We start from the raw sequence: 144,179 nt of genomic DNA on the forward strand, positions 1-144,179 counted from the left end.
TTTGGATCATAAGTGGGAGATGAGGAAGCATTTATGAACTGGAGGAAAGTTGTATGTTTCATCGTTGCTACATTGCACCCTGACTGGCTCCTTTTCTCCCCACGACCCTTTCGTAAGGGGATGCCCAATTGCCTAGAGATGAGCTTAGGGTCCACACTCCACACTCCCCCTCATTCACAATGATATATTTTTTTTTCTGATGATGCCTGATGCCTGTTCTCTTTGACACCTCATCATCACACAGGCTGGTGTGCTTCCTTTGTGGGCTTTGTTGCTCCTGAGCTAAATGGCCACTTGTTTACCTTTAAGCCTTGAAGACCCCAGATGCTATATCCTTTGATAGAAGGGCACCATCCGCTTTCTTTGCCACATTTGCTTATGCACCCATTTGTCTTCAGCGATCGTATCAGAGAGGTAAGCACACAATGATATGAGTTTTGTTCTTTGATGCCCGATAACTGTTCCCTTTGGCACTTCGACATTCACAGAACTCTTATGACACCTATTTAATGAGAGTTTTAAGAATTGTTCCCAAATACATCTCAACTTTTTTGGTCATCAGGGGATCGTTCCTAGAGATTTCAACTATTGTATTCATTCATAGCTACTGAAAACAAGCAAGGATTCCATGAGGCTTTTTAAAGAGTTAAAATCTATTTAAACCAGAGGCAAACAGTGTCATGAGCCAGCTCTAACCTACAACCCTTGTCTTCTTCAGAGAAGGATCTACGGGGTGAAAAAAGTCAGATGTCATCATAGCCCCCCTCGACCTCCTATTCCAAAAGTATGGGGGCTGAGAGAGCTGACTCATCAAATGAGAGTCCCGGGGCTTTAATGACACATGCTAGTCCTTTAAAAACTTAGTTGTACAAACTATTTTCTACAGACATGGATCTTGCCTAACCGAACACTTCTATCCTTCATCAGCTGGTCTGGACCTTCTTTGCACTTTAGTTTTAGCAAGTGTATTGGACAGGGTTCTCTAGAGAGACAAACCAGATTGCTAGTAATTATATATAAATATATTTATAAAGATAGATATATAATTCTAGAAATAAACCGTTAAATTATATACAGATAGATAATACAAGAAATTAACAGTTAAATTATAAAGCAGTGAGACACTAGCAGTCCTTCAAGTTTTGAGAGCTGCCAGGTGCTGTAGGGAGAGCTGGGCTATATATACCCAGGCAGCAAACAGTAAGGCAGGTCCCCAACTGTCATCAACTGTCAGTCCCCAGCTCCAGAGATGAACATTCCAATCGTGTGGGCTTAAAGGGACCTCAACTTACAGCGACACAGTCCACAGGCTAGGCATCCCACAGGTAGTATACCCCTTTAAACTGAGGCACAGAACAAGCAAGGTGAGGCTCACCGAGCCATTTATCCCTCTGCCCTTCAGTTAATCCTACTTGTGTTTATCGGCCAGGCTGGCACAATAAACTATAGCAGTAAGCTAAAAAATGCAATGAAAATTATGTTAAAAAATCCTTAAGTCTATCTGTTGGAAGTCTGCCATTGATAAAGCTCTCATGATTTCGAGTCTAAGAGGGAGGGAACAAATGCTCTCCCTCTACCAGAGAAAAAGCTTAATGTTGCCAACAAATTGCCAAGTTTTGTTCAAGGGACAAACCAACAGATCCCTGGGGTGTGGAAACACCTTTCATTGGATCCTGTGTGGATTCTCCCTCCATGGTAATGAAACAGAATGAGGAATGAGTCATAACTGGTCTCTTCATCAGAGGTAGCAAAATCAATGGGTCTCTGGATCTGTGAAGCCAGCCATTCTTGGTAGCAGACAGCAGAACTAACCTCCTGTAGCCACAGACCAGGAGCTTGTATCCAGCTCTGCAAAGACAGACTTGAACAATTATCAAGAGTCACTGGTAACTATAGGGACACTAGGGATAAAGGTCACCACTATATTACTTTAAAGGAGATTGCCCCCAAATAAAAATTCAATTGCCCATGGGTGAGAAAAATACAAACAAGTCAGTACTCTAGTGAGTGTCCATATGTATTAGATCAAATGACGAGAAAGCACTCGGCTCCACTGGACAAAAGAAACACCATGCACAAAGCCTGGCTTGGCCAGTCTTGGGTATCTATTAACTAAGGGCAGAAAGAGGGAGCACACAGGAGAAACTGTTCCCGGGGACCACACACACACCATTAATCACACTGAAGACAGCAGATATATTCTTCATCCTTCTTTTCTTTCAGTTTGAGAAGCTTGTTGACCTCTCTCTTGGCCATCCCAATGTGCTTTGAAATGATTCCATGTTGATTCAGTCCAGGAAGCAACAGAGTGAAAGTCACAATCAGGTAGGTGAGAAAAGCTGTGGACTTGCTGTCCCACCCAAGCAATAGCAGCAAGAGCAACGATCATGGTCAGGAAGTACATTTTAGGCTTTTCTTCCTTTAGCTTAAAAAGGCGTTTCCACCAGCCCACGGCTCTGCGTCGGGTTTTCACTAGGTTGCTGCAAATGTCAGGGTATCGTTGCTGCTGCTCCATGGTCGATTGATTGGAGCCCCAAATTCTAGGCGCTAGAATGGGAGCAAGGTAGTCAGCCAAGCACAAAAACATAACAAAAGAGGAAACACCGGACAGAACGGATGGATCTAGATAGTAGATCATCAGAAATACCATGATGGCAGTGGGAAACCAGGCTCTTTCCCACTGGAGAACTTTGCCATCAATATCACTTCTCCCCATCTGAGCAGTTGTTCTTCCAGATTTGCGGTCTCTGCAGCCAGCAGGTTGCCGCTGCCATTATTACCCTCGGCCATCGTCCCTAAGTGCCGTCTCTGTGAGCTTAGGCCATCCTCTCAACTAACCTCCCTGCCTCAAGCCCTTTAGGCAACCCTAGCCTTGGCTGTGATTTTTACAGAAACCTGTCACCAGGCCTTTCTTCTGAAGCAACACTGGGTGAGTTGGAACTGCCAACTGTTCGGTTAGTAGTAGTGTAAACCGTTTGCATCCCCTAGAGACTGTTTAGAGTATATGTCTGCAAAATTAATGAGACATGTAGATTAGAAAGTGCCTGGAAAGTTCAAGCCAGATTTACAGGTAGTCCTGACTTAGACCAGAGTTCTCATTTATGACCATGTGGTTGGTTGGTTTTGCTTTCTTTTGTGGTATATCTTAGCCTTAGTTATACGCATGCTAGTGTTGTAGCATGTACTCTCCTGCTGTAATCATTCTCAGATATTCATCTACAGACTTTCAAAGAATGGATGTATAAAGATACTGATAATAAATGGCAAGAAAATCGAAGACTTTTTCAAAGTATTTCACTTAGGTCAGAACTGACTTACAACTGACCAGGAACCCAGTCGTAATTCAGAGACTACTTGTTCTAATAAACAGGCTGGAGCAAATCCCTGCTCGCTTCCTCGGTTCCTGAACAGTCTACAAACAGCACACAACTCTACTGGCCACTGAGCACAAGCTGCCAGGTCCTCTCTCCTTTGTTAGGGTGAACTTGGCTATTGTAGGAAACAAGCATCCACTCTGCCAAAGCTTCGGAAGGTCTTGCTCATGGGGTGATACGTTTTTATGCCGTGATATAAAGCATAGAAAAAGCAAATGTTACTTTTGTGGGGTTTTTTTTTGGCACTGCTGGAAAAATCAATATGATTTACCTGATACCAACTCTACTTTCAGCTTCATTGTCTTCTGTATTCAACTTTTCAGTTAAGATCTTTCCTGTAGAGCTCTACTAAACATAAATGGTTATAGCTCATTTAAGCAAATAAGTTCTACTCTTATGGTTACAATTAGTGGATATAAACAATGCTGGCTACTTGCCAGATAAGTAGAATCGTGTCTTTAGGTAAATGGCGCTCCGATTCCTTCTTGATGGATTCAACCCCACTTTGGAGATAGTACATGAATAGTTCTTTCTGACGCAACCATTTCTAAATGTAAAATATTTTCTTTAACTTCTGGGGGAGCTCATCAGCTATTTTGTACTGACAATATTAAAACATGTTCATATCAGCATTTTACTCGAGCCAGAGGAGTAACTGGAGCATCTCTGGCTTCTGCTTCTCAGGGCAGCAAGAAAAATAACAATATCTGCTTATGTTGCAAAATCAGCATGAGTATCCAAATATAGAATGTGTCTGCATTACAATTTTATAGTCCTTCCTTTCATCTAATGGTTCACTGAATTCCATTTTAACTATTAACATTGGGATTGTCTTTCAGAGTTAACTTCTGTAAGGAAATGCACTCAACGTCATTCAAGCTGAAGCTTCCAAATACATAGGGAGCCACCATATTTTAACCTAAAACAAATGACATGGGAGAGTTCATCTTTTAATCCTATTTTCACACCAACTTTCCATTCGATTGCCAAAATTCTTCCTGTTCTTGGCAGATTCAGCTGATTCTTAGTTTTCCCTGCCAGTGTTTTGGCTTAACCCAGAGATTCTCCACCTGTGGGGTCACGACCCCTTTGGGGGTTGAATGACTGTTTCACCGTAGTTTCGCCTAAAACCAACGGTCTTAGGAACCAAGACACCGCTCCTCTGTCTCCAGGCAGGTCCGTCCACATGCAGATATGCCCACATATGAGTACCTGGTCCGAAGACTGTTACCCATGCTACACCATGCTTCAAGAAAAAAATTTCATTTATAATTTAAAATAATTATTTCACAATAGATGACATATTGTTTTTTGAGTAATCACTACGCTTTAATTATGTTTAATTTGTAGCAATGAAAATACATCCTGCATATCAGACATTTACATGACGATTCATAACAGTAGCAAAATGACAGTGATGAAGTAGCAACAAAAATAATTTTATGGTGGGGGGTCACCACCACATGAGGAACTGCATGAAAGGATAGCGGCATTAGGAAGGTTGGGAACCACTGGCTTAAGCGGATGAGCTCTATTGTATTCCCAGGTTTCGCTACCTAAAGTAAAACAAACTTAGGCATCCTCAGACAGCTCGCCTGGAATCGCCGGGGGACCGCCATCCTTGCACGGACCATGTATTAGCTCTTCACTGAGCCTTCTCTGGCCCAGGCTAGAGAGAGCCGCATCCTAAACCCGCGTGTGGACCGGTAGGGGGCGGAGTCTGGGGCTTTGCCCGAGGCCCTGATAGGTGGAGCGGCGAGGGGGCGGGCCCGAGAGCACGTGAGGTGTTGTGTACCAAAAGGGCGGCCACGCGGCGTGGAACCAGCCTCGGTGAATGGATGAGTGGACCCAGGGAAATGCAGGCGGGGAGGGGGTCGCCGTAGCCACCTGTGGCGTGGCGAGAAGCTATCGGTAGAACACTAGGGGAGCGCTGAGAAGAGAATCACCTCCAGGGTGGAGGCAGGGTCCCGGGGGACTTTGGGGGACGGCGAACATTGCGAGGGCAGAGCTTTGGAAGGCGAGCTGCCGGCGGGCGTCTCCCCGCACGCTTTGGTCTCGTCCGGGGGGAGGCGCGCTCCGGGGGCCGAGGCACACCGGCGTCGGCGCGCGCAGCCGCTCCCGGCCTTGAGCCCGCCTCTTCCGGCCCGGCGCTGGGCCTGAGAGCGCGCCGAGAAGATGGCGGGGCGAGGTCGCCTGTGGTGAGACGGTAGTCGCCGGCGAGGTAAGGGATGAAGCGCGCCCAGGCTGCGCCTGAAGAGTGAGCGAGCAGTCAGGCAACGAGCTGATCCCGATGAGCGGGCCGCTGCTGCACTTGCAGCCCGATCTGCCAGGGGCGTCCGGGGGCAGTGGAAGGTAAGGAGGGGAACAGGTGGCGGGACGGAAAAGACTTGCCGATGCCCGAGGGCTCTGCCTGGAACTCGCGGGGGAAGCCCGCTTTTACTCCCGCGCCCTCGAGCCGTTTCCAGGCAGTGTCCCGTGGCTGCTCGCGTACCGCGGCCGCTGACCGGTGTCTGTGTCTCGTGTTGCAGCCACAGAAAGTACAGGGCCGCCCTGAAGAAGGAGAAGCGAAAGAAGCGCCGGCAGGAGCTCGCGCGACTGCGAGACGCAGGTAAAGGACTCCCGGGCCGCGTTAGCCGTCTGTGAATGGAACCTGCCACCCACCTGGTCTCAAGCCCCGGTGTCAGAAGGAAGCATGCATGCTTCCCTGGTAAAGCTACGGTAGACCCACTAAGACGTGGGAACAGGAAGCCCTGTTGCGTGGAAGTGTGTTACAAGGTATCTAACTTTATAGCCCCGCCATCCGGAGTAACAGCACAGACCTAGCCCAACTGCGTATTTCCTGCAGGTGTTTTTCATTGTGCAATCAGAGGTCTATAAAGCGACATTTTGCAAGTTTTCTCAAACTTGAGTCATGTACGCGTCCCCAGTAATTATCATGCTATTCACAAGCCGAAAATGGCTTCTGGAACTCATAACTTGACTCTTCAAACAACTGAAATGGTACCTTCCGTAAAATTCGAATGTATGTAATGTCATCTTCCAGGTGATGGGAACCAGAAGCCAAGAGCACCTTGGTTCTTTGGAGTTTAGAGTGTTTATATTGTTGCCTTGTAGCACAACTGTGACCCAAGGTTGGCAGTTCAAACCCACCAGCCCCTTGTAGGGGGAAAAATAAGAGGTTCCTGCAAGGCCTTTCAGTATCAGAAACTTTAGGAAGCAGTTCTGCTCTGTTCTCTAGGGTGACTGTGAGTAAGAATCCAGTCTCGGGCAGGACGTGGTAGTGACGGTGATAGTGCTGTATTTGCAGTAAAGATAAATGCATAGAAACATGTCCTCTGCCAGATCTCTGTGTGTCTTTGTGGGTTTATGCCCACTTCCCCTCTCACACACTGTGTGACTCTATTAAGCATCTACTCGTAGGTCAACACTGTTGTGGGATTGTGCATTATAACAAGTCTTTGCCTCTGTTGCCTTTAATTCATGCACACCTCCTAAGAACATTTTCTGTCTTTCTTCTTTTCTTAAAGAACTATCTCCATGGGATTGAATGGGTAACAGCAATTTGAAAGGTTAGATGGGAAGCTTAAGGGGGCAGTGGGTTTATGTTCATGAGGAAGAAACAACTCAGAAAGAGGCTGAGCATGACTGCACACTTGCACCAGTGGCAGCGGTGTCACTGAATGGTCCACCCAGAAACTGCTGGATGGGCCTGCATAATCCCAACAATAACAAGCAGATAAAATAAGAGCTAAAAAAAGGCTCCAGATGGAATTGAGGGTGGGGATGGGGATGGGGCGAATAAAAGGGAGACCACTTCAAGGAGTCTAGGAAGATAAAGAATGTTTGGAAACTGATTGTGATAGCAATTGTACAATACTGCTTGATGTGGTTGAACTAACTATGGAACGATGTATTATGAATTAACTCCCAATTAATAATAAATAAAATACTTAAAAAAGAAAAGCCAATCCCCTGGAGCAGTTCTACTCATCACACGAGGTCTTTTGATGACCCCAAACACCCACATAAATATGAAAACTGTTTGATGTATACATGATCATATAATTAGATCCACAATGCATGTGAGTGATGATATGGATCTGATTAACTTTGTTACATATTTGATCAAAAGTACATAGAGAAAATGATACACTCTGAACTGTTAGTCCCTGAGCAAGGTGTTTGAGCTTGATTTAGGGTGAGGGGTGGGGGCTTAGTCAAGAAATATTTGGGGGTACCAGCTGTGTCCAGGCAGTGTCTAGTATATGAGCAATAACCAAACCACCAAAGTCATTGCCATCACATCAACTCCTGCTGACCTCGAGTGGAACAGAGAACTGCTCCTTTGGGTTTTCTTGGCTCTGACCTTTAAGAAACAAGATAAGGTATTTCTCCCCCAATTTTGCTAAGGGGTAGAGAGACTAATGGCCCCAGAGTCTTGTTCTAGGTGGTCATCTTTATGGAAACAGATCGCCAGGACTTTCCCCCCAGAGCTGTGGGATTTGAACCTCCACACTTTAGTTCAGTAGTCAAGTACTAACGGTTGGCACCAGCAGGGCCCTTGATCTGCAAGCCCCCAAGTAGGCATTGGGATGTGTGCCTTAAGACTTAGCCTCGTTTTCTGGTTGTTGCCTGTTTTAATGTCAGATATTGAAATAATACCTTACTGGTTTAAGGAAAGTAAATGATTTCAAACATCCAGGACTAGATGCGACTTTGCTTAGGCTTGTACTCAGTGTATGTACCAGACAACTAAGCCTGAGAGCTTCTGTTTTATTTCTGTGTAAGATCACTTCCCTTTCCCCCTCTCTCCATTTCCACTTGCATTGCCTTTTTCCCCTCCCCCCACCCTCTCTCACAAATGTGCAGTTTTAAATTGGAGAGGATAGGCTTTTTTATTGGTCTACAATGATTTTCCCGTATTTTCATTGGGTTCATGATGACAGAAGGCGGAGACAATAAAACAGTAAGCACCCCTGGCTCCTTCCCGAGACGGACTGAGTGTTAACACTGTGCCCTACTTTCTCTTTAGATAAATAGACAGGCCCATCCATACCTTTTTCCCTTGAACAGTTTGGGAGTCACTGGCAGTGATCCCAGGCCTCAACGCTAAATCCTCCCATTTGCACCCCCTAAGAATGAGGACACCCTCCTACAGAACCACAATGCCAGACTTATACCTAACTCAGCAAACACTAATACTACACTGTGATATATGGGCCATGTTACAACTTCGCCAAATCTGAATCGATTCTTTTCATAAACTCAAGCCCCTTACCTTGTAGAATGTTCCCCATTCTGGCTTTGTCTGATCGTTTGCTCATGATTTGCTTCTGGGGACACTCGGTGGCAAAATACTACAGAGCAGGCGCTGTAGCCCAGGTAGGTTGCCATATCAGGCTGTCCCTCTTGTGAGTGAGGCCAAGTTGTTACGACATTACCCACCAAAACGCAGCATTCGAAGTGCTTTCTGAATAGCACGTGGGGTCTTAAAGACTTGTCTGAAAGCCAGCTAATCAGTGAACTGTCAGCTATGTCCACATGGAAGAAGCATACCAGCCTGTGTGATCCAAGACTTGTAAATTGTAAAATCTGAGACCAGAGGAGGGAACAATATTAGAGCTTACATTCTGAGCACCTTGTTGGCAAAAGACTATGAATGACAGTGAAAGGTCAAAATCCATTTGCAGAGTCCCCACGTGGATTAACCCTTCAGTGAATCCCCTCTGCCCACTGACGATGCAAACAGAGAGAGTGGAAAGTGGACTAATGGAAAGTGGACTATTGCAGATTTAGTTAGGTTAACATGTAACGCCTTATTTGTCCTCTGTGGACCCATTGGAAATTTGTTCTAGTTTTTCTTATTTTCTGCTTCCTTTTCAATTGAGGTTTCTCTCTGTTGTTATTAATATTTGTTTTTGCATGTTTTTCTTTATATGAAATCCAGGATAGGTGAATCTGTAGAGACAGTAAGTAGATCAATAGTTTCTTAGGAGCTGGAAGCACAGGGAATACAGGACAGATAAACTCCTTGGGACTAATATTGAGGGTAGCCATACCAGGAGGGAAAGGGGAAGGGGAAGGTGGGGGCAGAAAGAGGGGACTGATCACAATGACCTACCTATAACCCCCTTCCAGGGGGATGGACAACAGACTAGGGTTTGGAGGGAGACATGAGACAGTGCAAGACATGACCAAATAATAATTGGTAAATTATCAAGGGTTCATGAGGGAGGGAAGGGGAAAAATGAGCTGCTACCAAGGGCTCAAGTGGTTTGAAAATCCTTTGAAAATGATGATGGCAACATATGTACAAGTGTGCTTGAGACAATGGGTGGATATAGGGATTGTGATAAGAGTTCTACAAGCCCGCAATAAAATGATATTTAAAAAATAGTTTCTTAGGGTTCTGGGAGGGGGAGCTGAGGGGAAATGGGAAGCTTTTAATAATGAGCCCAAGAAAGAAGAAAATGTTCTAAAATTGTGGCGATGCCTCCACAACTCTCTTTAATGTGTTTTAACCACTGAATTGTATGATGTGTGAATGGCACATCAGTAAAACTGTTCAAGTAAAGCTGCGTTCCCCCGGGTTAATAAATAACCTTGTAGGGGGACTCCGAGATCAGGGTCAATATTTTCTCATCACCAAGCTTTTATGCACCACTTTGAGCAGCTTTGTCTAAATGAGCTTTTTACAACGGGGGCTTGCAGAAATGAAAATTTTGCCTAAGTATTTTCGTTGCTAATCTTCTGTAAAGAAGACTGTTCTTTCCCGCACCCTCTTCCCCTCTTGAGGGGAACCCTGGAAAGGTTTGTTTGCCTCACGTATTAGCCATTACGGTACAGGTCCTGCTGATGCACCAGGTGCTCCAGATGTGGCTAGTTGGAGTCTTTATTATGAGAAAGTTTGAAACACCAGTTCCTCCCATTGCACGTAGGTGAAGGACCGCACGTATTTCTCTGCCTACCTGCCTGAACCAGGTCATGTAGTGCACAGCGAGTATCATAAAACATTTCACCCCCTCCAGGACTCTCACTGGAGGAGCCAGATGCGGAGGCTTTAGCGGAAGAATGCCACCAAGAGGACCAGAAGTTGTTGGAGACAGAGAGGTCAGCACCGACGGCTGCTCGCGGGGTAACTGGGCTCTGTGGCAGTTGCCAGCTGTTCCTTTTCAGGCCAGGCCAAAGGTGGGAGACCAGGAGCCTGATGGAGAAGGAAAACTCTGATCTTGCCCACTATCAGCTCTAGAAAAGTGGCCCGACTGAACCTGGGCAAAGGCGGGAACCTTGCAAGACCCAGGTGGGTGGGGGAACCAAACGAGGCCATCCAGTCAAGTTCTGGCTCTCGGTGTCACTGTACAAAACACGGTTTTATAAAACACCTGAGTTAGAATGTTTGTACCACTAGCTGAGCCCTGGTGGTGTTGTGGGTTACACATTGAACTGCTAACCACAAGGTCAGCAGTTCATAACCACCAGCCGCTTTACGGGAGCAAGACTGGGCTTTCTACGCCCATAAAGAGTTACAGTCTTGGTAACCCACGGGGCATTTCTACTCGGTCGTGTAGAGTCGCTGTGAGTCGGAATGGACTTGATGGCAGATGGTTTTAAGAGAGCTGTCAGGCTAAAACTGGTGGTCATCAATGTCACTCTCTTTTTAACCCATGCGCTCTTAGAGTGGTGATTCGGCAATGTTTCCACAAAACAAGCAATACCCAAGCTGCGAAGCAGCATAAGAAAGGGAAAGGACTTCAGTAGCTCCAGCGGCCAGAAAACAGCTCTTGCTCAGGAAGTAGGAGTCTATTTTTCAGATGGGGTTTTGTACCCACTCGTGCCATTTAAGAATAATAGTAACCCTTTATTTAACAGCTGGGCCGAGATGAAGCTCGAGCCTGGAAAGTTCTCGACCCCAAACAAAGGAAGAGCTTTTATAGTTCATGGCTGCGGGCTGGCTGACCAGGGCAACACGCAGGGAGTTGCATTCCTTGCTTATAGGACAGGCAGGATGCCGGGAGGGGCTAGGAGGACCAGCAGCAGGTAGTACATCAAGGTCTGGCAAGATGGCTTACTGTTCTTATTAATTGGGTCAGCAGGCTATTGGGCTGAAGGGGTCCGGAGACATCGACAAGAGAGGGTCATCAGGAGATCCGGGAGAGGAAGAAGGGGCAGCTAGCTGCTAGTAGGGGGTTGAAGGCAGTTTCAAACAAAATGGAGTTCTTCGTGCTAAGCTGCGTTACTACAGGTTCATACTGTAACTCAGTTTACTATAAAACGATTGTGTGTGTGTGGGTGGGTGGGTGGCTAGCCTGGTGTATATGTCAGCGTCATTGACGGCAGAGAGGTCATTCAGCCACCTCAGTGTCCAAGAAGCCTCTATTGAATAGCTGGAGCTTAATATGCTCTCGATCCCTAATTTCTTCTTCCTGCATCCTTTGTAGTTCCCCGTCGATGGACGGTCCAGTTCTAATAGTTTGTGGCTGTAGGTTACATGGTGCAAAGAGCAAGCGAGTTTGTATTTCCTTTTAAGTTGCCCTGCTCATTCTCGCAGTTGGCTGGCCTGCACCCACCACACTGGACACCATCGTAATGCTCCTTTGGGGAAGAGATCGGTTTCATTGTTGGAGCTGTGCATTGCTTACTTAGCGTGAATATCTTTTTATAAACGTTATGAGCTGCATCTAACGTGCTAAGTCCTGCACGCTGAACCTTAGTCTTCCTTGCTTCGTAAGAGACATTATCAAAGAGATTAGGGGTTGCAGACATTATCCCTTTATCTGTCACAGTGCACTGCGCTGTATGTTTGTCACCTTTGTTGTCAGTCCTCAGGTGATCAGTGGCATCATTGACCGCAACTTGAGGGCCAGGTCATTGTCACGTCTCGCTCTGCAATCTGGCCTTGCTGCCTGACTTAAAAATGCCTCCCCCGTGCCAAGATGATGAGAAGAGTGTGCTCACTTCCAGTTGGTGTGTTTGAACGTGAGAAGTGTGGGAGAGCACGACGTTGGAGGCAGCCAGCCCCACGGACTTTCCTGCCTCTACGACTCCCTCCCTGCCTACAGTTCTTAATCTCCCTCCACTTTCCCTCCCCTATCTGCAAAAGCAGTCTGGTGGCACCCCCCTGGAAAGGCCGCAACCACGTCATGTGCTGCAGGCCTAGCTCTGGTTGTGTGTGACTAAGAGATGGCAGAAAGTAGAAAAGCAATGTCAACGTGCTTGCTGAGTACTGGAAAGGCTGCCTTTCAATCGCCATGGCCAGAGCTCTGTCTTCTTTTACCCACCCTTTCTTCCTCTGCTAGTGGCATGCCCCTGTGGCATGTTGCTGCCAGGAAACAGGACAATGGATTGTGCGAGGCTCCCGTGTGATGGCACAAGCAATTTTGAAGCAGCCAGAGAGAGTAATCATGTTACGCAGCTGTAAAGCTTGGTGTGTCTTGCTTGTTGGTGATCACACATCAGTACTATTTGAGTTCAGGTTATGTACAATCACGGGCCCTCAAGCATTTGCAGCTTGGAGCTCTGCACACCAAAGGATCTATTGGGCACGAATGTAACGTGATTACCTAGCTTTGCCCTTGGCAAAAAGTGCTGTTCCGGAATCGAGTTGAAGGTATGTTCCCAAACCAGACCCACTGCCATCAAGCCGATTGCAACTCTTAGTGATCCTCCAAAGGGTCCCTAGACAGTCCATTTTAATGGAAGTGTATCATCTTTCTCCTGTGGAGCAGCAGCTAAATGGGTTTGAACCACTGACCTTTAGCAGCTGTTTAGCATTGTTTCAGTCTGCCAGGTTGCACGTAACTATAAAAATCAAACTCACTGCCATGGAGTTGATGCCAACTCATAGTGACCCGATAGGACAGGGTAGAGCTGCCCCTGTGAGTTTCTGAGACTGTCACTCCGTACAGCCGGGGTCCTCAAACTTTTTAAACGGGGCCAGTTCACTGTCCCTCAGACCCGGTTGGAAGGCCTGACTATAGTTTTTTTAAAAAACTGAACTAATTCCTCTGCACACTGCACTTATTTCGAAGTAAAAACCAAAACGGGGCAAAAACACCCGGTGGGCCAGATAAATGTCCTCGGCGGGCTGCATGTGGCCCGCGGGCCGCAGTTTGAGGACCCCTGCATACAGGTACAGAATGGCCCCCCCACCCCACACAGTAGCTGTTTGCCCTATTTAATTCCTAGTGTTCCTAAAGTAATTTAGAACAACATATAGACTTTCTTTCCCATTCTCAAATTCAGTAAGAAAATGCAGCCTCGGTTCTGAACACCTGATTGGCAGACCATCTTGAAGTTCAAAGCGTCCTACATGACTGACTATCCGAAGCACATGCCATTTTAGAGACGTTGATGGTGGCGGTAGCGATGGTGCTGGTGGATGCTCTCAATAGATTCCAACTCAGAGTGACCCCACGGGTCAGACCCTCATGGGGTTTTCTGGCCTGGCATCTTGACAGGAGCAGATCACTATGTCTGACTCCTGTGGGGCCCTTGGGTTGGGGGTGGGGGGTTGGCATGCATGGGACTCAATTGCTAACCTTTTGGTCAGCAGGCAAGCGAGGGCATACTGTTCTTCACCAGGCTTCTGCTTTGCTTTTGACCGGTTTAGTGACATTACTCTCTAATGGTTGTCTTCAAAAAAGACACCTGCTGATACACTTCTCTAGCTCCTGACCCTTTCTTAAAGCCGGTAGGGCCCTTGATTTGAGCAGATACGATCACACGGTCGCTCCAGGGCCCTCCTCTCAGCAGTTTCGGCATTTGCAGGTACACCATCCACCCACCGGTTGCTATTGAATTGAACTGGGCTCCACGGGGGGGTCAGCGGGTGACTGTTTTTGAAGAAGTAGATCCACCAGGCCTTTCTTCTGAGGTGCTTCTAGGTGGACTCAAGCCCCCAACCAATTGGTTAGCAGCCAAGCACTTTGACCACTTGCACCGCACAGGAACTGCAGGACAAAAACACGAGTCTCTGAACCACATGGGGTATCATCCAAAGATCTTCAGCTGAAGAGGCCAGGCTCTCCTGGTGCCGCGGTCCAGAGATCACCGCTTCTAACCTGCGTCGATGATCCGCTGAGTGTGGCAAACTGGCTATTGCTTTGAGACTTGCCGCGTACTTTGTTGGCATCTGAACGATCGCTGTGAGTGGCATGTCACTTTTTCATGTGACAAGGCACGGGAGGCATGGAGGCAGTTAGTGCTTTCAAGCTGTCACCTGGTTAGGAAGACAGTTGCTAACTTCCGATGCTTTTCTGACATCTCGGCTTTGGCCTTCTTACTGGCACCTCACTCGTGCTCCTTCAGCCATGTCCCTTGGCTGTTGTGTGCATGCTGACTTCTCTGGATGAGCTGACAGTCTTCCTTGTTGTGTTCACAGGCAGAAGTTACACGAGGAGTGGTTGCTGAGAGAGCAGAAAGCCCAAGAAGAATTCCGGATAAAGAAAGAAAAGGAAGAGGCCGCCCGAAGACGGCAGGAAGAACTAGAGGTACTAGAAGAATGGGATCCATTCATTTCCCCCCAGATAAGTGAATCTCAGCGCTGCAGGGCTGTTTCCTCATTAGAATCGTAATAGTGGGACTGAACAGACCAACAGTCGGGTTCAAAAAGGGGCAAAGGCCAAGTGTCAGAGTCACCTCCTTGGCAGCTAGCCACAACCATCAACCCCGGACGTTTGCGAGTCATGAGGGACGCGAGCTATGCCTTGGCCCGTGCACAATAGCTGTGGCCTGCAGCGATGCCCCATCGTAGTATTAGAAGAGCCAGACGCACCTTCTAAACTATTTTTCTGAACCAACTATATAATATAAAGCTGTTTTAAAAAGGAAAAAATAGTCGAAGGGCTTGAATAGACATTTCACCAAAGAAGATATCCCAGATTTTTATGCAGAACCAGAGGCGGCGCTTTTTTCCAAGGCGGGCTCTCTTGCGAGGTATTTTTATAAGTACACTGTGCTAATTTTTGTTGTTGTTGCTGCTGCTGCTGTCAGAACCACTCCGCCTCCGCCACCATAACCATCAACATATGGTGAGCATCCATATTCTCCAGCGACAGATGGAAACAATACGCATGATTCCAGTAAAATTGCAGTAGGAATGCCAGGTAGTCACTCTGATGAGACTGGCTGTGACCAAACAGCAGGCGAGGGTGGGGAGACACCTGCACCCTTTAGCCCTGGCTGCTGGGGTTGTCAAGAGGTGTGGCCACTGTGGAAAGCCGTTTCTTGGTTCCTCAGAAAGTGCTTATGACTCAGCAGTTCCCTTCCTTGTGTAAAAACAATGTAAACCTCACCGAAATTGGACCATAAGGTTTACTCTGAGCTGCTCAGTCAGTGTTTATTGTCAATTAGGTGGAGCATACATTTCAGATCTTCGGTCATTGTTTATTGCCAATTAGGTGGGGGCATACATTTCAGATCTTCAGTTTTGTTTTGTTTTTTATAAATCATTTTATTGGGGGCTCGTACAACTTTTTTAAAAATCATTTCATTGGGGGCTCACACAACACCTATCTTAATCCGTACGTCCATCCATTGTGTCAAGCACATTTGCACATTTGTTGCCATCACCATTCTCAAAACATCCGCCCTCCACTTGAGCCCCGGCATCAGCTCCTCATTTTTCCCCTCCCTCAAGATCTTCAGTTTTGTAATCAACAGTGTACACTGCTTATCAAGCCCTGGAATAGCTTGTCCTGCCCCCTCCATTTGTTTTTTTCCTCCCCCTTATAGAATGTGGCCCCTTCACCCACATTAATATTGTCTTCTAAGGAGGCCCTTTTGCTTTGAGGAAAAAGCAGATGGCTCTGAGAAGCTAGGTACAAACGGGCCTTTTGATGAAGAGTCGAGAGAGAAGTATAGACGGGCAACCATGGTTTCATCTTTATGTGATTGACTGAACCCCACCTACCCTGTTCAGAGATCCATCCAGAGCAGGTGACTTTTGGGCAGGCTTGCTGCTGATAGTGGCCCTGCCATCTCCCACCGCAGCCAGATGGCTTTTGAGATTGAAGTTAAGGGGAGTGGTGCCCTGTGCTTTTCTGTCAGGGTGAGACGAATATACAGAGTCGGTGCTGGCAGGTGTTTTATGGGTTCTCTTTGGGTTTGTGGTTAATAAAAACCTTCAAGTAAGAGACCTGTGAATAGTTTGCCTCTTCAACTCCAGGTATCTACCCCACAGACCCGAAAGCTGGCATGCAAAGAGATAGGTGTCCAGCCATGCCCGCGACAGCCTAAATGCCCATCAGCAGATGGCTGGATAAGTAGCATATGTTCCTTAAACCTCTCACTCCCCACCATCGGGTCGATTCTGAGTCATAGCAACAATCTGGGTCAGGGTAGAACTGCCCCTGTGGGGTTTCAAGACAGGTAGCTCTTTCCTGCCGTAGAATGCTTCATCCTTCTTCCAAGGTGCTACTGGTTTTGAACTGCTGACCTTGTGGTTAGCAGCCCAACGTGTAACCCACTTCACCACCAGGGCTCCTGGTGTGTTTCTTTCAAAAAGAAAAAGCACCCTGCCACCCAGTCGATGTAACTCAGAGCCAGCCTTAGTGTTCCTGAAATATTTCTCAGCCAGAAAGGAAAATGGGGTCCTAATGTGTGTGGAAATCTGGAAGCCTGTGCTGGGTGAATCAAGGTGATAAGTATAAAACAGGCTCCTGTGGAGAGACCAGAGCGCATCACTGGGGTGGGGGTGCAGAGTTGCTGAGAGTCAGGACAAGATGTGGAAACAGGTTTGATTGTAATGCTGGTCACACAGAAACAGAAAACAGGTTGAGCTGTTCCATTTCCTGTATCCAGAAAGGCATGCCCTCTTAAACTTGCAAACGCAGCCATTGTCCATCTGACCAAGTGTTAACCTTTTTATTTTCATGTATTTACCCCATGTTCAGTGTTTGTTGTTGTTTTACAAAGCTGGTCTGGGGAGAAAAAAAAAACCTGATGTTCCTTTGTCTTTCTCCTCCTTTTCCCTGAAAGCGGAAGTTAAAAGAAGAATGGGAAGCACAGCAGAGGAAAGAACGGGAGGAGGAGGAGCAGAAGCTGCAGGAGAAGCGTGAGAAAGAGGTGATTGTGTGCCTTGGGCTCCAGCTGGCGCCAGGTGGTCTGAAGTGCTGCATTGTTGGGAGAGTGCTGCATTGTCCGGTGGTTTGTTTAGCGTTTGGCTGTTGCTTCCTGGTTTCTATAGAAAGAGCCAGCTTTTTAGCATTGACACCTGGGAGCTTCCTATTGGGCTCTGCAAGGCCAGACTACCTAAAGTGATGGGTTTTCTTTGGTTACTCCGCCTGCCCTTTAGAACAGGGGCTGGTCACCTTTTTTTCTTTCAAGGGCCAGAGAGTAACTACATTAGGCTTTAGACCGCATGGAGTCCTTTTTGTGGATGCTCAGCCTTGCCATTCTAGCAAGGTAGGCATTATGTACCTTATATACTCTATTATAAACTGACCTGAATATCAGCTGAGGCACCTCATTTTACCACAAAAACTACATTAAAAATGTGCCGAAAAACTCGGCTTATATATGACTATATACGGTAAATGAAAGCATGTGGCTTTCTGCTTCCATATTGATTATAGCTTGGGAAACCCTGGAGGTGGAGGTAGGGGGTTCTTCCACTGTGTCCTATAGGGTCGCAAAGAGTTGGAATGGACCCCAGGGTGATGGGTAACCATCTAAGGGCTGAGATGCATTTGATTATGTCCTAGTCCTGATGGGGCAGAAGCAGCCCCCGCGGCTTTTACTTTTTGTGTCTTAGGCCTTCTGCTACTTCCTATGCAAATGTTAGACACTCTTATTTGAGTCCTGCTTTCCAAGTGAGGCCAGCCCACAGTGGGCTTTCCACAAAACCCAACACGCCCATTGCCCTGCAACAGAGTGGTGACTGCTCCCGGCTTTCCACGGCTGTCATTTTACCGAAACAGCCTGACGCCACACACTTTCTCCTGTGACGTGAGGCTTTCAGGGGCAAGAGCGTGGTGTGGAGCTTGCCATATTCATATAGAGGAATCGATTCCCATTTTCACAGTTAAAGGTCTTCAACTGAGGCCTTTGGTGCAGCAGGAGAAAGCTAAGGCTTTGTAATACTTTTGATTTCAAAGTTAATCTACTGAGATCTGGAGAAGCGGAGAAAATGAAATCGAATCCAGGAGCATCACGAGGGGCTGCCTGGGGTGACACCGCCAGAGAAGGTTGTCACTGCCACACTGACCCCAAAATTTATGGGCAGTGTTTCAGCCGAAATTTTTTTTCTGAAAATACTCCTGCAGTTACAACAACTGAAATATAATTTGTAAGCCCAGCTTACAAGTATCAGTATACCAGGAAGGTTAAGAATTCATGCTCATTGACTTTTTGAACCTTCTAGTGCACTGGCCAGAGCGATCATTATAACCCAAGTACACTGACTCTTTGATTCATGGGGTTTCATCCATCCACACTACAAGCACAGCAGTATGTTCTTACTGCTGTTTTTCTAATCATTGACTTTGTCCAGCCTTCTGATGTCTTAGCCACAATATCATGGTAAATAGTATTTGTGAAGTAATACTGACCGCTTTGAGAATGGGGTACCAACTAAAGGCAAAGAAGGAAAAATCACTAAAGGCTTCCACTCAGTTACTAAATTAGTGTATCATGCTAGAATGATATGGCACTAAAACTGTTACCAAAAAAGAATTCAATGTAGAAAGATTTTACAAAACAATTTTGCCATTGGCATTCATATAGGCTAATAAATGTTAGCTTTAAACTGTTTATAACTGAATTTAGCACGTATTATTGTATGATTTAAATTGAGCAAGAACTCCGTAAGGTTTGACAAGGGAGGTGGCCAACCCTTGTGACACGACCGATGGACTCTTAGGCACCTAAAGAGGAGTCTGCGGACCAGCACTTAGAACTTCTTGCAAGGCCATTTAGCTAGACATTCACAGTCGTAATGCCAGACTTCCTCTAGCTTCGGAACGAGTTGGACATTTCACACAGATTATAAGGACCCCATTCAGGGTTTGGTTTTAGCCTCATCTGGCATTGTGTACCTTCATCCTCACCCCAAAAATGCGAACGAGGTATTCTATGCTCATAATATTCTGAATACTGGAACCATCCATGGAATACACTTCCTTAAGTGTTACTCAGTGTGGCCAATTCGATTTGCTCTTGAAAGACACCGTCTCAGCTCCCTGTCTTTTGAAAACATTTCAGAAGATGCGTGCACAGGAAGGCAGTGTGAATGGAAAGCCTTTTGTGCATGCAGTAGTTTTGTCCCTCCCTCAGCCCGCATGAGATTCTTAATGGCGTGAGGGCATTTTCATTGCTCCTGTCTTTGCCCCATTTCTAGGAAGCCGTGCAGAAGATGCTGGATCAGGCGGAAAATGAGGTATGCCCCCTTGCCTTTCAGTCAGACCCATGACTGCTTCTTTACCAACACTCGTTTGCGTGGTGCTACTTTGATTGGCTAGACGGTTTCGAGCCTTGATGGATAGCTGTAATCACTTGCGAGGCTCTGCTGTTTCTACCCTGAGGATCCCAGTTCGCTGGTGGACAGAAGCACCTGGCGTCGGATCACCCCTGGGGCTGTGCTCGCCTGCAGTCCAGACAGTGCTGTAAGCAGCACCACATAGAGCTAGCCCCAGCTGGCTGTGATCCTGGGTTTCCCTTGGCTCCTAGCTCTGCCAGTGGGGGCTGCCTATTAAGCCTTGCCCTGCGAACGGAGGAACAGAGGAGCACCCAGAGAAATGGATGTGAGCGGCCGCTTGTTTGTTCAGGCTTGATTGCATGTTGCAACTTAAAAGTGTATCTGTTCTTAAATGAATCGCTTGAATATGCTCTTAGACATTGACTTGTTTTTCTCCCTCCCGGGGATGTTTCCACTTCCCCTAAGTAAAGTCCTGGTTATTTAACAGTTGGAAAACGGTGCCACATGGCAAAACCCAGAGCCACCCTTGGATGTAAGAATACTGGAGAAAGACCGGGCCTTTTGTCCATTCTACAGTAAAACCGGAGCGTGCCGATTCGGAGACAGGTAACCAGCTTGCTTTGTCTGTCCAATTGCACAACACCCTGAGGCTTCTCAGGGTGCCTGGTGTCCGCCAGCCGGGCTCATCCTGCTTGTGGGGAGTTCCTCAGTGGTCTCTGACAGGGCCTCCGGGAGCATCCAGACACATTGGAAACTCGGATACTAGGGAAATTGTGTGTTTCTGCCCTTTCAGCAAACCAGAGCAGCCTGCCTCTGTTTTTTGGATGGCAAACACTTTTCACGACACAGCCTTTTAAAAATTGGCAGGCTCCTGTAGCTGTGACGGCGAGGCTGAAAGCAGGTAGAGAAGAAAGATTCTCGACTCACCACTTTGAGTCCCTGTGCTCAGCTCTGGTGGTGCCCTGGTTAGTGCTTGGCTGCTTGCGGAGAGACTGTCGCTGTGTGTGTGTGTGTCTGTGTGTGTGTGTGTGTGTGTGTGCGCGCGCGCGCATGCACGCTTTTATTGTGCTTTGCTTTGTTGGACTTCGCAGACACTACATTTTTTTCCTAATTTAAGACATGTTGAGCAAGTCTGTTGGTCCGATGTAAACAGACCGTTTTATGGACATATAATTCACATGTCATATTTCTAGAATTCAGTCATATTAAAAATAGTTGCATACTCCTCACTACAATCAACCCTAGAATATTTTCTACCTTCTTATATTCATTATTGGCTTTCTGTTTCCCTCCAGCTTCCCTTTCCATATCTCTAGTAAGTCATTAATCCAGCTACTGTGTCTATTGTCATACCTACCCTGGATTTCATACACTGAGGCTGTCGCTTTTAAACCCACTCAGCAGTGCAGCAGAAGCAAGGCCAGGAGATACGCTCCTGAGCAAAGGCCACCCAGGGGCCCCTCCCCCTTCTGGGGCCATTCTGCTCTGACGCTCGTAGTCTCGGCGAGCCAGAAGTGGCTCAGATGCCCTGGGCTCCCAGTCTGGCATCTGTGATTGTCTCTTTAGGCCAGTTCCTAAAGTCCTTGTGCCTCAGTTCTCCTCACTGTTTCTGAGCAACTCCAGGTAGGTGAACAGTCCTACTGTCAAACAAACCCACCTCAGTGAAGCCGAGCCCTGTCAGGCCTGTGCGTCCTCCGGACAGGAGAGAAGAGCTGCTCAGAATCCCACAGGCCTGTTACTCCACAGAGGGCCGCGGGCACCTTCGCGTGGCTTTCAGGAGAAGCTCTGTGTTGATTTTCTTTATACACTTATCCAGGCCAGGGTTCTTTTGTTTTGTTTTCTTGCCTTTCTTTGAAAATATTGCGCCTCCTTTACTTTGCTTTTGTTGTTGTTGTTTGTTTGTTTGCATTTAAGCCCTCACACCTGATTACATTTCTAGAAAATAACTTGAGAAAATGATGTCCCAACCCCACCTCACTTTGAATAAATCAGAATTTCCTTATTTTCAAAATTTCTCTAGGCTGTTTTCATTGATTGAGAGCCATGCACACAGATTTGTAAACCTTGTTTATATTTTATAGCCAGATTTGTACATAACCAGATCCTTTCTTTTATTATTGTTTATTTTAAGCCATGCGTTTTATTTTAAAAGATCTCCTTAATTTTCTTTCGTAATAAATTTAGTAGATATTTAGTCCACTTACATTTATTTACCGTTGAAAAGATAACAGCTTATTTAACAGTTAAGCATTGAACAATGACAATCTACTCTCAAGCCTAAATAATGTCACATTCATTATATACCCTCAAGCTTAAATAACATCATATTCATTATATTTCAAATTGTGTTACTTTATCATGTAGAAAAAAGAGCCCAGGCATAACCCTTTGATGCTTTCCACATGCTAGTTCTACAACACAATTTGCACATGAAAATGTCTCTGATATTTGGACAGTTTCTGTGATGGGCAGAGAGCTCTCAGTGTGAGTGATGATCACATGGCTAGTCTTCAAAGTCGGAGCTATGATCTTTTATCCATTGTTCAATCCATTTTAATATCTGATTTGTATTATTCTATAGGTCTTCTGGCTTCTTGCTAGATAGCTGATGTACTATTTCTTCCTCATAGGATGCTTACAAAATCTCACACAGAATATTGTCTTGTCGTTTCTTCTCATGATAACCCCTTGTTCCCAGTCTTTTGTTCTGTTATCTGTTCTCGGCCCCCAAATTCCATGAAACCAGCATCCAGGGAAGAACTCCCAATCCTGGTCATCAATAACTCCACCTTGTTTCATTTGGTTTTCTAATTCGTTAACTACTCTCTCTTCCTCTAAAATGGGACAACCACCCTCTTCATCGCGGCCATCATACATGAGTGTATTTCCGTCCTGATCTTGATGCCCAGTGTGGTTTTTCCAACCCTCGGGTTACCAGTGAGCAAAATGTTCAGCTGCAACGTGGTCCGCACCAGGCTGGCTCTGTGGATCCTGACTCCCGTTCCCTGCCAGACTCTTTGGTAGCGAAGCCACAGGACTCTGCCTACTGGTGCCAGCTTCCCTTTGAGGAACTGAGAACTACGGAGAGACCCGAGTCCCTTTTGTACCTTTTGAATGACTATCCCATAGGCACACTCAAGCTCATCGAAAAAATAGTAAAAATCGATATCCTCCACCAAGAAAAACTGCCCAGTGAGTCGCCTGTGAAAGACACAGCTAAGACTTCTTGGGGATCCAGTGTACGCAGGGAGCGGAGCCAACCTGCACCAAAGGTTTTTGAGCTGCATGATTCCTCAGTTATGATGTTCACATCTCATTCCCTTGAGTTCCAAGGCTGTGGATTCTCCTTCCCTTGGTTGTAAGTAAGAGAAGGATCGGTGTCCTGAAATTATTTCAGAAAAAAGGTTGACAGGTGAGGTGTGTGAAAAGGTGAACTGCCAGGCATGCAAAGCCTCTGGCCCTAAGTAAATATTTGACAATGGGCAACTGGGTGCCTCTTTCTTATTTCCATAGGCATATGTAATTTCAGTTTGCAGCTCTGAAAATGGTGTGAGAGTGACCTAGGGATTTCAATCATTCAAATGACTGAGGAAGTTAGTTGAGGTGAGCAATTTGAGCACCGTGCACCACCCCTTCTGACAAAGACCCTGGTCCCGGGTACGGAGTGCCCCAGCACCCTGCTCCCCATCAGCCGTTCTTGCCCATTGTTGGATTGCAACAGTAGAGGAACTTCTGTTTTCTGAGCATTTCTTTGATCGGTTAATTTTATGCTTAGAATGGGATTTAATTCTCGAATATTTCTGGAATTGGCGTCTCTTTTTGGAGTCAGTTCTAAAGGGAGCTTGGTTTGTTGCTTTTTTTGTCCCTTAAACAAACAATTTTGGAGGAAAGGCAAACCTTATTTGTCTGAATCTTTATACCTCACAGCTTCCACAAGAGACTGAAAGAAGGCTCATAATCTTCAGCATTGAGTTCAATTCAATAGAGAAAATCAAAAGCAAGTGGATGCATGTGACCATGGCGTTTGACCGCATAGTAGGCGGCAAATTGTACAGTGGTTGACCACACATGAAGAATGCATGGTATCTATGGCAAGTTTACCTATCACCAGATCATTAATATTTCTCCCTTGAAATAGCGTAGAAAGACATTGAGAAGGAATGTGGCTAACCATCCCTAATCTTGAGACAGTTTCTTAGAGTCCTTTAGTAAATGACTGGGGTTTAACTTTAGCATGGAGCTTGATGGTTCTATGAGGTTCCAAACGGGCCAACAGTATTCCCCCCTGTCAGTAGATAGTAGTCATCTGGGATTCTGCGTTGAAAAGAAACAAAACTTTTAAAAATCATTTCATTGGGGATTTTATAATTCTTTTAACAATCCATACATACATCCATTGTGTCAAGAACATATGTACATTTGTTGCCATCATCATTCTCAAAACACCTGCCCTCTACTTCAGCCCTTAATATCTGCTGCTCATTTTCCCCTCCCTCCCCTCTCCCCCCTACCTCATGAACCTTTCGTCATTCATAAATTATTATTATTTTGTCATGTTACACTGTCTGATGTCCCCCCCTGCCCTCTTCTTTGCTGTCCATCCCCCAGGGAGGAGACTATACGTAGATTCTTGTAATCAGTTCCCCCTTTCTACCCCGCATTCTCCACCCTCCAGGCATCACCACTTCACTACTGGTCCCGACGGAGTCATCTGTCCTGGATTTCCCTGTGTTTCCAGTTGCCATCTGTACCTATGTACATCTTCTGGTCTAGCCAGACTTGCAAGGCAGAACTGGGATCATGATAGTGGGGGGAGGAAACATTTAAGAACTAGAGGAAAGTTATTTGTTTCATCGTTGCTACCCTGCACCCTGACTGGCTTATCTTCTCCCTAAAACCCCTCAGTAAGGGGGTGTCTGGTTGACTACCAATGGGCTTTGAGTCTCCACTCTGCACTCACCCACATTTACAATGATATGATTTTGAAACAAAAGAATATTTGAATTTGCACACTCTTGATTGACTATCCTTGCACTAAGATTCATGTCCAACTTCTCTTCTGGAAACCTTGACCTAATTCAAGTATCTGAATAATGGGTCTGTAGCATGACCAGAGAGGAGTTACTTTGAAAGGAAGGGACTCTAGGTCTAGGCCAAGACCTGAGCAATGTCACTTCATCCCAGGTCATTCTGACAACCACACAGGTTTTGGTACCACTGTTATAAATTGCCTCCACAAATATAGCAGCTCTTAGCTGACGTTTCACTAGGTACTATAGGCCTAGCCTTTTGAATACACTTAAATCTTATGCAATATCTCTGATCCAAGTGGGACTTTTCCCTAGACAGGCACTTTGACTGATTTCTAGGATTGCTTGCTAAGTGCCCATTTGACATCCTGGGAACTAGGGCCAAGGTCATTTAGATAACAGCCATTCCAGGAATAGAGTTTTAACCTCATTAAATTGGTTCCTGGCTGCATTCTGTCTAGGCATCACACAAAATAATGAAATGATGTGCTTCTACCCTGTGGGTTTGGGACTCCTGGATCTTCTGTGGGTAGCTACATGTGGACAGAGAGGCCCTTCTAACAAGGTGTCTTAACGGACTAAGCTAGGAAGTCATTTGGAAAAAAAATAATTTCCTATAAGTGAATATTGACTGAATGTATTTTCTAGATTCAGGCTCTTAGATGTGGCTTGTGCATACCAGGTCACAGCTTTTACCTAGCATGTGCCTCGCTTGTTCCTTTTTTTTAACTACTTCTTCCAACGTTTGGTGCAGTTTTTTTCCCTTAAGAATTTTTTAACCATTTTTTTAGACAAACAAAAATCATGACTTTTATTTACTTAATTTTTAAATTTCCAGTTTACTACCCCATTACTTTAGGCCAGGGTGAATGTGTGATGGAAGGCTCAGGGCAAACAAATGCCTCTTATGTTTACAAACTTATAATCTAGATGGTGAAACAGGAAAACTAACAATATTATTAAGGACGTGCAATTTTCTTTTTTTTAATCATTTTTTGGCTCATACACCATTTATCACAATCCATACATATATCCATTGTGTCAAGCACATTCTTATATTTGTTGCCCTCATCATTTTCATCATTCCTTCGCTAATGGTCCTGATGGTTTGGGGTTTTACTTCTAGGTCCATGATCCACCTTGAGTTTGTTCTTGTGCATGGGGGGAGGTAGACATCCTGTTTCATTTTTCTACATGTGGATTTCCATTGTTTCCAGCACCACTTGTTAAATAGGGCGTCACCCTCCCACTTGATGCTTTTGGGGCCCTTGTCAAAGATCAGTTGTCTGTATGCTGATGGTTTTATTTCTGGGTTTTCAATTCTTTTCCATTGATCTATGTATCTGTCATTATGCCAGTACCTCACTGTTTTGACCACTGTGATTCTGTAGTAGGTGTGAAAGGCAGGCAAAGCGAGCCCTCTTACTATGCTCTTCTTGAGGAGAGCTCGGCTAATTCTGGGCTTCTTCCCTCTCCATATGAAATTGGTGGTCAGTTTTTCCAATTCGCTGAAGAAGATTGTTTTTATGTGAATTGGGATAGCATGAAACTTATAAAGTGCCCTGGGTAGGATAGATATCTTTACTATATTGAGGCTTCCAATCCATGAGCACGGGATATTCCTCCATTTGTGGAGGTCGCTTTTGGTTTCCTGTAGTAGGGTCTTGTAGTTTTCCTTGTATAAGTCTTTTGTTTTTTTGGTTACATATATCCCTAGATATTTAAGTTTGCTCTTGGCTATTGTGAATGGTACTGCCTTCCTGATCTCCCCTTCCATGGTCTTGTCTGATGTATACAGCAAACCGATCCACTTCTGTTTGTTGATCTTGTATCCCGCCACTCTTCCATATTCCTCTATCACTGGCAGTAGTCCAGTTGTTGAGCTTTTGGGATTTTCAATGTACAGAATCATGTCATCAGCAAATAACGATAATGTCACCTCGTGGTCTTCCAGTTAGATACCTGTGTTGTCCTTCTGTTGTCTTATGTTATTAACTATGACCTCCAGTATGATATTGAATAGAATTGGGGAGAAGGATCATCCTTGTTTACTCCCCCTTTTCAGGGAGATTAATTTAGTCTTTACTCCATTGACTATGATGTTAACTGTCGGCTTTTTGTAGATAGCTTATATTAACTGGAGGAACTGCCCTTCCATTCCTATCCTCCTGAGTGGCTGATTTAGGAATGGGTGCTGGATGTTGTCAAATGCTTTTCCTGCATCTATAGATACTATCATATGGTTCTTATACTTTTTCTTATCAATGTGGTATATAATTTTGATGGATTTTCAGATGTTAAACTATCCCTGCATCCCTATGATGAATCCTACCTGATTCTGATGAATGATGTTTAATATACTTTTGTATTCTATTGGCCATTATCTTTTTGAAGCCTTTTTGCATCTGTGTTCATTAGAGATATCAGGCTATAGTTCTCTATTCTTGTGGGATCCTTGCCCCATTTGGGTATGAAAGTTACACTGACTTTGTAAGATTAGTTTGGGAGTTTGTCATCCCTTTCTACTCTCTGAAATACTATATGGAGGATCGGTGTCAGCTCTTCCCTGAATGCTTTGTAGAATTCTCCAGTGAAACCATCTGGTCTGGGGGCTTTTTTTTTTTTTTGGTTGGTAGCTTCTTGATAACCATATCCATTTCTTCCTTTGCTATGGGTTTGTTCAGGTTCTTGACCTCGATCTGGGATAGTCTAGGGAGGGATTGTTTTTCCAAGTATTAGCCCATGTCTTACATATTGTTGAACTCATTAGAGTATAGACTTTCATAGTACTTTGTGATTATCCTTTTAATCTCATTAGGGTCTGTTGTGATTACCCTGTTTCATTCCTCATCCTGTCTATTGTTTGCTCTTTTCTTTCTTTGGTGAGATTTGCCAGTGGTCTATTGATTCTGTTGATTCTTTCAAGGAACCAGCCTTTTGTTGCATTAATCGTCTGTGTTGTTCTTTTGTCTTCCCAGTGTTTCAATTCTTCCCTGATTTATATTCTTTATTTTGCTGTTGGGGGGGATTGTTCTGTTGGCTCTGTTCTAATTGCTGGAGGTTTTGTGAGAGCATATCTGTCATAAGTCTCTCTGCCTTTTTCATATATGTTCCTTTTGCAATTAAGCCACCTCTGATAACTGTTTTCTCCATATCCCATAAGTTTTGATACGAAGTATTCTCATTCTCATGACCTTTTTGATTTCCCCTCTAATCTGAGTCAGTACCCACTCATAGCGCAGAAGATCATTATTCATCTTCCAATTGTTGGCCCTTGTTTTTCTGGTCATCCTTTTATTGATCTCTAGCTTTATGGCATGGTGATCAGAGAAGGACTTCTGTATAATCTCTATGTGTTTGAATTTACTCAGGCTTGACTTGGGTCCCAGCATGTGGTCTATTTTCGAAAATGTGCCATTCACGCTTGAGAAGAATGTGTATTAATTTCCATTTGGATGGAAAGCTCTAAATATGTCTATCAGATCTAGTTGTGTAATTGTATTATCTAGCTCTATAGTCTGTTTGCTGAGCTTCCCAGTGATCTAGCTTTCTCTGAAAGTGGTGTATTAAAATCCCCTACTATAGTTGTTGAGTCTGTGATAACTTTTTTTCATTTTCTTAATCATTTGACAAATTTCGCGGGTCTCTCATTTGGCACATCATATATATTTATTATGCTCACAGATTTCTGGTAAAGTGATCCTTTGAGCATTATAAAGTGCCCCTCCTTTATCTCCTCTTTCTATGGTTTGAATCTTGAGATCAGTTTTGTCTGAGATTAAGACTGTGAATCATGCTTTTTTTTTTTTGAGTCGCCATTTTCCTGGTATATCTTCCTCCAGCCTTTTATTCTTAGTTTATTCTTGTTTGCGAGTGTAAGATGTGTTTCTTGGAGGCAACAGATTGATGGGCTATCTTTTCCAAGCCAGTTTGCAAATCATTTCATTTTAACGTAGGAGTTAAGGCCATTCACATTTCGAGTTATTAACATGATCTGTGGATTCATTGCAGACATCGTGTGCCTTTTGATTTGGGTCTTTTCCTATCATTCTTATTGCTGTGCCTTGTCTTTGTGAGGCGCTTCTTTATTAAAGTCATATTTTCTCTCTGTGGTCATGTTATCTTGACAATTGGTATCACCTCGTTGGCTTCTGGTTGGAGTTGGGCTATGTGGTGTTCTGTTTATGCTTGGTCGACATTGGGTGTCTTGCAGCGTATTCTTCACGTTTTTCCTTGGCCTGGAAAACCCTTCTATCTTAATAGAGATTTTGGCAGGCTAAAGGATTCTAGGGAAGGTGTTGTTTTCATTCAACTTTTGGAAGGTATGAGTCCGCTCTCTCCTCTTCATGGTTTCTGTTGATAGTTCTGAGCATATTCTTACCTGAGAGGCACTGTATGTGACTGTCTTCCTTTCTCGTGCTGCTCTTAGCATTTTTTCTTTTTCCTCGAAGTTGGATAATTTAACTGTTATATGCCTTGGGTGAGCTCTTCCTGGGGTTTAATATACTTCTTGTCCTCTGTGCTTCCTGTATGAGTGACTGATACTCATTAAAGGGTGGGGAAATTTTCTTCCAGAAATTCCCTTGTTAATTTAGCTGTTGACTTCTTCGCTGTGTCTTGTTCTGGTAGGCAATAATTCAGATGTTGTTCCTTTTCATAGCATCAGACATTGATCTCAGGCTTTCTTCGCCTCTTTGATTATCTTGTTTGATTGTCTTTCTCATTTGCTGAGGTCTGCCTGATTGTCTTCAAGATCACTGATACGTTTCTTAGCCTCCTCTAGTCTGTTCGTGAGATAGGTAATCTTGTGTGCAGCTTCTGCTACTTTAGCTCCTGTATTTCCCTTTGGTGCATAGACTTCATTCCCTCTGTCGTGGCCCTCGCCCCCCACTATTGTGGCCTTCATCCCCTGTATCATTTTATCCTAAGTCTGTGTAGCTTCCCTCATCGCCTGTATTACTCCAAGCAGCCTTCTGAAAATTTCTTTTTGTAGCAGATCCATGTCAGATTCTTCTATGAGCATCGTTAGCTCTGCTGATGTGGTTTGTCTTTCTTGTTTACTTGTTGGGAGTGATGTGGTAGGCTGTTGTTTACATGATGATTTCTAAGAGGTGGGCGCCATATTTCTGGGAGACCAAGCAGCCTGTGTACTTTCACTGTGTAACTGGCGATGTTTTCAAGGGTTGCCTGTGGCCTACTATGGTGGTTGGTCAGGTTGCTGTGAAGGAAGGTGCCGTGGTGACTCAGTGATCAACAGTGGTGAAAGGTGGCAAGCACCGTTGGGGACAGCTCTGGGGAACTCAATTTGACTGGTGGATAGCTCCATTACAGTGGTAGGGCTATAGGAGACCAATGGGTAGGTGGCATTGCTGTTAGGGTTGAAGATGTTGTGACCCACGTGGGCTAGGTAGCTCCCACTCCTAGGTCGCTGGTCCCCTGTATTCCGTATCTAGGCTAGGTTTGAGGCAGGGATGCCCTCTGGGCCTTGGATGTACTCTCCACTGATCCACTCACTGCATGGGCTGGCAGCAGATGGGGCACGAAGATCCCTGAGCTGCCATAGACCCAGTTAGCACCTATCTGAGGCCCCAGGGACCAGGTGCTTGCTGGACAGACCTGCAAGGACCTGATCTGTGACTCTCCACGGGTTCAGGAGAGGCAGCCTGCAGTGGCCCTGCAAACACCCAGCCTGAGACTCTGGGCGAGGCAACTCGAGGCGGGCCTGCTATGACATGAATCAGACTCCTGCTGCTAAGGCAGAAGTGGTGCACAGCGTACCTGCAAGGACCAGGCACTGCAGCTGCAGGCTTCAAACTCTAAAAGCCATGGTTCCAGTCTCCACTTTTCCGCGGCTCCGGTTGAGTTCATGCTGTGGGGCCTATGAAGCCCTGGTCTGCAACTCGGACTCCCGCCGCTAAGGCAGAAGTGGCGCATGGCGTGCCTGCGAGAATGGGCGCAGTCTCCGCTTTCCCGTGGCTCTGGGGCGAATTCATTCCGCTGGGTCTGTAAGGACCCAGTCCAAGGCTCCTGCACACTGTACCTGGAAGGACTGGGTGTGGAGGCTGCAGGCGGTGAGCTCTCAAAGCCATGGTCCCAGTCTCTGCTTTCCCGCGGCTCGCTTGAAATGGCAGGGGGCGACTGTGGGGTGAGAGTTGACCCAGGCACTGGTGCTGGGTGCACCTAGCTGCAGGCTCTCAAGCCTTCTGCAGGTGCGTCCCTGGGACCCTGGACGGCTGCCAGGAGGGACCAGAGCTAGCAGGTGGAATTGCTACTAGCCCTGTGGAGGGAGGGGGACTGTGGGATAGAGGCACAGCTCCCCCAGGTAGGATCCACGAGGGGACAGCTGGTGGTGGTCAGGCCCAGCCTGGGGAAGCGGTACACGATAGCTGTCCTGTTCCTGGGGCAGCAACTAGGCAAGGGGCTGAATGGGGGAGGCACTGGCTGGTGGCGAGGTACACAGGGTCGCACAGCTGGAGGGAAATGACTGATATATGGAACCAGCTCTCCGGGGCTTGAAATAAAGCAGACGTGGGGCAGGGCCTCCTTCTGGACAAGGAGGATCCCTCGTAGGGACCTCTGTACTCACCAGAACACTTCCACTTGACCTGGACACCAGAGTCACCGGAGCTCCCCATATGGGCTGCTTATCTTGGCGTCATCTTGACCAAAATCCCACTTAACCAGTTTTTAAAATGAGAATACTCACCAGGATTTTTTTTTTTTTGCTTAATTGGAACCATGATCTAAAGTTTGGGGTATTTAGTTCTCTCATTTTATTTAGTTATCTTTTTTTTTTCCTTTAACAATTTATTGGGGCTCATACAATTCTTTTCACAGTTCATACATATACATACATCAATTGTATAAAGCACATCTGTACAGTCTTTGCCCTAATCATTTTTTCTCTTTTCTTCTTTTACATTTTATTAGGGACTCATACAACTCTTACCACAATCCATACATATACATACATCAATTGTATAAAGCACATCCATACATTCCCTGCCCCAGTCATTCTCAAGGCATTTGCTCTCCACTTAAGCCCCTTGCATCAGGTCCTCTTTTTTTTTCCCCCCTCCCTCCCCATTCCCCCCTCCCTCATATGCCCTTGGTAATTTATACATCGTTGTTTTGTCATATCTTGCCCTATCCGGAGTCTCCCTTCCCCCCTTCTCTGCTGTCCCTCTCCCAGGGAAGAGGTCACATGTGGATCCTTGTAATCAGTTCCCCCTTTCCAACCCACTCACCCTCCACTCTCCCAGCATCGTCCCTCACACCCTTGGTCCTGAAGGTATCATCCACCCTGGATTCCCTGTACCTCCAACCCTCATATGCACCAGTGTACAGCCTCTGTCCTATCCAGCCCTGCAAGGTAGAATTCGGATCATGGTAGTTGTGGGGAGGAAGCATCCAGGATCTGGGGGATAGCTGTGTTCTTCATCGATACTACCTCACACCCTAATTAACCCATCTCCTCTCCTAAACCCCTCTATGAGGGGATCTCCATTGGCTGACACTTGGGCCTTGGGTCTCCACTCTGCACTTCCCCCTTCATTTAATATGTATTTAGTTATCTTTTAAAGCTATATTGTACTTTTAGAGAAAGTTTACACAACAAATTAGATTCCAATTTAACAGGTAAGTATTGGACTGCTAACCACAAAGTTAGTTCAAACCGCCAGCTGCTCTGAAGGACAAAGAGAGGTTGTCTGCTTCTGTAAAGATTTACAGCCTCAGAAAGTATATGGGGTCGCCAAGAGTCCGGATTGGCTTAGTAGCAGTCGGTGTCTACATATGTGGCATTAGTGATGTTTGCACAGTGTGTCCTCATTCTCATTCAAGGGGTGTAGGACTCAGGGTGACATATATTAAGAGCCAATCAATTTTTTAGCACAACTATTTTAAGTTGGGTTGACACAGTGGCTACAACAATGAGCTCAAACATCGCGAGGCTTGTGAGGGTGGTGCAGGACCAGGCAGCCTTTTGTTCAGTTGACCATAGAATGAGTGAGAACTGGCACACAGCACTAACTGCCCCCCCCCCACACACACACGCCCTATGTGTACTTAACTAGTTAATGTCAGCATGTCTTTTTTGGTGTGTCTGCTCTTATTTTAAGACGAGGTATAAATGAGAATAAAAGCTCATATTAAGGACTTTACTCAGCTTCCACCTGGTCAGTGCAGCCTTGGCGCTGTTTAAAATATGAAAAGGATGTTATTCTTCATGCTGATTAGTTGCCTCGTTCGTGAACTAAATGTGCAATGACGTTGCTTATACTACCAAAGGAAGTGACACCAGCCAGCTGACTTCATTCTCTCAGAGCCACTTGATCCTTAGTTACCAGCTCTCTGGCTTCAAGCTATGGAGCACTGATGGTGTGATGGTTAAGTGTTGGCTCTTTGAGCCACTTGCTTGACAGTTCAACACCACCAGTAGCTCCTCAGGAGAAAGACTGGACTTTCTACTCCCGCCAACATTTACAGACTCTGAAACACACAGGGTGTCATGGTCACGATGAGTCAGCATTGACACGATGACAGTGAATTTAGTGCTTCTTGAGACCATAGCCATCTTATTTATAAAGTTGGGAAAATACTAATCTGACTGCCCTCAAGGGTGATAAACAAGGATCAGCGGAAAACTGAAAAGGCCATAGAAACTTTCAGATTGTGTACGCGCAAAATATCTGATTAACGAAACGACAATGTCAATCAATTCAAAGGGAAAACATCTTTTAAAAAGACTTCATTAACTAGAAATGCTTCAACTCCCTATTCACATTTAAGTTCAAGGTCTAGACCTTGATGGTATTATCCTCATCTCTCCCGTAAGAGCCCCACATGGTGTCTTTGTCCCTGTCAGCAGAGCCTGCCTGGTCACCAAGCCTTTTGTCCCCCTGTGCCTCAACTTGGCAAAGGCTTCCTGAACTCCCCTGAAAGGCCACTGAATGGCACATGAGCTTGGAAATAATGAGAGCCAGTGTCTTGGCTGGTCTTAAAACCGTTTTCTTAAGTGTAGAAATGTGACATCCGAGTCTGGGTGTGTTTTGTCAAGAATGTGTCAAGGGATGTGTTATTGCTTGAGTTTCCATCTCAGAAGTTGTAGGTTGAATTGTTGGTAGTTTACTGAACTGTTGGGTTGGGTTGGGTTTGGTTCATTCATATGCAGATGTTCACGGAAGCACACTTTCCCAGCATCGAGTCCCACCCTTCTTGTGAGAAGCATGTTCACGACGTTTGGCATGGAGCAGTGCCGAATGGATGACTATGACCCGGATGCCAGCCTGGAGTACAGCGAGGAGGAGACCTACCAGCAGTTCCTGGAGTTCTATGACGATGTGCTCCCTGAGTTCAAGAACGTGGGGAAGGTGGTACAGTTCAAGGTGGGCACACATGAGTGGTGGGCGGGGCTCACATCACAGGCGGTGGCCTGGGTGGGGGTGCGAGGGCCTGGGGGGGGACATGCCTGGCCCAGTGCCTAAGCTCACTGGAAAGGCTGCTTCCTTCTCTCCCTTTCCTTGCACCCTGTGACTGCCTTAGGCTGTTCGTTACTAACCCCAAGGGTCTGGGTTGGAAAGACTCCTAGGTTTTAGGGTTCAGCCATCCAACCCTCTTTCCTGTGTAGGCCTGACTCTTTGCTGGCTATCATAAATGTGTCAGTCCCCCAACCCCCGAGCTGTGAGCTCCAGAAGGTGCTGCCCTGGGCTCACCCTTCCAGGCAGTGGAGGGGCTTGCTCCCAAGGTGGCGGCACCAGCTTTCTGCCAGGCCCTCCCTGGGACACATCTCTGGATTCCTGCCTTTTTCTTGACATTTTTATTTCCCGCCTGTCCCTAGAGGCCTGGGCTTGGTGCATATGTGAAGGGGAAGGGTTCGTCATTATTTTAAGTACTCTGTCCGACCAGGGCAAATCCGCTGCAGTGCCTCTGCTCCCGGGAGCTCCGAGTTGAGGCATCGCATGCCTGCTGGCAATTCGGCGCAGACTCAACAGCTTCCCTGCAGGGCGCAGTCCAGCTGCCTCCTCAGTGGTTCTGAGCCTGTCAGCCTGTGGAAGCGGACAGCTGCGTCTGCCCCCCCTTCCCCCCTAAGCAACAGCTGGTGGGTTTGAATCCTCCAACCTGCCGGTTCACTGCTGAGCGCTTAACCTCAGTGCCACCAGGGGCGATAGCATAGCAGAGAATTTGGGGAAATTGAGGGAGAAAGCTGGGAAGGCTTTCCCGTGAATTGGGGACGTGTGACAGTGGCGAGCTGGAACAGCGACCAAACTCAGGCATGTCGAAGGGGGGTGCTTTTACTACTCTTTTCCAACCCACGTGGTGAAATTATTCCTCTTCGGTGTCTCTTCACCCTTCCCTCTGTTCCTGCTGGGCGTGCCTTCTGGGCCTCGTGACCCTGCTGCATCCCTCTGATACACTGCAGAGGTGCCGAAGGGCCTGCCCGAGCCCAGCTGGCACACCTGCATGCGGCCCTTGCCTTCTTCCCGCCCACGGAGGGGGAGAGTCAGGCCAGCGCCATTCTGTCCGGCAGGCCACCTGGGGCACCGGACCTGTCGTTTCCCTCCTGGGCTTGGCCGTGGTTGTGGTGGAGCTGCCTTCCAGACAACAGGCTGGCTGACAGCAGGCACACAACTGCTCCAGGCCGTCCCCAGGATCCACAGCAGGGTATGTCGCCTTGTTTAGAATGAGGTCGATTTTGTGTTGCTAATGGCCAAGTCCATGCTAATCCTGCTCCCAGTTCGCAGTGGCAAGCTACCCGGTCCAAGTTTAGGAGAACAACTCTCAGAGCCTCGAGCTCAGTGAGCCCCGAGGATCCGGACTGGCCATTAGTTCCATTGGAGCTGTGTTTTGAAACGAGAAGCTTAACTCTAGCAGGATACTTGCAGACCTTTTCTATGCCGTTATATAAGCCCCGATCCACGGTGTCATGTTTGAAGGCCAGTTACCGAAAGCGCAGCCTCCGTGGTAAGAGGAGCAACGGGAAGGATCCGAGATGCTCTTTCACACCCATCAGGCAACTCACGATCGGGTCTATTAATACCAGGAGTGGGTGAGCAGGTGTGGATTTATGAAAGCATCGCAGGGAGCGGTTTTGTCAAGACCTAGCGAGGTGAGGGGGCCCGGACCCACACCCACACATCGGCCCTCTACTCTGAGCACCCACGGGAAGGCCTCCACCCTCCAGAGGGGGAGGCCAAGGGTGCTTTCGCGAGCCCCTGGGTCTCCATCACCTGACAGGATTTCATCATTTGATTCCTCCTGTGTGTGGCAGTTGAAATGAGTCAGTACATTTACATGCTTGCTTCTGGGAAGCATGCAGGTTGCCGTACACATTGTCAATACAGCGCACACATTTGTTTAAACTTGTGAGTGCTAGTATGCCCAGATAGCCCTTAAGGAGCTCTGATGGCACGGTGGCTGTGTTCAGCTGCTACCCAATAGGTTGGCAGTTCAAATCCACCAGCCACTCCATGGGAGACCAATGTGGCAGTCAGTTCTCATAAACATGACAGTCTTGGAAACTGGAACAGAGCTGCTGTGTCCTCTAAGGTTGGTCTGAGTTCGAATGGACCCAGTGGGCCACCACAACATGCAGGCGTGCGGTTATATGTGTGGAGGTGTATAAGCATGTTTTTATGACACCTATACATACATATGCCTGTATGTAAAGGAGTCCTGGTGGACGAGTGGTGAACTCAGCTGCGCACCAAGAGGTTGGTAGTTTGGCCTCACCAACTGTGAAGGTGACTGTAGGGGAGAGCCCGTGGGGCAGTTCTCTGTCCGACAGGGTGGCTTTGAGTCGGAAAGGGCTCGACGGCAGGGAGTTGAGCAAGCGGTGGAAATGGAAGCGTGTCAGATAGCTCTTGGCCATTTCCTGCTCTGAAATAGAAAGCACTTGTGCTTAGTTGAGGGGTGACGGATGTGGGGCTGATTGTGTGTGTGTGTGTGTGTGTGTGTGTGTTTGTGTGTGTGTGTGTGGTGTGTGTGTGTGTGTGATGCTTCAAAGGGGAAATGGAAGTAGATCGATAGGGACCAGCTCCCAGGGGTCTGTGAGGTCACCTTATGCCTTTAATAGACCGGAGAGTGGTTTCATTCGATGGTGGGGCTAATGTCTTGGCCTCCGGCTTCATGTCAACTTATATCCTTGCTCCTCAGGTCAGCTGCAACTTTGAACCTCATCTGAGGGGCAACGTGTACGTCCAGTATCAATCGTGAGTATTCTGAGGTGCAGCTCAATCATGGTTTCAGGTGGCGTTTTCTGTTCACTCTTTGGATGAGTCTACTGAATAGGTCACTTCCAACCAATGACTTCTGTTGTTCATGTCAGTATCGAGACATAGTAGAGGAGCAGGGAGGGGCCTTGAGAAGAACACACACGTATACCTACATGAGTGGTTTTGAATGTTTTACCTGAAAGTCCTATCAGAATGGGAATCCCATTGGCAGAGCCATTGAGAAAGGGATAGGAAGCAGACAGGAGCTGCTAGCATGCTGCACAGAGCTGTGATTTGAAGCCCCAAATCCTCCTGGGAGGCATTTGGCCAGCTGGCTGTGCGATGGCCATTGGATTGAATTCTCCCTTGCCAAGAACTCAGCCGTCCTGGCCAGGAAAACCCCATGGAATAACCCTTCCGCATTTGGAATGTTCTAGTGGGTGGTAGGATGTAGAAGCTAGTGCCCATGCCTTGGAACCTCAGAGAGCCAGGAAAAGGGGTTCTGGGATCCACTGGGAACCTCCAGAGCGTGACTACACTCTTGAGACTTGTGAAATTCGGTGCGTGCATGAGAGGGTTGGCTTGGGGTGGAACGCACCTGCATCTTGGCGCCGGCCTGTGACAGTGCATCCTTCATTTTGGGTTTCAAGGGAAGAAGACTGCCAAGCAGCCCTTTCTCTGTTTAATGGACGGTGGTACGCGGGACGACAGCTGCAGTGTGAATTCTGCCCGGTGACTCGGTGGCAAATGGCGATTTGTGGTAAAAGACACCATCATCCTGCTTTTATTCCCCAGATAACCCCCTTTTTCTAGAAGGGTTTTGTTAAAATAACCACTAGCCAGAGCTTGGCTTCAGGCACGAAAGGAGTAGAGCGTATGGTGTGTAGCTCTGTTAGGGACCTGTGGATCACTTTCTCAGTGCCAGGGGTGGGGCTAGACTTCTGCTCTTCTGAGTCCTGGCCTCTGTGGACCTCATTGTGGAAAGCTGGAGCCCCTTAGCTGCAGGTGGCCAGGCCTGCCTTCACGGTTTCAGCTAGCTGGAGGGAGGGGTGGCCCTTTTGAGGGCCTGCCATTGTTTGAGTTTCTACCTTAAAGGCTCAGCCAAGGTACTTAAGAGATGAAGCCTTACACACCCAAGGGGAATGTTTCTGGGCCAAGCAGTGCCTTATCTCTTTGCCTCATCATCTTCTCCTCTGCTTTGCAGTCCACTTGGCTGCTTGTTAAATATATAGAACTTGTAAGGTCTGAATCACAGGAAGGATTTGGCAGCCTTGCTGCCAACTAACTACCAGCCGCTCCATGGGTGAAAGGACAAGCCTTTCTACTCCCATTACTGTATGTACTCGAGTATAAGCTGAGCTGCATACCAGCCGAGGCACCTAATTTTACTGCAAAAACTCTATTAAAAATGTGCTGAACAACTCAGCTTGTACATGAGCATATACGATAATTAAGCAGTATAGTCTCTGGAACCCATGGGCAGTTCTCCTCGATGACAGTGAGTTTGGGTTTGGGGGTTTGTTTGCTGAAGGACCTGTTGTTTTTTGTGGGATAGCATTCCCATAAACTTGTTGCGAAGCTCCAGTGATTTAGGAAGATAGCCACTTGAGCGATGGTAAACATGTGCTTTATCCCTGACCTCAAAATCACCGCCCCCCCCCCCCAATGGCATAGAACGTGTTGTTCTGGGTTCTTTTCTCTTTTTTTGTCTGAGGGCACCCTAACAAGACTAAGACAGGTGTATTGATGCGAGAACTTGCCCGCAGCCACCCACTGACCCCAGAAACGTGTGACACACGTGTGGAGTATGCCTGTGTGTGGATGAAGTGGAAGCCCTGGCAGCGGTACTTGTGGCCTTACCCTTATGTATCCAGGGGGTTCACTGGTGCTGGGCCTGGTGGAATGAGGTGGAAACTGTAGGCGGTCAGAATGCGTACCCACAGGTCACCAGGGGGGTGACTTACACCGATGGGATGGTCTTCAGAGTTGCACAGCCAGCACTCTTGCCTAATGTTCGAATGCTTCCATCTCCCCAGTCCCTGCCAACCCCCACTCACCTTTCTGCCTCTGTCAATGTGCCTGTGCTGGGTGTCTCATGCACAGGTGTGTATGACACTGCGATCCCCTTCGTGGTACGTATCCGCACTGCCATTCCTTCTTAGGGCAAAGCTCTCTTTCAGTGGACAATAGTCTAAAACGCCAAACCGGTGTCTATCCTGGCAATTCCAACTCGTGGCAGCTTCATATGTTTCACAGTCGACTTCTCCAGAGAGTTGTCTTGGCTGGCATCTGTACGGAGGCAGATTGCCAGGCCTTTCTTCTGTGGCACCACTGCATGGTGAGCTTTAGATTTAGAATTAAACACAAACTGCACCACCCAGGGACCCATCTATACCATGTTGTTGTGTGTCTCTCAAGTTAATAGGCTTGAGTTGTTTTCTCTGACCATTTTGAATAAGCTTTGTCCAATTTTTATACGGACCCAGTTTTCTGCCATCTTGGGTATGTATCTTGGAGGGGAGGTGCTTGATCTTACGCTAACTCTGTTTTAACTTTCTGGGGGAAAATGCCAAATGTCTTTCAAAAGCAGCGGAGCCAGCCTGTCATGCCACCAGCAGTGTATTAAGGTACCAGTTTCTCCACCGCTATCTCAGGGTGGATTTGATTCCCAACTTCCTCATGTCCAGTGTGTCCTTTAATGTGTTTTGAAGCACGTTTTTAGTTGTGACCTCACCGCTAAGAGACATTGCTGTGTCAACCTATCTGGGGAATTCACCTTCTTGAAAAAGAACAATGGAACCCCCACAGAGACCTCGAACCAAGTTGTTCCAATGGACTTCCCCTTTGACCAGAATCTTTCATAATAAAAACACTTGACAAATGATCATCTCTTCTTTTTCAAGTGTCACAAAGAGGCAGCATCCTTCTCGGGGGGTGGGGGTGGGGGGGTCTGCTGGGCCCCAGCCCTGTTGTGTCTGGAGAAGGGGCTCCTGCAGGGACTTGGTAGACTGCTTCTCCCATGGGATCCAAGGGTCCCTGCTGTGGATCTGGTTAGGGGAGACCCCCGAGGAAGCATAATGGGGTCGCTCTTTGAGCGCTAGTACTCTGAACCACAACCCACTCAGGGAAAGGGACCTTTGGGGACAGTGAAATGGCCAGTTTGGAGTGCCATCTCACCTTGGAGAGCATTTGAACGCTTTTAGTCCTGAGAACGAAAACGACAGATAGCATGTGGTTTATATAAGCCCCTTGATAATAAAATCATGCAGAGTAGGAAATACCAGACCTGAACTTTCACACCTGAATGATGTTCTACCTTCCAAGCCCAGAGCAGTGACTGCCCTTTCCCGACTTCCCTTGCAGGTTTATTCGAGACCCAGCAGTGCCCACGCGGCAAGCACTGCAACTTTCTCCACGTGTTCCGAAATCCCAACAATGAGTTTTGGGAAGCGGACAGAGACATGTACCTGTCCCCAGATGGGACTAGCTCATCCTATGGGAAGAGCTCCGATCGGAGAGAGAGGCTGGGCCACCGTAACAGCTACTACAACAGGTCCAGGGGAAGACGGAGTCCTAGTTCCGACTATTCCTACCACAGAAACGGAGAGTTGCAGAGGAGAAGTCGGCACAGGGGAAAGAAGTCTCATAAGCATGTGTCCAAAAGCCGGGACAGGCACAGCTCCCGAAGTAGAGGCAGGAAAAGAGGCCGCAGCCGGAGTCGCAGCCGGAGTCGCAGCCGAAGCCGCAGCCGCCGGAGGCCCCGTAGCCGTGGGAGGAGGCAGGCATGTAGCAGAGATAGAAACACCCAGAGCCCCAAAGCCAGGTAAATTGCTTTTGGTCCTAAATGGATTTCTAGTTATTCTGGCTGCGGAGCACGCTGGCCAGAAGGGATGTGTGCCGAGCCCCGGACTCGAAAGTAAAAAGGCGCGTTAGTGTAGGAAATGGAGATAAGAGTGTACATGGAGGGCATGCTGACCTGCGCAGCTAGTTCATTTAATCTGGGAGGATCCAGCATGGATTTTTCTAGTTACTGTGGGGCTGCGGGTGAATGTTTTCACCCTGAAGTATGGCTTCGTTTCCAACAGCCCCTATTCGGACAGGATTGTACTCGCTGAATCTACCAGTGTATTTTACCCTCTCCCAAGGGTTGATTTTTATTTAAAATTTTGTACTCTTCAAAGAAGCCTTTGCTGAAAACAATTGAAATAGAAAACCCTCCACAATAAAAATAAACCGTGTATTTCTTGAATACTTGCGCATCTTTCTGATTATTCCCTTGGGATAAGTCACCTCAAGCAATGTGAATACATAAGTATCACCAGTCACCTTCCAGAAAGCACGCAACACTGCTGCTCCCCAAAATCAGGAATTGCAAGGCTTTTGCTGTATGTGTTCATCATATTTATTGACTAGGTTGGAAAATTTCAGGAATAAGAACGGCCATTGGTCCTTCTAAGAATCTTCTCTGACTGGTTAAAAATCTATTGGCTTTTTCTTGTACCACAGCTGCAGTTTTGAATTCATGTTCTCAGTCCTATGTCCAAAGGGTATGTAACTGATTCCTTCCTCCTCCCAAGACCTTTAGTTCCCCTTCAGCTAGGGGGTTTCAATCTGGGGTGTTGCAGCGTCCTCTTGTAGGCGTCCTTTGCAGGTGGTGTGGTGGTTCTAGTGCTCGTCTGTAACCAAAAGGCCAGTGTTTGGAGCTGGCCAGCTGCTGTGGGTGAAGCAAACAAGTTGGCTACCGTAACGGGTCTGCTTCCTTAATTAGTACCTTCTCGGAAACCGAGTGGGACAGTTCTGCTTTCTCCCACAAGGGCCACCGTGAGCAATGGCTACTCTTCAAGATAAAGCTTGTGTCACTTTCAGGAAATTTGGGTCCGTGCTCCTGAATCTGCCTTGTTAGAAGCCTGGGGCAAAAATCATGTCTAACATCAGTTTATGATTCTAACAGAGTAGGCTACCCACCTTCCAACTGCCTGCAGAGACTAGCGATTTCATGTGCTTTGCAGAGTGAAATACCTACCCCTTTTAGTGTGGCATGTTTCCTTGTGTGTGACAGTTCTCTTTCCTGTCAGGACAAGCCAAGTTGTGCCTTTGGGGCTGCAGGTTGGGCAGCAGTCTGCATGTGTGCGCAGGAGGAGTGGGGGGTGGCCGAACAAGGTCCCTGTCTGCCAGCTGGCTATGAACTGCGTAGGTTAAAAAACAAAACTGCATCAAGGTTTTAAAAGCGGCATTTATTGATCGAAAATAAATATGTTGATAAGCTCTTGGTAGCATGGAATCCACATCATTTTTTAATGACCTTGAAGTACTTGAAGACTCCTTAATGCTTCTGCCATTTATTTTGTGTGTGCTTTTAACAACCACCACATTCAAATGGGGGTGACTTTTAAACATTTTACTGGGGGACTGGGGGTGAGGGGAATTCTTCCTTCAGCAGCTCTCCAGCTTTGGGAAAGAGGCGGAGAAAACACACAAGCATGGTGTACGTGGAACACTTAGTACGCCTAACTGGTGATGGGACACAACAGTGTGCATGTGGCCTGAATGCTGGTCACAATGACGAGCTTAATCCAGCCCAGCGGTGTGTACAGGTGAAAATGTGTAAACAGTGAAGACACCTTTAAATACATGTGTGTATGTATAAAAGTTGACGCCGAAACAAGGACTGCTTTAAAAACTGCAGGGCCCACTAATGCCATTCGCCCTCATTCAACACTTGTGGAGGAAAGGTGTGTATTTGTAGCTAGCTGGCTTCTGAGAACTAGGCAGTGCGGGAAAGGAGAACATTTTGCAGCGCTTCTAAGTGGAGGAAAGCAAAGGGGAGCAATAGGAACGTGGCTTAAACCAGCACAGGTCTATCTGGACTTGAAAACAATGGCTTCCGCAGGACTTGGTGAAGAGAGCAAAACCCACTCTGTGGATCCTATGAAGAATGCCTGACCAGTGAACACTTCCATGTTATTGTGGGGAGCTCAAAACCATCTTAAACGACTACACGATGATGATCCCCAAAGAATTCACACCCCAGCAGTCAAATACACCTGGGCTTTGCCTCGTTTTTTCTTTAAAGTGTCTGTGTTTGGGGGTGTGTAGGGGGTTGTGCTGGCTCCATCCAGGTGTGTCTGCCTGGAGGCCTGAGTGAACCCCGCCACGGCTCTGAAGTCATTTCCAATGTTCTGTGTTCCTTTGCGGTTTTAAGGTGGGTAGCTTCCAATAGGGATCTTTGGTATAAACTTGTGTTAGAAACGTTTCAAAATTGAGTTTAATTGGATACAGGACATGTTGATTCCCTTGTCTCGTACTGAGTTGCTGCCCTAGTCTTGGTTCCAGAAAACCAGCTTTTAATTTATAATTGACCAGTTTCCTTGGTCCAATATGGTAGTGACTTACATGCAGACTGCCCGTTTGATTGTATATGTATATAGATGTGTCCTTTTTGTATGTACATAAATTTAAAGAGAAACTGACTTTAAAAGCTACTTTTTTTCTGTGCCATTGTAATTCATAATGAAGTCCCTTGACTTATGCCTTAACCAAAGTTCCCTTTAAAAGAAAAACAAAAACTTGTATAGGCCTGAAAGCAGCAGCTCAGCAAAACAGTTAATACTGACACAACATCATCTGACACCATTAGCTAACATGGATGTGAGAGGCAGTGAACATCTACAGTGTGTGAAATGCCACAAGGGAGTCACCAACAAAGGAGGAGAGTTATGTCAGTCCAATTTCTTCAAGGACACTACGTGGGGTTTCCGCTTCCTGTGGGAGGAAAACGTGAGACTCTGGTAAGCATATCCAGGAGCCCAGAGAATGGGACCCCATGCACCGGGCCAGGCTGTGTTCATTTCAGGCAGCAAGGAAGCAAGTGGAGACCAGTCCTGTGCCTGAGCGCGAGCAGCAGCAGCAGCAGGGAGCCGTTAGTGCTAGCTGGTAGTCATTAAGGGGACCCCAAATCGCCAGGCCTCCACAGGGTCCTTCAGCAGGCCCTCATTTAAACCCATCTGAGCAAGTGCTGGCGTGCCAAGGGCAGGTGCTGTACCCAAACCAAATCAAACCCACTGGAAACTAAGGCAGTCCCTCGTACTGAGCTAGACCAGCGATAGGATCCCTACGGGTTAAAATTCATGCCCTCTCCTCCAAATAGAAATCTAAGGGGGTTGGAAAAACTCCCCATAGGACTCAACCCCCCTGCCCCTCCCACTGGTCTTGGGGGGTGTCACATGCAGTTTTCAAAATGCCTGTAACTCCTCCATTGAGTTCCAGTGTCTTGCAGCAGCAAGGTTTAAGGAGCAGCCACCTTCCCAGTTCCACCAACTGCCGCGTCCACAAAACAAGCTGTGGGACAAAGCCCCAGCCTGGTTTTGCATTTCAAAAAAGACAAGTCTATTTAGCTGGTGGACTTGGCATGTTACACAAGAAAGTACCTGGTGGGTTCAGCTATTAGGGCCAGTCACTTTGGGAATCAAAAGGCATGCTACGTTTGGAGAGAGGATTGGAGGATTTTATAGTAGCCAGTACCAAACACACTTACTTTTGCATCCTAGTCGTCGTGCAGCACAAAGCAAGAAAAGAAAACTGGTATTAACCCATACATCCCTAGAATGTCGCATTCCACGGCATGTAACAGCTCTAGTCCAGGGGTGCCACAAAGCCCATGGAGGCACCCCACTCTCCTATTGCAGTTTCCTCGCCACCTTTGTGGAGTCCCCTGTAAATAATCAACTGTACAGTACTTACCTCCGGAACTGGCAGACTTAAGAGGCAGCTGTTCAAGGGTTGCACGCTTGGAGAGGAAATACAGGCCCCATAAGGTGTTAACGTTCTCGTGCTGCATTGATATGTCTATGTGCTTGCAAAGTGGCTTTTGTGACAAGAGATGTATGTTCAGACTTCTGACAGGATGGTCGAAATCTGTGGATGTTTTCATGCCAAACAAGGTGAGCCTGAATCAAATCTGCCTGATGTAACCCTATATGGGGGCTTAAAACAAACCGAAAACCAGTGGCAGAAAAGAACGTAATGAGACAGACACAGGAGACATAAAAGTGGAAAAGGCGGGAAGATGCGGCAGTGTTACAGATTGAGACTGAAGACACAGGAGCCAGATGTAATGAGAGCCCTGCTTGGACAAGCGTTAGGAACTCGGCTTCCTTCTGCTGAGCATGGATACATCCTGATGTTTTGCGATGCCATGCTGTGCAGTGTAGGGGCCGTGACTCCGGGCAGGCAGAGGCGGCTTCATGCCTTTTTCTAGGCCTAGTTTCCTCAGAACGTTTTGAAAGAATGCCTAAAGATTCTATAAGCCAATCTCATTTTAATGATGAGCCTCCAAACCCGAATATACTCGGAGAAAGCTATTGAGTCCCATAGATATTAAAGGATTCTAGAAAATGTGTATTTAAAATATTAAATATCTCTCTTTGGAACCTCATACAATCTTTAAAATATCCACTATAGGATACATACATTGAATTCCACCACTAACAGCAGTAAGCATGGTTTCTTGGTGCCTATTCAGTAATCTGTCGTGAACAATTTTCCATTGTCTCACCCCACCAAAGATCGACTGTTTCTAGTGTCTGGCCAGCATCTGTCTCTGCAGTTGACAAGGTAAGCACGGCCTGCCTTGTGCTGACTTTCTCCTCTAGTGAGCTTCATCTGTTGCACCCCCGATGAAAGCAAACAGAACAGTTCACTGTAGATTACTAGGCAGACACAAGGACGGCCGGGCTTACCTTGTTTACTGAGTACCGCACCCTGGCAACAGTCTTGGCTTGTCCCGTTCAAACTCATGCCCCTAGTCCTCCCGGAGCTGGTCCGGTTTTCCCTAGGTATTCACGGTCTGAAATTTTGGACAGCTTTCGTTGCAGAGAATCGTGTTACTTATGGAATATGCATTATTTAAAAGAAAAGGCCTAGTTTCAGAGACTCATTTACGCATTTCACTCTTGGGAGACTTGCCCAAATAATGCGCTGGAGTCTTTTACAGAGTGTGTGTATTTCTAATTCATGGGGAATGATGCCTTTGCCACATGGCCACCCTGCAAGTGTAGCTTGAAATTACCTAGAAAAACCAAAATGGCAAATGACATTATTCTAAGCAAGAGATGGAGAAGAAAAAAAGTCATTCACATGAGACAAAATGCATGCAACACTTTTATTTTCAACATGCCAAGGCAGCTCTGTCCGAGTCTACGAACTGAAAGGTGGCCGCGTATACAGAGAACAAAGCAGCAACATGCTACAGCTCAGCACACGGCGTCCAAAGCACACAGGCAGGAGACAATGGCTATCTATGCAGCATTAACCCCCAGGCCTAGGGTAGACAGACAGCCTGGCAAGGGGATGGAGGAAAAAAAAAAACATGGAAATGAAAAAGAGCAATGATTCCCCACGTCCCATGTCCGGGGCAGCTCTGCTCTGTACTGGGTCATCAGATGTGGGGCAGTTGGGCTAGAAGTGCCTGTACTCAGGCCTTGTCCTCCGCTAGGTCAAACACGCCCCCTCTTGCCTCCCAGGTTTGAGCACTTTGTAGATCAGGGGTCAGGGTCAGTAAGCTTGAGGCAGAAGAGCCAATCCTGTCCCTCCCAACCATTTAAAACTTTGAGAGCCACAAACAAATTTTTGCAAATAAATGAAATCCATCCCCAGTATCTGAATAAAATCCTTTAAACTTTTTCAATTTTACTTTAGAGCCAAATGTGCATACACAAAGGGCTGCATAGGGCGCAAGAACCGCAGTGTGCCGACCCCTGTTCTAGACAGGTGAATGTATGGATGAATGAACGAATGAGTTGTTTGATACTCTGCCTTGAATTGCCAGTGTGCTGCATATTTTATTCTGCAGAAACAAAATAATCTTTGATAATAAAAGTTTTCATATTCTAAAATAGAAACCAATTAAAGGAGGTGTTATGCATTTAAATGAAGACTTGAACATTTTTACAAAACTATACCTAATGAAATATAGGTATTCAGGTATTTAACCGGAATGTTTTTGCAACCTGTAGTAGTGTGTTGAAGGGTTCCTTGCAGCTACTGGGGATGACACTCTCAAGGGATTGTAAAGCTTGGCCTTAGTAGACAGCATAGATGGGACATGGTTTAAATACTGTGTGTCCTGGGACAGACTTACTTAGCCCTCTGGTTATTACTTCCACATACACTTATTTGTGATATGTTAGGGCACATGAGCTCATACAGGACGCAACGTGACAGGAGACACTGTTGGTGGCATTGGGAAGTGTATCCCCATTTGAAGACCAAAGCTTACTAACATAAGAGTTCGTTCCAGCTGTATTCTCTTTGGCAAAACCGCTTTAAAGATTGCAAGGTGTTCCTCTTAGAAGATCAATCGTAGATGGCTCAATAGTGATAGCATGCGTTTACATTTAAGATGAAGTATTCCTCCAAACATTCAAAGCGCTTATTTTTTCCAAGAAGAAATTAAATCACAGGTGGAGTAGGCAGAAGCTAAACCAAGGCAACATAAAGAATTAAACTAAAATAGAAGAGGGAGAGCAAAGGGGGTGGGGGAAATTACAAGGGGAAACGTTCTACAACTACTGTAACAAGATAATCAGCATCACCAAGCTGAGGGCATTTTCTATTTCCTCTGTGAAACTCTGCATACTCGATGAGGAGTCATTTAGTACACAGGGACATTAAAATATTCATGACGTGGCTACAAAAGAAATGCACATATTCTTACACAGAATACAAATGGAAACAATAAGTTTTCTAGAACCTTTAGTGCACAGCATAGAGAACTTGGTTAGTTAAAGCTTCAAGTTTTTGTTCTTGGTCTTATGGCTGAATGTTTCATTTCTTAACACTGTCCAAGAGGTCATTTTTTTAGAACGTGGCCATTACCGTAATATGTAATCATAGTCATGACCCAAGGGGACCTAACTCAAACTCACTGTCCTACTCTTAATGTTGCTGTGGAGCAGAGTAGAACTGCCTCTGGGTTTCTGAGACTAACTCCCTTTACAGGCGGAGCACAAAGCCTCATCCTCCCTGGATCGGCTACAGCAGCGGTTCTCATCCTGTGGATTGAGGCCCCTTTGGGGAGTCGAATGACCCTTTCACAGGGGTCGCCCGATTCATGACAGTAGCAAAATGACAGTGTTGAAGTAGCAATGCAAATAATGTGATGGTTGGGGAGTCATCACAACCTGAGGAACTATTAAAGGGTCATAGCATTAGGAAGGTTGAGAACCACTGGACTAGAGGTTTCGAACTGCTGACCTTGCAGTTAGTAGCCAACTCACTGGATTTACTCTTAAGACATTGAGAAGACGGTCAGAGTGAGCTCTCTGGGCAATACTGAGCCAAGGGACACCCTCCCTACCAGGGTTTGGAGCATCAGGACATGACTACGAAAAGTAAAGGACTTTGCGCCCTGCAAGGAAATCCTCTCATAGGAGGGGCCATAAACTCCTGAAGAAAACATTTCGAAAGCTGTCACCTAGCTGACATTTTAAGCCACAATGGAGGATTTGAACTGTTAACCCAGCAATTTAAAAAAGCAAGCAAGCTGACAGAACAACTTTGAGACTGAGGACATCAAAATAAAAATTTTAACTCTCTTCAAAAGTGATTTTAAATTACTCTCTCAACACACTTGGTAATGTCCATCCTTAAAAATTTAATCTAGAAAGACAGTCGTGTACCTGAGATGAGGTTGGAGCTGACCTCTAGTGTCCACAGATTTAAGAGACTCCCTGTCCCCCCTGAAATTACAGGCAAAACTATGTCTACTTTTTCCTGAGGACTCAAGACCTTTCAGTCTCTAAAAGGGACTGTAATGCTTACCACCAAAGGGTTTGTGGTTCCATTAAGTTACACCTAACATATTTAAAAGGCATCAAGTTCTGTTTTGAAAGTATTCTCATTTTTTGACTTATTCCACATGAAAATTTGTAATGTTAAACTGCAAAGTCATGTAACACCCAATAAAATAAGAAACAGGCTTAAACTTATGGAACCAATTAGGTACAAAATATATGAGCAAAGCTAGGTGTTTCGACCCTCAATGAATTAGTAAACATTTTAAAGAGATATTTGCCCTTGTTCCCTCCTACTCAGAAGAGAATTATAGTGGAATGCATCAGTAGGTTAGAATGTATTAAGGGAAAAACAAACAACTCTCTAACACGTCACAGTCTTATAAAAACCTTTCGATTTCAGAAAGTATTAGTGAGTTACAGGATTTAATAAGTAATACATTTTGGCTAGTGAACCCCTCAACCCATTTCAATAGTCTCTGTAGGAAAAAATAAATGATAAATCCCAAAGATGGGTCATGATTAGAGCAAAATTCTCTTGTGAAAATAGCAGCTTAATGAAATAACTGCAACTATCCCTTGGGATTTAACATAATTAGACTGCTCAGGTAATGTTAAAATATGAAATGTAACGAGAGTAATTAGCACCTGGGTGCATGCCCTTCCACGTTGCGATGCACGTCAGTGCTCCAGTGCAGACTCTACTCAGGGAAGCCCTGGGGTCGGGAGTGACCTCTGCCGAATGGCAGATACCCAGAAAGCATTAAAGTCAGCACTGGTCACCAAGAAGGCTCATTCCTCAAGCCAAGTCACAGGGTGGCCTATGCCATTTCCAACCACCCCAAGTGCCAGCATGAGTGAAAAAGTGATGTGAACACTCTCCCACCCACTGGTGCTTGCTATGGTATTCCAGACAGAGAACCAGAGGCGTTGAACTCCGTCAAGTGGCCCTCCCCCTGAGGTCTCGTACAACTCTGAGTCTACTTCGTCTTAATCACTTTAATCCCATCACACCGCGTTGACCCAACTATGGACAGTTTCTTCCCCTGATGGGAGAAAGGGGAAGGGCAGGGCAACTCTCAGGAGGGCTGAGGGGGGCAGTTCCCCTCAAAGTAGACGCCTGATGAGTACAAGCGTTCAGACAGGAGCAGTTCTCCTCGTGCCTAAGGACCTGTCCCTCAGCTGGAGAAGGAACGGGTCTCAAATGTGACAACCCCTGGATACCTGCACCAATTCTCTGACAGAATTTAAGAGACAGAAAAGGCTGCAAGATAGTTACCATCCATTGTGAAGATTACCTGGCTTTGGTGGGGAAACATCCTATATACCATATATACTCGAGTATAAACCGACTTATCAGTCAAGGCACCTAATTTTACCACAAAAACCTGCATTAAAAATGTGCTGAAAAACTCAGCTTATACACGAGTATATACAGTATGTATTTTTTAAACTGATGAAAACTCACTGAAATGCAAAAGTCCACAGAAACAAATGTAGTCTAGCAATTTTATACTGCTGTAGCATGCTTCACCTCTATTCCCAATTCAGGGAATGCCAGACCTGAAAGAATTCCATACCCCAAACCCACCAAAAATTTGCCTTCATGTCTTTTCAACACTCGAGACTGGTTTTTACCTAAACGATGAACCCATAATTAAGTCAATGTCAGCATTTCTCTCACATAAAAGGGATCCACATATGTAACACTAGTGGCTTTGGAGAGACAGAAAACAACAACAAATAGAATTTGTTGAGAATTCGGGTGGCTGTGAGGAAAGTCTGTCCTGGCACCCCCCAGAAGACCTTTCGGTGAGAATCAGGCCCCTATTGATTCCTGGGAGCGTGCTCAACTATCCCCCGCCAAGCTGTGCATTTCTAAAGACACTAAAGTGCCCGTAGTTTGGATGGCATGGGAATGAAGAATGATAACAGAAAAAAAACACTTTAATATAGTTATATTACACAAATATAAGCCACAAGTTGGCCTTAGTATAGATTCTTCAGATGGCTATATTGAACATAACGAGGCTACACTGATTATTTCCAAGCTGGAGGGGCCTTCACTCCTGGGCAAGCCTTTTTGCTCACCAGGAGCTGAGTGGTTCCTGGTTAAGTCTCCTCTCCACTCCCGAGTTGTCCCCCTTGTTCCTGCCTCCATCTCCTCCGGATTACTTAGTTCTCAAAGCTGAGAACATCACTCTCTCGACTTCCCTCCTACAACTAATGGGGCAGCCCCACCCCCAGCTTTACCCCAAGGTCACCTATGGACAGCAGAGAAGAGTCTTCTTGCCCGAGGCCAAGCCTTTTGATCCCTCTCTCCCCCCTTTCCCTCAAGCCTTCTCCCACTAGCCTCTCCCCTCGTGTCCACAAGCAGGGCACTGGTAGGTCTCCTCCACCCTAAAACTAGCCTTCCTCAGCCCACCACAGAAAGGACTAGCTGTCATGGGGACTGTCGGATGACAAATCTAGCAGCGAGTGAACGGTTGACTGGTTCTCAAATCCTCTCTGGCTTCCTAAGAAAAGGCTATGAGGAAACGATCACTGTAAAACTAGTGGGACATTCACCAGATCGGGCTTCTGATTCAAAAGTCAAGCCACTTGGGAAGCTACAGTAAAAACTGGTGAGGTTGCAATTATCAAAGGGCTTGAAGCTTATTAAAAGGAGACTTCTGTTACCAATCATGGAGCGCTAAACCTGGGTGAGAATGAACTTCAGAAGTCAGCCAAGGGCTTCCAGTGGTACTGAATCTATGCTGGAAAACCCCAGGAGCAGCCCTCTTTCTCGTACCCAATGTGGCAGAAGGAAAAAAAAATCTCCATTAGTAAAAAGTACATGTAATTCTAATTTGAAGTGTCTGCTCTCCTCCAGTTTGGGGCATAAAGGCACTTCCTCGATTCCTCAGGCCTATAATACAGGGGTCTCCTTCTGATTGCCCCTCCAGAATTGGGTCATGGAGGCAAAGTCAGTTGCTCAACCCTATTCCTTGTGTTGAAGGAAAGGGACAGCAGAGAACCAAAGAGCTAGCACTGGATAAAGAGTCCAAGCCCCCCACATTGCAGGGCGCTTTTCCATCTCCAGGCTCCTCGGCGGCAGTCTTTCTTTCTCAATGTTGGGAAGTACTAAGACCCATGGATTTTATTTTTATTTTTTTACATTAAGGAGCAATGAATGGCAAGAGCAATATGGCCACTCCAGATGGTGAGTTAAAATGGCCAAGAGCAGACAGACTAGCACTACATCTGTGCTAGAACTTTACTTGTAAATGCGACTCTAAATGGAATTTCTGGGGCAACCCAAAATTCATTCACACAACAGCATAAATCCATTAAAAAAGTTTTAAAAAGGGGGTCGGGGCGAACCCTTCCAGAAGCTATTCTGTTGCTTGTGAATATCTTACCAGATCCTTCCTCACTTGCTCCATAGGCCTTGGCTATCTTTCCACCCCTGCATTTCATTTTAATTGCAAGAGAAAATCATTTTTCTTAAAGCACGAACTGGTAACTCTCCTGTAGGGTGAGTGAATCACTTGGCCTGGTCTTCCCATGTGGACCATGGAAGGAAATGCCCTCACTTCAAATGACCTGAATTGAATCAGGGTATTCAGAACATATATGATTTCTTGGAATCCAAGCACTGCAAATACTTTACAACTCTATTGTTTTTTAGGAAGTGAAGTTTTTAAGGCTAAAGTTAAAAGCGAAAAATCTAATTGAGTCCATTCCAACTCAATGAGCCCCTGTAGGAGAGAGTCGAACTGCCAAGAGAGTTTGTTAGACTCATCGTTAAGGTAGCAGAAGCCACTAGCGGACTCCAGCCGTGGTTAAGCCGAGTCCTTAACCACCACACCAAGGGAGTTCCTTAAAGAAAGTCAATATATGCAAATTAAGGTTCTTTAAATGATTTTTCCTCTAAGAAAACTATGAAATCCCTAAAATCCCACACCCTATGGGGTTTTGGGAAAATCCAAAGGAAAGTTTTGGGACAGCCTCCAGGGGTGACCGGATGGCCATCCGGGAATACACGGGACTAGCTTGGTTTGGTGTTTGCTATAGATTAGGTCCTACAGTCAGGACCAGCCCACCTGTCATTGGCTGTCAAATGCCAGGGGGGCTCTGGCCGCCAGTCACAGGCTCCTAACCCAGCAGGGGCCGCTCTTGCCTCTCCTGTTTCTGTATTTTGGGTTATCTTGCAGCCAACTCCCTACGGTCTGCACAACACACCACGATGTCCACAGATGCGGGTGGAAACTAGAGTCCATGGTGTTAGGGAGAACACAAAGGTCCTCAGCCTCCTACCATTGGCAGAAATTTCTCTGGTGAAAGGGGTCGGGCCTATGCATTTTAGAATGTTGAGCAATCACCTTGGTCTGCTCATGAGATGCTAGTAGAAGCACTCGTGCCAGTCCCCTTGGGACAACCAAAAATGTCCCCCCAAAACCACTCATTGCTACTGAGTCAATGCTGACTCAAAGCACCCCTACAGGGTAAGGTAGGACTGCCCCTATGGGGTTTCCCAGACTCTTTAAGGAGTTAGAAAGCCTGGTCTTTCTCCCATGGAGTGGCTGGTGGTATTAAACGGCTGAACATGTGGTTAGCAGAGGCTTTCTAGACTATACAAGAAGAAAGGAGACTGTGTACTCTTTAATAAACTTTAGTTTGTGTGTATATACTAAGTTTTGATATAAAAATATATTACTATAAATTCTAATGTATTTTAAAATGACTGATTTACAGTTATACTGAATATTTTCAGCTATACCCTTTTCTTATAAATAGCCCAGAGCAGCAAGAGCTGGCTGAAATTACGTTAGCGATGGAACAGCAGAAACAAAAATTCTCGAAATTCTACCAGATCAAGGGGGAAAAAAGCTCAAAATCAGAGTGCAAAATACTATATATATGCGAGTATAAGCTGGTCCGCATATCAGCTGAGGCACCTAATTTTACCACAAAAAAACTACATTAAAAAATGTGCTGAGAAAACTCAGCTTATACACAAGTATATACGGTAATTGCAATCTGAAAACCAGTGACTAAGGACAAAGTGAAAGGCAAGATTTGTTGGGCCTTAAAAATGTTTATTTTTATTTCATGCACCAATGAATGTTGCCATCCAAGAACTCGCTTGTCCAGATAATTTTAAACAGCAAACTCCAATCAAGTTTACCTACAAATTATTGACATGTGCTCAAATTCACTACCATCAAGTCAATTCTGACTCATAGCAACCCTTCAGGATCAGAGTAGACCTGTGCCTGTGGGTTTTTGAGACTATAACTCTTTCTGGGAGTAGAGAGCCTCGTCTTTCTTCCCAGGAGCAGCTGATGATTTCAACCTGCTGACCTTGTGGTTAACAGTCCAGCATGTGACCCATTATGCCAAAGTCTTTTAAACTTTTAACCCAATTTAGAAGAAAAAGGTTTCAGCTTAAACGTTTTCTCAGGAAGGAGAAGAGCTTTTCCTAGGAGGACAAGCCTAGAAGGATTATAAAATACCATGTACTGTTAAATGGCATTATTGTACTTATTTGAACACTGTCAAGTGTTTTTTATTTAATAACTTCAGATATTCTAGAGTTTGATTTGCATACCCAAATACTCTAAATCAGTCAGATATAACTTGGGAGAGGAAAAAAAGACTTCACGTTAAAAATTTCATGTCCTGAGTTAAAGTAACGTTATAAAAGCTTCATGTTTTATAAGACATCACTTTTTTTCCTCCTAACATTCTTACCTTTCTATCTGAGTGGCACCCCTCACAGATCTACTATATGCCTCAGAGAGCCACCATCCCCCAGATCTGGGCCAGACCCTGGACCCCAGAACCCCACACCCAGGCAGTGGCAGAGACCTCCAGCACTGCTTCTCTACAGAGTGCCACTTGCTAGAGCAGGCAGGTTACCAGCTGCAAACCCGAGGGACAGCTCCATGGAGTGCTTCCATCATCTCCAAGTAGAAGCAAATCCATGAGTTCATTGCTTGCTTTTGGTACCTCACGGGTTTTCACTTCACAATGGACCTTGGTGAGAAACAGTACCAACAGCAAGCAGCGGACAGGGGGGACCCTCCCCAAGGCCTGAGCATGGCTGTTAGTCTAAGGGGAGGGGTCGCTCCATCCCAAAGCCACACCAGCATGCGCCCGCTGCTGCACGGTCAGTGTGTGAGCCTCACAGACAGGCAAGGGCTGGGCATCATTTCACGTGCAACAGTCCTGGCATAACACCCCAGGTGATCCATGCCACGCAAACGGGAAATTTAGTAGTTACCAATAAATGGGCTGTGGGCCCAAGAGACTAATGTCTTAGATTGCTCTTTATCATAAGATATCCTCAGACAAACCTCCCCATTCTTCATTCTGGCTCTATAAAATTAAGGAGCAGAGAAAAGCTGGTCAGTGCCCGACTTCACAAAGACAACGCACCTAGATGCCCTCTCATGATTATGTGTGTACTTGTGACGCCAACTTCCATCACCCTAGCCACTCAGAAACCATCGAAGTTGCAGATACATCATTTAAGTGGTGATGGGAAACACTAGTCCAAGTATGGCTAAGAGTATCATTTTGTTCTGCTTAGCATACTTCAAGGAATCCTAGTGGCACAGTGGTTAAGCACTTGGCCACGAGCGGAAAGGTCAGCAGCTCGACCTTTTTCCAAGGGAGACAGATCTGCATTGGGAGAGCTGGCCAGCTTGAAGGCAAGATGGGGCAGTTCTCCTCTGTCCTGTCGAGTCACTAGGAGGTGGAATCTACTCAGAGGCAATGGGTTGGGGTTTTACTATGTCGCAGTTTAAATGCATAAGATCAATCTTGTACCAGTGGCCTAGTCTTAAAATCCTACAATGAAAAATTGAATATGGACCAATTTCTGGGCTTTAGCCCCTAAATCTGATTATATATTCATGAAACACATACCAAAAGGACTAAGCACACAGCTCAGGAAAGGTCAAAGTAAAATTAAAACGGCATCTTTACTACTTAATCACAAGGCGTGCTGATATTTCATTAGTTATTATTATCATAAACCTTCAGGTGATTTCTCATTTGGGAGTATACTATGCTGACAGAAATCTACCTGACCCACTGACCACCTGTGCTGATCACTTAGAAAAGGCAGTACGACTCAAACAAACTACCTGAGGTTGATATAAATTAGGCAAAAGGGGAAACTATGATGTTTGTAACGAAGGCAGTGTTGGAAGGATAGAAATGTGTTTTATAAAATAAAAATAATAAAATCAAAATCATTTTGTAATGCCATGAACCTTTAAGCCAACACAAACAGCTTCACTAAAAAGTCAAATTCATCTTTGGCCTGATCAGAAATAATCGCTTCAAGTACAATACTGACACTAAATAGAAAGCTGGGATTTGTGAACAGCTAAATTAAAACTAGTTAGAACTTCTAGTACAAATTTAAGACTGCCTTTGGTGCTATCTCTACAGCTATAAGAAATGACATAATTGTAGAGGCAAAATCATTTCATGACAGGCTAAATGTTATCATACCTCAATTTATAAGACACCCCCATCCCCAGAAGAAGGAGGCTTCGAAAAGTTCCATTATTTTTTTCTTTGCATTTTTCATGAACTATTTGAAGCCCTCTGGGATACAGGCATTTTGAGAATGCTAACCAGAAATTATTTTTATAATATTACTTCTATCTATGTAGCTCACTTTTCAAAAATCTAACTTGGACCATGAAAATGTAAAAAGAAGCGGTATCAATCTTAGGCTAATGGACTCTGATCACTACATGGTGAGTCCTTGTACAGAGATACACAGAAGTTGGGATATTCCCCCCGCCCCCCACCATCCCCCCAAACATCCCAATTTCTCTAAAACAAACACAGGTACAAGGGGTGGGGGTTGAGCACTCACAACCTTGAAGGCTAGCAGGTCTGGGCCTGGACCCCTTCTACTGGCAGTTGCTAAGTAGGTGGCCTCAGGCCATTGACTGCAGCCTCAGCAGCTAACCTTTCTTCACCGGTTCAAGAGTAGCCACGATCCTTTCTTGGCTACCCTTAGGGTTAGCACACGGTGCTCGAGGCAGAGGGGGCTGGAGTGCATGTATGCGCTCAATGGCTAAGCTCTGTTTTTGTGGTAAATTCTTGTGGAATGCCTTTTCTCAGCTTATTCCCTTTTATCATTTTGCACAAACTATTCAAATCCTCTCACAGAACCATGATCCCAGGACCCTGACAGAACATGGTCAGGGCCTGTTAGCTCTCCTTCCGGCCCTGGCTATAGGCTCAGGTTGCTGAGCACAGGAACAGAGGAATGAATCAGAAGGCTTGCAGCCCAGGGGCTTGCAGCCACCTTTTGCCCCCCTCAAGGCAGAATGAGGAAAAGATGGCTCACCCTGACCACTAGATACAAACCTAGTGAAAATGTTCTCACAAAAGCTAGAATTTGGTTTGTATATAAATCATTGTAAAGGTAGCCACCGGACAATCATTGGGAGAAAGCTCCTTCTACAGGGACCTATAATTTAAAATCATTGTTTTAAAAAAAATGGTGGAGGGGGTTGGGGGCTGTTATATGGAACCTTACACATCCTGTTTCTCTGCACACTCCTATTTTTTCTGATTAAAGACAGAAAACTACTTCCAAAAAGAAGGCAGTATACCATTACTGAACACTGTGATTCAAGATTCATTAGCATGAATCTTCTCTGATGATGGACCAGGGATGGGCAGGGCCTTGTGGATGAGTATAAGAAGAAAACGTGCCAAAAGCGATTGTGGTGATGACTTAATGACTGAATTGTATAGTGCGAATGGCATGCCAATAAAACTGAACCAAAGTGACACCTTGTCATTGGATCTCCTTTTTGACCCAATGTATATTTGTTCCACATTGTGATATTTTCTGCTATCTTTTCTAGTGAGGGTTTTCTCTGTTTAATTCCGTGATTGTTATTGTTACAGGGTCATTGCTGTGTCTGAATTTTGTATGTTTTCCTGCATAGAAAATCTATGTAGGTAAATCTAGAGACAGTCACTGGATTATTTGCTTCCTACGCACACGGCAGGGGAGGCTGGTGGCGAACAGGGCGCTGGCAACAAGGAGCACAAGGAAGAAAAAATATGCTAACACTGATTGTGGTCATGATTATACAGTTCTTCTGAACAGGAATGAACTAATGAACTGTATGCCACATGCATCATATATGTCAGTAAAACTGCTGGGGGGAAAATAAACAGCAGAATCCTAATCAAAAGGAACAAAATCTCCAATTATCATGGACTCCAGACTTTCTGGAGCCACAGGGACTGGATGAACCCCTGAAACTATTGCCCTGAGATCATCTTTAACCCTTACACCAAGCATATCCCCTGCAGCTGTCTTAAAACCAAACAACAGCCCAACGAAGAAAAGTGGCTGTCTTGAGCCTTCTGCTCTTTTCAGAATTATCCATGTGGGATTAAACTGACACCAGCAACACCAAATATTTGATAGGCACCTTAGGGTACAGTGAGGTGGGGTAAATGGGAGGAACACCCCAGAAAAGGAGGGTGATCAGAGCTATAGCTTAAAAATGCTTCCCTGTCATTGAATTTTACATGTGAACATTGCTGAACTGGTGTATGCTTTGCTGTGTATACTCTCAACACTAAAGGAAGGTAATACGTGAAAGGAAGACAGTATTTCCAACTTTAAAAAAACTTCAATAGGGAGATAAGACATATAAATATGGCCCTATAATAACTTTCTATCCCCTAGTACATTACTTAATATACGTTCTAAGGCAAATTCACTTTGTCACATTATAAAATCTACAGTAATTTCCCAGTAGCACTGAAACAAAAAAAAAATCCAGGTCAGTTACTGGTGCCCTAACATTCACCTCCAAACTTTTAAAACACTTTAAAAAGGTGACTTGACACACATTTAAAGGCAAATGCAATGGAAATAATGAAGCTCGGGAAATATCAGGATTTGATCAATAGTTTGTAATAGGTAACCCCACCCCACCTCCCCCCCCAAAAAACAGAGTAATAGAGCCACGGTGGCATAGGGGACTAATAACCACAAGGTCTGCTGTTCGAAACCATGAGGTACTCCAAGGGAGAAAGATGAGGCTTTCTACTCCCAAAATGAGTTCCATTCTCAGAAACCCACAGGTGGCAGGGCAGTTCTACTCTGTCCCACAGGTCACGATGAGGAAAGCCTCCATGGTGGTGAGAGTGAGTGAGCGATTGAAGACAGAGTAGGATTGCCTCCTCAGGTTTCCAAGGCTGTGAATCTTTGGGGGGAGCATACTGCCACCTCTTTCTCCCACTCAGTGGTTGGTCGGTTCTAACCACCCACCTTCTTGTTAGCAGCTGAGTGTTTACTGATCAACTGCACCTCCCCGACTCATACGCTACAATACTTAAATATAAAAGTGATATACAAAAGGCACAAATATGAAAAATTCCTAATTCCTGACACTGCTTTTGGGATAGGTTTGGCAAAGTCTGATTAGTGAGAATGGCACTGTAAGCAAGGCAGTGTTTGAAAGCCATTTTCCAAGCAGAGTACGTTTGCAGCAAAGCTAGCACATCTGACGGTCTCCAGAGCCTCAAACAGGATCTGTTTGCAATCAAATTATCCAGGCCAGGCAGAATCTAGCCCACCCCGATCCCGGAAGGAGCGGGCTAGCAGAGGGCATCAGAGCTGCAGAGCAAAGCTGGCCCATCTCAGGCATTTGAATTCTGTGCTGTCAGGACAAGATCATTAAATGACAGCATACACGTTGAATGTATATGTGCAGTGGGTGGTGCCATCTCGGCAGTCCCCACAACTAACTCAAGAGCAGCCTCCCTCCCCCTTTCCAATGAAAGTTATGGTAGGGGGAGGGGGTGCACAGAGATTAGCAATCTGTTCATTCCATTCCCTTAAAATACATTTCCTTTCAAACAAAAATTCTAAAACAATAAACAAACCAAAAAAACCCCTTAGATTTAAAGTCTCCCTTAATATAGGAAGGAAGAGCAAAATGATATAGAGCAAGGAGGAACAAAATAAGTAGGCACTACAAAACAAGTTTCAGTGCTTCTGAAAGATGGACCTGTCATCAGGCAAAATTATTCCACACTTCTTACATGCATCGTTACATTTATGTATGAACGCATGTCAACATCTATGCAATCTACTTGTTTACCACTTACCTGAATGAAAACACACGGTGCTCGTATTTAATAACCCCCCTTCTCATGCTATGAACTTTCTATATAGTAAAAACCACAAGTCGCTGCAGCATTAATTCGACTGGGTACTTGTACTGAGGTTTCCTACTGTTTTTAGGAAAAGGTAGCATTGGTTATGAAATTCCCAATGTCAGAAATCACAGGTACCTGAGCACCAAATCCATAATGACACCAGGTTGACTGTGATCCTTGGGGGGATGGGGCTCTAGATTAGCTCTGGAGCAGAACAAAGAGACTGAAGGTGCCTTGTTATTTAAGATCACGTACTTGACTAGAGGTGCACTTACTGGACAGCAGGTGAACATGTGAACCAATCTGGAATTAAAATGCTATCATCTCAGTTATCTTAAGGAAGTCTAAATAAAAAATCCAAGTCATGTATCAGAAGAGCCATACTGACAGGCCATCTCCAAAAAGAACCCTCTGCTCCCAGGTAATGCAGCTGATGTGATTGGTTGCACATTGTAAGAAATACACTTCCTGTGGGCACTACGTGCCAAGCATGCCTCGGGGTCAGGTCTGAGGCTGGAAGAAATGACTGAGGTTTCCCTAGCTCGACTAGACCGGGCTGGTGCCAAGATCAGAGAATGACTAAGTCACTTACCTCCTGCAGGAGATCTGCCTGCTCAATTGCTTTAAGGACATTTTTCTTGGATGTTTCCTGAACTTCGCCACCCAAGAGAAACTCATCCAAAATGAAATAGGCCTTCTCAAAGTTGAAGATGATGTCAAGTTCACACACCTGGAAAGCCAAAAAGAAGTACTACTCCAGTAGGCAGATGTGAGCAACTCTCCCCCACTCTGAGGCCAATGCTGTCTGAACTGACGAATGAAGTCAACTCTTAGAACACGGCAAGCTTGCCCCCGCCCCCAACATGTTTTAGGCAGAGTCCGTTACCAATTGCACATCCTTGCAAACCCAGCACTTCCAAGCTAGGTAGGGACTGACTCGCTCCCATCCTGGGCACCACCATCCTTTTCTACTCTTAAAGTCTGCTCCTGCAATACATTTTCCCGGGGAGTGAGCATGTGACTGCAACTCAAATCTGAAGGTTAGCCTACAGGAATGTTTTGGTACATGACTCCTTTCCATCTCCCAATGTGAAATCACATTCTCTTCATCTCAATTTGACGAGGAGGATGTGCAGGTCATTCCGTTTGGGCACTGACCAGACAGGCATGCTGACAAGAAGCTGCTTTCACTCAAATCAAAGCTACTTTCAACTGGTTAGAATCCCCCAATGGAATAATTGTAAAGCAGAAAAGGCTTTTAAAATTTTTAGATATTAAAACACACACACACACACAACAGCATTTAATTAAAAACAAGACCAAGAAAAAGAAAAAAAACTCACACTGCCAAAGTACTTGTCAAGCAGTTCCACATAACGATGAATTATTTCCAGGGTGATTAGCTCATTGTCCTGATCCTCAATTGCGCAGCAAAAATACAGGCTGGCGTATCTGTAGGACAGGATCGTGGAAAAGAGTGTGAGCTTAACCAGGTTTTCTAACTAGATTTCCTAAGCTGTTGTGAAAGTGCCCACGCTCAAACAGCAGATTTCTTCCTCATCAACAGGGCAGACTCTTTTCCTCCTCCATCTCAAGTTGCACGTGCCATTAAGAGAATTCTGAAAAGGATAAGCAAGCAAAATTTTTAAAGAGAGAGCGTGGGGGGGAGGGGGGGGAGGAGAACCAATCTCATGATACAGAAACAATAGCTTCTTTCACTCTTCTTTCTTCCAGGCTCCTTCCCGTAACTCTTCTTACAATGCAGCTTTTCCTGGCATGTTATTTCATTAAAACAAAATACGAAATTCAAGATAGGTAAATCTATAGACAATAACTGGATGAATGGTTCCTTGGGGGTGTGGCAGGGAAGGGTGGGGGAAATGGGAAGCTAATAATGATAAGCACAAGCGTGAAGAGAATGAAGAAAATGTTCTCAAACCGATTGTACAATTCTTCTTGATGTAACGGAACTACTCAGTGTTATGATATGTGAAGTATATGCCAATAAAACTGTTAAAACAAAAACAACATGTCACGGGAGGGGGGGGGGGAACAAGGTGGGGGCATTCAAACCCAGGTAAGCAGAGAGGAAAAGAAGGTTGATGCTGTTTCATTTGCACAAAAGTCCTACAGTGTATGTAGTGACGAATGGTCAGTGACAAAACCTACATGCCAGCAGCCACACCAAGGAGGAGCCAGCCACGGAAGCCCTGTGTACCTTCTAGGAGCCCTAGGGGGTTACAAGTTGGGCTGCGAACTGCACGGTCTGCAGTTCAAAACCACCAGCCTCCCCTCAGGAGCAAGATAGAGCCTTTCTATTCCTGTAAAGAGATGGTCTCGGAAAATCACCGATAGGGTCACTGTGAGTCGGTGAGTTTGATTGTTTTTGTCATTGTTGTTATTCAACCCAGTGCAAACACTACCCTCACTCCTCCTCAGCAGCGCCTCCCCATAACCAACACATAGCACTTCCACGCAGAACCATTCAGAAACACGAAGAAGATTTATCAGGACTGATATGTCTACTGTCTACGTAGGAATATTTAAAAAAAATAGAAAGCCCATAACACTATTTGAATGTTTCCTTCCATTCAGAATTGGAAATAAAAGGCATCCAACTAAGGAATTCTTCAGTGTGGTAAGAACACGTTCCTTTCTGGAACTCAGGAGGGGAAGGAAACAGACCCATCCTACTAACAAGGGCTTTGAACTGGTTCAGCCTGGGGGCTGAGGGAGACAAGGGCAGCACAGACGCTGCAAAGCAACCAAATCGTGTTAGGCATTGAGCTGAGCAGGCCACAGGCAAGAGTCCCCCTCAAAGATGGCAGTCCATGGTGCCACTCTGAATGTGTCAGCTGCTATCTTTGGGGGCAGGGCCCCCCTGCCTGTGTGTCCTGCTCAGGTCAAAGTCCCATCAGCCTTGGAAGAGATCTGGTGGCTACGCAGTGCCTATGCTGCCCTTGTGGCTGCCAGCCACGACTGAACCGTTGTAAAGGGGTTCGACATTCAAGGCGCGCTCACTAAGGTGAGGCACCAAGTGTTAGTGGAGGAGTTTTGCAGGGTTTTGGCATTTTAGTTCCCTGAGAGAAGAGCATTATTGTTTGTGTTGACAGGAGGCCGAAGCTGGAACAACTGCCCAGGCTAAGTGGGAGGGGCAGAAGTTTGACTCCAGAGCCCGAGGTATTTCTTAACTAGACTGTAGCCAAGAACAATGCTGAAGTAATGCTGCACCTGGCACAAAATTAAAGCAGGCTTAAAGCAGTAGCTTGAGAGCTTTGAAGAGGGAGCGAAATTAAAATTGTCATTCCCATTTAGTAAGAGATTATGGAGAACCTAGCGTCTACTCCCTATTTTTAGGAGTGGTTTTAAAAAATTCAATAAGGAGCTCAATTTGTTCAAGTGTCTATTTGTAAAACTAAACCTGAACCTGAAGTAAAACGAATAGTGGACTAGTAAGGAAAAAAGGTCTGGGTATTTTTAGTGCAGTGGATTAAGCATACTCCAATGACTGGCACTCGGAGGACAGCTGAAAGTGTCTATTCTTATATTCAAAACACATGACTTCCCCGCAGTCAGCGAAGTATCAGCTGACTGTTGGTGAATGTAGTGAAACTGTTCTCAATACCAACTGGTGCGTCGTTCGAAATCCTTCTGTTAGTAAAGCAAATCAATACAGCACTCTTCGACGAATTCTCCAGCTGGTAATTTAGAGGTGCAGGCATTTATTAAATGAGTTTTAAATGACTAAGCCCCTTCCGTAAAATACTGCACAAAACAGGAACCCCAAACGCATAGTAGGTGCTACTTCCATGGGATCTTTCAGAGCATTTCTTTGAGAGAGAAAACTAAAGGCAAGAACGGCTTGTTCCAAATTACTATGAAGGAATCGTGGTACCAATTGGGACTAGAACTCAGGTCTCCAGACTTTCAGCTTCTGCTTTCAACTACACTGTTATCTATCTTGACTCTTTCCCCCCGGGGGCTGGGGGAGGAGGGCAGTGCGCTGAGGGCTTCCTGTCAGCGATACTCAGGATGATGCCTGTGGATGCGGCAGCCTGTCCACCACATAAAGGTCACTTGCTGACAGGAACAGTGAAAGTGCTGGGTCCAAATTCCCGAGTTAAATGGCAAGTCTCTTGCTTAAAAGGTCTTCTCTTACAGCTGGACTGTAGAAATCAAGTCATCTGCTTCTAAAAACAACACAATTTTCCCTGAAGTAAGCGAGATGAGGTCTTAGGCACAAAACAGAGGGTGGAGGGTTGGGGGAAAGGGTTCAGACTCTCACTTTTTGTATGGGATTTCTATCTTGATCAAGCTGCGTTACTTAAGGTTTATATTTAAATCCTCCTTTTGTTTGCAGGAATGGCATGCAGGTATCCGTAGGGTTAGCTTACCATTTAGACTTAGGAGCGTTTGAAAAGAAAGAGCAGTAGCCTGATTTGGGGCGGGCTGGGTGACAAGAAATACCAAGGATGATGCTTTCTCGTCCTGTTGGCAGCTTCAAGAGCCGGTTTTCTCCAGCCGCTGGATTCCTGATTCAGGGGCTGCTTCCCTTGCTGGTACTTTCCTCCTCCACACGGGGGACTCCTTCCCCTAGCTATAAATAGGCTTAAGCCCCTCACACTTTCTTAACCCTACGGGTCCCACTCCTGTCTAGAGGAGGGGTGGTTCCCACCTCTGCTCCTTTCCTTCACAACAAAGCACCCCAAAATAGACTCCACTTGCTCTTTCAATCTCTCCACCTCTTCACACTCCATGCTATTACATCGGGAGTTCTGCCTCTCCTCCACTTGAAGCTGCTCTGACGAGAGGCCTTTTGGGAAATGCCCGCTGTACAAGCTACTGGGTTCTTGCTTCATCTTAAGGGAACCTGCGCTGGCACTTAGCACTGAAGCCCTCAGTTGTGACACTCCCTTCCTTTCCCAAGCACACATGGCCTCCAGTCGCACCCACTGCCACTTCAGTGCCGATCTAATTCTTCAGGCCTAAGTGTCCCCCCACACCCACGGCTTAAATGTCAACACCCACCACCCCCTCATCAAACTAGGTATCACCCAAGGGAAGTCACACGGACATCCCAAAGTCCATTTCTGTCGAAAAATAAGCTACATGTCTCCCCCTACCCCAGTGCACTGCTCTCCCAAGTCAGTCATGTGGCTGTGGTCCCACTTCTAGGAGTGGTGGCTGTGGGTTAGCAAGTCAAGTCTGCCCAGTCCTCGCTCCTTTCCACCTGCTCTGACGGAGGCCATTGTCCTAGTTGAGGAAGTCACCATAATACAGTTTCCTAAGGGAGCTCTCGGCTTACAGCCTGGCCCTCATCCTGTTTTAATATTACAGTGATCTTTTCAGAAATGCAAATCTAATCTTCTTTCATCCTTATTTAAAGCCTTTGCCTACAGGCTTAAGCCTTTGGAGGTCTCCCCCATGTAAGTCTCTAACTGGCATATGACCTTGAAATTCTTCCAAATTCTCATTTTCTTTAGATGGAGGTTTGCTCAACAGCGGTGGTTTTCAAACACCGGAACTTTCTCTGGTGGAGGAGGCAGAGGTCCAGAAAGAGGGGGGGAACAAGATCTCCACAAAGGATTTCATAAGAGCAGGGCCACTTCCTCTTGTGTTATTTACTACGGTTCTACTATGGTGGGGGCTCAAAGAATACAGGCTCTCTTGATTAGGTTCTTCTAAAATTACCCCCCCCCCACCGAGGACTTTTTTCTGATGTTTCTCAACGAGTACAAAATCAAACACTGGACACAGAAAATTCCATCTTACTGTTGGATGAGAAATTGATAAAATGTCACCCACTGTCCTCCCCCAGCCTCCATTTTGTCCCACCCCCACAAGAAGCCCATCCGTCCATCCTTCCGTAGAGAGAACACGAAGTGGCCTTCTCTTCACCCCTTGCTGTGTTCCACACTGTTCATCTGCACACCGCCCAGACACCAGACAACTGTGGTACAGAAATGTACATCTTAAACTCAGTAAACTAATCACAAGGCAACAGAAAATGGGGGAGAAAGTACACATTAATGCATTACACCACACCCAAAGGTTCTGTAAAAGATTTTTTTTCTTCCAACCTGCTAGCTCAGAACAATCTTGAGAAATTTAATTTACAGAAATAAAACATTTCAATACTAAGGAATCTACTGCTTTCCAAATATTTCAGATGACATACATTAAAATACTGACCCTATTTAGCTAATCATAAGTATTTATGCCTCCAATTACAGTTTTTAGATCCCATTACCCTCCCAGCGTTTATGCTTGAAGCCGGACTGATTCATCACATACAAAGCTTAGGCTTAGACCTCTTGTATCTCAATCTATTATTAATCATTACTTAGAAATGTCATCTCTTAAAAGTCTGCAATTGTTCACATTCGAAATGATCTACCATTTGATTGTTAGTTCAACTTCCTGATAGGCAAAAATCATACCTTTTGTAAACAATCTTCAGATCCCGCCATTCAAGAAAGCTGCACATTTTAGGTTTCCGTGCCAAAACCGTTTGAACAAGTTCCCTTGTGATCTTTTTCTTCTCTTTGTCTGAGAGTGGAACATACCATTTCTGCAGACGAAGCTTTCCCTGACGACTGAAAAGCAGCATAAACTGCATCTGGTGAGATAAATAAAGCTAAGATTACATGCAACACAACACTTTGAATCAACAGAGTTAAAGGTGACAATGACACATTTGCTTGTTTGTTTGTTTTTTTAGAAAAGCTGGGAGGCGCGGGCTGTTTAAGTGAGTGATTAGTAGCCATCAACATTTCCCTGCCAATTAAAATAGCAGAAGGCTCTGATATGAAGCTCTTCCTACTACATGCAAGCCTCCCTACCCCATGCCGCCCTGGTTCCAATCAAGTCCGGAAAGCAGTGCCTCGGAAAAGAAAAAAACCTGTTCAGATGGAGTGAATTTCCTGAAGAAAAAGAAAAGGAACTCTTGTGATTTGAAATACTATTTTCTACTTGAGCTGAACGCCCGTCCACACTTTCTGCGCTTCAAAGAACTGTAGACAACACATGATCCGAGGTCATTGGAAGCAAAGAGAAGAGCTACTCTTTTTCAACCTGAGGCCATTCTAGTTCTAAGCAGAATTCCTTGTAGACAAGGCTGCGTGGCGTAGCATGTTCTCTTCGGGTCATGCTAGCCTGCTTTAAGCAAAATTGAAAATTCAAGAGTGTTAATTTTAAAAATTCTGAATACACGGATTTCTAAAGATCTGGTCTCACCTCCAGTTTTTAAAAACCTAATATAAATATATAGTCAATAAAGAATGAAATTAATGTCCTATTATGAAAGGAACATAAGCCCTCTCAAAGAGTCACGCACGATCAAAAACGAAATTCTTCACTTAAAAACCACCCAAAATAGAAGCCACAAAATGTGTGTGCTGAGTTCTAGTGTATTTGAGACGTTTTGTGTATGGTTATTTGGAATCTCCAAATCAACAGATGTCGACTCATGCGGAAGTTTAATTTGTAAAGAATCCTCCTTGTAATTTAACTGGTCATCCACCTCAATGGGGAAGAGGGCCAAGGATCCTTCCAGCCAAGGCAATTTAAAGGTAGACTTCAGAGAGCCCCCCTCCCCCTTTTAACTCTTAAGACTTCCTTCAAACAATGCTACGGGGGAGAATATTTCAAAGCTGGTTTGTTTCTAACAGTCACCACCCCACCCTGAATATGAATCCGGGAAGGTAGAATTCACACACAACCAATTTGGAACAAAATGGGCCCTAAATATCCAACGTCGCCAAGAAATCATCGTCATTTCTTGCAATGACCAGAGATGCATCAACAAGAAAGGTACCTGGAAATCCATGACGCGGCAATTTAACTTTATTAAAGTTAAAACCGGCTTAAAGGCACAAACAAATTTGATCTCACGTCAAATCCTTCAGGGGCATAAAATATTCCAGTATCGTTCAGATACTCAAATGTGCCCCCACTATACACCCCTCTTAAAAAAACCCCAAATCCTGCCTAGAGCGACATTCTGAGACACGGGCCAGCAACGCATCTACTAGACTACAAGGAATGCAACCATTACCATAACTTGGAAAAGGATGGACTCTATTCCTCGAGCCGGGCATCCAGGAAAGGTGGGGGGTTTTGCTAGGGAACCCAGGATGTGCTCAAGGATGCGCTCTGCGGCGGGCTGGTATCCGCCCTGCTACTTTACAGGACAAATAAATAATTGACGCTCCCTAAAATAAAAGATCCGTTAATCTGCTATGAAACCCGGTCGCCAGGCATAAGTATCCCTTGCCTCCCGTTAGAAATCTGGGCTTGGATTTTTGCCGCAAATCACAGGGCACCGAAATTCCTCGAGGTTGGTATTAAAAACAATGGGCTCCGCCGCGGAGCGGGCTCGGGGCCAGCGTTCCTTGGGTCCGGGCGTCGCCGACGCCCCTCTTCCGGGCCACCCCTCTATAGGCTGACTGCACCGGGGCCGAGGCACGGGGCAGACAATAGCAACGGCTGCCGCACAGGGGGCGCCAGGGGTCCTGGGCCGCCACCGCCCCGGGCCGCGGCCCCTCCCCAAAACGCCCCGCAAAACTTGAGACGATCTCCGCACCACAGGTGCCACGGGGCCGGCGCCGACCCCCGAAGCCCCAGCAGCGGACGCCGGGAAGTGAGTTGCGGGGCGCGGTGCCGGAGTGGCCGCCGGGCGAGCGCGGGATGAGCTCGCCGCCGGGGCACACGCGGGGCGGTGGGGGGCGCGCCCTGTCCTCCCCGGCCCCGACCTCCGTTGGTCCCCCCACTTCCGCAGGACTTACTGCGGCCGCCGGGGTCGGGCGCGGGAGCGGCGGTGCTCGGTCGGCAGTGGCAGCGACTAAGGGGAAACCCCTGTCGTCGCGGTGAGGAGCAGCAGCCGTGTTGCCGATGGGAGGGGACCAGCTGAGAGAAAAACTGGCTCTGGCGGTGAAGGGAGGGCAAGCAGACAGACCCCGCCCCAGGGGCCGGCCAAGGGAGGAGCTGGGGCTGCGGCGAGCGGAGGGGCGGGCTCGGCGGCGAGCGGGAAGCGGCTGGTAACCGCCCACGACACCGGAGGCAGAGCCAGCGAGGGCACAGCCCCAGGAAGCCGATTGGTCGAGTCGCCTAGGAGCCGGGCAACGTGGACCGGAAATCTGATCACGTGACCCGGAAGCGGCTTCAGTCGCGGCCGGTGCGCTTGCGCACTTGCGCCCCCTGCCTCCGGAATGCGGACAGGCTGGCGGCTTCCCAGTCTCATCAGTGGTGGGTGGACGGGCTTCCGTGGCGACCTTTGCAGATTCGGCCGTGCAGGACATTGAAGTTCCTGACCAGGAAGAGCCACGTTCGAGCTCGGATGACTTTCCTTGCCCTTAGAGGCTGGGACAAGGGAGGTGTGACGGCGGAGGATGATGAGGGAGGGCGCCTGCAATTCCGGGGAAATCAAGCCCGCTCTTTAGTGGAGCTCTTTGCCAGCGGCCAGAGGTCCTTTTGCAAATGTTCTGCCTCATAACTCGCCGGAACCCAGCCCCTCCTTCTCATTGCGCTAGACACCTTTCTTCCAAGGCTTTGCAAGAGTCCCCTCCCTGGGCTTGTCTCGCCCTTCCTCTGTGCTGCTGACCCGATGTGCCACTGACCGTTTGCAGCTGAAAAATTCAAGGCACACTCATCACCGAGATAAAATCCTGTTGCCTGCCCCGGGGGTCGTCCCTCCTCGACCGGGTCCAGTTTAGCTTTGCTGACGCATTCCCATTTACTCAAATGTCCCCCCTTGTAAAGCCTGACCCTAAAAGCCTGTAGTGTAAGAAGGACAACGTCGCGCCCTCACCCGTGTGCTCCTTGGCTTCCGTTTAGCACACGATGTAGAATTGTATTCCAATTTGCATCCACAGCCTAATCCACACCCTGGCGTGTAGCAACTGATAAATATGTGAGTTGACTGATAACAGACTAAAGTGATAGATATGTCACGAACAGGAATGCCGAGCCTAGTGGCTGGCGCATAATAGATGTTCTTGCGGGGTGCGAAGGGGGTGGGGTGCGGGGGTGCGGGAGGGAGGATTGAAAGAATTGATGAATCATCTAGTTCAACTCATCTTTTACAGATGAGGAGAGGAGAACCCCACGGGATTTAAGTGACCTTGCTTGAGCAGCCGCGAGTTGCCTCGCGTCGAATGCTATTCATTACCCCAGTCTCCTGGGTTCTTACAAAAGGGAGCTAGAAAATTGTTCTTGTTAGACCCTGCCCTTCTTGCAGAGGTTCTCCAACTGACTCGAGATTTTTTTTAATGGCTCCCAGTTTAAAAAAAACAAAAAACTTAAGTTTTCCCACTACTCTACATTTAATCAATTTAAAGAAATTCTTTATTAGGGATCATGCCTATGGCTGTCTTGATGATAGGGACCTGAGGGCATTTAAAACATGATTTAATAGCAGGAAGGGATACATTGGAACGATTCAGTGATGTCAATAAGATATTTGAAAAAGATTTAATAGCAAAATAAAAATTGATACTACTTTCCTTTGTTAAACACTAGGATTTCTGCTTGGGAATTTTTCTACTAACCTGTATGAGTAATTGAATACTGGGGTACACAAAAAGCTGGCTCTCTGCAGTTCTTTTAGGGCCCCTGCCCAAATTGCTCCCTGCCTAGTCATGCCCCTAAGACACATTTCCATGCCCCTTTCTTCCTAACTACACAAAACAGATGCTATTCATTCAAAAGGAGCTCTGATACTAGGCAGTGAAACCGCCCTCTAATTCCAAATGCTGCCTTCTCTTTTTCTGTACAAAATGCCTGTTTCCCCAGGGTTCCCGTGATAGCCACCTCCAAGTCTAAACTCATTGGTTATGTACCTGATGTTAGTCTGTGGCTCAGAAAAGGACAGGAGACTTGCTGATTACACATTGGCAGTCGGTGGGGTTTGTAGCCCTAAAAATGGGGGTGGAGGGGGAATGGAGAAGGAATTGTGGGAAAAATAATTAACTGCTGAAAGCAACTATTACATAATCTTGGCTGTTTATTAATTTAGCAGAAGGAAAGGCTTATTTTAATAGCAATAGCACAACTGCAAACAGCCTACCAATTAAGAGCGAAGGGCCCATTATTTTGCTAATATGTTCTCTCCGTTTGGCAAGTGTATGAGAACAAAATTTATCTAAGCAGATGGCCTTTTTCGGTAGCTTGTAGATGGCTGATTCCCTAGTCTTAATATTAAGTGCTAATTGTGCATTCACCGTGAAAGACAAAAGGAGCCCTGCAGTCCTCGTTGTTAGTAATTAACGGCTCGACTCTGATTGCTAAGATTTCCCAATTGTGGCCTTTATTATATCCACATTTCTCATTGAGCATCTTCTTCATCTGTCATTCCAATAGGGTGGCTATCTTTTATTTATCCCCTGTTTATGTTATCATAGGGGGTACAAAAACTATTTTCATGAAGAATTTAAGAATCAGGTTTGTTCATTGTCCTTTTCAATTTTTTTCTTTTTAATACACGGTTTTCATTTATTCCAAACACCCAAGGTCAGACTGGTGGAAGTCCCTAGACTACAGCCCTTGCTCACCCTTCAGGTCTGGAAATGAACTCACCCCTCAGGCTCAATTTTCAGCCAGACAGTCCTACTAGGGAAACAATAGCACTAAGCAGGAACACAGCTTAGTGTTAATCAGCCTTTAGAAATCAAAAGGGCAGCCTTTACGGAAGGACAAAATACAGAAGAAGGGGAAGAAGGAGGCTTGGAAACAGAAAGCGCTGAGAGGAAATGGGATAAGTACGCAGAGGGGCTCAAAATCCATGAGATGGAACACAATGTGAGAATTGCTGAGTGTAAAACGGGTAATCTGTTCTGTAAACCTTCACCCAAATGCACAATAAAAAGTTGGAAGACAGAAAACAGAAGCCGTCAGGATGGGCTAGGGCTTCTCCCTGCCGAATAAAATGGTGGGACTTCATTGTAAGGGCGACCCACTCAAACAATTTCAAATGTGGTTTTAGTACTTCTTGTTAAACATGATAGGATGGTCATGGGCTTTGATCTTCCTTACCTCTCCAAACGCCATGAAATGAAAATAAAGGAACATTTACAACATCAACACAAACACGTCAGGGTATGGCTCTGTGGTGAACTGGACTTAGATCATCATTTTAGCTCTGACAATTGATTTAATTAAAAATTGTAGCATCATGATGTTGAGAAAATGCAGAAGCCGAAATGAGAGGATGTTGAATTAATGTCAAGTTGTCATGCACTAACAGGAAGAAAATAGGTAACATCACAACGAAAGCAAGGAACAGAACGATTAGCCAAACCAAATCAAACGCCTTGTTGAGTTGATCCGACTCCTGGTGGCCCCTTGTGCCACGGAGTAGAACTGCCCCACAGGGTTTTCTTGGCTTCTTAACTGAAAGAGCCCTGGTGGTGCTATCTGGTCCACATTGGATTGCTAACATCAAGGTAAGCAGTTCAAACCCACCAGCTTCTTCCAAGGGAAAATGATAAGCCTACCTGTCTAGGGTTGCTATTTGTCTGAATTGACATGGCCATGGGTTTGGGTTTTTTAAGCACCAGAAACAGGTCAACAGGACTTTTATGGGGCTGCCAGGCGGATTCATGCCTCTCACTTTCGTGTTGGGCTGCTAATATCAAGGTCCTACTTTTGAAACCGCCAGCTGCTCTGTGGGAGAAAAATGAGGCTTTCTACTCCTACAAGGAGTCACAGCCTCGGAAACCCACAGGGGCAGGTCTATGCTGTCCTATAAGGTCGATCTGAGTTGGAATCCACTCAATGTCAGTGAATTTGATGTTGGCTGAGTCCAGTACAAACCGTTTACCCAGGAACCTTAACTTCTCAATAAAACCAAACCCGTTCTGGGAATGCCGATTCTGACTCAGCAGAGTAAAACCACCTTAAAGAGTTTCTGAGGTTGATATTAGTTGATGCAGTGATAATGAGTTTATGGATTTAGGCCTTATATCACCAAACTGCTCAGTCTTTCTTCCGCGGTGCCGCTGGTGGATTTGAACTGATTATCTTTCTGTCAATTGCTGAGTCTTTCGCCTCTGTACCACCTGCATAGTCTTTACGGACCAGGAAGTCAATTCTAGAAGCAGTGGCAAAAGCCTGACTTGCTTTTACATAGGTCTTTCATGCCAGTTTTACTTAGTATTTTAAACCATTTAATGAACTTGGTTAAAGCAAAACAAAAAAAACAAACCCAACCCCAAATCAGTGTGACTGCTATGTGTATGAGGACAGAGTTCCTTAAGCCAGTATTTGTGGGGGCATTTATTCATTAAAAATACCTAGTAACGGGAACCAGTTGTTGACTTGGTGTAGAAAATTACAGTACGTGTGAAAAAGGTTCTGTGAGCCTGTGAGTTTGCTTCCCTAAAGATAAAGTGGTTCCAACGAGAAAAGTGGCCAAAACGAATGAGGATTTGTGAATCTAATGATTTCAAAATAGAGCCTTCACTGCCAACGTCCTCAACAATGAGTTAACACCAACCAGAGAACATATGCTCCTTGAAGTCCATTAGCAGAGCTTGGTGTTCAATGCAAGACAATGACTGATTTCCTTTGCAATCCAGGTCCCCGCAGAGGCTCCCAATCAGGGGTGATTGTGCCCCCCACCCCCCTGCGTCAGGGCCACTTGGCAGTGTCTGGAGACATTTTTGTGGTCGCAACTCTCGGGAGGAGGATGCTACTTTACATCCTCCAGTACAATAGTTTTCTGGAAGGATCTCCCCCTCCCCTCCCCCACCAATTATTTAGAGTTGCCTTAGATCACAACTACAGGACCCTGGTGGCATACTGGTTACAAGGTGAGCTATGAAATGCAAGGTCAGCAATTCACACCCCCCAGCGTCTCCTCGGGGGAAAGACTGCTTTCTGCTCCTGTTACGAGTTAGCCTTGGAAACCCACAGGGGCAGGTCTACCTATCGGGTCCTATAGGGTCGCCATGCATCAGAATGGACTCAATTGGTCATGGGTTTGGTTTTTAGATTCCAACGGAAGGAGCCCTGCTGGTGTAAGGGACTACGCATGACCTGCTAACTGCAAGGTCAGCGATTCAAGTTGATCAGGTGCTTGGGGCAGGTGGGCGACAAGCCTATCATCTGCTCCTGTAATGATGTAGTCTCAGAAACTCAGGGGCAGCTCTACTCTGCCCTACATAGTAGTTATGAGTTGGAGTCGACTTGAGGGCAGTGCGTTTAGTTTTTACATTACAGCTGAAGTATTATATTTCTTTTTAAAATCATTTTATTGGGGGCTCTTACAGCTCTTATCACAATCCATGCATCCATCCATTGTGTCAAGCACATTTGTACATTTGTTGCCATTATCATTCTCAAACCATTTGCTTTCTATTCGAGTCCTTGGTATCAGCTTATTTTCCCCTCCCTCCCCCATGAACCCTTGATAATTTATAATTTTTTTTCATGCCTTACACTGACTGATACCTCCCTTCACCCACTTTTCTGTTGTCTGTCCCCCTGGGAAGGGGGTTATGTGTAGATCATTGTGATCGGTTCCCACTTTCTTCTCACACCTTCCCCTTTTCCTCCTGGTATGGCTACCCATTATTGGTCCTGAGGAGTTTATCAGTCCTGGATTCCCTGTGTTTCCACCTCTGATCTGTACCAGTGCACATCCTCTGGTCTAGCCGGATTTGTAAGGTAGAATTGAGGTCATGATAGTGGGGAGGGAGGGAAGCATTAAAGAACTAGAGAAAAGTTGTATGTTTCATTGGTGCTATACTGCATCCTGACTGGCTCGCCTCTTCCTTGTGACCCTTCTGTACGGGGATGTTCAATCGTCTACTGAAGCACTGTATTTCAAGCAGCCGGTTCAAAGCATATTCTTTGAAATGGTGTTCTTAAGAACAGGTCTGATCTCTCTTCTGCAGCCCTCACATAACAAAGAATTCTCCAGCCCAAAGGCCCTTAGGACTGAGGTTGAGAAACCCTGGGCGAGTCGCTTTTCTGTGACCAGACCTTTTCTTGACCTGTCAAGAAGCAGAACCAGCATTGTTTTCAGACACTCCTTTTCTTCTTTCTCTTGGAGGGATTGCAGGGAATTCGTTTAAATAGTAGACGATCAAATCTGCATAACTGCGAAGATGGGTCATAGACATTAGGCTGTCAACATATTTGACTAATAACAGCACACACACACACACACACACACACACAAAGGTACTCAAATGTTTTCTTGGTTTCAAGGTGACTCCCGACTATGAGGGTGTTTTCAAAAAGTTCCTAGAAAAATTCACTCTCATTTCATTCCACTTTTCCCAGGACTTTTTGAAGCCCTCATATTAGCAGACATTCCTCACAGACCTGAATCTGTAAGATAATGGAGTGGTTTTGCCCTCATAAGTACGTATACTTCCAGCCAGCCTTTCAGTGAGTCATCAGTGTTTCTGATGGAGGAACCCTGGTGGTACTGTGGTTAGGCTGCTACTGGAAAGGTCAAAGTTTGAAGCTCCACCCCCACCCCAGCGGTTGCAAGGGAGAAAAAGCTAGCAGTCTGCTCCTGTCACTTAACAGCCTTGGAAACCCCCAGGGGTAGTTCCCCTCTGGCCTGTAGGGCTGCTATGAGTTGGCATCAACTCCTCAGCATACAACACCCTGCTGGGCACCCTGGTGGATATTATGCGTACAAGGATTCGTGAGATCATTACTGTCTCTGCTCGTAGGCTATGAACTTTTCTACAGACACAGAATTTGGAGCCTCAGAGGGGCAAATCCCGGCTGATCAGAACATGCCCCCAACAAGCATGTGATGAATACATTTTCTTTCGGTCAACCCTTAAAGGCCTTTCCTAAACCAAAGCCATAGAGTGGATTCCAACTCATGGTGACTCCAAGCATATCAGAATCGAACTGCTGTCCCTCAGGATTTCCACAGCTGTGCTCTTGGGAATCTGGATCACCAGGGATGCCTTTCATGGTGGAGTCGACCCACCCACCTACTTTGTGCAAACAGTTGCCACCACCCAGGATCTAGAGCTGCTTCGTTGACTCTCAGATTTCTCTGACCCCTTCCCCACCTTTGAATATGATTTGTCCTAACGACCACCCAGAGCTCTTAACAATTTTCCTGCTGTGAATTGTCTCCATCCCTCTTACCTTCCTGGCAATATAAGAAGTCTTCAGTGTTGTCAACAAAAGCATTGCAGGTAATGTTGCTTCTCACCTAGTCCTTGCCAGGCTTCAGCTGCCAGGGACCTCAACGCTGGACCTTCTAGCGCTGTGGTTCTCAAACCTGGCTGTTGTGAGTTCCCATTGATGAGCTGTTGCTCTGTCGTGTGCCACCATCATGATCATTGGCATGTGTGGCCATGGCTGTGCCCACAGGTATTCGGAGAGTCCATCAATGTTCTGCTGTGATCCATTGAGTTTTTTTCTACAAGTTGGTTTTTAGAAGTAGCTCCACCATTCGCTTGAGCAGAATCCTCTAGACTCTAGAGGGCTTATTGCAACCCAGAGCCCTTAGCTCCTCTCCAGAGTGTCCGATGCAGCTGATCTGCACTGGGCATTCTAATCCATCCCCAGGAGATGGTGATGTTGCCAGCCTGGACGGCACTTTTGGGAAACATTGCCTTATCCTTGACCAAACTATGGCATGTCACCACTGCATTCCCAAAACAAGCGATCAAAAGGTAATTTTTCTAGGCAAATGATTGAAATGTAGCTTAGAGGTGAATATTTATGTATCTGGGACCCTATTCGACCTGACAGTATTAGGATCAAATTAGTCCCTGTTACCTGAGCCGGAAGTTGTATGTATTTAGACAACCCAGGATGACATTGTGTGATCATTGTGTGCCCGGGGCGGACGAACGTACGAACATGTTCTAGGGCTACAGTGAGAGCCTTCAGGGCAGTGGTTCTCAATTTTCCTAATGCCTTACGGTTAGCAGCACCATGCTTATCCCAAAGCATAACCCCCCCCCCAAACCCAAACCCACTGCCAGTAAGTTGATGCCAACTCATAGTCGCCCGATAGGACAGGGTAGAACTGCTCCTATAGGGTTTTCATCACTGTCACTCTTTATAGGAGTCAGAAACCCTGTCTTTCTCCCGAGGAGCAGCTGGTGGTTTTAAATGACTAGCCTTGCAGCTAGCAGCCCAATGCATAACCCCTGTGCCACCGTGGCTCCTACCCCACCACAAAGACTCTTGAAGTATATTTGGAGACCTGCTAAATTACAAAACCGGAATCAGTCATCGTGGCTTCACGTGAGCTACTTGCCTTCGAAACACATTCGTCTTGTGGAGAAGATAATGAGGGAAAGTGGTGATGCCCTAATAAGCTCTAAATTAAGCATACATAATGTTGAACAAAATATGAGAATCAGCAAAATTTTTTTTTCTACTTATTGATCATTAGTGTTAATGAGAACAGTAGCAAGTGGCTTTGTTCGTGTTCACTTAGAAAGTATAAAAACAAGGTAAATAAGCAATTAGGGAGGTTAATGCAAGAATTCCATTTCCAGCCTGAAGATGGCTCATGTTACAGGTGCATGTGGCTCAGCCAGGATTTTCAATAGTATGTCATTATCCTCCATTTTGTGATCTGAAGGAAAGGGCATTTCTTTAGGGGTGTGGCCTATAGTGGATGTTCCCCGATGCAGATGTTCTACAAAGTGCCTTCCTCTCCCTCTCCATCCTGCATCTGCCGCATCATCAGCCAAGCTCGGCTTCTTGGGACGTGAGCGGCAAGCAGCCTGCCATCTGACCTGCCCATTTGGAATCTGTCAGCTCCTGCAATCACTGAAGTCAAGAGAAGCCTTCAAGTTAATGCCTGACCCACGGATTGGGGACTTGTCATCCTCTACAACTGCATGAGCCATTTCTTGGAAAGAGATCTCTGGACATAACAATTCATTCATTGGCTTTGCTCCTTTAGAGAACCCAGTCTAAGACACCAGTGATCTTGGAAGCCCTCCACGACTTCCTTTCTAGTTGTTGGCTAATTTTCAACCATGAGGGTAATAGGAGCTATGGATTAGGAATAGGAATTTAAAGTAGGAAGAGGATTTAAAAACAACAACTACAACAAACCACAACTCCCATCAAGTCAACTGTGACTCATAGCAACTCTCTAGGGCACAGTAGAACTGTCCCCTGTGAGTTTCTGAGACTGTAAGTCTTTATGGGAGTAGAAAGCCTCATCTTTTTCCCTTGGGGCAGCTGGTGGGTTTGAAGTGCTGGCCTTGTGGTTGGCCGCTCATTGAGTAGGGTTCCTTGGAAATAGGATTAGGGCCTATCAAAAGCAATGACTCCCAAATGAATGCACCGACCCCAGGAAATATCAACCAGAAATGAATAGAAGGGACCATTTCTTGCCCACGAAAGAAGGAACTGATGGTGTTTGGTTGCAGGAAACTAACACTAAGGGAAATAGAACTGGGACTTATTTCCTGACTGGTACGGAGGTAATCTGGAAGGCCAGTGTTCCACAGTAGGAAGGCCACCACTCTGGTGGTTGGAGGTGTAGTCCAAGTGCCTTTTCCTGTGGTAATCTATCATTTCCACAGTTTCTCCCTTAAAGCTGGGCTGCCTCAAAGTAAGCAAATGGTTGATTCTATCTCCCTATAGAAGCAGACATTCCTATTGGCATCCAATTCCTCTTACCTTCCTCCAATAGCAGATGGGCACAGGGGGATTTTATTGCCCACGCCTGAATTCAAAATGTTTGCCATAAGCCTGAGTTTTGGACTAGGGTATATTAATTTGGTCATCAAAATTTTTCTTGACAGCTTTCAATGTATAAAAAATAACTACTTCACTGCCTGTGGCTCTTTTAAATTTTATATAAAACAAAAGGGGGAATTGTGGGATTATAGAGACTTCCCCCCAGCTTTGTCTCCCCCAAAGACATGCCAAACATCAGAGGCTATTTGTCAGCATATGGTGGGAGGTCAGATGCTTAGAGACATCCTCCCTGAAGGCAGTCAGTTGCCAGACTACTGTCTGGGCCCACCACAGGTAGGGCTCGCTCCCTGCTCTTAAGGACAACGGGCTACTTCTCCCTAAAGGCTTGAGGTCATCTGTTTGGTCCCCGTGGGTGGAGCTTACACCCTATAGGTAATGGTTTCCATGGAGAGCCAGAGAACAGGTCAAACCTGCTCGTTGACATCCAAAATTAGGCTGCCATCCTGAATCTAGGATCCACCCATTTTATCACATGTGTGCCCCCAATCCCTACTCTTCCTATTGTGTGTATATCCCTAGATTGGCCCCCTCTCATTGCTGTAATACCTATAGTACAACCCCTTCCTGTGACATATGTCTTTACCTGTAATTAGGGGGCTTGCACACACCCCCAAAGATAAATAAGCCTGGCTTAGCAATAAAGAGCTCTCTCTGCTCTTCCCATTCTCTCTCCCTCATACCCTTCCTCTCTCCCTCACCTCCCTCATCCTGGCGCTCTCCCCATGCTTCCTAATTCCTCTCTCCCCTGTTCCCTTTCCCTTTGTCCTCCTTCCCCTCCCCCTCTCTCCTGCCCTTCAGTCTCCCATCTCCACGTGGACCATTAAGCAGGACGGAAACGAGCATGCTACCATGAAATGTGTCTGACTCCATTATTTCACTCTCTCTTCTATCTCTCATGATCTCTATGACTCTATTATAATAATTATAATATATATTTCAACCATACAATTGCACCTATCAAACCCGCAATTAGTTGTGGAGGGTTAGCCTTCCCCCTACATTAGGTACCTTGCAGTTGATTTCCACTACTAGCAGCCCTATTTGGCAGAGCTGGATTGGCCCATAAGGGTTCTAGGCTGTAATCTTCATGAGTTAGGAGCCCTGGCAGTAGAGTAGTTAAGCACTTGGCAAACTACTAGCTGAAACAGGCAGTTGGACCTGAAGGCTAGCCATTAATTAGGAGAAAGATGTGGTAGGCTGCTTCCTTAAAGATTACCGTCTCAGAACCCCTATGGGGCAGGTCCACTCTGTCCTACTTGGTGTCTGTGAGTCTGAATCATCTTGATGAGAGTGGGTTTGGCTTGGGACTTGGTGTGGTCTATAGGAAGGGGCTGCGGTAATTGTTTAGTGCTATGGTTGAGCCAATTCTGACTCAGAGCGACCTCACGTGATAGAGTAGTACTGCCCCATGTGGTTTGCTAGAAGGTAATGTGTCTTTTTAATGCTTTCATTGGCACATAATCCACATCTCATACAGGTCAATAGTTTAGTCATATCAAGAAGAGTTGTACAATCTTCACCATCGTGAATTTCTGAACATTTTCTTCTTTCTTGCACTCATCATTTTTAGCTCCCCATTTCCCACCAACCTCCCCGCCATATCCCCAAGACACCATTCATCCAGCTACTGTCTCTGTTGATTTACCTCTCCTGGAGTTCATATCCAGAAATACATTTACAACCGGAAATCCAACAACAATAACAAAATAAAATAGAGAAAAATCTCAATCGAAAAGAAAGTCGAAAATATTAAAAACTAGAACTTTAAAATGGATCAATCAAAGGGAGGTCAAATGATAATGTGTTAAATCTGTCATGAGAGCCCTGGTGACTCAGTGGTTAAGCCCTTTTCTGCTAAGTCAGTGGTTCTCAACCTGTGGGTCTTCACCCCTTTGGGGGTCAAACGATCATTTCACAGGGGTCATCCGATTCATCACAGTAGCAAAATGAGTTATGAAGTAGCAATGAAAATAGTGTTATGGTTGGGGGCTCACCCCCACATGAGAAACTATGAAAGGGTCGCGGCATTAGGAAGGTTGAGAAGCACTGTGCTAAGTGAAAGGTCAGCATTTCAAACCCACCAGCAGCTCTGTGGGAGAAAAGTGTGGCAGTTAGTGTCCCTAAAGATGACAACTTTGGAAACTATGGGACCATTCTCTGTTCTATCGGGTTTACTGTCAATCATATTGACTACTGGCAAGGGAGTGTATGAATCTTGCTGGGAGCCGATTGTCAGGTCATTTTCTCAGGGTGTAGCTGGGTGGACTCCAACAGCCAACTTGGGGCTAGCAGCTGAGGTCTTTGAGTCCTTAACCATTGTGCCACCAGGCTTCTTCAGTGAACGACCTGGAGCTGTGTATTAATAACAATGGAGGAAGCAGTCCATGAGACCAAATTTATTGGTGAGAAGGGTTGAGGCTCCCTGGGGAAGTCAGATTCTATAAAGCCACATCAGAACCTGGGCAGAGAGCACAATGGAAGACAGAGAGCAGGGACCGTAGCTATGGATCACCAGAGCACAGGATTAGCTGGAGAAAACTGACAAGCGGCTGGAGGCCTCAGATTTACAAGGGTCCCTGCTGCTGTGCAAGATATTGTGCTTGTGCCCATGTTCCTCACACCTTCAAAATGCGTGTGGGAAACAAAGATTTCTCCCAAGTCCTCTCCCCCAAACATATGTTAGACTTAGGACACTGCTTACAGGTAATGATAAATGATTGTCAAGTTACCTCCCTGAAGACAGTCAGTTGCCAGACTATTGTATGGTCCCACCACAAGTAGGGCCCACACCCTGATGTTAAAGACAATGGGCTACTACTCCCTACAGGTTTGCAGTCATTGGTTTGGTTCCTGTAGGTGGGGTTTACACCCTACTGATAATGGTTTCTATAGTGAGTCAGAGAACAGGTCAAACCGGCTCAGTGCTATCTAAAATTAAGCTGCCTCCCTGAAGAGAGGATCCGCCTATCTTGTCACAGGTGTAGCCCCAATACCTCCCCTTCCTATTGCGTGGATAGCTCTAGATCACCCCCCTTCCCATTACTGTATTACCTATAGCACAACCCTTTCATGTGACCTATGTCTTCACTTGTAATTAGGGGGCTTGCATGTCCCCAGAGCATATAAAAGCCTTGGTTAGCAATAAATCTCTCTCTCTCTCTGCATGTGGACCACCAAGTGAGGTAGGGCGCGCATGCTACTATGAAATGTGTCTGACTCCATTATTTCAATCTCTTCTATCTCTCATGCTATCTATGACTTTACTATAATCTTTATTTATTATTGCTGTACAATCGTGCCTACCGGACCCATGATGATGTGTTTGGGGTTGGTGTACCCTGACAAATGTGGATCCCAGTTCTGTTGGGAAAGGTACCTTCAAAACCCTTCCAATGATGCAAATGAAAAGGATGTATGTCCAAAGGGTTGGGAAAATGATATCTGAGAATATGAGAAAAAATTTCAAAATGTGATCATTACAATACCATCCATCTGGAATCTATGGGAAAGAAACAGAGTAGATGATGCAAATATTAGGCCAGGAAAGGAGGGCTCAAAGGCTAGTTTTCTATTAGAGCTGGTTGCTGTGGCGTCCTTTCTGACTCCTGGTGACCTCATGTGTGTCACAGTAAAGCTGTGCCCTATAGGACTTTCAGAGAGCGATTTGTTTGGATGTGGATTGCCAGGCCTTGCTTCTGAGGCACTGCTGGATGGACTGGAACTACCAACCTCTCCACTAGCAGCCGAGGACATTCTGTATGCACTTCCAAAGAACTCCCGAGAAAATGCCTTATTAAGAATATCGAAATGGGGAATCCTAATTGCCCTGGCATTTGGGGCTGTTAATAAACCACAGGTTGTTGGTTCAAACCCACCGGCCCCTTCCTGGAAAAAAAAAAGTGGCATCTTTTCTCACAAAGACTGCAAAAAAGGTTGTCTTAGAATTCTCTAGAAAAACAGGACACATATCATTTCACTTTTATGACAATAGTCAAAGATCAACTGGCTGACTACTTTGCGCATTAATGGCTTTGAGGGTGTGTTTTTCACAGTCCCGCCCGTGATCCAATCTCCCACATCAGGCTCCTGTATGGAGACTCTTCCGAGTTTCCTGCTCCAGGGCTTCATCCAGGAAAATTCCCCATTCCAATGACCATTTCAGTACACTTACACTTTGACACTTTGAATCTGTCCCAACGTTACTCCTTCTGTCACGACTAAGCTGGTTTGAAGCAGTTCAAAACCCTGCTTTCATGGCATCTTTGTGGAAATGGTGGAGAAATTGGTGATAAGCTAGTTCAGCAGCTGAGCCATTCTCCCCAAAGAATAGTGAATCGTGCATCTCTCTCGCTGTCAACTTTTTCTGGCAACTTTTGTCAGAGGTCAGCCTGGAGCAAGACTGTTTTCTTAGCTTGCACCTTTTCAACACTTCTTTACGTGACCTGGGCCCAGCCCGAGAGGGACTGCTTGTCAAACGAAAGGAGGGCAGGAAGCCAGGAGGGAGTGCGAATCAGATGACAGAGCAGGCTCCAAAATGGCACTGGCCCATGGGGAGAGAGTCGCAGCCACCTGGATTCTTTTGGAACGAAGCAGAGAGATGCATAAGTAAAAGCATAAATAGCCGTGTCTATTAAAATGAAATTTAAATTGGACGCGTTGTAAAGTTCTATCCTTGGAACCGAAGTTGAGGATGTAGCAAGAGCTGGCTCCGTTGCAGGATGTGGAGGGTGAAAAAGACTTGGGAAGGGTTGTTGTGGCCTGAAGGTAGAACAAGCTGAGAGGGGGGGGGTCAGGCTGCAGAATCAAGAAGAAAGAAGGAATCTTGGGCGGTTGAAATAGGGGATTCTGACGGTTCTATGTACTGAAAATCGAACTTCCCCTATTTTGATTGATTATGTCTGATTTTGGGAAACATATCTCAGGAGGGATGTAGATGGTTTACAAGGCCTTCAGAGGAGTCGCCTCGTGTGGTGCTATGAATCATGACATGTGGACAACAGCCCAAATACGTGAGGATGCTTCGCTCAGGGAATCAAATATTTAGACAAAAGGATGGCTCCCTTATGGTGTCTAAAGAGCTGGCTTGAGAGAGTTCTGTTTTAGTTCCAAAATGTATAATGCGATGGATGGATGAAAAGGTTCAAGGAGGTAGGTTTCAGACAAATTAAAGGGCAATATAAAGAAAGTAAAAATATCGACAGGTACAATGTCATAATTCAGAAGCTTTGGTGGCATAATGGGTTGCATAGAGGGCTGGTGACCACCCGAGGCTGCAGGTTGGAAACCAGCAGCCACTCAGCGGGAGAAAGATTTGGCTGTCTGTTCCCGTAAAGATGGCACAGTCTTGGAAATCTATAGGGCCAGTTCTGTGTCCTATAGGGCTGCTGTGAGTGGAATCGGCTCGATGACAGAGAATGATTGCCTCGAATATGTTTATTTTTTTACCAATTTGGTTGTTCTTCGTTACTGTCTAGGTCAATTTTGACTCCGGGTAACCCCAGGCAGGCAGAGTAGCACTGTGCTGCGTAGATTTTCAGAGGTTGCTTTTTTGGAAGTAGATCACCAGGCGTTTTTTCTGAGGCTCCTCGGGGTAGAGTCTCACCGTCAGTCTGTCGGCTAGGAATGGAACGCCTCACTGTTTGCATCGCTCAGGGAGCTGCGGTTGGTATAATGGTTACTAACTCGGTGAGCTCCCAGTTGTTGGAGATGCTCAAGCAAGTGACATGGCAAAGGCAATTCTACTGGACACTGAGACCCTTATGGGTCCATTCACTTGGGGACTTGAAAAGCTCACTTCAAGTTTAATTTGCTATTGTTTTGGGATGTGTGTGTGTTGTTGTTTTTGGTGTTTCTCTCCACCCTACCCAGAACTGAAGTGCTTCATGAGTTATGAAATCGGGAAATAGTGAGGCACCTATGAACTAGGCTAGAAAGCTAGAATCTAGACATTTCTTTGACTCTCCGCACACCACCTGAGACACAGAAGGTACTTCGTGTTTCCCTTGAAGATGCATTCTTGGTTTGGGCCTCATTTTCTTCATGATTGAGTTGAGGTGCAATTGCTTTCTTTTCCCACAACTACTAAAGCTACCATGCCCCCTTGACCCCACTGATTTCTATCTGTGCAAATTCGCATCAAATAGAAATCTTTTCCTAATTACCCTCCCGTTCAGTCTCTGAGAGGACTTTGTTTTGGAAGGGACTCGGTGCTGGCAGCTCTCCAGCGCAGGTCAGTCAACCCCTTGCCCCTCGAGTCAGGCTGACTGGGGCTTGCTGCTTCCTTAGGCAGGTTGCTGAGTCCAAATTGACATTGTCTTGCGTGGTAAGTGAGGCTAATCACAAATAGTTCAGAGAGGTATCATCATGAAGATGAAGTACGGCGTGTGAAAGATCTCTCCTATGGCTTGGGAAGTTGTAGGGGTACAGGGACACGTGGCTCCCCAATGCCTTTTCAACAAGTTTCCGCACTCCTTAAAGTGACAGGTCAAATGTCACTTCTGTACACTCCCAAAACTCACTGCCATCAAACTTATGCCAAATTGTGGCGACCCTGTTGGACAGGGCAGAACTGCCCCTGTCAATTTCGGAGACTGTAACTCTTTACGGGAATAGAAAGCCATGTCTTTCTCCCTCGGAAGGGTTGGTGGTTTTGAACTGCTGACCTTGAAGATTTACAGCCCAGGGTGTCACCACTCAGTACACCACCAGGGCTCCTGAGAAAGCTGGAACGTGGGGTAAAGCAGAAACTTGCCAGAGATGGAAAACAGAAACCTTTTCTATTCAATTAGGAGGCATAGAAACAAGGTGACTGCACCCTGTCAAAGGCAGGAAACTTGTGAGACTCGGACAAACAAGGCCGTCCACTCAGAGGTGATTACATTTAAAATATGAAGTACCTGTTGCTACCCCCAGTCCACAGGTCTGTTAGAACCCATCCAGAGGCCTCTCGGAAAAAAGGCCGGGTGATCTACTTCCCCAAACTCAGCCACTGAGAACTAGATAGAGCACAGTTCTACTCTGACACACAGGACGTTGCCGTGAGTTGGATCAACTCCACTGCAACAACCGGTTGTTTTGTTGTTGTGATTTTAAAGATGTCCTGATGTCCTAATTATATATGAGTTGGCTTTTTAAAAAAAGCCAAAGGCCTATCTTTCTAGTTTTCATAAGCCTAGTCTTCTTCTATTACCTGCCCTTTGTCTAAATTCAAAAACTAAACTTACTGCCATGCAGTCAATGCTGACTCAAAGCGACCCTATAGGACAGGGTAGAATGGACACTGTAGGTTTCTGAGACTGGAGCTCTTGATGGAAGTGGAAAACCTCATCTTTCTCCCGGGCAGCAATTGATGGTTTCTAGCTGTGGACTTGGTGGTTAATAGCCCAACATATAACCATTACCTGGCTCAGAACGTCACAGTTGTGCCTCTGCAGCCGACCCTGACCCAGCCTAGGTTGCCCCCATCCTATACTTCGCAGCAATTGGCCTCATCGGTTGGATTTGAAGGCAGCAGTCGAGATGGCAGTGAGTGGTACACTCTGCTCAATGAATCATTAGTGGAACAGAGAAAAGAACAGACCAATTACATGCTGGGTTGGTTAACCAGCCTTCCCGTGAATGCTGCCCTGAACCAACCCACGCAGAGACAGGGAGGCTTTTGTCTAGCAATGACTCCCTCACCAGAAGTTGCATCTGTTGCAGTTAAGACCTGCATTCTCCAGTCTTGATTGATTTTAATCAGACTTGGCAGCTTTCTTTAAGAACCGCAGCCATCTATCTGCAAGTAGAAATAATGAGAGCTTCGTGCAAACAGCACAGCTGCCATGCGCCCTGCCCCATCCCCCATTTTCTGTTGTCTTGACCACACGCTCCATCACCTACCTGCAGATTCCAGACTCCTCTGGGCAGCCCACGGGGCTTGCTCAGGACTCTGTGACAGGACATGTTCTGTCCTCTGCTTCCGGGCCTCCAGCCTCACGGTATTGCTGTTTCCTATCCTCATGGATTCTGAGCGTGTTGGAGCCGCCGAGGTCTGATGGCACCACCAAACTGTGGCCCCAAGGAAAGTGTGAAACCCTGAAATGGAAACTATCCCCGGAACCAAATCATCCAACTCACTGCCACCGAGTCGGTGCTGACTCAAAGCAACCCAATTGGACAGGGTACAACTGCCCCGGTGCGTTTCTGAGATGGTAACTTCCTTGCCTGAGTAGAAAGCCTCACTGGTTTCCCTCTGAGTGGCTGGTTGTTTTGAACTGCTGTCCTTGTGGTTAGTATCCCAGTGTGTAACCCACTATGCCACCAGGGCTCCTTTAGCCACAGCAACTCACAGAGAGGAGGAGAAGCTCAGGGGGCAGTCACTGGGTGTGAATGATGGTGACACCATTGGGAAAAGGTTGTCCAGAGAGGAGGCACGGGCTTGAAGACAGTAACCCTTGTCATTGGAGGATGACTGTTGAAATGATTGAAGTGGCATAGATTTTGCTGTGTATATTGTCACACCGCCCCACCCCAAATGAAAGAATCAAGTAAAGATAGTGATGCTCCTTGACTGAGCTCTGGGCGCTCACACTTCTGTGTCTAGGGAAGGCTTCCTGGGGCAGTGGGGAAACGGCAGTTCTTTGCATATCTCTGACTTCTCCCCGTTGAGCGCTCCTCATACGTCTTATTGAAGCTTCTTCCTGCTTGCCTGGCGGTTCCTTTGAAGCAGGTCCAGGCTCTTCGCATTTGCCACATTTCTGAAGTCTCACCCAGAGCCTGGCATATCAAGACTGCTGCAGAATTCCTGGTAGATTGAGTGAATGGGTCAAGGTTAATGGCCAACCTTGATGTACCACATAAGGACTTACTAAGCACCTGGAACGTGCCAGGTATCTACGTCTGCATTCTAAAGAAGAGCAGAACCAATAAATCTGCACTCAGATCTAAGTTGCTGTTGTTGGGTAGTCTTCAAATGGGTTCTGGCTCATAGTGATGGAGATACGCTTAATTACTTATTATAGCCCCTCTAGCCATAATCATGCAACAAGGTCAGGTGGGTCTTGGCTAAAAGCAAAGACCATCAGAATGATGTTGACTAGCGTTTTATTGACTATGGTAAGGCATTTGACCGTGTAGACCGTACTAAACTATGGATACCCTTGAGAAGAATAGGGATTCCAGAACGCTTCATTGTGCTCCTGCGGAAATTTGTACATGGATCAAGAGGCAGTTGTTCAAACGGAACAAGGGAATACTGCATAGTTTAAAAACGGGAAAAGAGTTGCATCCTCTCACCATACTTACTCAATCTGTATGCTGAGTAAATCACCAGAGAAGCTGATCATATGCGGAAGAATGCCACATCGGGAATCAAGGAAGGCTTCTTAACAACCCTCTCTATGCAGATGACGCACCTTGCTGGCTGAAAGTGAGGACTTGGTGACTATCAAGGATTGCAACCTCTCAGTAAGGATTACAATTCAACATAGAGAAAATTTTTTAAAAAAAACCCAAACTGGACTATAAGGTACCATCATGATGCGTGAAAAAAAGGTTGAAACTGTCGAGGATTTTGTCTGGCTTGGATCCACAAACAATACTAAGGGAAGCAGCAGCCAAGAGCTCCAAAGTTGTACTGCATTAGGTAAATCGGCTGCACACGACCTCTTTAGGGCGCTGAATAGCAAGGATGGAACTTGGAGGACAAAGGTGTATCTGACCCAAGCCATGGTATTTTCAATTGCCTCATATGCATGTGAAAGTTGGACACTGAATAAGGAAGCCTGACAAAGAATCAATGCATTTGAATCGTGGTACTGGAAAAGAATATTGAAAGTACCATGGACGGCTGAAAGCGCAAACTCGTCTGTCTTGGAAGAACTGAGGCCAGAATGCTCCTTAGAGACAAGGATGGTAAGACTTCATCCTACATACTTTGGACATGTTGTCAGGAGAGACCAGTATGTGGAGAAGGAGATTATGGTAGTTAGCTAATCTGGTGTCCATTTGAGGATTAAGAGGGTAGGGGTGGAGTCAAGCCTGTCAATCTGGAGATAGCCAATGTGTCCTCTGTGTGGACATGGCCTTCTCCTGAGAATTCTGGGAACTGCTGAATTTCCTCCTTGGAAATGGGAGACACACCATCTTTCTGCTTTCTCCCTGCGAGCCATCCCTGAGGAGAAGCGACATGGGCCTAACCTGATACAGCGCTGAGATGCTTACAACGCCACTGGACCAAAAGCTTTCTACCCACTGGCCTGTGATCGTTCTGCATTCGGCGTCAAGGCAAGTGTTCTGTGAGTCTGAAGAGGACTTTAAAGATTGGTGTGGGATCTATGGGCTAATATCAGCCTTATGGTCTTGGACTGGACTGGGTTGGGATGCGTTCTTAATGCATAATTACTCTTTGTATATAACTTTTCCTTTTTTCACATTTTGATAATTCTTTTACCATTCAAGTATTTTCATCATACTATTGCATATTTAATAGACTGCAGTATGGTGTAAATATAGCTTTTTATTTTCTTTTTAAATTAATAAATAATTTTATTGAGGCCTCTTACAACTCTTATCACAATCCATACATACATCCATTGTATGTCAAGCACATTTGTACATTTGTTGCCATCATCATTCTCAAAACATTTGCCTTCTACTTGAGCCCTTGGTATCAGATACTCATTTTTCCCCTCCCTCATGAACCCTTGATAATTTATAAATTGTTATCATTTTGTCATATCTCACACTGTCTGATGTCCTCCTTTATCCACTTTTCTGTTTTCCATCCCCTAGGGAGGAGGTTATATGTAGATCCCTGGAATCGGTTCCCCCTTTCTACGCCACCCTCCCGGTATCGCCACTCTCACCACTGGTCCTGAAGAAAGCATCCTTCCTAGATGTCCTATGTTTTCAGTTCCTGTCTGTACCAGGGTACATGCTCTGGTCTAGCCAGATTTGTAAGGTAGAATTGGGATCATGATAGTGGGAGAGGAGGAAGCATTTAGGAACTAGAGGAAAGATGTATGTTTCATCGTTGCTGCACTGCACCCTGACTGACTCGTCTCCTTCCCAAGACGCTTCTGTAAGGGGATGTCCAATTGCCTACAGATGGGCTTTGGGTCCCCACTCTGCACTCCCCCTCATTCACAATGATATGATTTTTTTTCTTTGATGCCTGATACCTGATCCCTTCAACACCTCGTGGTCACACAGGCGGGTGTGCTTCTTCCATGTGCACTTTGTTGCTTCCGAGCTTACAATACTGTTTTTGTTTGTCTTCTCAAGCGTCCCTTCGACAGGTTGTGTGCAGTCCATTGACTTCAAACTTTCGCCCATGTGCCTTAGCTACTCTACGATTGAGAGAGCGTTTGAGAGTCTCTTCTAAGACTATGAGCTCTGGGACTTTGAAACAAAGCGAAAGCGCCAGGTGGAGACCAGAGAAGAGGCCAGAACATCATCAAATAAAACAGAAGAGCACTGCTGAAACGGTAAGTCCGTGAGGCAGCCTGGCTGGCTTCCTAGCCCACAGAAGCAGAGGTCAACGGACCATGTGACTGAGTGGTGAAGGACTGAGGAGAGACGTGGCTGCTGGCTGAGGCGAGCTTTTGCTGTGGACCAATGACTGTACCCTGAATCACGTCTATTTTCTTTTTTTGAGAAGCATGCTTATTTTTAATTTTTAAAACGGTTTTATTGGCACATAATTCACGTACCATTAATTCAATGGTTTGAGTATATGAAAAAGAGTTGTGCAATCATCTTTCATGTTTTCTGATCTTAGCTTGGGATAATCCATGGACTTCCCTAAGAATAACCCTCCCACACACAAATAAGTACAGTCTGTGAGTTCTGCGTAGCCACAGCAGCAGTTTGTGGAACTCAGCAGAGAGATACAGGGCTGGGGGAGGAATGATTGGCATCAGGAGAGTGAAGAGGAGGATGGAGGGTGGAGGCCTGGCTGACCTCTGCCTTGTGGCAATCAGCCTTGGGTTTGGGTGGTGTTGGAGTCTGCTCCTCCCTTGTGTAGCCAGGGAAGGTCAGATCGAGCCTCCAGGCCCCTTCTCACTGGCCCCACGTACAGCAGAACAAAACGCTGCTCCGTCTGGCCCCATCCTCACAATTGTGGTTGTCTGAGCCCACATTGCTGCCACTAGGTCAACCCATCTGGTCAAGGGTCTTCCTCATTTTCACTGAGCATCGGCTTTACCAAGCACGATGTCCTCCTCCAAGACTGGTCTCTCCCTATCACAGGCCCAAAGTATGTGAGATAAGCCTTGCCATCCTTGCTTCTGAGAATCATCTTGGCTGTACTTCCTCCAAGACAGATTTGCTACTTCTCCGGGCGGTTGCTGGTCCTGTCAACATTCTTTGCCAGTACCGTCATTCAAAAATACCAAATAGGCATTCCTTTTGTGTGCACCAGTGCTTCTTCTCAGTTAGTAGTCAGTTCTTCCTCTGGTCTTCCGCCTCTCAGCCACATGGCCCCTCGGCCTCTGCCTCCAGGGGCCAGGAAACCCACCTATTTCACTGCCTTGTCGCCTTGGTGGCCCACCTCTGCCCTGACTCAGGGTGGCTCGTTGTCTTGCGGTCTCTGGACTTCAGCCTCTGTGGCCTCCATCACTGCAGACAGGGCTCTCACGTGCACTCCGGTGATGGCTGTGCTTTCCTGAAGGTCCTAGGATTCTCTCCTCCTGCCTCTGCGATGCCTCATTCCTATGCCCGCTAACTCCCTTTCTTAGTGCTGCAGACCCCCTCTTTGCAGGCTCTCCCTCAATTACTTCATGGGCGTTAAACAAAACAAAACACAGAGAGAAGAGCCATCCCAAGTAATTTCACTTCACCACAGTTAGATAACAGACCGAAGACTTCTACAGAATTACATTCCAAGAAATGGAGGTTAGGCATCAAGAAGAGTGAAAGGATTGAGGGAAGGAGGGAGGGGGGAGGGAGGGAGGGAGAGAGAGAGAGAGAGAGAGAGAGAGAGAGAGATCTATACTTTAGGTAGGCTGCCTCACTAAATGGTCATATATTTCTATACATTATATATATATATATATATATATATATATGTGTGTGTGTGTGTGTGTGTGTGTGTGTGTGTGTCTCTGTGTGTGTGTGTGTGTGTGTGTGTGAGAGAGAGAGAGAGAGAGAGAGAGAGAGAGAGAGAGAGAGAGAGAGAGTCGATTTGCTGGCAGTGAGTTTTGGCTTATGGTGTCTTGGTGGCACTGCCAGGTAAGCGATGGACTGCTAACCTCAGGGTCAACAGTCCAAAACCACCAGGCGCTCTATGACAGAAAGATGAAGCTGTCTGCTCCCCTAGAGTTACAGTCTTAGAAACCCTTTGTAGGGTTGTTATGAATTGAAATAAACTTCATGGCCCCGAGTTTGTTTATTTTTATTTATTTATTCCTTTGTTTATTTATTTTGATGGTGCTCTAAAGGAAACTCCCCTTTCAGGTGATTGGCTGCTCACATCCGATCACAAAATGGAAGTTGATTACCCGATCTTCCCATTTGGAAGATCAACCTGTCCAGTGTCAGCCAAGCCACCGAGCATCACAGCCCAGCCATGATGACATAAAACATTTACTAGCACACTGGAGGAGAGAGACAAGGCAGAAATTCACTTCGAAATCCCAGGTGGTGAGAAGTGCTCAGAAGTAAGGGAAAATAGGTGATTAAGGGGAAAAAAATACAATTGGCAGATGAACAAAGAGGTCAAGGTCTTGATAAATAGCAAGATAGAGAAATCCAGAAGGGCAAAGATGGTGGTAGTGGTGTGGGGGTGTTGCAATTTTAGATAAACTTGTCAAGAAAAGGAGCCCTGGTGGTGTAGAGGTTAAGTGTTGCCTCTGCAAACCCTTCAACCACTCCAAGGGAGAAAAATGTGTTTGGTTAGGGAAGGCATGTCTGGTAAAGTGATATTTGAGCAGGGAGCTGAAAGGACGGAGAGGGAAGAGCCAGGTTGAATTAGAGGAGGCCCCTGCGCAGAGGGAACATAGAATCACAAATCTGAGAGCTTGGTGAAAGAAAGCGCTGAGCTTCTAAGTGTAACGTTAGAGACTTCAGTTCACCCACGTGCATCTCAGAAGAAAGGCCTGGCTATCTACTTCCAAAGGACTGATCATTGCAAACCGAACGGAGCATCGTTCCAATCTGATGTGTCTTGGTGGAAACTAGTGGGATTGGAGAAGCATAAACAAAGGGGAGAGAGTATAGGTGATGAGATCAGACAGCTAGAGGGAAAAACTCTCATAGGATCTACTGGCTCTAGAGACCAGGGTGTGAACCCTGGTGCATATGGCAAACAATCAGAGGGGGCGTACAAATGTGGGTCAGAAGGGTGTGACCCGAGACGTGGCAGAAACGCCAGAGGGACTGAGGTGAGTCCTACTTTTGAAACACAAGACAATCCCAAGAAAACTTGCCTGCTAGAGTTAGATTTAGCCCCAAGCAATGGGGTTGTAATATTCAGAGAATGATTTGCAAGCATCCCCACAGCAAATCATGAGCCAGGACAGCAGGGGTGACACAGAACAGCACATCAGGACATCAGAGTCCCTTTTACTTGTACCGTCACTAATGGTGTTCGGCTGCGAATCAAAAAGAGACCAGGATGTTTGGCAAGGTCTTGGTGTCCTCATGGACAAAGAGTGTCTGCCTGGCCGCTCTCTTTGAGGGCTTTGGTCTTTTCTTTCCTGCCCCCTCCCCTTTCAAACATTGTAGCAAACTACACAGAGCAGGGCAGTTGACCTTGTAAACATTTTCTTTTTAAAAAGCATTTTAAAGTGTACAGCCTCATGGCATGAAGTATGTTTCCAATGTTGTGCAAACAGCGTCACTGTCTAGTTTCTTGAACTGTCTCTTCCTATCTCCCCAGACATGACCACCCCTAATCTGCTTCCTGTCTTGTTCAAGACTCACCCATGCTATAGCATGTAGCAGCTCTCCATTTCCTTTGGTACGTCAGGTTGTGTGCATGTACCACATTTTGGTCATCCATTCATCTGCTGAGGGACACCTGGGTTGTTTTCACTTGGGGCGCAGTGCTGCCGTGAACACTGGTGAATCGTCACCCCTTTTTCATTTTGGTTTCCTTGGTCATTTCAGGGAGAAAGCCTGGGCTTTCTACTCCCATAAACGGTTACAGTGTCAGAAACCTGCGGGGGGGGGGTGCTCTAGGAGTCAGCACTGACTCGATGGCAGTGCGTTTGGTTTGGTTTCCATTGAAAGATCTTTGTGATGACAGGAGGTCCACCCAGGAGTTGAAGATAAATTCTCTACCCTAAAGTCAGTTGATTACCCACTGCTTTGAAGTCCATTCGGCCTCCTAGAGACAAAGAAGAACTGCCTGTAGGGGGCTCCAAGATGGTAACTCTTTGTGGAAGTCGACTTCTGGGTCTTTCTCCCTCAGAGTGGCTGGTGGGCTCACACCGCCAACCTTTCAGTCAGCAGCCAAGTCCTTGGCCACTGTGCCACCAGGGCTCGTTAAAGTCAACCGTTGAACAGCTTTCTATGTGCAATCTTAGAAGACCATATGATTGTTCAATTTAAAATGGCGAATGCTAGTTCATTTCAGCTCACGAATGCCAAGGAGATCAATCTTTATGCATTCCCTTTCCCTTTGGACAACTTGCGATTTTCCTAAATCCATACTTTGTACATTGCATCTTCTAATTATTAATGGATGTTTGCAACAGTGTCTTCTCATGTTGAGTCATGCCACATCAGCACATGAAGGTACTGAAAGCTGTGCTCCATCTCCTCATTGAGGCAGACTCAATTTTGAGAAGGCAGCTCTTCTCCGATCGTTAATTTTCTAGCACTCTATGTTCTACTGCTGGTCACTGGCCAATAGTTTCACCGGCCAATAATTTAGAAATAGAACACCAGGTCCTCTTTCCTGGTGTGTCTTCGTCTGGAAACTCTGCTGACACCTGGTCACCATGAATGACACTGGTAGCATAGCTTCCAACATCCTGTAAGCCACCCCAGCACGACAAACTAACAGACGAATGGTTGTCTGTAAAAGTTACAGCCGTGGAAGCCCATAGGCTCACTCGGAGTCAGAATTGACTTGATGGCAATGGGTCTCATCTTCCCAAGTTTTCCTTTCGTTGCAGGTGCTCTGTTGCAGGGCTCTGCTGTCTTGGGACAGAAGACTTGTGGCTGTCTAGTCGCTGGCTGTTCCAACTCAGCCAGATGATTCCCCCCCCCGCCCCCCGCAAACCTCAGGGAAGATGTTTCCCACCTCTGGGGTGGCCCTGGCCCCCTTGCTGCCTTTCCCAAAGGTCATAACCTTAGAACAAATGGTGTTGGGCCCATAGTGAGCACCAGCCATTAAAGTCTGAAGCTAGGACAAATGCTATCAACAGCACACAGTGACAGAGGAAAATGTGCTTACTGAGGACACTTAGAGTTGGCGAGTCAATAGCATGTGGGAAAGACAGTGTCAGGCATACACTGTATGTGGTCCCTTATAGGTGGTCTTCTGTTCCGAGAGAAGAATATGGCCGGTAGCATCAAAGGTTGACTCCTAGAGGATCCGGTTCTCTATATCGACAGGACACCTTCCCCGCCCCCACCCCCTGACCAAGAAAGCATCATGTGGGAATTCAAAAGACTTGGGTTCATGTTCAGTGCAGTGATTTGATCTTGAAGGAGAGCCATGCCAAGTTTGCATCCAGCAAACTCCTTCTCAGCTGGAAACCCTGTGGGCCTTCCCCAGAGCCAGCCTGTTGCTAAGCTCCCAGAGAAAGACCCAGGTCAACCAGCCGACCATCTGTCTCTCTCAAGATGGCAAACTCATCACATTGTCAGATGAGGTCAAAGGGCAAGAGATGACAAAAACACAGAGTGTGGATCTGAAAAAAATCACAGCCAGCCAGCCAGATGAGTGCAATTGAAACCGATGACAGATATATATCTATATATCTATATCGGTGAGTCCTTTCACCATGGAGTCACCGTTAGAAAGCAGCCAGAAGTTTTCTGGGTCAGAGAGCTCCTGGGTTTCTAAATTCGATCATGTTATTGTTGCTGTTAAGAATATGGACAGCAAATCATAAAGAGGGTCTACATTGACCTCTTGGTGACATTGGCAACGTCCTTCAAGTTGTGCAACCATCCTCCCTCTGCCCCCTCTTTTTCTGAATTGTCCTCCCCTGTCAGCATACATTCATGTACCCCCCCACCCCATCTGATCTTTCCAGTGGCTGTTGGCAATTGCATCCCATGTAGATAGCTCTTAAAAGAACACGAGGCACAAGGCAGATTTATTTTTTTTAACTAGTGAAGCTGCCCTGCTGTGGGTTTTAAGAAGCTTGCAGGGGAGATTTTCGTTTTAAGGGTTAAAGATCATCTCAGAGCTACACTCTCAGGGGTTCACCCACCCTCCATAGCCCCAGAAAGTCTAGCATTGATGAGAATTTGCCATTCTGTTTTCCATTTCCCCCCTTTTAATCCGAATCCTTCTAGGGACTTCATAGTGATCGGATTCCTATGAAGGAGTAACAAAAAAACTAGGAAAAGTACATGCCACTGGGAGGGAGGACATTGCACAGAGTGCAGTCCTTCAGAGGACAACTATTGTGTGAGCGCGCTATTGTGCAAAGTCAGGAGAAGGCTTACACCCTAAGGGAAATATCCTTTGGTAGGTAACAGGGGTGGGAGGTTTCGGGATGGTGGGGGGGGGGGGAACATGTGTGTGAAGGGGGAAGCAATAGAGGACAAGGGGAAGGGCAGCAAACCATGAGGAAGGAGAGGGAAGACACTGGATGATCCAGAGTTAGCGGCAGCAGAGGCTAACACACACAGTCCTGTAATAATTGTGATCTCTGAGCAGATGCATGGATAGATGTGCACGTGGGAGTGTACCCAGGAACACACACAGCTTTTGTTAGCTCTCTCATGGGAGACATATACCTCGGTCCTTGGCTTCGCACAAGAAAGAATTCACTCCGAAACCTGGTTTGTGATCCAAGTGAGTTTTGTGAAAGTTAGAAAAAGTTTCAGGTTTCCACAGGCATCTGCAGGGCCCCTCACCCCTGAACAGCCTGCCCAGAAGCTGCTGGAGAAAAGTCACACAGTGGGCTCTGGGATCCTGCCTTTTCAATTCCTCCGCGGAAAGGCATAGTTGAGGACCTTGGTGGACCCCATTGGCTGAATTGAATTCACCTGGCCCAGATGGACCAATCCAGGTGTGACTCCCACCTAGGTGTACTACCCCTTCCTGGCCGGAAGCTTGAGCCTCTGAGCTTGTGTCATGGATGCCCCAGTCCCTATGCTGAGCTACCTAACACTTTCACAGAGGATGTAACTGTGTAGTTATTTACCATCGCTGCACATATATCCATGAATATAGTGGAGCACACTGGAACAATGTTGTGAAAACGACTTGGTTGTTAGGTACCACTAAGTTGGTTCTGACTCACAGCGACCCTAATGCACAACAGAATGAAACACTGCCCTGGCCTGCACCATCCTCACAATGTTCTTATGCCCATTGTTGCAGTCACGGTGTCAATCCATCTCACCGCAGGCCCTCCTCTTTCCTGCTGTCCTTCCACTTTACCAAGCATGATTTCCTTTTTAAAAAAATTTATTATTAAAAATTTTGGGGGGGTGTCCTTCTTTAAGCACTGGTCTCTCCCGACAACATGTCCAAAGACCCTAAGACAAAGCCTTGCTATCTTTGCTTCTACGGAGCACTCTGGCCATAATTCTTGCAAGACAGATCAGTGTGTCCTTTTAAAACTTAGATATAACCAAACATCTTGAGGGAATGGATGTCTGGAGGCTCGGGGACCATGGTCTCAGGGACATTCAAGTCAACGGGCATAGCAAAGTCCCCAAAGACAATGTTCTACATCCAGCTTTGGTGAGTAGTGACCAGGGTCTTAAAAGCTCATGAGCAGCCATCTCAGGGTCAATTATTGCTCTCTCTCTGTTCAGAGGAAAGAGGAGTGAAGAAAATAGAAAAACACATAGAAAAAATGAATCCAATGGACTAATGGGCCACATGAATCTCAGTCTCCATGAATTTGAGACCAAAAGAACTAGATGGTGCCCAGCTACCACTATCAACTGCTCTGAAAGGGTCCTGGATTGAGTGGGAGACAATATGGAACAAAACTCAAAAATCATAAAAGCAACCAGCATTACTGGTTAGATAGACTGTTGGGACCCCCAAGACTGACTCTAAATCACCCTGGTAGTCTGGAAATGAATTTACCCGTATGATCTAATTTTCAGCCAAACAATAGACAGTCCTGTAAGGGGAACAATAGCACGTGGAATCAATGACCAGAAACACAATGGGTATGAATTGCTGAATGGAAAAACTGATCTGCTCTACAAACCTTCGCCCAATTCACAATAATAATTTGAAAATGCCTGTTTAAAAAAATCAGCCTGAAAATAGCTCCATTTTCTAAATCAGAACCCAGAGGCTACCCAAGTAGCAGTAAACTAAAGAATGTGCTAAAGTGCTTGGATTTATTTCCAACATCCCTAAACAGATGGATGCTACAATTTCAACAATATGTCTCCTTCTAAATTGGCAAACTCAAAAGCCACTGGTTACCAAATATTGTGCTTGATGCACTGATCATCTGTCCTCCACTCCTAAGGGAAGCTTTCCCTAAGGACCTTCTCCTTCCTGTGCCCAGATGCCTTGCTGCTGCTGTGGATCCTTGAGCCAATTCTGATTCAGACTGACCCAAGAGGATTGAGGAGAACTGCTCCACGGGGTTTCCTAGCCTGTCATCTGTAGGGGAGCAGGTCACCAGATCCCCTTTGCCCCTTTCTCCCCAGCAGGCTGCTGAGGTGGAAACACCAACCTTTGGGTTAGCAGTCCAGCGCTTAACCACAGCACCACCAGTTTCCTTCCAGCTGCCATAATGCAATTCTTCTCTCTCTCACTGCCATCTAGCTATCTCTGACTCATAGCGACCCTATAGGTCAGGGTAGAACTGACCCGGGGGCTTTCTGAGACTAGATTTTTATGGGAGTTGAAAGCCTCGTCTTCCTGCCTGGGGGCTGGCTGGTGGTTTTGAATCGCTGACCTGGCAGTGAGCAGCCCAATACTTCACCAACTGCAACACCAGAAAAAGCCCAGTTGAGATGTCAAATTAGTCACAACATTCTTTCAGAGTCAACCTGTCTGCCATAAATTTTTCAACACCTCAAAATATAGCAAAACACCTCCATAATATTTTTCATTTTCCAGATCACACGAGCGCCGAAGAACAAGCCAATTACTTTCTTAAAAAAGTATGCAAACTAAATCATAGGATTCCATTCCACTTTAAATTATGTATAATATTTATGTGTCCACAAATTGCAGACAAAAAATACAAAAAAGGTAATAAAAGTGATTTGTTTCCAATGGGGAAACATGCTTCCAAAAAGTCGAATCTGTTTGCACCGTTTTGCTTGCCACATTTTCTCTAATGGGCCTGAGCACTTGTCATCATCCTGAAAGCGTTTCAGATAAAGAAGGCTGAATTTGGACAGTTTTCACTGACACCCGAGGACTGAATGCTTAGCAAGAACCACCAAAAAAAAAAAAAAAGAAAAATCTGAAATTTGTCACTCGCCAGTGGTCCACCAGTTAGAACATTTGCATGACCCCCCCCAAAAAAAAAAACCCAAACCAAATTCATTGCAATTGAGTCTATTCTGACAGGAGAGGACAGGGATGGGTCCTGAGGGTTTCTGAGACTACTGTATAAATCTTTCCAGGAGTGGAAAGCCGCATCTTTCTCCCCAGAAGAGGCTGGCGATTTTCAACTGCTGACCTTGGGGTTAGCAGTGCAACCTGCAATCCGCTCTGCCACCAGGACTCCTATATTTGCATGACATACATTTAAATTTTTGGCTTGCGCCATTCCTTCGACATGCAAACAGCAGTAGACGCAAGCGAGCTGATAAATAAAGCATCCAAGAATATCAGCATTTCCAAGTGTTGAAAGAAAAAGTCATCTAAACGGTACAACAAGCAGCATTTGAAAGTAATATTTGACGTTGGAAAACACAAACAAGCATTTTGTGCTGTGTGGTAGCGTCGGAACTTCTGCGATTGTCTGAAAATCCTTCAAAGGCAAATCTGCCTTACAATCGCCCGTCTGGACACACGCAGAGGAAACCGGAATCTTAACATTTCAGCACTTCCTCTCGATAAGACCGCTTCGCGAGCCACACACATACCTATGTCTCAAGGCAATGGGGGAACCCTGGCGGTGAGGTGGCTTACTTGAACTGCAAGGTCAACCGTTCGAAGCCACCAGCTGCTCTGCAGGAGAAAGATGAAGCTTTCAGCTCCAATAAAGTTTTGCTGTCTCCATCACTCCCAGGGAGGGGTAGTACTAGTGTCTTATATAATTATAATGAGTCATCATGGACTAGGTGGCAATGGATTTGTTTGGTTACTAGTTTGTTAATCGCAGTACTATTCATTTTAACCCTTCCACCCTGCCCACCCTCTCTCCCCTCCCAAAGTTGCTTGTAGACCACAACATTACAATTTGGTAACATAAGCACAAATGAGAGCAATAATCGTAAACAACAGGCATGTGTGGAATGCCTAATAAGAGCTCAACATCTCTTTCTGATTACATTTGCCTCCAAGGAAATGCTTCCCCAAGAGAACGTTATATTAACATAGCACCGAAAAAACGGATGAATGCCCCCACGCCCGCGTGCCGCGCCCACGTACGCACGCGCGCACACACACACGCTCAAGGGGGCTTCCCAAAGCTTATGGGAGCATTCCATGACCTTTCAATTCGATTTTTTCAACGAAGTTTTTGAAGCCCCTGTGCATGTGTGTGTGTGTGTGTGTGTGTGTGTGCTTTGGGGGAGGGGTGCATTTTGCTCCTTTACGATCCATCGTCAAGCCTGCAGTGATAATTAGCGTCAGGATCTGGAACACTGCTGCACTTCTAATTAACGTGTGAGCATCTCCACAGTATTATTATCAGGAATCAGAATGGTCGAGGGTAGACGGAGCCAGCCTTCTTGTCTCCCAAGCCGTATGCAGAGTGTTCCAGGAAAGTGGGCTGATGCCTAAAAACAGGTGTTATTTGTATACTTTGGAAAAGATCAATAGACTGAGGGGCCCCCGTGTGCAGTCACGAGCGAATCCAGGTCCTCTCTGGGCTCTGCTGACACCCAGAGTCTAGATTTTCTCCTCACCTATGTCCTCTCCTGCCAACTTCCTGCTCATTCACTGCCATCCAGCTGATCCAGACTAATAGGGATCCTTAGGACAGGGGAGAAGTGGTCCAGTTGATTTCTCAGACTGTCTCTTTCCGGGAACAGAAAGCCTTGTCTTTTTCTCAGGTGGCCTTGTGGTTAGCAGATCAATACATGCCCCCAAATTTCTACTTCATCAAAATGCAAACTTTTCTGTGAAATAAACCCAGAAGGAGTGGTTACCAGGAATATTCCCATGACGCTTCCCTCTCTGGCCTGCTCCCTCCCTCCCTCAGTCAAGGAAGGTGCCTGCCCATTCTTCTGTTCTTTCCTTTGTCTCTGTCACCAACTACCAACTTGGCACCCTACTTTATCACAACCTCATGGTGACCCAATAGGACAGCAGGGAACTGCCCTGTGGGTTTCCAAGGCTGTAAAATCTTTATGGGAGTAGAGAGTCGCATCTTTCTCCTGCAGGGGGGCTGGTGGTTTCAAACTGCTAACCTTCTGGTTGGCAGCCCAACGTGTAATCCAATTCACTACCAGGGCTCCATGAGTCTGAATTGACTTGATGACAGTGAGTTTGTTGTTGTTATTATTGTTGTTGTTGCAAGCACGGTGACCAAATCCTGACCCTGAAAGATGAATACCAGGGTTCAGTGGATGAAGAAAAGGAACACCAAACCAAGCCAAATGAAAACACGTTTAAAGACTGGGTATTAGAGCTCAGGGGTTTTACGAAATCTCCTGGATTTCAGTGAAGAATAAATATCAAAGTAAAAGAAAATATTAAGTGTACAGCACCGTGACTTCTTGGTTCATGCGGCACCCCCTGCTACAGAACTTCACATTTTCTCTGTGCGGAAATGATTTCAAATCCCTTGGAATTCAGACAGTGCTGTCCTGGCATCCACGTTCAAACCCATAGCGCTGGGTCCGTGTGAGTTGCATCCATTATAGCAAATGGACCACAGGGATGCAGGATGTTCCCAGCAGGGTGAACAGTTGGCGGGGGAGAGAGGGCCAAAGGGAACCCTCTCTACTTCTTGCACAATTCTGTACACCGGAAACTGCTCTAGGAAATGAAGTCCATTACCACAAAAGATCAACAATAGAAATCCAACTAGCCAAAAAAGGGTGTAATTTGTAGAGAGAAGATTGTAATTCTCTTAAGAAAGGAGCCCAAAGTAGCCAGCCTGGGGCTCAGGCTCAGAGAGCTGAAATCCCACTCTTCAACAGACAGCAGGATTATCCATTTCCTTAGGGATTTGGACTCTAGGAGAGCTGTGCATTTTTACTCATTTTTTATCCCTCAAAATAATAATAGCCTTCCCTTGAGCCAGGCAATTTTATTGAAACTTCTCTATAGTGAGGGCTGCTTACAGGTATAATAGCCTGCATACTCTTCAGGCTACTGCAAAGACGCAGCAAATGGAGATTACCTTTTCTGCCGCAGTCCCCCTGATTGCCCACTTCGGCCCTCACTTTTATTTACATTAGGGCAGGGGCAGGAGGTGGGCTGTATTTCTCTAGTCCGTGAGCCATGTTAAATTGTTGGTTTTTTTTTTTAATCTCAGTGAAAAGTGTTTCCCCAGCATATGTGTACAAGATATCATCTCTTATAATAAAGCATGACCGACTGTTTGTGAAAGGAGGGAGGGCGAGAGGTGGGGATAGAAAACAGTCAAATGGCTTTGAAGATTTGCTTGTGGAACGTTCTTTTCTGATGGACGGCAATTCTGTGTGGGCTAAAGGAGCGCTGGCCCATAAGATTTTCTTTTCTTTTTTCTTTATCATTTTATTGGGAGCTCTTGCAGATATCATACCATTCCATTGTTCGTTCACATCAAGCAATATTGTATGATTTCTACCATGATCAGTTTCAAAATATTTTATTTCTTTTTGAACTCCTTGAAATCAGCTCCCTCTTTCCCCCCTCCCTTCACCACCAGGCCCCCCCCCTGCCCAGGAACCCTTATTGGCTTTTTTATTTCTATAATAGTTTTTTTTGGCCATATCTTACACAATCCAACATATCCATTTACACACAATTCTGTTGTTTGATCCCACTGAGTGGGGTTATACAGTCATCAATAACACCAACTCCCTATTTCCTCCCCATCCCCCTTCCCTTACCCTTAGGGAACCATTTCTCCTGTTTCCATTTCTGAAGGGTTATCTGTTTTGGCTTTCATGTATCTAACGATCTTAAATATACAAGTGAACATATGCCAATATAACATGATTAATGAGGTAAAACAAATAAAAACCATAATAGTAAGGGGAGGAATTATTTAAAAAATCTAGAGGATACTGCCCCCTGGATATATCATCTCTTCCATGTGGCCCTTTTGTGAGGGACTGTCCAATTATCACAGATGGATTTTGGGTCTCCACTTTGCCTATGCTCCCTCACCTCTATTTGGTTGCTTGTTTTTAAATTTCTGATACCTCTTCCCATTAACACCTTAAGATCACACAGGCTGGTGTGCTCCTTCCAGGTGGGCTTTGTTGCTTCCCTGCTAGATGGCCGCTTATTTTACTACAAGGCTGCAAGCCCCCAGACACAATATCTTTAGATAGCTGGGCACCATCAGTATTCTTCACCACATTTGCTTATGCACCCATTTTGTCTTCAGTGATCATATCAGGAAGGTGAGTACTATATGATGTCACATTGTTTGAACAAATATTCTTGTACTGAGGCAAGATTTAAGTAGAGGCCCAAAGTCCATCTGCTTCTTTATTATATTTGCATATATTTATTTATATAAACAAACACACATATATTTACATATATCTACCTTTTTCCTTATTTCCTCTTTTTCTTTTTTCTTCCTGCCCCACTATTAAGTTTACCCATCATTCACCTCTCAGTAATTTCTCTCCAGTGCAATTCAATTGATCAGACAAAACCAGAAAAGCTCCACTCTCCTCGCCATCAATTTTAGAATGCTTACGATTCCCCTGTACCCATCATTATTGGCTCACCACTCACCTCCCCGCACCTCCTTCCCTCCCATGCCCCCAAGGAACCATCAGTCCAGTGACTATCTCCATAAGATTGCCTATCCTGGTTATCTATTCTATAGATAAACACACACACACACACACACACACACACACAGGAACATACAGAGAGTCACAAGACTAACAGGCCTCCTGACCCAGAGCAGATGACTCTCTGTTAACTAGAGAGAAGGACGTGTAATACACCATCAGCCCAGTCCCCTTTTCTTTCAGGGTTCCACATCCTGGGTCCAGCATACCTAGCAACACATATCCCCTTTTAGTCTTTAGCATTCGTGGCGGAAAGGCATGCACCCTACACATCCCCACTGCTAGTCCTGCCGTGAGGTTTTCCTAGCTGTCATCTTTCAACCAAATCACCAGACCTTTCTTCCAAGGAGCCCAATCAGCCCACCTTTCAGGTCCTTGTTCTTTTGGGCCGTCTAAATCAACCTTGACTCACAGTGACCCCCTGTGACAGGGTAGAACTGTCCCACGGGCTTTTCTTAGCTGTCATCTTTATGGGAGCAGGCTGTAGTCATGTCATCTTAGGGGGTTTTGACAAACACGCTGAGCCTCTCTCCCTGGGAAATATGGCGTGCGTTCGAACCACCGTCCTTTTAGTTAGCAGGCAAATACTTAACCAGTTGTGCCACCAGGGTTCCCCACTAAGCACACACTAGTTGCACCATCCCGGGACCTTACATACAGAGGGACAAACATCAGAGCCGCCTTATACAGAGCCCTGGTGGCTCAGTGGTGAAGTGCTCAGCTGTTAACTGGGAAGTCAGTGGTGTCAAGGCACCAGCCCCTCTGAAGGAGAAAAATGCGGCAGGTCCGGACACCTTATGGGGCGGTCCTCTGCCTGTGAGCGGGACTCTGAGTCAGAACCAGCTAGAGGGCAATGAGGGTGGTGGGCATGGTTTGTTCTTGTTTTAGCGGGGGCAGGTGCTTTATTATAGCAGTATGCTTTGCTTCTGAGAAATGGCAGCACCGGGCATCGGCTCTGAAACCCTTGCTTGATGGTGTCGGACTCTGTTGCCCTCCTTTGGCGATCGCCTGGCAGCATGTTTGTGAAAACTCTTTGTGAGCGGCAACGCGCTTTCGTGCAGATGCTGGTGTCAGTATTCGTCGAATCCTTATTTATAGCTCAGCTCAAAAGGAGACCCCTGGAGTTTGTCCTGGTTTGGTCCTACCAAGAGAGACCCCGAGTCAAGGATTTTGATGTGTCCCTTCACTGGGAGGCAAGACAGGAAGAATGTAAAGGACAGGTGGGGGGCGGGCAGGAGCAAGTTTGAGGGCAAAGGGCCAACTAGCCAGAAGCAGTGAGTTACTGAGGATTTCTTGGGTGGCTCAGTGGCTAATTCTCGCTTTCCACGCAGGAGGCCCAGGATCCAGTCCCTGCTGTTGCCCCTTATGCGTAACTGCCACCTCTCTGTCCGTGGAGACTTGCATGTTGCTACGATATTGAACAAGTTTCAGTTCAGCTTCCAGACTGAGAGACCAACTAGGGAGAAAGCCCCAGTGTTCTACTTCCCAAATCGGCCAAGGACAATGGCCTGATCCGCCACCAAACATGGGGCTGGCACAGGGCCAGGCCTTCCAGACAGCTGGCAAGCACAGCTGCTTAATAACAGTGATGGGCAAATGAAGTTCGGGGGTGAGAAGGGGGGGAACAAGTCGCCTCTGATGGCTGGGAAATATTCATCGCTGACTGCTCATCCTCAGTGGTGAAAGGCTGCCCTTGGGAGTGATAAATCCCTGGCACTCCCAGGTGCTGGAGAAAACCCTCCTGCAGAGAGAGAGGCTGGAAGCAGGACGCCATCACCCAGGCGCAGTTGCCTGCAGCTGTGGTAGAGCTCTGGTAGGCCAGGGCACCAGTTTTACCACCGACCTTTGTCCTGAGCCTCTCCGAACTCTTTGCCTGAGTAAAGCACGCTCGGTGAAATTGCCCTACACTTACATTAATACTGTAAATATTACAATAGATTCCCGCCACCGTGCGCTAGTTATGGCTGTCAACATTGAAGTGCTGTCCAGCCTCTGGTGGATTTTATGAAATTGACGGATATGGCTTGCGAGTCGGCCCATTCCAGGAGAGTGCTTTTAACTCTGGCTTTTCATTAGGGCTCAGGCCTCCCTCCCCACTTCAGGAGCTTTTGAAGGGAAAAACTGGGAGTGGAGTCCCACCCATTTAGTTAAATGAAGATCTCTGGGAGCCAGACCATGGCCAAAGTCCTTAGTCTCTACAGTTCTCAGCCTGTGGGTCTCAGCCCCTTTGGGGTTCCAACGACCCTTCCTTTTAATTTTTTCTTTTCTTTTTTAAATAGGTGAAAAGTTTAATTCATTTATTTCAGTTTGTTCTCCGTTGTAGGGGTTGCTATGAACTTCCATTTCTTATTTCAAGCATGTTAACAATTTACATGGTCTGAAAGTCAAAACTATCAAACGAAATATATTCAGAGAGCGTATCAGTTCCAGCCTCTTCTCCTGTTCTTGCACTTTCGCTATAGGTTATAACTTGTATATTGTTTGATTTTGGTTTGTCATTCCATTGTTTATTTTTCATTGTAATTTAAATCATTTTAGTGTGGGCTTGTACAACTCTTATCACAGTCCACACATACATCCATTGTATCAAGCACATTTGTACATTTGTTGCCACCATCATTCTCAAAACATGTGCTTTCCACTTGAGTCCTTGTTATCAGCTCCTCATTTTTCCCCTCCCTCCCCGTTCCCCACTCCCACATGAATTCTTGATAATTTATAAATTATTATTATTTTGTCATATCTTACACCATCCGACGTCTCCCTTCACCCACTTCTCTGCTGTCTGTCCCCAGGGAGGAAGTTATATGTAGATCCTTGTAATCTGTTCCCCCTTTCCACCCCACATTCTCTCCACCCTCCCAGTATCGCCAATCTCACCACTGGTCCTGAAGTTATCATCTGTCCTGGATTCCCTGTGTTTCTGGTTCCTATCTGCACCAGTGAACATCATCTGGTCCAACCAAGTTTGTAAGGTAAAATTGGGATCATGATAGTAGGGGGGAAGGAAGCATTTAAGAACTAGAGGAGAGTTGTGTGTTTTATCAATGCTAAACTACACCCTTACTGACTTGTCTCCTCCCCACAATCCCTCTGCAAAGGGATATCCAGTTACCTACAGATGTGCTTTGGGTCTCCACCCCACCCTCCCCCTCATTCATGATGATATGGTTCTTTTTTTCTTTGGTGCTTGATACCTGATCCCTTTGACACCTCATGATCACACAGACAGGTATGCTTCTTCCATGTGGGCTTTGTTGCTTGTGGGCTAGATGGCTGCTTATTTATCTCCAAGCCTTGAAGACCCCAGATGCTATATCTTTTGATAGCTAGTCACCGTCAGCTTTCTTTACCATACTTGCTTTTGCACACATTTGTCTTCAGCAGTTGTCTCAGGAAGGTGAGCATCACGGAATGTCAGTTTAATAGAACAAAGTGTTCTTGTATTGAGGGAGTACTTGAGTGGAGGCCCAATGTCCTTCTGCCACCTTACTACTAAACCTATAAATATATGAACACAGATCTATTTCTCCATCCTCATATATAAATATATTTACATATGTGCATGCCTGTATTTAGGGCTCTATATATGCCCTTTGCCTCATAGTTCTCTCCTCTATTTCCTTTTACTTTCCTCTTGTCCCACTATCATGCTCAGCCTTCATTTGGGTTTCAGTAATTCCTCTCGGTTACAGTGCCCTTGATCACTCCCTACCAGGGCCTCCCACACCCTCCCTGACACTGATTTTGAATCACTCATTGTTCCCTTGTCCCTGGGTTGGTTAACACCACTTCCTTTCCCGAACCTCCCCCAAGAACCATCAGCCCTGTTGTCTTCTTCTCCACATTGTTTATCCAGCCTATCATATCTAGATAGACCTACAGAGATAATAATATGCACATAAAAACAAGACAGCGCCAAACAAAGCGACACAGAAAAACAAAACAGCAACAACAAAAAAGCCAATGACACACAAATTGAAAGAAAGAAAGAACGAAAGAACCAAAAAAAGGAAAGCCTGTAAATAGTCAAAGATCTGTTTGTTGACCTTTAGGAGTGTTTTCTCGTCGGGTCTGATGGCGTGCCATGCCCTGGCCCCAAAGTCTAATTTTGGTACCCCTTTGGGACTTCCTTGTTCTTCTCCCCCTTGGTGTTCTGTTGCACCACACCCTTAGTGTTTTGCCTCGGTGTGGTGGGGTTAGCTCAGGCACAAATCCCATACCGTGTCATCAGTGTTGTCCCATGTAGGGCTATGGGTCAGTGCGGGATGTCTTGTCTCATAGTGGGGCTGGCCATTTTCGAGCCACCCTTTTACAAGGGTCACCTAAGACCATCTGAAAACACACATTTAGGAACAGAGACACTGTTGCCCTATCGGTCTCCAGGCGGGTCTGCTCACATGCAGATGCGCCCACATCTGTGTACCCGATAGCGTGAAGACTGCTACCCATGCTTCAAGACAAAATTTCATTGGTTTGTCATTAGTAAAAAACATTTCACAATATATAATTGCATATTGTTTTGTGATGAATCACTATGCTTTAATTGTGTTTATGTTCAATTTGTAACAATAAGAATACATCCTGCATGTCAGATATTTACATTATGATTCATAACAGTAGCAAAATGACAGTGATGAAGCATCAACGAAAATAATCTTATGGTTGGGGGTCACCGCACCAAGAGGAACTGTCTGAACGGGTCACGGCATGAGGAAGGTTGAGAACCACTGCCTTAGAGGGTACAGATGGAGACTTCACTAGGCTGCTACTGGAAGATTGGAGGTTTGAGTTTACCCAGAGGTGCCTCAGAGGGGCTCTTTAGGAATTCTCAGCCATTGGACACCCTGTGAAGCACAGTGCTACTGCCACATCTGAGCTCTTGAACACTGATACTACTGACCTCCCAAGGCTGCTCTGGTGCCTAGCAGACAGCTGATGCGTTAATGAACGTCAGTCCACTCCACCCCCTCCTCCACTTCTCCCAGCACTGTCCAACAGTCTCAGCCAGTGCTGTTGTGTCTCCAGATTGGGGGGGATGACAATTAAGTGCTCACATGTGGGTGGAGAGGCTGGGGAACAAGGAGAACACGCGGAGGAGGGCAGAACAGGGCCGGCTCTACTGTCAAACATTCAGGAAAGTGAGCGCAGCAAGAGAACCAATAACTGGTCAAAAGTGGAGATAAGACACCCACCAACTGATTACAATGTGATTGGGAAAAGATGTAAGAAAACTGTAGGCGCAGGCACCATTTGGCCACCTCTGACTTCACAAGAGAATGAAAGTCAATATCGGTCCAGGGACAATTCGAAGGTAGTGAAAGTCAGTCATGCCTTCACGGTCCAATTTTCTTTTCTAATTCTGACTCCAAGTGTCCCTCCCAGGGCAGCTTCTACTTCTCTGCTGGGTTTGATTATTCACGGTGATGGCCACACAGAATTCACAGACCAGATTTACAATTGTGGTGCTTCTTAAGGAAGTTAAGAGGATAAGAAACATTCAGGATATAGTTCTTCCAGTGAGGAGCACCTGTTCTTAGTTGTGCCTGCAGGTACTCCACTCTCTAGCCTTCCGCCTCTTAGCTTCCCTTGCCCTGTGTAGGCGAGTGTTACCAAGGCTGACCACTTTGCCATCAGGCTCAGTGAGGAAGCACTAAGCTCGACCTATCTGGGTCAGCAAACTTAGCTCCCCAATTAAGTGCCTGGGGGCAATCCACTCTGCAAGTGAGCCTCCAGCTCAAAGGCACCCAGTTGTTTGCTCTGTGGCTTAGGATCCCCATCACTGTGTCTTGTCCTTGGGCTCTTGTTTCTGCTATTGTCATTCCTCTGCCACTCCTCTGCAGTCACACCTCTGTCCTCTGGATTGAGAAGGTTCAGTTGGCAAAGATCTCAGGGTTCAAAGGATGTGCTCTACTATGGGCTCTTCTCTCTAAATGATAGGGAGCTCCTTTTGCAAGATGGCAAAACTGACTGATCCCCATGTGAGAGTTCCACACACCCTGTTTGCATGGTCCCACCTAGTCATTTAATGGGAGTTAAAAAGATTGCGGCTAAAAGAGCAATGTCAAATAGGCCACAGAATGCTTCTTTGGAAAAGAATCAGGATGGCGTAGGAGGCAATACCTGCCAGGAAGAGGCAGATCCCTGTAGGGACAGGCCTTGTTCTCACAGTGTCTGTATGGGTTGCGGAGGCCATGGGAAATACCATCACAATTTGCCAGAAAGCCTTTAAGCTCCCCGGGGCTTCTTCCTCAGTAATTAGTTGCAGTTGAGTTGTCTCTCAAGCATGGCAGCACCCTGGGTGTCAGAGTGGAACTGCGCTCCAAAGAGTTGGTTTTTGTTTTAAATTTTTGACAGCTTTATTGACATGTCATTCACAGATCCATGGAGTTTTTCAATGGCTGATTTTTCACATGCCGATTACCAGGCCCTTTCTGAGACGCGTCTGGGTGAACTTGAAGTGCCAACCTTTAGTGGCAGCCATGCAACTGTTAATGGTTTCCATCAGCCAGGGACCCCTGGGGGTTCTTACCTTTAAATGAGCACTTAATATGAGATTCAAATTCTCTAAATGTCGATTAGAATCTTGTGAGCTTCTTTAGGGCCCAGACTGGGTTCATTCATTGACAGTACCTGGTATACAATAGAAGCTCAACAGTGCTTCAACTAAACTCGGTCATAACAGAAACTGGACCTAAGTGGTGAATTCTCAGGCTGTTTTTCCCATCCAGTGGCAGCCTTAATCCCTCCCTCCTTGGGTAAAATATGGGTCCAGGTTTCTTAATTAGGGTTTAGTGTTGAGTGGTGGTCCCTGAGCGGAACAAATACACCAAGAAGGACATAGTAAGAATGGCCTGGCCATCTGTTTCAGAAAAAAACAGCCATTGAAAGCCCTATAATAGAGTCCATAAGGTGGTATTGACTAAACAGCACCGGTTCAAAAACTGGTCACGGGAATAACATTCTGTGTCTACTTCATTTCCATGAAGGAAGCCAGCCTAAAAATAGTGAGAGTAGTCTATAGAAAGGCAGAGCGAACAGTCACCCAAATGAATGGAGCTGGGGTTTGCCTCCTGGGATTTTTGTATTTACCCGAGCTACTTCTCTTTGCATCCCCAAGGTTTCCAAATGGGGATGGTTAGATCTGGTCCTACTTTTGCACAATTGTAAATGCAGTGCCTTCGGACACACATGAAGAGAACACTTCTGAACACCAGTAGTTGAGACCGTTCAAAGCAGATGATGGCAGCCATCACCTGTGTGTCAGTGGAAGCTTGTGTGTTGTTATGATGCTGAGCAAGTTTCGGCAGAGCTTTCAGACTGACAAGGATGAGGAAGAAAGGCTTTGGTGATCTACATCCGAAAATGAGCCAGTGAGACCTACGGTAGCAGTGAATGACTTAAAGTGATCTGTGTCAGACTGGGTTATCTGGAGAAACAAAACCTGTGTCTAAGGAAGACTTGTATATCAAGAAGGCATCCTAGCCCAGTCCAACTCAAGTCCTTGAGTCCAGTGCTAGCAGCAACCCTCTTCAGACTCACGTCGCCCCCACATGGGGCCACTCCTGAAAGCAGAGAGTGTTTGGATGGACCCCAAACTATCAATCGGATCACAGCCTGATGCTACTACCTTGAGAGTGGGCCGTTTTGCTAAGAGAGACACTGGGACTTCTCTGGCCCCTGTGCCCTCCCTGTTTGCAGGAACTCTGTGTCTGCCTTCAGGGGTGGCCCTGTCTTGCTTTCGAGGAACAGCTGATGGTTTTGAACTATACCACCAGGGCGCCTCCTATTGACTGAGAGGAGGTCAACTGTTCCTGCACCACCATTTTTACAAAAACGCTTCGGGGTGGTGCGGGACCAGGCAGTATTTCATTCTGTTGGGCATGGTGTCCCCATGAGCCGGAGCCCCTGTCAATGGCAGCTAACCACTAACACCCCAAACTAACCACCACCATCCGAGGCGCTGGGAATCCCTAAAGTTTGAGAAGCCTGGATTTCCCTCAGATGTTCATGAATAGCTCTTATCCTAACCAGGTTTCCCAACCAACAGGTCAAACCGGATGTAAAAACAACAATCACACGTTTGCTTGAATGTGGCTTGAACAAAAGAACTTTGATTTTGTACTTTGCAGATGAGAACAGCAACAAAACGGGGTTTATGAAGCACCAGTGGTTACTGACCAGCCCAGGTCCTTTCTTGGCTGAGCGCTGCCGAAGCCCTTAACCAGGCTGACACGCCTTGAAGCTGCAAGTCCTTCCTTCTTGATGCGCTGGGAAGATGCCCCTGTCGTTTTGTTTTGTTTTTCCTGCAGTGAAGATGCTGAAATTGGTGTGAATGCAATGAGAGCTGAGATGCAGGTGGAAATCCAGATAGAGCTTTGTCATCTTGAAAACCAATTACTTGCTCCAATGCCACTCTTCCAGATGCTAGGTTTGAGGGCACATTTATCTCCTGTGATCATGCGGCGCCTGGTAAGTGCCACACACATATTAGAAATAAAACAAGCAAGCAAATCCGTCTGAAAATGGCTTTGGAAAAGATTCGGGGAATTATCTCTCCTTTAAGCCTTGTGAAAAGCTTAGGTCGGAAAGAATCTTGGTGAAATTGCACCGTCATCATTGACTCTGGCCTGGGATTCCAGGAGGGCATGCTTGACCTCTTGTTTGTTGTGGCATGCCATCGAGTTGGTTCCATCTCCTAGCGACCCCTCTGCACAAAGGAACAAACACTGCCCAGTCCTTGTTGGAGCCCATTGTGGCAGTCACGGTGTCAGTCCATTTCATTGAAGGTCTTCCTCTTTTTTACTGCACCTCTATGTTACCAAGCATGTTGTCCTTTTCTGAGGACTGGTCTCCTGATAACATGTCCAAAGTACATGAGAAAAAGTCCCTCCGTCCTTGCCTCAGAGGAGAATTCTGGCTGTTCTTCTTCCACGACAGATTTGTTTGTTCTTCTAGCAGTCTGAGTTAGCGACAATGTCACCAGCACACTTGACCTGGGGCAGTTCCAATTAGCAAGGAAAGGTCCCACCGCGTTGGCAACATCACTAGTAGCAGAACCCATGGCTGAAAGTGCTGACCAATGTCACTGTGCACCTGGTCTGACTTCAATTGAAGTGCATGGCCCCTTGGCACAAAATTGCAAGTGCGTGTCGCAGTGGTTGAGCGCGCATTCCGGCAGCTGTGTGAACACACACGTTCTTGTCCCTTCAGTAAAGTATCACCTTTTGAAGACTTATAATAAGAAAATGACATATAAAACATAGATTTCAGGTGTATTTTTTTCAAATCATTTTATTGAGGGCTCTTACAACTCTTATCACCATCCATCCATCCATCCATTTTGTCGATCACATGTGTACCTATGTTGCCATCATCATTTTCAAAACATTTTCTTTCTACTTGAGCCCTTACGAGCAGCTCATTTATAAATTATTATTCTGTTCATGTCTTATACCTACCACTGACTCCCTTCACCTACTTTTCTGTTGTCCCCATTTGTGTGTGGAGGAGTTATAGATCGATCATTGTGATCAATTGCCTCTTTATCCCCCCACCTTCCCCTTACTCTCCCTGTATCGCTACTCTCTATTGGTCCTGAGGGATTTATCTGTCCGGGATTCCCTGTGTTTCCAGTTCCTCTCTGTACCAATGTACATCCTCTGGTGTAGCCGGATGTGTAAGGTAGAATTGGGGTCATGGTAGTGGGGGGCAGGAAACATTAAAGGGCTACAGGAAAGTTGTATGTTTTATAAGCGCTATACTGCATCAGGTGTATTCTTGTGCATTTCCAGAGTGTATTCTAGGATAGACTATTTGGTGAACGTTTATAAGGAGCCCTGGTACTGTAATGGGTTACACATTGAGTTGCCAACCATAAAGTCAGTGGTTCAAACTCACCAGTTGTAAAGATTTAAAGGCTCAGAAACCCAAAGGGGCAGATCTACTCTGTCCTTTAGGGTCCCTGTGAGTCAGAATGGATTTGATGGCAGGGAGTTTGGTTTGATTTGGGATCTTAGTTCTGAAAACAATTCGTTGGCCCCTCCTGCAATCAGCATTAACTCTGTGTTCTCTCTCTTTTTCTTCTCTAGAGCCACAGGCACACGCCTTCAATTTCCCCATTTGTCTTGGGTGGCAATGGACCCTCTTGCATTTCTACCCCTAAACTCAACTCAGACCATTTCCTGGTCAAGCCCTGGGTGAGACTGGAAAGTGTTCCATAGACAGTTCATTGTATTCACTACTTAAACCTGGAATAATACTTTCACTGGCCCCGTACAGAAAGAACAATACATAGGAGTAAAGATATAGAGTATAAAGTAGGTCTCATATGATATATTTATATGGAACCCTGGTGGCACAATGGCTAAGCAGTCTCCTGCTGTTACGCCAAATATTGGGTCTAGGACTGGAGTGATTGAGCCTAATTAATCAAGTCTAAATAATAAGCACTCCCAGTGGAGCAGAAAAGGAGAAAACCTTTATTATTTTAGGAGGCTGGCAGCCTGCAAATGTGGCTGGTTAGAGGATGCTTGAATTATCCCACTTTTCAAGTGATAGTGATACTCATTTCTTCTAATAATATATTAATCACATAGTTATTATATGCAGGCAGGCTATAATTCATAAGATCCATGACAGCCTACACCAAATCATAAGACAAAATATATATTCAGAAACCATGATGAGTACAAAAAAGAAGAATCCTATAAACCATTATCTTGGTATCTGCTTTCCAGCCGACCGGACCAAACCAGACTCTCAGCTATGGAGTCAATGCTGACTCATAGTGACCCTCCTATCTGAGACTCTTAATTGTTTATGAGAGGAGAAAGCCCAGTCTTTCTCCCAAGGAGGTGCTGTTGCTTTTGAACTGCCCATAATGCAGATCGCAGACCAACGTGTAACCACTGTACCACTACAGCTCCTAATTCTCTATCAGATACAATGGCAGAGCGAGCTGGAGGGTCAAGTCAACTCCAAGTAGGATTTCAATAGTAATTAACATTCCAAGCTCTTGTGAAACACTCAGATATAGTCAAAACATACTATAATAAACATATAACCAAACTGAATTCTACCCAAACACGGCTGACCCCAATTAAAGGGGCTACTGTCTTGTTGACAAGTCTTGCTTACCACTCACACTGCTAACTTAAAAGTCAAAAGTCGGCAGCTCAAAACTCCCAGGGGCTCTGAGGACAAAGGATGTGGCAGTTGGCTTCTTGGAAGATTAAATTTTAAACTGCCTCAGAGTTAATGCCAACTCACATTGGACCTGTAGGACTGTGGGATAAAAAAAGACTGTTCCCCAGATCGACTCCCCCAAATATATATGTTAGACTTAGGACACTGCTGGCAACTAATGGTAAATGATTGTCAAGTTATCTCCCTGTAGACTCCAGCCATCCAGAGCAAGCAGACACCATTGTTTCTCCCACAATAGGTAGGGCTCACTCCCTGCTGTTAGGGACAGTGGATTGCTTCCCCTGAATCCTTAGGCTAAATAAAGTCTCCAGTTCTAGGGCAATCAAGGTTAGGTGGCCATCATGAATCAAGGATCCACCCATCTTGTCACATGTGTACCCTTAATCCCTCATCTTCCTGTTGCGCTTATACCCCTAGACTGTCTCATTACTGTATTACCTATAGTACAATGTATGTCTTTACCTGTTATTAGGGGGCTTGCATATCCCCAAACAATATATAAGCCTTGGTTAGCAATAAATCTCTCTCTCTCTCTCTCTCTCTCTCTCTCTCTCTCTCTCTCTCTCTCTCTCCTGCCCTGTACCACCAAGAGGAGCTGAGGTGAGCATGCTACCACGAAATGTGTCTGACTCCGTTATTTCAATCTCTCTTCCATCTCTCTTATTCTCTCTGACTTTACTATAATCTTTACTTATTATTGCCATACAATTGCACCTACTGAACCCGTGATGATCTATTAGGGGATGGCTCCCCTGACATAGGACAAAGTAAAACTGTCTCTTATGGTTTTCAAGGCTGTGCCTGGTGATATTGTGGGCTAGGCAGTGGCTTGCTAACCACAAGGACAACAGTTGCAACTCAACCCACCAGCTGCTGTGTGAGAGATAGATGAGCCATCTGATCCTATAAAGATTTACAGTCTTGGAAACACTGTACAGGGTTGCTGAGAATTGGAAGTGACTCCGTGGCAGTGTGTTTGGTTTTCAGTGGGAATTCTGATAGAAGCAGACTGCCACATCGTTGTTCTGCAGAGGCTAGTGGGTTGAAATCACCGATCTTTTGGTTAACAGCTGGGTTCTTAACCACTGTACCACCAATGCTCCATCCATAAAGCCTAGGAAAGCCCTTTGGGGAAAGCCCTGTTGTATATGAACGTTATCAGTCAGGTTTGAATTGATGGGTGAGAACATGGGCCCAGGGCAGTGCCCTGGTGATATAATGGCTATGAGTTGGACTGCGAGTTCGGTAAGGTCAGCAGATTGAACTCACCTGATTGAGAAACACAGGGCTTTCTACTCCCATGAAAAGTTCCAGTCTCTAAAACCCCTGTCCTAGGCGGTTGCTAGGAGTTAGCATCAGTGCAATGGCAGTGAGCTTGTGTTTAGTTTTGTTTTGTTTGGGCAGTGGCAAGTTTGTAAACCTCAAGGGACATGGAAAGCTAGGCCCGGCTCTCCGCTTCGGAAAGCACACAACCTTGAAACAATGCCACCACCATTACATGAGTAAAGGGGCCCAGTGATGAAGCGTCATATTATGCTGTATTGACTTACTTGTGTTTTACTGATTATGCCAAGGCATTTGGTATGTGGATTATAGCAAACTGTGGATAGGCTTGAGAAGAATGGGCAATGTAACTGAGAGGAATTACTGAAAACCAAATGAAGACTGAGCATGATAGTGGGGCAAGAGGAAAGTAAAAGGAAATAGAGGAAAGAGCTAGGAGGCAAAGGGCACTTATAGAGGTCTAAATAAAGGCATGTACATGTGTAAATATATTTATATATGAGGATGGGGAAATAGATCTATGTGCATATATGTATAGGTTTGGTATTAAGGTAGCAGATGGACATTGGGGCCATCACACAAATACTCCCTCAATGCACGAATACTTTCTTCTATTAAATTGGCATTCTATGATGTTCACCTTCTGACATGTTCGCTGAAGACAAACGGGTGCATAAGGAAATGTGGTGAAGAAAACTGATGGTGCCCGGCTATCAAAAGATATAGTGTCTGGGATCTTATAGGTAAACAAGCAGCCGTCTAGCTCAGAAGCAACAAAGCCCACATGGAAGAACACACCAGCCTGTGCAATCACGAGGTGCCGAAGGGATCAGGTAGCAGGCATCATCAGAACAAAAATTCATATCATTGTGAATGACGGGGAGAGTACGGAGTGGATACCAATTTGTAGGCCACTGGACATCTCCGTACAGAAGCGTCTCAGGGAGAAGAGGAGCCAGTCAGGGTGCAATGCAGCAACTATGAAACATACAACTTTCCTCTAGTTCCTAAATGCTTCCTCCCCCCACCACTATTATGATCCCAATTCTACCTTGCAAGTCTGGCTAAACCAGAGGATGTACACTGGTACAGATAGGAATTAGAAACACAGGGAATCCAGAGCGGATGATACCTTCAGGACCAGTGGTGTGAGTGGCGATACTGGGAGGGTGGGTTGGAAAAGGGGAACCGATTAAAAGGATCTACATGTGACCTCCATGGGGAATGGACAACAGAAAAGTGGGTGAAGGGAGACGTCAGACAGGGCAAGATATGACAAAATAATAATTTATAAATTATCAAGGGTTCATGAGGGAGGGGGAAGCAGGCGAGGCAGGGAAAAATGAGGAACTGATGCCAGGGGCCTAGGTGGAGAGCAAATGTTTTTGAGAATGATGATGGCAATGAATGTACAAATGTACATTCATTCATGCTTTACACAATTGATGTATGTATGGATTGTGATAAGAGTTGTATGAACCCCTAAGAAGGTGATTTTTTAAAAAGGGAAACAAATTTTAAAAAGAGAAGAGGGTGAGTTAGCCTGATGTTGATCAAAATACTAGAAATATAACATAATTTAAGATTTAGTTTGTTGTAAATTAAAAATGTAACAGCCCTATCCCTTGCAATAAAAGTTCTTTTAATTTTAATCACTGGAGATGTTCTAAGTGCAGAAGATGGTAAGGTAAGCAAGGTCAACAAGATGAAGAATGGAAGCTGACGCACCTCTCATTTAGATAAACAATGGAACAGGAGATCTCAAGGAATGGAGGTCGGATGAGCCCTAGAGAAACATAGATCTAGATAATGGTTTCCTATAATCACTGCAAAACCTGCCTTTTGGGGTCACGTTGTTTGGAGTACCAGTTGCTTCCTCTGATCATTGTAAAACCTGCTTGTTTTTTTCCTGTAACACAGTTTAGGATATAAAATTTGTTCGACTTTCGCTGGATTTTTGAAGCAGTTTGCAGAAATAAGCTTTAGAGTTTCTCTAAGCAACCTGGTCTCTGTCTTTGGCAGAAACGGTGACAGGCAATCCCAGTTCCTTTTTCGTGGCAATGGAAGCTCTGATTTCATTTGTGTCTTGACATAAATTCAATCTCATTTGCATTCCATCCGACCACTAACTCTGCAGGGGTAGATTTGCCCTCAGACAGGGTGTGTTTGAACAGAGTTTAAGGAGGGACAGTTTTGGTCTTGGATTTACCTGGAGAATCTGGGATTGCCTCGGCTTGTCCTTAATGATTTACTAATAGTTGCATGTCACTTGAAAAGAATTCTACCCAGACACCATATAGGCAGGTGATCAAAGCCCCAAGACTAATCCTGTAAACATTTTTAAGTCACAGTCCTGCCTGAATTCTGTAGTCCTTCCACAGTGATGGATTGATCTGCCACCAAACATGATTTTGTGAAAATTCCTTTTGTTTCCAATGTCGATAATTAGCTCCATAATGCTGGGTTCTTTGGACATCATTCTGGTCGTATGCCCATGGTTTCCCTCATCTGGACCATTTGTTTTTGGCTTGTCTTTGTCCTGTTTAAGGCTTACTGAAGGGATTGCTATAGAATATGTTTGATTTTGAGGTCTTTTCTCCCCTAGATCAGATCTTAAAGCAGCTATTCTCAAATCTAAACTGGAAACTTCTGGCATTGTCTGAAGACATTTTTCATTGTCACAGCCAGGGGGAGGGGTGCAGCTGGCTTTTAGTGGCTGCTGGCCAGGGAGGCTGCTTACCATCCTGCAGTGTGCAGAACAGTCTCCCCGACTCCCTACCTCATAGAAACATGACCTGTGCAGTCACACAGGGTCCCAGACTTAGAAGGACCTGCCTTTGAGTTCGTGATCGTGCTGTCGCTGCTGTAATATTTGAAGCAAACAGAAAAACAAACTCACTGCCACGGAGTTGATTCTGACTCCAAGCCTGCAAATGATGTAGACAGTCGTGGCCACAAGCGAGAATGTTCTTGTTAGCTGCCTTGATTTGGCCCTGACTCTTGGTGACCCTTAAGCAAAACAGAATGAGACACTGTCCAAAGGGTTGGACAGTTGAGATCTTTCATTGGGTGATTTTCAGAAGTAGACAGTGTCAAGAATCATTAAAAGAAATTGAAACACAAGGTCTATTCTGAGTGGGTTGTTCTGTATGCACACAGGGAGACCATTTTGATTCCAAGAAAAAAGCCAATGGAGGCTGATGAAGAGAGAAAGAGAAGACTAGAAAGTCAACCATTGCCTAATCTGAACTTGATTGATTGAAGCCTGCCCTCCCCTCTTTACTAAAGTCAACTGATCCCGTGACTTGGGGCCTGGCTGCTAATAACTTGATACTCCCTCCACCCTACCCCCACCTGCAAAGGTGCCCTGGTAGTGTAGTGGTCAACCTGCACAGCTGTTAACAGCAAGGTCAGAGATTAAAATGCACTGGTTGCTCTGAGGGAGAAAGATGTAGCTGTTCTGTAAAGATTTGCAGCCGTTCTCAACCTGTGGGTCATGACCCCTTTGGGGGTCAAATAACCCCTTCACAGGGGTCGCCTAAGACCAGCGGAAAACAAAGAAATATTTCATAATATATACTTACATATTGTTTTGTGATGAATCACTATGCTTTCATTATGTTCAATTTGTAACAATAAACATACATCCTGCCTATTAGATATTTACATGACAATTCATAACAGTAACACAATGACAGTGATGAAGTAGCAATGAAAATACTGTTATGGTTGGGGGTGACCACAACATGAGGAAGTGTATTATAGGGTCATGGCATCAGGAAGGTTGAGAACCACTGACAGCCTTGAAAACGGTGTGGGGCAAGTTCTACTCTTTGTCCTGCTAGAAAGGATTGTCAACAACGCATACTTGCTGCTGTGATTAGGTGCCGTCCAGTGGGTTCTGACCCTATGCACCATGGATTGAAACACTGCCGGGACCTGTGTCATCCTCAGTGTTGTTCTTATGCTCGAGCCCAGCGATGCAGCCCCTGTGTCAGCCACTTGTCCGTCAGTTTGCTGTGCTGCTTTGTGTGTTGCTGTGCTGTGGGAAGCTATGGCACTGGTATTTCAAATGCCAGCAAGGTCACCCACTGGGGACTGGCTTCAATGGTGTCCAGACTCAGAACAGACTGTGAAGAAGGAATAGGCTGTCCATTTCAGAGGAAGTAGCCACTGACAACTTTATGGATAGCAGGGGAGTATTGTCAGATCCTGAAAACAAAACATTATTTCTTGTGAGTCTGTTTGCACTCTGCTCTTCGGTTGTGAGGTGACCTGGAGGTGACCTCAATTCTATGTGACAGAGTAGCAGTACCCTGTAGGGCTGTAATACCCAGGGGAACGGAACCCAGGGCTTTCTTGCAGGGAGCTACTGGGTGAATTTGAACCTCTAACCTTTTGGTTATCAGCCAAGAACTACCTTGCCACCAAAGCTCCTTATACTGCATGCTTCATAAGCCACTGCTATTGAGTCTGAGAATACCAGAAAGATGTTTACTTGTGTTTTATTGACTATGCAGTCGACTGTGTAGACCATAATAAACTATGGATACCGTCGAGAAGAATGGGAATTCCAGAACACTTCATTGTGCTCATGAGGAACTTGTGCATGGATCTAGAGGCAGTTGTGGGAATAGAACAAAAGAATACTGCATGATTTTAAACCAAGAAAGGTGTGTGTCCGGGTGGTAGCCTTTGACCATACATGTTCAACCTGTTTGCTGAGCAAAAATAATCAGAGAAGCTGGCTTATATGCAGAGGAGTGTGGCATTAAGGATCAGAGGAAGGTTTCTTAACAACCGGCAGTCTGCAGATGACACAACCTTGTTTGCTGAAAGTGAGGAGGATTTAAAGCACTTGCTGATGAAGATCAAGGATTGCAGCCTTCAGTATGGATCATGACTCAGTGTAAGGAAGAGCAAAATCCTCACAACTGGACCCACAGGTAACATCATGATACATGGAACAAAGAGTGAAGTTGTCAAGGGTTTTGTCTAGCTTGGATCCACAATCAATGCTCATGGAAGCAGCAGGCAAGAGATCAAAATATGTGTTCCTTTTGTAAATCCGTGGCATAAAACTTCTTTAGAGTAATGAAAAGCAAAGATCTTACTTTGAGGACTAAGGTGTACCTGACCCAAGCCATGGTATTTTCTATTGCCTTTCGTGCACGTGAAAGGTGGACATTGAATACCGAAGACTTCCTCCCTGGTCTTTTAAGTATTCATGATTGTCTTTTCTTTCTTACTCATGATTTGTATTTTTATTTCTGTATTATTATTTTATCCTTACCACATTATTATTTTTTTTATTGTTTCTGCTTGGTTTTCAAGTTTGTAAAGCACAGAAGGAGCAGATACATATGGATGAAAACTCTTGCAAGGGTTGATAGGGGAGGAGGAGGAGTGGAAGATAGGGAGGAGGAGGAGCAGAAGATAAGGAGGAGGAGGGGGTTGGGGGAAGCAAACACTGTGGGGGGGGAGGGGGAGGGAGCACTAGGACTGATGGTGATTGCACAACTCATGTTAACAGCGATTTCACCATGGGGATGGGGGTATGAAAATATTCTAAAATTGATTGTGGTGATGATTGTACAACTCTTCTTGATACGATTGGAATATTGAATTGTGTGATATGTGAACTAAGTGCCAATGAAACTGCTTCAAATATATAAAACATTGGCATAATCTTTAAAGTCCCTAAGTATATTAAAATAAATAAATCTTGATAGTTAAAAAAATAAGGAATACTGAAGAAGAATCGATGCATTCTGTGTAGGAGAAAAATATTGAAAAGACCATGGACTGGTAAAAGGACAAAAAAATCTATCTTGGAAGAAGGATGACATTATCAGGAGAGTCCAGTTTCTAATGAAGGACATCATGCTTGGTAAAGTGGAGGGGCAGTGAAAAAGGGGAAGGTCCTCAATGGGATGGGTTGACACCGTGGCTGCAACTATGGGCTCAGGCATAGGAACAATTGTCAGGATGGGGCAGGACTGTGAAGTGTTTGGTTCTCTGTGCATAAGGGCACTGTGGGTCAACTGCAAGTGATCAACTCGAAGACACCTGAAAACAACAACATAGAGTCATAGCAAATCTTTAGGGCAGAATGAAACTGCACCTTGTTGTTTCCCAGACTACAACTCATTATGGGAGCTGATAGCCACAACGTTCTCTCTAGGAGTGGCTGTTGGGTTGGATCTGTTGACATTTCAGTTAGCAGCTGTAGTAGAGCTTAAATTCTGAGCAACCAGGTTTGCAAAAGGCAATGGATGGCAGTGACAGCCCAAAGTCCATATGTAGGGTCCCCAAAGACATTAGGCCTCCATTGAATTATTTCTGATCATTAACCAAGAATGTAGATAATCTGCCAGGGTGCCTTAGAAAGTGGATTATCTCTAATTCTCTCCAGCCAGCCCTGGGAGGGTCAGTCTCTTAGGGGCTTGCCTGGGTGTGTCTTTGATGGAGGTCACTGTACTGGGGACAGTTCATGTGGGCACATGATCATGAGTCATACCCTATTAGTCTCACCCTGACTGCCTTGGCAGGAAGATTGGATCAATCAAGACTCTGGAAGCCCTTCTATCCAGCATCATGTACACGGTCCCAATCATGGCCCTGTTCCTGCTTCTGTTGTCCCAGCTGTAACTGATGTCTTGATCTGCCACCAGTCATGAATTTGTGACAGTTCCTTTGTTCCATGCCTCATGTAACTAGGGACCCAAAGGGAATCTTCAGACACCATTTGGACCTAGTGCTAATGGCCTCTTTCTTCCGCATGTTGTATCTGTATCTTTGGGTTGTCTTTGTCTTTTTGAAGACTCTATAAATGTTCTCACATTTTTGTTGCAATGTAGGGTATCTGTGCCCTACAACATGACGCAACATGTCCTATCTGTCCTTCACCTTCTTTTGTGTTGGAGAGGGAGATGTGTGAGCAAACAGGTCCCCCAGCTCTCCTTTGTATTAAGATTCCTGTCAGCCTCACCTCTTCTGCCTTTGCCTGCTTCTGTCTAGCTAATATAGTGGTTCTCGACCTGTGAGTTGCGACCCCTTTGGGGATCACACGACCCTTTCACCGGGGTCGCCTAAGATAATCGGAAAACTCATATTTCTGAGGGCTTTGGGAACTGAGACACCGCTCCTCTACCCGTCTCCAGGTGGGTCCGCCCACATGCAATGCTTCAAGACAAAATTTCATTCCTTTTTCATTAGAAATAAATATTTCACAATATATAATTACATATTGTTTTGTGATTAATCACTACACCTTAATTATGTTCAATTTGGAACAGTGAAAATACATCTTGCCTATCAGATATTTACTCGATGATTCATAACAATAGCAAAATGACAGTTATGAAGTAGCAATGAAAATAATGTTATGATTGGGGGGATCACCACAACATGAGGAACTGTATTAAAGGGCCACGGCATTAGGAAAGTTGAGAACCACTAAGCTAATGCTAGCAAGCAGCTAGAAGGAACCCTCGTGGGGCCATGGATAAACACTAACCAAAAAGTCATGGGGAAGCCATCCTGCACCTCTGCAGGAGAAAGGCCTGGCAATCTGCTTCTCCAAAGGTGACAGCCATACTACCACACACAACAGCAACCAACCGACCAATACAGAGACTCAGAGCTTCCAGTTGCAGCCTTTGAAATGCTGTATGCCATTATGACAAAGCAAAGAGAGTTTGGCTGAAGCATAACTGAGGTCAGGGTTGAAGAAAACCTAGTTCTATTTTGTACTCCACAGCATTCTGACTAATTTAATAAAGTGGATGCAAAGTTTTTTTTAAGGTATACAGATTTCTCTCTGGGCCCTGAAGTCAAGAAGGAACAATATAGCAGTCCAGGTTTATCTCTGGTCAAGGGCCCTAGAAAGAGAGGACGCAGGAGAAATGCCAATAATCCTTGCACATCAACCTCCTTGAAGACAGACAGTAGCAACATTATGGTGAAGTAGATAAAAAAAATTTTTCTTTGTCTTAACAAAGAAAAACTAAAGACAACATCTACTAAAATGATCTGAAGCGTACAAATTATCCCCTTACTAATATTTTTAGCTTCGCACCATATGTTTATCTGAAATTACATTTCTGGCCAGAGGCCTGCCAGTAGATGCTGTTTTTATTTTTATGTGCAGCTGAAACAGAGAACAATAAAAATCTGCTTGAGTTGAAGAAATATGTTCATAAAATGTTGCCTTTTTAATCCGAGTTGGCTGAGAAAATGGCTTTTTAATCTCGTGGCAGCTGCTTTCATTTGGCTGCTGCTCCGTCTAAATCGTTGGTGTCGGGGGCAAATAATTTGTTTTCTCTTTGGATGCAGTATAATCAGCAGTGCCTGGTGGGGCTCCTGAGAGAACCCAGATCTCCCCAATGTCTCGCACGCCCCTCTGAGTCTACCTTTCCAATTATGTTGTGTGTCTTTGACTGGCACAAGTGGCAGGCAGGAGGCCTGTCGATCCGAAACCCAAGTGTCAAATTGCACCCCAACTGGTTGCCGGCTGTGCTATTTTTATTTGACTCAAAGAAAGTCACATCCTCGCTGTAATTGACATTTGTTTCTAGGCGGGAGGAAAACGCTGTCTGTTGAAAACATGACTCAGTGGAAACACTTCTTATTGCACTAGCTTGCAAATCGAATCGCTGTCCTCCCTGTGGGTACGCTGAGTGATTCCACAGGATGCTGGGGAGTCTTCCCAACCGAGTGTTAATTAAAGAGAGAGCTACCTCTGGCTCCTGCAGCGACTGTTGACATCAGCCACGTGTGTGGGAAGTCGACTTTGATGGTGGAAGTTGACTTGTGGCGCAAGGCGAATCTGGCGACCATCACCCTGATTGCAGTGGTGGTGGCCAGCGCAGGGTCTTGAAAGTCAGACTACCCGAACCCCTGTCTAGAGATGTCGTCCCTGTCTGCCTTTGACCTGGAATGCTTGCAATGTTGCCGGCAAAGAGTGGAATACTCGAGAAGAGAGCAATCTAGCCTTTGTCTTTGCAGCCACTATAGAGTGAGCTGGTCTCCTGGTGCCTTTCAAATAAACCTATGGTAACTGTAGGTCCACTTCTCTGAAGACTGAAAACTCAAGGCATCGTTTGGACATGCAGACGCCGATCTTTGGTGACCCACGTGTCATTTAAACAGGGCAAATGCATTTTTAAGAAAATGGAGCTGGACGAAAAGAGACTTGTACGAAGCAGGTCTGCCGTGTTGTCAGAGCAGAGCTGCCCCCCAGAAGGGGTGGATTTTTCAGAATTAGATTCCCAGGGCTTTCATTTGAGGTACTCTCCAGCCCATTTCCACCTTTTCAGTTAGTCGCTGAGTAGATTCACATTGTATCACCCAGGAACATCACGTAAATATTCAGGGGGGGGGGGGAAACCCAAAGTCAAGTGAATTTCAGTTCACAGTGACCCTATATAGGGTTTCCAGGACTGTACATCTTTATGGGAACAAACAGCCTTATTTTTCTCCTGTTAAGCTGCTGGTGGGTTTGAACCACTGATCTTAGAGTTAAAAACAGTAATCCCTCCTGGTCATGCACCGTCCTCATCATTGTTCTTACGCTGCAGCCCACATTGTGGTAGCTATTGCGCCAATCCATCCTGTGGAAGCACTTCCTCATTTGGGGGGGCTCTTGTACTTTACCAAGCATGAAATCCTTCTCCCGGGACAGGTCTCTCCCGATAACATGTGCAAAAGTACAGAAATCATCATCCTCCCACAGGCAGGGGCAACACAGCGCATACAGTTCATTCACTTTTCTGGTTGACATTGCTTGATGCTTGTTTCGCTCAGCTTCGTAGCTTGGGAGGGGGATGCAAAAGAGGCCAGCTGGCCAGGGAGAGAGCAGCAAGGCTTACTGGCCAAGGGGCAATGTCAACTCCAAGACGAGTGCTCCGGTGAGGAGCGGGAGCAGTGCTAAATTAGGTTGTGAACAAACAAATGCCAAGTTGTTCCAGAAGGTTCCAGAGGCCTTGGCTTGGTGGAAGGGCCTAAGCTGGCCTTATTATGTGCTGGATGGTGCTAAAGGGTCAGAGGATATGCTTTGGGCCTCCAATATCTGTGTCTCTGGAAAGCTTATGCTCACACGTCACGGTGGAGCCTGTCTTTCTGAAGAAAAGGCCCCCGAGACATTTGCATTGCATGGCTTGGCAGAGAACTCTTCAGGGTTTCCAAATAGGTTATTGCTCTAATTCCTTTCCACCCCAGACCCTGTGCCTCCATTGTTTCCAGCCCTGGCATTCAGTATTTTATTGTCTCACATGGTGCTGTAACTTCCCACGGGACATTAAGAGCAATCGCCAGCTGACTGTTTTCAAACCTTGTACAGTGGTGAAGACTGGGCAGTACTGGCTAATGGAAACGTCATGCTTCCCTGGGTGCTGGCGCTGCCAACCGTTATCTAGATGAGCGTGTCCTATCGGTCACGTGGAAAAATGAGGACACTCACTTCTACTTCTATGATAAGACATTTTTTGTAAAAGCATAAAAAGGCTTTTAAGATGCACTTGGACATTCTTCACTGGCAGCCTAGTAGAAATTAATAAGTTTGTTTTTTGGCGGCTTAGAAAGGCTCTGAGTTGGGGCTTGTGGGTGTGTGTGCGTGGACGGAGATCAGGCCTGTCTCTTGTTGCAGTGAGGTGCCATTGAGTCAGTTCCAATTCCTAGTAATTCTGAGTTTACTAAATCAACCTCTTATGCTTTATGAAATCAAGAGGCTCTAGACATGCATGTGGGAGAAAGATGAGGTTTTTCTGTTCCCATAAAGAGTTACAGTCTCAGAAATCCACAGAAGCAATTTTACTCCACCCTATGTGATCATGTTGAGTAGAAATCTATTCAATGGCAGTGCATTAGAGTAGTTTTTTTTTTTGAGACATGCATCAAGGAGCGCTAGTAGTATGGTGGGATTGACATGTGACTGTTACTCACCAGAGGTTCAAACCCACCAGCCACTGGGTAGGAGAAAGATGAGGCTGTCTGCTCCCATAAAGACCGACAGTCTTGGATGGCAGCAGGCTTGGATTTGGGCTGTGAATGTGGTTTGGTTTGGTTTGGTTTGGTTTGGTTAGAAATGCAGGAAGACTTTCAGTTCCGTGTGCTGGGGTTTCCAATGGGGATATACTGTTCTTTTCTTCATTCAAACCAGTCTGACTCTGGCGGCCCTATGAGTGTTCTAATAGAACTGTGCTCCATGGGGTTGTCAATGGCTGATTTATCAGGTGTAGATCGCCAGGCCTTTCTTGGTAGGTATCTCTGGGCACACTGGAACCTCCAGAACAAGGCAGAACAAGGCCAGAGGCTGACCTTTCCTGGTGACTCTGATCCAGTTTCTTGTTTGGTTCCACTGAGGCAAGTGAACAGCATCCTGAAATTCAAACATGTTACCTTCAGGAAACAAACCAGCTCAAATACTCTTTGTTGTCACAGTAGGAAAAACCTCTTTTCCCTGAAAATGAGACAGGTTAGCTGGACTGGCAAACCCTGCCTCTCTTTGCTAGCCTATCCATGCGTCAGTTCCATCAGATATGAAGGAACTGAATCTCTGGCTATGCAAGGGATGACATTTGTGATCCACATTGTGGTGTGCAAAGTCTCCTGCTGAAATGGCCTCTGGACAATTGATTCAAAGGAAATCGGCCACTGCCTAGAAAAAACGGTCATAATCATGTGTGTATTGCATGTGTGTTAGTATGGGCACATTACAGAAACAAATCTACAGAACCTCATATGTATAAGAGAGAGAGTTTTATATAAAGGCTAAGTGCGCATCAAGAGAACATCCCAACCCAGTGCCACCCAAGCCCACAAGTCCAACATTAGCCCATATGTCCGACACCAATCCACAAAATCCTCCTCCATCTCACAAAACAGATGCAATGATGCTGACTGCAGGAGGAAAGCTGAGTCAGTGAGTGTGTAAGCATCTCAGCGCTGGCAGAGGTCTCCACATGGCAACTCCAGCACCCAGGGCTGCATCGGGGTAGGTCCATGTGGCTTCTCCTCCAGGATGTCTTATAGGAAGTGAGCCTTGCCAGTTGAAGCAGGGAACTGGCTAAGGCAAGCTTCACCCTGGTCTGACCATCAGACAGCAGGAGATCTGAGAACTAGAAACGTGAGGCTCACTGAGCCACTTATACCTCCGCCCTTCAATTAACCCCACGTGTATTTATTGGCCAGGTTGGCACAATAAACATTAACTATCTCACCATGACTATTTCCTTATCTGATTGAACTGACCCATGGATGGGCTTAGAGATAATTGGCTCAATTCAATACCCAGAGAATGCGCAGAGATGACCACTCACTAACATGACCTTCAGAGACTTGGGCTGATAACCTGTCCCAACTATGTAGGCATGACCAAAAAGAAGCCCCGGGGAGAGAATGCATCTTGAAGGGATGGTACACATCCCTGTGACTCTCTACTGAATTAATGAATAAATATAATGTTGCGTCCCACCCCAAACCTGTTGAAACCCTAGCAACATATTTGGTTTAGGAGAAGAGGGGTGGGCAGTGCTTAGGCCCCTCCTTCTCTGTCTGTATACTCTATTCCTTATAAGCTTTTGCCCCTGTGGCAAATCTCTGCTTCTCCTGATTAGTCAGGTAAAACACTTCTCCAACAGTGTGAGCTGGAGTTGAGTAGTCCTGCGAATACCACCATTCAGTCGGCAGTGGGGTGTGCTAGCTGTCTGGACCCCAAAGGTTGCTGTGTACTGCCAAGTCTGTTTGGACTGATGACAGCTGCATGGGACAGAGTAGAACAGCTTCATCACATTTTCTTGGTTGTAATTCTTAAAAAAATACACGTATTAAGATATTTCAATGTGTACTTAGTACAATTTTTAATGTATCTGTGTGCTTGTGTACATATTTTAGCTCAGCCCCCCCAACCATTTTATGAAGAGCTAATCCAGGCATCTTTCCTTGAACTCCTTTATATCAGCTCCCCCTTACCCACCCACCTCCCCTGCTGTACCCCCCTGGAACCCTTATTCTAATTGTTGTCTCTGTAGAGTCACCTATCCTGTGCTTCATATACCAAAAAACAGAAAAACGCATAACAGAGAGTCAAGAAGGCTACCAACAATGACAACATACAACAGACAAACCCCAGTATGAAACAGAGCCCCATAAAATATTAAAAACCAAATCAAGCACACAATGTATCAGAAGGGAGGTCAAGTGACAAGGTTTTAACCCTTCAGGTCAGAGCTATCATTCTAATCTACTATAATTGTCTCTCCAGTACTCTTTGTCTGGTCACCAGGTTATTTCCATCCCTCAATTATGGTTAGAGGGAAACCTCCGGAGGCTTATTCCTTGTGTAGATCCTGAAAATATAATTCGGGCCTCCTCTACTGTCATTCATAGCCTTCTGCAAACCGGAATTTCAAAATTTAAACTCTGATACTACTCCTTCCTTCGGCTTTGGATTATATAATTTATAGTCCTTGGATCACAGATGTTGGTGTACTTCTTCCTTGTGGGTTTAGTTGACGTCTCACTTAGATGGCTGCTCATTTATAAACAAGCCTTTAAGACCCCAGATGCTAGTCTTTCTGATAGTCAGGCACCATCTAATTTCTCCACTACACTTTGCTATAGCACCCATATCTGTATTGTTTCCTTCATGAGGGCTGGTATCAAGCAGGGCCATGTCATAAGAATTTATTGTTCTCAGATTGGAGTTAGGATTAAGTGCAAGACCCAAATCCAGTCCTCAATCTATATATTTTTTATTGGCCTCTAGTTCATTTTAGAGAACATCCTTGTTCAGTTGGCATAGAATCTTAGCAATCATCTCCCTGGAGCATAAGGGCCTTGCTGTTTATAGTGTCACTGATTTGCCGATGGTATGAATTAAAAAACCCATTGAGAGAGGGGGATTGAACAAGTGCAGGCTAATGACATATAACAATGCATGGATTGTTCACTTGTACAGAACAAATCCTTATGTGACTGGACGCTATTTGCACGAACAATGGGAGTTGGTGGTCAGGCAAAACTTACAATAATATTCATTGACAATGTCAGACACGGGTCTGCTAGAATAATACATACTTAATACAACAAGGAAGACATTGAAGTAGTAAGTAAATGTCAGTTGCCTACCGACAGTTCAATACTCTTGGTAAAGCTGTTTTATGCTTCTTCACACACCGTGTAGTTCCGTCTTAAGTCCTCAGGTTACAGGTGCGTTTGAGGTACAGCCCGGTTCATCTGGTGGGGCTTCCACATTGCCTTTCTCTGGTATGGTCTTTGGAGCATGTTGTGCACTTTGAAGATCCAGAGTTCAATGGCCCCGTGTTCTCTGGCACATGGCTTAGGTCCCCACGGATGTACAGAAACTCGGGCCAATATGGCTTATTAGAAGCATATTACCAGGCATTCTCCCCGCCTTTAGTCCTTTAAAATTGTTGTGAGTCATTCCCCCCACCCCTGGCAGGAAGTTGATCCTCTCTTTTTCTGCCAACAGACATGAACGCGCCTTCTCCCAAATGTGCATATTCTCTTCGCCCCCCTCCTGACTTGACTTTCCCATCACTCAAATAGGGATGTCTGCCAGTCCAGGAACCTCATCACACCTTTGCATGGCAGCCACTAAGCTGTCATCCTCCCATACCCGTCTCTGGATAATCTGATCTCAGTTGATTGAGGGGAGGGGGGGGGATTCACCAAAGTGTCCTTCAAGGTGTGCACATAAAGAAGATGGTGCGTGGTTCATGGGCACCAGCCAGGCTTTCTGTAGAGTTGCATGAAAGCCTGATCCTGCTCTCATCCTGGTGTTTATTCACACAGCAGTGGACTCATAGGATTGGTCCTTTGGTTGTAATCCTTATGGGAAGCTCAATATCATCAGGCAGAAGACCCACGGCTGAGTGTGGAACAGGACATCAACCGATCATATGCAAGTGCAAGTTGAAGCTGATGAAAATTAAAACAAGTCTATGAGACCTTGAATACATTGCACCTGAATTTAGAGAGCAGTTCAAGGATAGGTTAACCCACTGAACACCAATGTCCCCAAACCAGATGAGTTATGGGATGATACAAAGGAGAGCATTCAGGAAGAAAGCAAAAGATCATTAAAGAGGTAGGAAAGAAAGAAAAGGCGGGGGAGGGGGGAAAAGGCAAATGAGGAGCTGATTCCAGGAGTCCTAGAGGAAATCGAGAGTTTTGAGAATGATGAGGGCATCGAATGTATAAGTGTGCTTTACACAATTGATTTATGTGTGGATTGTGATAAGAGTTGTATGAACCCAATAAAATGATTTAAAAAAGAATTTATGCCAAATTGACTTCATGATTCTCAGCGATTTGGCAGTTAACATGTAGTAGTAGTCCTCCATAATGTTTCCTCAAAAATATGACCTATTTCCAATATATGAGGACAGGATGTTGTGGAAAAGCTTGCTTGTGTTTTGCCAGTTCTGTAGTTGCATCTGGCTAGTTAACCTCTGGTTCTTTGAACTTGAGCTAGAAGCCTGCCTGCTCTATTGCCTGCTGACCCTGGGAGGTACTGCCTACCATCTTACCTGCAACCATGGATTCATTTGCCTCTGCAGCTAGAAGTGTGTCACCTGACCTACTAATAGTGGTTTCATCAGTACCTGTAGCTACTTGTATCAGGAGAAGCCTCACTCTGATATCTTACCCACCTTTGTGAGTGATTTCTTTGATATAAATGTAAATGCAAATATAGAGATAGGAATATAAATACAAATATAAATATAACTGGTTTTGCTTCTCTGCAGAATCCATGCTTTGATCCGCCACTCTTTTTCTTTCTTTGGAATGGAGAAGAACAACTTTGGGCAAAAGAATGCGTATTTTCCAAAGGCTTGGATCAAAGAGAGTCATATGCAAGTAGAGCATCAGGAACAAGCGAGTGCTCTAAGAAATTCATAGAAGGTCATGATATATGTCAAAATGTAATCAATAGCAATGAGATTTTAGTGGCACTGACTCCTTAAATCATGCTTAAAACAAATCATGTTAGTTGTCAGAGTTCTTATGTAGCTGAACATTTCTTTTTCACATGTCTTTGCTTCATGGCCTCCTAATGTGCAGTGGTAGACACTGTCATGAGAAGTTCAGCATCAATCTGACTCTCCTAACTTAAGGACATTATTACCATATCTCTTTAATATTTCAAGGTCATTTTCTTAAGGCATAAAGATAATGACTTTGGGGTATTCTTTTAAGATCAAATAGAAGATTTGTACTTTATCCTAACGTGCACTATCAATACTTTCAGATGGAAGTAGATTTTTAAGTATTTCCATTGTAAATATTTTTCAATAATATTCAACTAAAATGAATTAAAAACCTAATAATGAAAATAGTGACAGAATTGCAGACCTACGAACTCGTGATGTACCTGTAAGCTGGAACTGTATTCAGATGCATATTTTCCATTTTGCTATCAAATATTCTATAAAATACTTATAATTTGTATGTAGAAATAAAAGAAGAATAAAGCAAAGAAAAAGAAACTGCTCGAGTGCAGGTCAGAAGAGAGCCTGACACTTGATCTTAAACGAAGAGTGAATACCTAAAGCCCACGGAAGAAATGCTGACATAAAAGAACTGAACAGAACATTTCAAAGGGTAGCTCAAGAATGACTACAATGATCATGACATGATAGAATAGTATTGTTATATAATATGCTTATATAACAATACACAGTGAACAATTACAGACTATTATAATATAATAATAAATATTATGGTGAAATGTGCCAACACTTGGCATTAGAAAGCTAAAAGAGAAGAACACACTGAGCATTTCTCAAGGTAAAGAATTGAAAATAAACCCCAAACCTAAAAACACAGAGAAAGACTACAAGCCTCAAGTGGTAATACTGAAGGACAAAATATTGAATGGCACAAGAAATATCAAAATAAGATGGAATGCTTTGAGGGAAAAAAGAAAACAATGGAAGGAAGACACAGAGACATTGCACCAAGAAAAAATTGGTGGATGCTTGACTATTGCAAGAGGTAGCACGTCTTCAAGAAGGAAGCATTTCGAGCAGCACCGAAGGCATGGATGAAGAACGGGCTCCAGGAATGGATGGGATAGGAATTGAGATGTTTCAACAATCTAATGCAGTGCTGGAAATTTCTACCCTAAGGAATTTGGTAAACAGCTACCTGGCCAACTCTCTGGAAGCGATCCATATTGGTGCCCAAAGAGAGATGATCCAATAGAATGAGTAAATGACCGACTAATATCATTAATATCATATGCCAGTAAAATTTTCCTGAAGATAATTTATAGGCATTACCATTCAACCTGGTCCCCAATGTTCATCAAGAGCACACCCAGGCAAGTCCCAGAGGGCAAGACATCTCCCTGGGAGGGCCTGGGAAGCCCAAACGGCTTCTTTTCATTTTTAGTCACATCTCTGACAACACTCAATTCATAAAGTGTGCATTTCTCAATCATGCTCCCTTTTCACTTTCACAGACCCACCTGCAACTGTGATGGATCTACCCCCTCCCCCATCACAATTTTCTTTGTTTTTCATGCTTTTTCATTTTACCACATTGCTATGGACACCATGGTGTTCCAATGGTATTAAAGAAAGAAGTCCAAGCGGTCCCAAAAGCATTAACCAAAACCAAGACTCCAGGTATTGATGGACTATCAATTGAAGTGTTTCAGCAACTTGACAAACTGCTGGAACACTCATTTGTCTAGGTCACGGAATTTGGAAGGCAGCTTCCTGGCTGACTGGAATCTTCAAAGGAGCACGGAGTGTGAAAAAGAACAAGCAGATCTGTCTTACGAGAAGTACAGCTGAAATGCTCCTTGGAGGCAAGGATGGTGACACTTTGTTTCATATACTTTGAACATGTTATTGTTCGGGCCAGTCCGGACTGGGCAGCCCCATCTCCTCTCCCGCTCCTCAGGAAGATAAAACTTCAAGGCCCTAATTTCCAGCCTTTCGGGAAGATAAATGACCTATTGAAGTCTGCAACTTCTGCCCCAACATTCCAAGGAGCTTATCTCTCCAGAGCAAGGGTGTGCAGCCCCTTCCCCAGGACCCCAGGAAGCAACTTATCTTCCCAGGCCTGTTTGTATAGCTTCTGTTCCAGAATTCCAGGGAGTAGGTTGGCAAACAACAAAGGCACTTCCACGGATCGCATCCTGACTCAAGGTCCTGCAGCTCCAAGCCAAAAAAAAAAAAAAAAAAAATCTCCCTTCTTATTGTCAACATATCCCTCCTTAGCTCAAGCCCTATATATCTCCCCCTATATATTTCCCACCCACTGTCTCACCGACAAGCTGCTATTTCCCTGACCTAACTCATTGAGTCTCAGAACCCACCCTGGAGCTCAAGAAGCTCCTGTCCCTCTCTCTGCATTCCCTTTCCTCCGGGGAGCTTTTCCCTCCCCTACTAAACCCGCTCTTTACTTCACGTTCTTTGTCTCAATCCGATCTCCATTCCGCGTCTCAGTGTTGACCTCTCAGTTTTCAGGAGAGACCAATTCCCAGAGTAGGACATCATGCTTGGCAAAGTAAAGCGGCAGCCAGACTGAGAAAGACCTTTGACAAGATGGATGGACACAGTGACTGCACCAACGGGCTCAAAGATAGGACAGATTGTGAGGTGGCACAGGATTTAGCCCGGGTTCATTCTGTCACAGTGATAGGTAGGAAGATTAGGGATACAGGGGGGCTGTCTCCCCCAAATGCCCACACTAAACAAAACTAGCTCGCCAGGCCACAATACAGGGACTTGAAAGGAATCAGGCACACATGAGACACCTATGGGGACAATCCAAAGCTGGGGATGCACAGACTGAGGTCACCTAGGTACAGGTCAACCTGGATGCTACTAGACCCCAGCAACATTATATCACACATGCGCCTAAACTCAGCCACTGAAAACGGCCAATACCCCCCTCACCCGGCCACCCGGCCCTACTGTGGGCTTAGGAAGGAATAAAAAGCACAGACTGAAGGCAGGCGTGTTCTCTCTCTCTCTCTCTCTCTCTCTCTCTCTCTCTCTCTCTCTCTCTCTCTCTCTCTCTCCTCCCTTGTGAACAGCATGCCCTTGTACATCCTCTCAGGGCACTCTTTCTTCTTCCTTTTTTCATGCTCCCCTCAAGTGGCAAACTCTCACAGGGTCCCTGCCATTTCCTTACACTGTTTTAGGCTTATAGTGCACATTGGAGAGATCCCACCCAACGACCTGAAAAGAGAGAGACTTGGGAGAGTCCTTTGCCCTCAGTCTGCGCTGGGCGGGGTGGGTGGTGGGTGGGGGGGAGTGGTCGAGGGTATTGGCCTTTCTTAGTGGTTGAGTTCAGGCACATGTATGACATAATGTTGCTGGTGCCTAATGTGCATGTCCAGGTTGCCTTTCACCTGTGTCTAGGCGACCTTGGTCAGAGCATGCCCAGCTTTGCATTGTCCCCATAGGTGCCTAGTGTGTGCCTGATTTCTTTCCAACCCTTTTGTTGTGGCACGGCCAGCTAATTTTTGTTAAGTGTAGGCATTTGGTGGAAACAACTCCCTTTATCCCTAATCTTTCTACCTTTCATGACCACCCCTCCCATACCCCCAGAAACCATTAATCCAGTTATTATCTCTATAGATCTATCCATCCTGGATTTCATACACAGGAAAACACATAAAAAGAAAAACCAACAATAATTACGAAATAAACCAGAGGAAAACCACAATGGAAAAGAAAGCAGGAACATTAAAAAGTAGAACAGATTTAAAATGGGTCAAAAGGGAGAGCAAATGATAAGGTGTTAGATTTTGACATAACTACATCGGCAGGAATCCATTTTCCACCGTGCTCTGCATGGCGCTCTGCAAGGCCATGCACATGGTCAGAGGTCATTCACTGGGTTATTCCACTTGTTCCCCCGCCCCCTTTTTGATTTAAATGAAACAACTTTAAAATGGTCAAACGGGAGATCAAATGATTAGGTATTCCATTTTACTCTAAATACTTCTGCCATAATTGAGTTTACAATGCTCTCTGTTTGATAGCAGTTATTCACACCTCTTGACTGTGCTCCAAGGGAATTCACTGGAGGTTTAATCCAAGTGGGGACTGAGCAACTGGATTTGGGGCTCCCACTGTCACCTACAGCCTTCTGCAAACCAAGTGTTCACAAGTTAAGCTTTGATACCATTCCCTCCTTTGGATTTGGATTTTTAAAATTCACAATCCTTGGATCACACAGGCTGGTGTGCTTCTTCCATGTGGATTTATTTGATGCCTCACTTAGATGGTGGCTTGTTTTAAGACAAGGCTTTAAGACCTCAGATGCTACTGTTTTGGGTAGCAACTTTTGTCATCAATACTCATCCCCAAATTCCAACATCTGCACACTCGAAATGTAGGCTGCCCACCATAGCAGTACATCACCCAGGAGTTCACTAGAAATGCAAAGTCTTCAGACTCAGCCTTCACAATAGTAGCAAAATCTGCTACACACATGTAAATATAATCAGCAAGCTGGAAATGGGAACAATGGAAAGATCCTTCTATTATTGAAGTTTCTCAGTTTCTTTTACTTGTCAAATTTATTTAAGGAACATAGGGTTAAGTGCTCAACTGGAAACAGAAATGCTGATGGTTCCAACCTCCACAGCAGCTTTCTGGAATCCTTGGAGAAAAGACTTGTTGATCTTCTCTGGTAAAGATTCAAACCAAATAACCAAACTCAAGGCCATCCATTGATTCTGACTCATAGCGATCCTATAGGCCACAGTTGAGTTTCTGAGATTGTAAATCGTTACAGAAACAGCCTTAGCTTTCTCCTGTTGAGGCAACTGGTGGGTTTGAACCATGGACCTTGTGGTTAGCAACCTGATACTTCTTCCACAACACCACCAGAGATCCTGCCCCATAAAGATTACAGCCCAGGAAACCCTATGGGGCAATTCTACTCTGTCACGGAGCCCCTGTGAGCCAGAATCCACTCGATTGCCCACAGAACATCCAACTGGTCGGAACAGAGTCTATCTGCCAGTCTTACAGATTCAAAAGCTTTGAGGGAAGCTGGAGCAAAATGAGGTAGAGGAAGAAAAGAAAAAGGAGGTTGACTTCACACTGTAACAGCCTGGGGCTAGGGAGGGACAAAATAGTCATAACAAGGGTCACAATAGTGGGGGAGGGGGGAGGGAGGGAAGGGAGCTCCTAAACTTGTTTGCCAACAAGAATCACCTGGGGGAAGAAGTAGATGCCCTCTGGGGCCTTTCCCCGACTCCCAGTTGAAGGCATCTTTAAGCCCGAATCTTTATGTTTTAAGCCAGTAAGCAGTCAGCCTCTGTAGGCCAGATCCAGTGACTGAGATGCCTGGACGTTGTGCCTGGTGCTGGGCAAAGCTGATCTCCAGAGCTCACCATCAGCCTCCAAGGTACGAAGGTGTTTGGGTAGCTGCATTTAATCTTGGAGGAAAGTTGGTGCCTGCCCAGGAGCCCTGGTGGTGGAGGTGTTAGGTAGTTAGAACAGGGACCAGGGTGTCCACTAAGCATGCTCAGAGATTCGAGTTCTGAGACCGGAAGAGGTGAGACACCTCAGCGGGCGGTACACCTGGATTGGCCCCCATCTAGGCCAGGTGAGCTTAATTTAACCAGTGGGGGCAACCAGTACTGTAGACCAAGCCTCCCAAGGAGCAGGGGTTGTGGGGGTGGGGGTGGGGGCGGGGGCTGAAAAAGCCAAGCTGCTTCTCCAAGGGGCTGTGAGGCCGATCTCTGGCCTTGGTTTTCCACGTGGGGGTGTGAAGTGCCCTGAGGCTGCATGTGAAAAAAACCTGAAACAACTTCTGTCCTTTATAAAACTCACTTGGATCACAATCCAGGCTTGAGCGCATTCTTTCTCACCGAAGGCAAGGACCGAGGGATCTCTCACTTGAGAGACCTGACAGAGTGGGTGCTCATGTTGGGCTGCTCAGAAGGCCAACAGCACGGGCTCGGAAACCCATGGGGCAGTTGCATTCTGTGCTGCAGGGCCTCTGAGTCACCATCACCTCCCTGGCAGTGGGCTCATCTTTCCATGAAGCCCGTCATCTTACACAGTACTGACTTTGGGAGGGAGTTTCTGCTGCCTCTCCCTTAAGCTGATCTGAAGATAGGAAATAGGCAAGAAAGCGAGGCTGGTAATTCCCCCCTCCTTCCAGGTTGCACTGACTAACCAGTCACCCAGAGTTTGCACGCTGGTCCCCTTCGAGATTGAGACAGAATTAGGAAAGAGGCTGGGTTCTTCTACCCCCATGGTTCAAGTTCAGACAACGTTGAGGCATTTCTTCAATCCACTAAGAATGGGCTCCGTTACACACCCAGCCAATTACCATTTTACCTTGTGGGACATTACAATTGCCTGTGTCATTTTCAATTTTCTTTCCCCTTTGCAAACACAATGTGTTTTTTCTCCCCTGTGAGAATACTATGTTTTCGTTCCATGCCCTCATGCTGAAGCATTCATCCATCTGAATACCTTAAACTAGTCGTAGGAGTAAGGGCAGATCAGACAATCTCAAATGGAACCCAACCAAGAGCCAAGAACCCGAGGAACCAGCTGTCCATCCCATATACGCCATCCTATAAGTGATGACACCCTATACCAGCTGTTCTCAACCTGTGGGTGTCGACCACTTTGGGGGTCAAACGACCCTTTCACAGGGGCCACCTGATTCATCAAAGTAGCAAAATGGCAGTGATGAAGTAGCAATGAAAATAATTTTATGGTTGGGGGGTCACCACAACATGGTCACGGCATTAGGAAAGTTGAGAACCACTGCCCTACACTGTTAGGTAGCTGGAGCAGGAACCAGGGATGTCTACTTAGCATACTCCAATTCCAGGCCCTTCAGCCAGGAAGGCGGTACACCTGGGTGGACCAAACTAGGCTAGGTGGTCTTAATTCAGCCAATGGGGTCAACCAGCACCATCGACCATGCCTCCCAGCCAAAGGCCCTAGCAGGAGTCCTCAAACTACAACCAGCGGGCCACACGCGGCCCGCCAAGGACATTTATCCAGCCCACTGGGTGTTTTTGCCCCCCCCCCTTTTTTACTTCAAAATAAGATATGTGCAGTGTGCATAGGAATTTGTTCATAGTTTTTAAACTATAGTCCGGGCCTCCAACGGGTCTGAGGGACAGTGAACTGGCCCCCTGTTTAAAAAGTTTGAGGACCCCTGCGTAAAGGATGGAACCTGGAGACCACCATTCTTTTACCCCCAGCTGCTCCTCTGCCTTCTGTTCGTCTGTGCCACAGGGTCTCTCTCGGGCCTCAGGCCGCCACTTGTGGGTGTGCAATCCCGTTGAGTTGCCCATCTTCAGTGACTGTAAAACCTGAAACGTCTTCGGTCCTTTATAAAAACCCATTCGGCTCACAAACCAGGCTTCGGCGTGCTTGCTCATGTGAAGCCGAGAACTGAGGTATTTCCCACCTGAGCAACCTAACACCTGTGTTCTAAAGTAAACCTAGTGTCCTTCTCAGCTAACCTCCTTAAAAACCCACCCTTTCCCTTGTACAATGAGATCTGCATTATTTTAGGGTCCTGGCCAAGTCTCCCCAGGGAATCTTTTTGCTTGTGGTGCAAGCTGGGCTCCCTGCATTGTCATTCGTAACTGGAAGAGGGAAAGAACCCCATCTGTGGGCACTCCCACACCAGGATAAGGGCTCTGGGGGGTAATTGAGAATTTTTGGTTGCCTTGCTGTTACCACCGGTTCCAAAAGTGATACAGGCAGAGCCATATTACTCACGCCCTTTGTACCCTTGGCTTTGCATGAGGCTTACATTTTGAGCTCTAGGAGTATAGCAGGAGCCCTGAATCCATTTGGAGTCTCCACATGAAGTCTGCTTCCAGTGAGTTCTTGCTGATATTTCACTGGCTGGGTGGAAAGCTTTGCCCTCGGTAGAGTATACAGGCATCCACTCCCCGGGCTCACACTGGGAGGGGCTGCTTTGCCCTCAGGGATTGGCCTGGGTGTGCCCTTGGCAGAAATTTGGGTGCTGGCATCCAATGGTCAAACCTGTAAACTTCTCTCATCTGCAATCATGTACCTTTCACAGTCATCCTGCCTTTTCCCTTCCATAGTCCCTCCCGCAACTGTGGTGAATCAGCCACATATCATCAAAGGAAATATTTTCCATGCTTTATCACTTTACCACAATGCTGTGAATCCTTTGGACGCCACTCTGGTCTCAAGCTGATGGCCTCCCTCAGCCGGCATGATTGGGTTTTTGTCTCATTTTTTATCCTTTGTAAGACTGAATAAAGGGGTATCAATAAAAAATACTTGAATTTTGAGGTCTTTTATTTCCTAGAACAGTTTCTGCCAAGAAATCCCTGGAACAGTAATGCAGTCATATAATAATATAATATAATTAATATAATAATACAATACAGTATAATAGATAGTATAGCAATGTTAAATCATGATAGGAGCAAGAAAGGGGCACATCTGGGACATTTGAATACTTGTCTAGGTGTCTTAGGTGCTGCTAAGGGCTGCTCATGCCGCCCATGTTCAGGGCCTAACCCTAGAAGTCACCTGGTGGTGACGGGTTGGTATTACAACCATGGGGGTGTTTATTCCATTCCGCAGCTTGGGCTCAATTTTGGAATTCCAATGTAGCATTTGACCTTCACTCATATTTAATCTCTTCAGAAACCCACAGGGGAAGTTCTACTCTGTCCTATAGGGTTACTATGAATTAGAATGAACTTGATGGCAGTGAGTCTTTTTGTTCTCTGAGTTTTATTATTAACAAATCCCCCTTTATGGATTTGTTTCCAAGACCCTGATTCTGTTATTTAGGACGGTGGTTTCCTATGCCACATGGATCCTTGGAGTGGGGAGGTGGAACGTAAATATTATAGAACTTTTTAAATGCTTATGTGTTGGATTGCTAACCACCCACGAGGTCAGCAGTTCGAAACCAAAGGTGAGACTTTCAACTCCTGTAAAGAGTCACAGTCATGGCAAACCATGGGGGCAGCTTTACCCTGCCCTATAGGGTCGCTATGAGTCAGAATTGACTTACTGGCAGTGAGTTGAGTTTCAGTTTGATTTCATGTATGCGATATTTTATTACAAACTAACCAACCACACAAACAAACAAACTACCCAAACACTCAAACTCACAATCGTTGAGTCCATTCTGACCCATAGTGACCCTATGAGACAGAGGATTTCTTTTCCTTTTTTGAAACCTCCTATGTATTTTATTCTGCTTGTTTATTTTCTGACCTTTAAAAAGAAAATTTAATTACATGAAAATTAAGGAACACATGCTTGACATCAGTAAATAATAAAACATTTTTGCATACCAGGGCATCAATAATTTGGTAAGTCTTGTAAATAAGTTTTGAGGGTTTTAAATATTCTTTCTATGTCAATTTGAGTAGCTTTATTGAGATATGTTTTACATAAGGTACAACTTACCCTTTAAAAGTAATTTTTTATAAACCATTTTACTGGGGGCTTTTAAAGCTCTTATACCAATTCATACAGCAATTGTATCCAGTACATTTATGCACATGTTGCCATCATCATTTTCAAAACATTTTCTTCCTACTTGAACCCTTGGTATCAGCTCCTTTTTTCCCCCTCCCTCCCCCACCCTCTGACACTCATGAACCATTGATAAATTATAAATTATTATTATTTCATATCTTACACCATCAGATATCTCTCTTCACCTACTTTTCTGTTGTTCATTCCCCTGGGGGGATATTATGCATTGATCTTTGTGATTGGTTTCCAACTTTCTCCTCCTTCTCCCCCCACCTTCCCTGTGTCCTCATGGTATTGCTACTCCCATTATTTTATTGTTCTTGAGGGGTTTATCTGTCCTGGAGTCTGTTTGTTGAGAACTCTTATATGTACCAGTATACACACTCCGGTTTAGCCAAATTTGTAAGGTAGATCTGGGGTCATGATAGTGGGGTGTGGGTGGAAATGATACATTAAAGAACTAGAGGAATGTTATGTTTTTCCTTGGTGCTATGCTGTATCCTGGCTGACTCATCCCTTTCTTGTGACCCTTCTGTGAGGGGATGTTCAATTGTCTACAGATGGGATCTGGGTCTCCACTTCACCCCATCATTGGCATCGGTATGATTGTTTTTGGATCTTTTGATACATGATCCTGTCAATATCTTATGACCACAACAGGCTGGTGTGCTTCTTCCATGTGGACTATGTTGCTTCCCTGTGAGATGGCTGCTTGTTTAACTTCAAGTTTTTAAGACTCCATTTGCTATATCTTCTAATAGCTAGGCACCATCTGCTTTGTTCACCACATTTGCTTATGCACCCATTTTGACTTCAATGATTGTGTGGGGAAAGTGAGCATCACAGAATGCCAGATTATTAGAACAAAGTGCTCTTGTGTTGTGTCCATCTGCTACCTTCATAGTTAACATATAAATATCTGTACATAGACCTATATACATCCATATCATTATACATTAATGTTTACATATATACATGTCTATATTTATACCTATATAAATATCTGTTGCCTCCTAATTCTTTCCTCTGTTTCCTTTAACTTTCCTCCTGTCCCATGATCACGTTTCACCTTCATTTGGCTCTCAGTAATTCCTCTTGGCCATATTGCACTTGATCAAACTACACCAGGTATTCTACATCCTCCTCGCCATCAATTTTAGATCTCTTGTTGTTCTATTGTCCCTGGGTTTGTTGGTGCCCCGCTCCCTCTCCTCCCTTCCCCTCTCTGCTCTCCCCCAGAACTGTTGGTCCCATTGTTTCCCCCTTGGGATTGTTTATCTTGCCTATCTTATATAGATAGACATGAAAAAGAAAGAAGATGGGGGGCTGTAAATAGTTCCAGGTCTATCTGCTAACCCTTATGTATGTTTTCCAGTTGAGTCTGAAGTCTATTTTAGGGATTCCTCAGGGACGTTGTTGCTTTGCTCCCCTCATGCTCCCTTTGTGTTTCACACTGGTGTGGAAGGGTCAGACTGGGCACAATTCCTGTACCGTGCATCCAGTGCTGTCCTCTCTAGCGCTGTGGTTCAGTGAGGGGAACATCACGTCTATAGGTGGGGCCGGCCTTACAGTCCTCTGGAGACAGAGGATTTCTGAAGCTCTAAATCTTGTTTGTCTTCCGTGGAGCAGCTGTTGGCTTAGCTTTGCATATCTTTTGGTTTGGGGTCAATAGCCTGATGCTTAATCCACAGAGCCACCATGTTTTCTAGTTAATAGTAGAAAATGTAGTCAATTTAGGAATAGATACATATAAATGTGTTCGGGAATACTAATTATGGTCTTTTGGGATGCTAGATAAAAATAGGTATAATTCAGTATATTTCTTCTCTACCAATGTCATAAAGTGACACAAATGGTTTACTCTCTGCTCAGTGAATCTACTCAGAGCAATTGCCTTCTGTGTTAGTTGCAACCCAGGGCACCCTCTGAAGCCATCCTACCTTGGAACACAGGGGATCATGATGGGCTGAAACGGATGCCATGTTAGCTAACCCCACCCCTCCCTTCAGCAGCAGCAGCAGCCTCAGCAGCAGCATGCGATCTGCTCCTGCGATAAAGATGCTTTCATCCCTAGCAACTTGATTTACCTTTGTAATGAATTATGTAGGAGTATGTGCTAAATAGGGGCTCTGCTGATGGTGTGGTTACGTGTTGGGCTGCTTAGCCACAAGGCCAGTTGTTTGAACACTCCCC

General features: G+C 45.7%; 2 protein-coding genes and 2 pseudogenes across 7 annotated transcripts; 1 reads left to right on the plus strand and 3 right to left on the minus strand.

The window, feature by feature from the left end:
* Nucleotides 1-2,172: 2,172 nt before the first annotated feature.
* LOC142433166 (ADP-ribosylation factor-like protein 6-interacting protein 1 pseudogene) lies at nt 2,173-2,790 on the minus strand (annotated as a pseudogene).
* Nucleotides 2,791-5,505: 2,715 nt separating this feature from the next.
* Nucleotides 5,506-41,279, plus strand: ZRSR2 (zinc finger CCCH-type, RNA binding motif and serine/arginine rich 2). The gene is made up of 11 exons (XM_075539038.1): nt 5,506-5,726; nt 5,903-5,982; nt 10,403-10,484; nt 14,755-14,863; nt 17,352-17,438; nt 19,711-19,749; nt 20,276-20,394; nt 33,991-34,204; nt 36,972-37,027; nt 37,681-37,790; nt 40,394-41,279. Exons 1-11 carry the CDS (start codon nt 5,665-5,667, stop codon nt 40,855-40,857), a joined length of 1,422 nt encoding a protein of 473 aa, XP_075395153.1. The 5' UTR covers nt 5,506-5,664; the 3' UTR covers nt 40,858-41,279.
* LOC142434659 (adenylate kinase isoenzyme 6-like) lies at nt 22,292-23,075 on the minus strand (annotated as a pseudogene).
* Nucleotides 41,280-42,245: 966 nt separating the features above from the next.
* Nucleotides 42,246-68,966, minus strand: AP1S2 (adaptor related protein complex 1 subunit sigma 2). Of its 6 annotated transcripts, none has more exons than XR_012781204.1 (6): nt 68,817-68,966; nt 66,471-66,649; nt 61,374-61,482; nt 60,623-60,760; nt 55,091-55,185; nt 42,246-43,792 (listed from the first exon to the last, which is right to left on the minus strand). XR_012781204.1 is itself a non-coding variant. In XM_075539562.1 (6 exons), the coding sequence occupies exons 2-6, from the start codon at nt 66,647-66,649 to the stop codon at nt 43,773-43,775; spliced, it is 492 nt and encodes a 163-aa protein (XP_075395677.1). In that variant the 5' UTR covers nt 68,817-68,966; the 3' UTR covers nt 42,246-43,772. The 6 variants fall into 6 exon arrangements, 5 of the variants coding, with proteins under 5 accessions (XP_075395677.1, XP_075395678.1, XP_075395681.1 ...); XM_075539562.1 differs by lacking the exon at nt 55,091-55,185 and adding an exon at nt 44,771-44,816; XM_075539563.1 differs by lacking the exon at nt 55,091-55,185.
* Nucleotides 68,967-144,179: the final 75,213 nt, after the last annotated feature.

Source organism: Tenrec ecaudatus, chromosome X (assembly GCF_050624435.1).
Source record: "Tenrec ecaudatus isolate mTenEca1 chromosome X, mTenEca1.hap1, whole genome shotgun sequence".
In the NCBI taxonomy this organism is placed as follows: Eukaryota; Metazoa; Chordata; class Mammalia; order Afrosoricida; family Tenrecidae; genus Tenrec; species Tenrec ecaudatus.

Bases quoted from the DNA above. Each gene is read 5' to 3' on its own strand.
- ZRSR2 (XM_075539038.1), top strand. From the start codon at position 5,665: ATGAGCGGGCCGCTGCTGCACTTGCAGCCCGATCTGCCAGGGGCGTCC. The intron at 34,205-36,971 runs GTGGGCACACAT...CTTGCTCCTCAG, and splicing joins GGAAGGTGGTACAGTTCAAG to GTCAGCTGCAACTTTGAACC. The intron at 37,791-40,393 runs GTAAAAGACACC...CTTCCCTTGCAG, and splicing joins GTGGCAAATGGCGATTTGTG to GTTTATTCGAGACCCAGCAG.
- AP1S2 (XM_075539562.1), bottom strand. From the start codon at position 66,649: ATGCAGTTTATGCTGCTTTTCAGTCGTCAGGGAAAGCTTCGTCTGCAG. The intron at 60,761-61,373 runs GTGAGTTTTTTT...TTGGCTTTCCAG, and splicing joins TTGACAAGTACTTTGGCAGT to GTGTGTGAACTTGACATCAT. The intron at 43,793-44,770 runs GTAAGTACTGTA...TTCCTCCCACAG, and splicing joins TAAGTCTGCCAGTTCCGGAG to GAAGCGGAAACCCCACGTAG.